The following is a 121896-nucleotide window of genomic DNA, read 5'->3' as shown; positions in this document are numbered from 1 at the left end:
AGAAAGAAAAACATGACTTACCTTTTTGTAGTCACAGCCGCTTATAATTTTTTTCAGCAGTTTCCAAAGTTTCCAACTCAAACTCTGAAATCTCAACTCAACTCAAATTGTGAAATCTTAGGTTCATGTAAGTTCTTCCATCGAATTGTGTATGTGTGTGTCATTGTGTTTTCATCATCACAGCCAAAAAATTGCAATAACTGAAATCACAGAAGTAACTCAAGATATAAAAACTAACCAAAACCTGTAGCTAAAAAAATTATACTGATGAATTGATGTATGTGTATTTAAATATTTTTATTTAAATACATGCTGTGTAAGCATGTGTGTAAGCTAAAAAATCTACTGATGAATTAATGTATGTGTATTAAAATATTTTTTATTCAAATACATGCTTAAATTAATATATAGTGTGTGTGTAAGCCTAACCCACAAGAGAACATTCCAATAAAAGGAATTAATATTCTGCCCAGAAGAAGCAGTGTCAAGGTATATAATAACAAAAAAAAATAACAAACTGCAAATCTCAGAATTCCATAGGATTGAACCATGTCAGTTAAAGTGGAATGAAGATGCCATGCTTCTATTGTGTGAATGGGACCTAAGTTAAGGAGTTTGTAATAACTGGGGTTCAAGTGAGAAGGATATATAAAGCATTACTCCTGTTGTCTTAGGTTCCTTACCTTCTCATAGAATCACAGAATCACTGAGTTGGAAGAGACCTCGTGGGCCATCGAGTCCAACTCCTTGCCAAGAAGCAGGAAAATCGCATTCAAAGCACACCCGACAGATGGCCATCCAGCCTCTGATTGAAAGCCTCCAAAGAAGGAGTCTCCACCATACTCCGGGGCAGAGAGTTCCACTGCTGAACAGCCCTCACAGTTAGGAAATTCTTTCTAATGTTCAGATGGAATCTCCTTTCCTGTAGTTTGAAGCCATTATTCTGTGTCCTAGGCCCCTTCCACACAGCTGAATAAAATCCCACATTTTCTGCTTTGAACTGGAATACGAGGGTTGAATGAAAAGTAATGCCTCCACCTTTGTAACTCTTCAACAGATGGCAGTACTGGTATGCAGCATGTACTAGCTTGTTCAGTAGACTCTCCTCTACAGTTTCATTTTGGCGGGAAGCCTTAGCATTGAACAGTTTTGTTGTTAAAGTATAAAGTATGGAACCCTGCGCAGACGGTCGGTCAATGCGACTTAAGCAATGTGCAGTCATTGATTTCTTGACAGTAGAAGGTGTCACCCCAACGATGCACAGTACTCAAATCAACACAATCACCATAAACAGCTTGCATTCTCTGATGAATCCCCTTTGGGGTGACACCTTCTGCTGTTGAGAACTCACGTTGCTTAAGTTGCATTGACCGACCATCTGCACAGGGTTCAGATTGAACAAAACTGTTCAATGCGAAAATTTCCCACCAAAATGGAACTGTGGAGGAGACTCTACTGAACAAGCCAGTACCTGCCACATACCAGTACTGCCATCTGTTGAGGAGTTACGAAGATGGAGGCATTACTTTTCATTCAACCCTCGTATATGGCAGTGTGAACTCAGATAATCCACTTCAAAGCAGATATTGTGGGATTTTCTGCCTCGATATTCTGTGTTATATGGCTGTGTGGAAGGGCCCTTAGTCTCCAGGGCAGCAGAAAACAAGGGCTCCACTGGCAGCAGTCACTCAAGTCTTACTTGCCATCAATTTTAATGCAAGTTGAGTATTCCTTATCTAAAAGAAATGTTTGGGATCCCCGCCCCTACCCCAGATTTTGGAATACTTTTGTTTGCATATATGTACATAATGAGATATCTTGAACATGGGACTCAAGTCTAAATACAAAATTCATTTATGTTTCACATACACCTTCAAACTTAACAATATGTGTCATGGAGAGCATGTTTCACTTTACTCTGATAATCTCCATGAACTGGAATTATTGTTGTCAAATAGCGATAATGTTGATGTCCAGAAGACAGGGTCATAATTCAGAACATGGTGAGTAGTCTGATATGGTTTCCACCCCCAGAAACCATTTACAATCTAACTGTTCCTTGAGAAGGCAATGCAAGCCAGTATTGCTTGAATCCCAGCTTCTAGACCAGATACACCAGCTCCAGCTTTACCTCCTCCAATTTAACTGGATTGAACATCAGTTTATTGGCATTCAGCCAGTCCATTACTGATCATAATCACGCCTGAAGTTTGATGAAAGAGAGAGATATGGTTGGGTGTCACCTGTGCACAGGTGAGATCACCTTCTGACTCTTTGAGTGAACTCCAGCAGTAATTTCATGTACACATTAGACAGAACATGAGTCAAAATAGAATTAGTTGGGGAATGCTGGAAATAGCAACCTTCCAGGCCTCCACTAACTGTTTGTATATGTGTATAATTGTTAACCAATATTGTATGTACATTTTGGTTTGCCAGTTTGACTGTGCCTCTTTGGTGTGGGAGGGGCTTCAGACACAGGACTCCATTTTTGTTATACAGTAGGCTTTTAGACCTCAATGGAGGTGGATGCAGTTTGTCTCCTTTCAGACATCAGTGAGTACAGCTATACTTAAAGACTATGGACAATTGATTAAGTATCATGCGCTGTGTACTCAACACAGAGAAGAAACTACATCTCATCTAACTGAACTCTAATAAGAAATGTGACTGTATGGTGAATATTAGGCTTGGTTGATCCAAAGAAATGGTTCAAAACTTGTTTCGGATGTAGGGGGTGCTGGTGGTTTGATTCTAAAGTCAATTCCAATTTTCACAGAAAAAAATGTTCAAAACTTTTCAAAACTTCAGAGACTTCCGAATCCTTTTGATAATAGTTTGAAAGAGTTATTTCCTGTTTCATTGGGTGCTCTTTACTTTGAAAGTAGTTGTTTTACTCCAGGAGTGGGGAAAAGCAAGCGGAGGAAATTCCTTCCTTCTCTGGTTTAAAACTGGTTTCTTTGGCTTTAAAACTGGCTTCTCTGGCTTGAGCTGAGGCCAGGAACCAGAAGTGGGGGGAAACTGAATAATTTCTGACTCACTTCATGAGTCATAACAAAAATGGCAGAAAAGGCTTCGGAAGAGCAAAGGGACTTCCGATTTTCTTAAAAACTTCGAAATCACTTCAAAAAGGTAATTTCTCCAACTTTATTCTGAATTATAAAGATTCCAACGGTACCTAACCATGCTTAGTGAATATGTACAAAAAGTTTGTTAGTAAACCTGAGATGTTATTCTTAAAGAAAACTACTTTGTTTTTTATCTCTGAGTGCATATTTTAACTAAGAGGGAGTGTATATATTTTTAGCAATTACAACTGCAACTTCTACTTCAAAGAAACAACCATCCTCTCTGCCAAACCAATATATTTTTGTAGTGGGATGTCTTTATCCGTGGCAGTTTAAAGACGTGGTTCTTCAGTTTAACAGCTGAGTTACCTGTGTACCATTACATGAACGCTTATGAATAGCACTTGTTCAAAGAGTTGACTTCTAACAAGGGCATGCTTTTCTTGACTAGCGGTTTTCAAAAGGTGGTCTCCACATGTTCATGGAGATTCACATTTGCCAAACAGATGTGACGGCATTTTTACCTTTTCAATAAGGTTATGGTACACTTATTTCCATAGTCAAAACCATGGTATTCCCTGTAGTAACCTACGGATGTGAGAGCTGGACCTTAGGGAAAGCTGAGCAAACGAAGATAGATGCTTTTGAGCTGTGGTGTTGGAGGAAAGTGCTGAGAGTGCCTTGGACTGCGAGAAGATCCAACCAGTCCATCCTCCAGGAAATAAAGCCCGACTGCTCATTGGAGGGAAGGATACTAGAGACAAAGTTGAAGTACTTTGGCCACATCATGAGGAGATAGCAAAGCCTAGAGAAGACAATTATGCTGGGGAAAGTGGAAGGAAAAAGGAAGAGGGGCCGACCAAGGGCAAGATGGATGGATGGCATCCTTGAAGTGACTGGAATGACCTTGAAGGAGCTGGAGATGGTGACGGCCAACAGGGAGCTCTGGCGTAGGCTGGTCCATGAGGTCACGAAGAGTCGGAGACGACTGAACGAATGAACAACAAACAACACTTATTTCCAATAGGTTATGAAATTTCCAATAAGGAAACTCTCAGGATTCCATAGAATTCCGCCACAGCAGTTAAAGTGATCTCAAACTGCATTAATGTGATGGTTAGACACTCCTTTACGGATGTCAACTTGGAACAATGACAACATAATGTTTCCTTCAAAACATAAATGCTTTCAAATCACAAGGCATTCCCAGTTAACTTCTTTATTATGACTGCATCCAGGAGAAAATCACAAATAGCCATCGCAAATGCTGTCTACATAAATGAAATAATTTTGCTTCAGTTCATGTTTTTCTGACCCTTAGTAACCACATTAGCAACAAATACTTCCTTCTTACATTGAAATGAGAGAAGCATAAACAGACACATGCTTTTTCCTGTATGAATTCATTTCAATATTAAAGGGCCATTTCCATAATTATTATCGTGTGTTTATAATTCACATTATTATTTCCAGACACAGGATTGTGGCTGTTCCATATTCTTCCTCTTTGTGCATAAATATATACATATGCCTATATACATTTGCACTTGCCATCCTATTAAGTGAAGCAACTGGTATTTAAATGCTGTTAGACAGAGATGCACTAATACCAATATGTAATTATCAGTAGAAACGCACCTGGAAAAAATAAACAAAAGAAATTGCCACCCACCCAAAAAAATGCAACCACAAAGCCCTGATATACAATAACCCCGTTTTTCCAGAAAATTGTATAAGTTTCCTCTTTTAACTTGGAATTAAGCCCTCAATAATAAAAAGGACAGAATTAGATTTCAGTTCTCCAGATATGATGTGTGCTATTCTGGTGGCACAGTGGGTTAAACTGCTGAGCTGCTGAACTTACTGACTGAAAGCTCAGCGGTTTGAATCCAAGGAGTGGGGTGAGCTCCAGCTGTTAGCCCCAGCTTCTGCCAACTTAGCAGTTTGAAAACATGGAAATGTGAGTAGATCAATAGGTATTGCTTTGGCAGGAAGGTAGCGGCACTCCATGCAGTCATGCTGGCCACATGATGTAGGAGGTGTCTACGGGCAACACTGGCTCTTTGGCTTAGATATAGAGATAAGCACCACCCCCCCAGGGTTTCCCCTTGACAGTATATAACTGTCAAGGGGAAACCTTCACCTTTACCTTAGTACAACATGATTATTGTTGTCCACATAGACAATGCCTAGGAAACCATCATGCATGGTACAGCAAATCGACTATTGGAATGTTCCAGAATGGAGATGTTTTTCTGGAATGAATCAGATGAAAGAGGGCTGCAGTATGCAGAACAGACTGAAAGAAGACAGAGTAGTTAAAAGTCAGGATTTCTGAGTCCTCCACTATTGAAAATATTGGGTTGCTGTGAGTTTTCCAGGCTGTATGGCCATGTTCCAGAAACATTCTCTCCTGATGTTTCACCCAAATCAATGGCAGGCATTCTAAGACCTCATAACCTCTGAGGATGCCTGGCATAGATGTGGGAGAAATGTCAGGAGAGAATGCTTCTGGGACATAGCCATACAGCCCAGAAAACCCTCAGCAACCCTGTGATTCCAGCCATGAAAGCCTTCGAAAACGCATTAAAATGTTAATGAAAGAATCCCCTTCTAAGGCTCAGTTCTCCTTTCAAGGGACTTCCTGAGAGGTCACTGAAAATGCAATCAAGCCCTGGGCAGCATAGTAGGTGGACATGATGAAGAGGCGGAAATTGGGTACATTGGAGCAGTATGTATCAAGGCCGTCAAACAGATCGGACACAGCGAAGATCATGCTGCCGACCGTAGCACTCAGCTTTTGTTTAGGGAGGGAGAGGCCGCGCCATAGCATGATGCCAAGTAGGCCTATATAGACTGGGACGGCCAACAGATAGATGCCCTTCAAGCACGGTAGCAGCAAGACGTGGAGAATCTCAATCCCCACTGCTGTGACAATGGCGAGGATCAGGGGCCGAAAAGGAGTGAAGCCAAAAGCCGAGGTGTAGGAGATGAAACAGGAGGCAAAAGCAAACATCGCTGCAAAGGGTAAGGGAAGAAAAAGAGAGATCATTAAAACCACCTGACTCAAAGAGACCATCAGCTCTAGAGTGGCACAATCATGATCTGTAGATGATCAATAGCTGCCGGTAAACAGGATATCTATTATTTATTTTGAGCACATGTATCAAACTCAGAGCCTGTGGGCTGAATCCGGTCCTTATGTAGCCCTTCAGATGCTGGACTACAGTCCCTGTATTCCTCATCATTAAACATCATGACTCAGGCATGTAGCCGGGGGGGGGGGGGGGGGGGGGGCTCGGGGGGCTTCAGCCCCCCCCCCCCCCGAAATTCTCATGGTGGTTCGCGAAAAGGCCTTACTGGTGCATTATTTAAACTTATGTTTATTCATATCATGATCTGATCACCATACTCAATATATCTCATATGCATGGGGGTATTCGGGTAATGATACAAAAGGTTTGCTAGGCTAGACCCTCTTTCACTCAGACTCAGCCCCCCCCGAAACTCAGCCCCCCCGAAACCCCCCCTGAAAATTTTTTAGCCCCCCCCGAAACGAAATCCTGGCGACGGGCCTGTCATGACTAGAGCTGATTGGAGCTGTGATAGAAGGACATCTGGAGCATGGATGAGCTCCCTCTGTCAGCTCCAGCTCTGCATGCGGGGACATGAGAGAAGCCTCCCACAAGGATGGTAAAAGATCAAAACATCCAGGCGTCCCTGGGCAACATCCTTGCAGACAGCCCATTCTCTCACACCAGAAGCGACTTGCAGTTTCTCAAGTCGTTCCTGACACGAAAAAAAAATCTCCGCTGCAGAGCTCCATGAGAGCCCCATGCTGATATCATAACCTTCTCCCTGTTTGCAGAGGAGCCTCTACTAATGTTGGCATGAGATTTTTGAGAGGGCAAGAAGCTCTATGGTCATATTGAAGGATGAAGTTGTTTTGTTTGGTCAGGATAGTGGGGTTTGAATTTAAATGCAATAACCTTTATTTAACTTTGCTGCAGTCTCAAAGCCACAAGGGCTGTTGGCTTGCAAGTTCCATTATGCCCAGTCTGCATGGTGGATAACCAAAATTAGTGGGAGTTGTTTTTCAATAACATCTGGAGACCCAACCTGGGTCAAAACTAAAGAGCACCGATCACTATGTAAATAAATGTGTTGCATATGCCTTTAAAGCAGATTCATTAGACTTCAGGGAGTGTCATAGCCCATGAGATATTAGTTGTTTAATTCAACTCTTAAACCAGGAATGGCATGAATAAATAAATGGCTATATGTATTTCATATACCGTATATGTTTTTCACAGACTCAAAAAAGCAAAGCTGGAATAACCCTTAAAGGTCCCTGTTGGTCATGACTAAAGCACCCCAGAGAAGTGGTAATTTGACTTTTGTTTTAAAACAATGGTTCCCAACCTTTTTTTTTTTTGACCAGGGGCCATTTTGACCAGGGACAGCTCTCCATCATTAATACCAAAAGCTTTACAAATACATGAACTTTAGATTTGGTTTGAGATAATGATTCAGAAAATTGCATTGGAGAGACCACGTCATCTCTAGTTTCTGATACAGAACATATGCTATGGTCAGTGACAGGGAAAGAGTGGCAAGTGGTGTGAAAGGAGCAGAAATAACCATAAATTAAATAAAATAGATAAATAAAGAGGAAGGAGGCTCAAGGACCAGATTTTCATCCTCGCGTGCCACTGGTGGTTAGTGGCCCACAGGTTAAGAACCACTGTTTTAAAACCTCCTTATCATGTGATGCATGCTCTTTGGGCATTCAGATATATCTTTAGTCAGGTTATTCTGAAAGACTTTGTGGTGGGGTATTGCAGGGCTATGGTTCTTAACCTTTTGGGGCTCCATGGATCCCGTTGAAAATTTGAGAAAAGACAGAGATCCTGTCCTCAGAAATTGGATGGAAGCACAATTAAAGACATTAAGGCAAGAGTGGAAATCATTTTTGTATATGGTTTCTGAAGTCTTTGAAGCCCATCCTTGGACCATTAGAAGATCATGAGCCACAGTCAAAAATCCTATAGAAAGAGTAGCTTTGGGACTTGACCCATCATGACTTATAAAGTAACTTGAGTAACTCCCCACGGAGATTCCATTAGCCCCCAACTTATCTACCTTTCAGAAAGACCTGAAAACTTGGATGTTCCAATGTGCCTTCGAATAATGGTTCAACTACTAATCAAGGGGGCCTTCCACACAGCCCTATATCCCAGAATATCAAGGCAGAAAATCCCACATTATCTGAGTGTGGACTCAGATAACCCAGTTCAAAGCAGATATCGTGGGATTTTCTGCCTTGATATTCTGGGATATAGGGCTGTGTGGGTCCCAAGTCTGCCTAGCCCTCATCTTTTAGTAGGATCTCCAACACTTTATTCTCAGCCCCTGGCCTTACAGTTTGTGTTGCACTAGCCCTGTCCTGCCCTATTAGTCTCAAATCTGCACTGTTCTTGGCCATTGGTTGTTTGCTGTTTGGTTATGTTTTATGATGTCTTAGGTTTTAATATAGTTGGTTATTATATGTTTTTAATTGTGTTATTTTGCAACCTTGTTTATATTGGGCTTGGTTCCCATGTAAGCCACCCCGAGTCCCTTCAGAGAGACGCAGGCAGGATATAAGAATAGAGTTATTATTATTTTACAGACACAAAAACACAGTATGACACAGCAAATGAGATATATGCAGGTGTTACGTTCCAGGGCCACCCGCGAAAAGTGAAAATCCGTGAAGCAGGGATGCTTTATATGTATATTGAGTTCTGAGGGTGAGGTAGAAGCGAGGAGAGATTTAAAGGCATAGTGGACCTTTTTTTTTGTACTAGCTATCTTTGATTTGCTTTGCAATCTCCTTGGATTGGCTGCCTCTCTCCAGAAGGGAAGGGTGAAACCCCCTTCCACACTCCATCATTGCCAGGAGATGGGATTGGAACACCACTCTGGGCAACGGCAACCATTCATAAACTGGGAGGCAAAAACCCGCGAAACAGCGAGTCCATGAAAAATGATCCGTAAAGTTGCAAGAGTACACTGTATGCTGGATTTCTTATCACAAAATCACAACTCAAACGCTTCCCAAGTGTTTCCTGATGAGTGCCACATTGTCGTGGTGGGGGGCTTAACTGCTCCAAGGATGCTGTGAGCTGTAGTGGCGGTAGTGTAACTACCAGCAGGTCCAACCAAGTCAGAGAGGTCTCACCTGAGGAGTGGAACTAAGAACACCAAACCCATTAGCACTATGGAAAAACAAACCAAAATGAAGTCTATACTGGCTTAGTTGTCGCCCAGGATAAAAAGTTGTTGTTGTTGTGGTTGTTGTGGTTGTTGTTGTTATTAATTTCACTTCTGAAGGGCAGATTTCTCTCACCCCCCATTCTTAACTATGAGTTGAATATAAGTCAGATGTTTGTAACACTGAGTGGTTGTATATGTCATTGGTGCTCATGTAGTAAAAAGTGATAGTTTAATTAGTAGGATCAACTACAGTCAGATCTACAGAATCTGCATCTTGTAAAAGTCTTCCCCACTTTGGAAAAGCTTGGAAAAATAATTTCCCAACTGGTTAAATATTTTCTAATTTGTGTTACACATGGTGTTATTTGTTTGAAAGGAACTGCCATAGATGCTTCATGCATCACACCAAATAATCCTAGTAACTGGGTTGTTGTAGGTTTTTCCAGGCTATATGGCCATGTTCTGGAGGCAATTTTTCTCCTGACGTTTCGCCTGCATCTATGGCAAGCATCCTCAGAGGTAGTGAGGTCATCCTAGTAACCCCAGCTCTAGTAGTGTGTTGTATCTACCATCTGCAAACCATATTCTCCCAGTGCATTGTTAGGACAGGCACCGTTTTACTATTTTGATCTAGCCATGGGAATGCTGGAATGAGACCCAGTTCCCCATAATCCAATCCTGGCTCCTTTCCCTCTCTTTCAGGGTCCCATTAGCTCCTTACCTGGAAGAAGAAGTTGAGGCCACACAATGAGGACATCTCCCACAATTGAGAACATCAGGCCTTGCAATATTTTATGGGAATACTGCGTCAAGGTTCCGGTACTGTAGGATTGGCTGGCCACAAAGAACGCCAAGGCGATGGTTGGGAGGCTCCTGAGAATGCTGGCAAAGATGCTGGGTCCTTGGACCCAGAGTGTAAAATAGAGGGCAACGGAGATCAGGAAAGGTGTCAGTCTAAATACCAGACTCCTCATCTAAAAAGAGGACATTGAAAGGGGGAGAGAGAGCGAGAGCAGTTAAAGTTTCACTGATTGAGGCAGAAAATAGATTTTTTTAGCACTTCATTTTCCAAGTAAGGTATAGTTAATGGCTAATTAGGATTATTTTTGTGTGCCTTCAGATTTAGGGTGACTCTTGTTTCAGAGTTTTCTTGTCAAGATTTATTCAGAGGGAACTGGTCTTTCCTTCCTTCTCTCTTTCCTTCCTCTTTCCCTCCCTCCTTTATCTCCCTCTTTCTCCCTCCCTTTTTGTTCCCTTTCACCCTTTTGTCCTTCCTTCCTTCCTTCCCTCCCTCTCTTTCCTCCCTCCTTCCCTTTCTCCTTCCTTCCCTTTTGTCTTTCCTCTCTCCTTCCCCTCCTCCCTCCCTTCTTCTACCTCAACAAAAACTACACCAAAGCTTTTGCTCTCCAAACAGCGAAATCACCAGGCAACACCATGTTGTGGGTTAACTATGGGCAAATTTTATTATATGTTACCAATAATCTCTGTGTGATCATCCAATCCAATTTATGAATCAACATGAACATGAATTTGAACTTTAATTTGTTATTAATCAGATGAGGCAGTAGCCCTGCATGACCATGTCATCCTCTGACAAGGGCAAGACACCATAATTACCGGATGCAACCCATACGTTGCTCCCATGGGAACTCTTCAGGTAACACGTAGAGACTGTAGCGTACTCTCCCTTCCTGTGGTGCACACCAGAACCAGCATGTGCCTGCCATACGTTTGATGCCTATTTAAGACGCCCTCAACCCAATTTGGCCAAAATGCGCAGTGTAGGGTAGGTGAACCCTCCCCCCCAGAATATGGGGGGGGGGATTCCTACCCAGCCCCTAACAGCGACCCTTGACAAGTACACTGTATCAGTGGTGGGTGGGTGGGTCAACTTCTTCAGGCCAAGTGAGGTGGGCTAGGCTCAACTCACCTAGGCCCCGCCCACAACAAGTCTTTGCTGGGTCTTCCCTTCGCCGGAAGGGAGCAAAGTGCTTCCCCCGCTCTCATGCTGAGGGTGGGAAAGGTGTTAGCTTTGTTTCCCATGACAACTCTATGCAACAGATTAAAACAGCTATTATCTTGGAGTGCTGTCTCACGAGAGATTGCTAACTCAAACAACAAACACCCACACTCTCACATCTTTACTCTTCTTGTCTTGTTAGGATTTTTTTTCCGCGTCGGGAGCAACTTGAGAATCTGCAAGTCACTTCTGGTGTGAGAGAATTGGCTGTCTGCAAGGACGTTGCCCAGGAGACGCCCAAATGTTTTACCATCCTTGTGGGAGGCTTCTCTCATGCCACCTCATGGGGAGCTGAAGCTGACAGAGGGAGGTCATCTGCGCTCTCCCCAGATTCAAACCTCCGACCTGTTGGTCTTCAGTCTTGCCAGCACAAGGATTTAACCCATTGCACCACTGGGGCTCCTTCTTGTTAGGATGATGAGATGTTAAGCACAGAAGGATCCTTTAAGTCAGTAATTTCCAGTTGTTTTGGACTGCAGCTCCCAGAGGCCGCAGCCAACTTGTCCAGTGGTCAGGAATTATAGAAGCTGAAATCCCCCAAACTGGCAGACAAAAGATTGGGTACCACTGCTTTATGGCATATGGCATATAGATAGGAACTTCTGATTAAAATAAAGGAGAGGAAAGCCATCTCAAACAAAATACTGTCCCAAGACAGAAGGAACTTGAACTCACTTGGTGTCTATCTGTGCAGCCAAAGTAGTGCAATGGCAGCTAGAGCATTGAACTTGGATACCTACTTGGCCATGAAACTCACCTCTTGCAAGTCACACTCTCAGCAACGAAGGCAGCCCTCTTTTGAACAAATATTGCCAAGAAAGCACTGTGATAGGGTCAACTTAGGTTAACAACAGTTCAGAAATGACTTCAAGACACCCAGCAATAACAACAACAACAATAACAACACCCTACATCTAGTCATTCTGTCAAGTTTCCTCCTTTCCTCCCTGGCTACCTACCTCTCTTTCCTACCTGGCTACCTAAAAGGAAACACAAAACAATAGTGGGAAATTGATGCTAACATTGTGTAACCCACCTCAGGACTGTAGTGCAACCCACCACGTTGAGACCCAAGTCTTGCTAGCCATAGTTCTCCGGGGAAGGAAGACCCTGCTGGACCAGACGCCTCCATCGCTATGGCTTGAATGAGCAAAGCAGAGAGCACTGTAGGACGTGATTCAAAATAAGATACGGAAAAACTCATTTTGCACATCTCAGTCTTGCATGGGTATATGACTTTTTCCACCCTTAAGGCATTTCCTCTTCCTGCTTCCATTTCTTTGTGAAACCTTGAGGAGATTCATTAATGACAAACATGAAGTCCATTACAAAGAAGTGTGATTTCAGGGGGAAACAAGTCACTCGCTTTCATTCACAGGTTATCATTATGATAACCTTAGGGTTATCATAAGTTGGAAATGACTTGAAGGCACACAACAACAACATACTTAAAATAGATTAAACAGGAGACAGAAATGCATCTTGCCCTATAGGATTATTCTATCTTTGGATTCCTGACAATGTTTCTTTCTCCTTGGAGTCAGCTCTTCCTATAGGAATCTGAAGGCAAGATAAAACTCAAAATGCAGCAAGACTATGTCCTACTTCACTCAAGACAGTTTGAGACAAAACACAGCCAGAACAGCTGGACAGAGACTGCGTCTGAAATTTTTCAGGAACCATGAACGATTAAATAAGTTGCTGTGAGTTTTCCAGGCTTTATGGCCATGTTCCAGAAGCATTCCTTCCTGACATTTCACCCACATCTATGGTAGGCATCCTAAGAGGTTGTGAGGTTTGTTGGAAACTGGGCAAGTAGGGTTTATATATTTGTGTATATATATGTATCGATATATATGTAGATTAACTCTAAAATCAGGACAGTAAATAAAGAAAAACACTCAGAAAACAGGGGAATTCCAGACAGGAAACAATCAGAATCAGCTAACTCCTCCCAACAAAAATTCCCCCAGGCAGGAAGCAGCCAAGCTTTGAAGCTGCCAGGCTTTGATCTGCCAGATTATTAAATGCTAATGCAGCTGGCCAATTACAACATTCCCACTTGCCTCGAATGCACAAGAATTCTTTCTCCCACCCTGGACATTCCACAGATATATAAACCCCACGCGCCTAGTTTCCAACAGACCTCACAACCTCTGAGGATGCCTGCCATAGATGTGGGTTATTTTATTTATCGTGTCATCAGCAACCATTGTATTACAATTCCAACAGAGCAAAACAAACACAGAGATTAAAAAGAAAAAGAAAAAAAAGAAAGAAAAAAAAACCACACAGATTTTGTAAATTTGGTATTTGGTTAAATGTCCTTTGACCAGTATCTGGCCACTTGGAGTGCCTCTGGGGTTGCCGCAAGAAGGTCCTCCATCGTGCATGTGGCAGGGCTCAGGGTGCATTGCAGCAGGTGGTCAGTGGTTTGTTCTTCTCCGCACTCGCATGCCGAGGATTCCACCCTGTAGCCCCATTTCTTAAGATTGGCTCTGCATCTCGTGGTGCCAGAGCGCAATCTGTTCAGCGCCTTCCAAGTCGCCCAGTCTTCTGAGTGCCCAGGGGGGAGTCTCTCATCTGGTATCACCCATGAATTGAGGTGCTGGGTTTGGGCCTGCCACTTTTGGACTCTCGCTTGCTGGGGTGTTCCAGCGAGTGTCTCTGTAGTTCTAAGAAAACTATGTCTTGATTTAAGTCGTTGACGTGCTGGCTGATACCCAAACAGGGGATGAGCTGGAGATGTCTCTGCCTTGGTCCTTTCACTATTGGCTGCTACTTCCCGGCGGATGTCAGGTGGTGCAATACCGGCTAAGCAGTGTAATTTCTCCAGTGGTGTGGGTCGCAGACACCCCGTGATAATGCGGCATGTCTCATTAAGAGCCACATCCACTGTTTTAGTGTGATGAGATGTGTTCCACACTGGGCATGCATACTCAGCGGCAGAGTAGCATAGCGCAAGGGCAGATGTCTTCACTGTGTCTGGTTGTGATCCCCAGGTTGTGCCAGTCAGCTTTCGTATGATGTTGTTTCTAGCGCCCACTTTTTGTTTGATGTTCAGGCAGTGCTTCTTGTAGATGTGGGTGAAACACCAGGAAAAAATGCCTCTGGACCATGGCCATACAGCCCAGAAAACTCACAGCAACCAAGTGATTCTGCCCATGAAAACCTTTGACAACACATTAAATAGTTTGCTAATGTTTGATCTAATTGGGTATTAATAAACCTCTCCTTTTTTACAACTGTGCCTGGCTGTTCCTGTGAAGTTCTGCAGGAATATCTGGTTGATAAACATGTGAAGGTAAAGGAACCGTGTTTATTTTTTCAAGTCCGGATGGTGCTTCCATTTCAGTGGAGCAGTGAATCCATTCTGGATCCATTCTAAATTCGTAAGAGCTCCCCAAGGTGCTGAACCTGTCCCTCAAATAGGTGAGGTGCTTTGGTAAACAAGTAATGTGACAAGAACCAGTTTTACAAATGTCTCTCTGACATCACAAATGCAACAGTATTTTATTTATTTTTTTGGAATCAGAAACAGAAAATATATTTATATGGAGCAGGAGTTTTGATTAATTGTACCTTACCTTCACATCATCTGGTTAGTCATAAACTATTATATGGTAATTCCATTTCTACATGTGTAAGTTTTCTTCGAAAAAATAATTGAGATAGTTCTCAAAATACATAGGAACTTTGGGATTAGGAGATGGGGAAAATCAGTCAAAGAGATTTGTTCTGATACAAAATAACATAATCTGTCAGTATTTAAGGGGACGCGGTGGCACAGCAGGTTAAACCACTGAACTGCAGAACTTGCTGATCAAAAGGTTGCTGGTTCGAATCCTCAGAGAGGGGTGAGCTCTCATCATATTGGCATTCCGGAAGAGTGTGAAGACCTGGCTTTTCGAACAGGCTTTCAACTAAGCAGTGCAATTGATTGATTATTGGAATGGAATAATGGACAATGAGTTCGGATGCTGATTCTATTGATGAGACATGAGGGATTGTTATAGTGCTGTACTGTTGTATTGATATTTTGGTGTTAATTAATTGATACTACTGTTTTAATTGATTAATGATTTTGTATTGTGTTGTTGAAACTGGTTGTTAACTGCTCTGAGTCACCTGAGGGCTGAGAAGAGCGGTATACAAATGAAGCAAATAAATAAATAAATAATAAGCTCCAGGTTCTGCCAATCTAGCAGTTTGAAAACATGCAAGTGTGAGTAGATCAATGAGTACTGCTTTGGCTGAAAGGTAATGGCGTTCCATGCAGTCATGCTGGCCACGTGACTTTGGAGGTGTCTATGGATAACACCAACTCTTTGGCTTAGAAATGGAGATGAGCACCAACTGCCAACGTCAGACTTGACTAGACTTAATATCAAGGGGAAACCTTTACCTTTATCAGTATTTTAGAGTTATGGAGGTATCTTCATAGAACAATTTAGTAAACCACAAAATGAGATAGCTGATTACAAGGAAATAATTACTGTTGCAGTTTTTTTAATTGAGAAAGTTTAATTAATTTATTAGTTATTTTGCATATTTGTACCCCATGCTTCTCACCACCGGGGGGGGGGGGGGAGTGGCGGAGGGCTCATGACGGCTTTACAATAGGTATTCATTCAAATGCCAAACACAGTAATAAATACAACATATTTAAAACAATTCATTTAAAAAAAATTAGGGAGAAGGATATAAAAAGGATACCCCTGTTGTATGAGTTTCCTTGCCTTCTCATGGGTTTCACTGGCAGCAATCACACAAGTCTTGTTTGCTGTCAATTTTAATGCAAGTTGAGTATTTGAGTATTTCTTATCTAAAGGAAGTATTTGGGATTCCCCCACCCCAAATTTGAGATATTTGGCTATATATAGATCATGAGATATCTTGAACATGGGACCCAAGTCTAAACACAAATTTCATACAGTATATGTTTCGTATACACTTTATACACAGAGCCTGAAGGTAATGTTTACTGTTTATTGCTTTAATGTTTATTGGTTTGCTTTTTTGAGCTTTTATTGTTGTATTTGTTATGCTGTTGTTTTACTGAGGGCCTTGGCCTTTGTAAGCCACACCGAGTCCTTCGGGAGATGTTAGCGGGGTACAAATAAAGTTAATAATAATAATAATAATAATAATAATAACAATAATCTATCTATATAAATAAAAATGTAACGTTTGTTTGTGGGATTAACATAACTCAAAAACCACTGGACAAATTGACACCAAATCTGGACACAATACACCTATCAGGCCAACCAGTGACCATCACTCATAAAACACTGAAAAACATAGCAGAAGAGACTTAAAAAGCCAAAAAACAAAAAATACATTACAATTCATGCACAAAACCACATATACATATATATGCAAACACACATATACACAGAATTGGCCACAGCAATGCATGGCAGGGGATGGCTAGTACATAATATTTTTAATAATCTTGTGCATGAAACAAATGTTGTGTGCATCAAAGAGTCAGAAAACAACAATGTTGCTATCTCAGACATCCATGTGGGCAGTTTGGGAGTATTCTGGATTCTGAGATGTTCAACAAGAACTATATGTGCCATAGAAAACATGTTCCCTTTCATTCTGATAATCTTCATGAACTGGAATTAATGTTGTCAGATAGCTATGATATTGATAGCCAAAAGATAAGCTCATAATTCAGAACATGGTGTGTAGCATTATAGGGTTTCAGTTGGTTTAAACCACCTCCATGAACCTCTTACAATCTAAGTGTTCTTTAAAAGGGCAATGCCAGCCAGTAAAGCTTGCACCCAAGCTTCAATCTTGATGAAATACATCAGCTCCAGCTTTGCCTCCTCCAATTCCATTGGATTAAACATCCATTTGCTGACATTCAGCCAGTGCATTACTGATTGTGGTCATGTTTGAAGTTTGATGAAAGGAGAGATAGGCTTGGATGTCACCAGTGCACAGGTGAAATCACGTTCTGACTCCTTGAGTGAACTCCAGTAGTAATTTCATGTACACATTAGATGGAACATGAGCCAAAATAGAACTACATGGCACTTTATAGTGTAATGAATATAGGGTAAAGCATTAGTCATCCAACACGAAATAGCAATTGTGTTAGGAATGGCACACCAATGCAGCATTCCTCCACCTCTCCTCACCTCCATCAAGGAGGGAAATTGTGGTCAGTGTGAAGAATTATCATGTCAGCAACTGAATATGCCAATGAAAATGTAGCACCCAGATATTGTCAGGCTTCCATCAGTCTAGATCAGAGTTTCTCAAACTGTGCTCCTCCAGATGTTTTGGACTTCAGCTCCCATAATTCCTAACAGCTGGTAAACTAGCTGGGATTTCTGGGAGCTGAAGTCAAAACATCTGGAGGACCAAAGCTTGGTGGATGCAGAAAAGCCTGCTGCACAAGAACTGATGATATTCTAACACAGCATTTCTCAACCTGGGGGTTGGGACCCCTGGGGAGAGGTCACAAGGGGGTGTCAGAGGGGTCACCAAAGACCATCAAAAAAGCATAATCTATCAGTATTTAAGGAGTCACAGTGGTGCAACAGGTTAAACCTCTGAGTTGCTGTTGGTCATGGGAGTTCTGTGTGGGAAGTTTGTCCTAATTCTATCATTGGTGAGGTTCAGAATGCTCTTTGATTGTAGGTGAACTATAAATCCCAGCAACTCCAATTCCAAATGTCAAGGTCTATTCCCCCCAAACTCCACCAGTGTTCACATTTGAGCATATTGAATGTTTGTGCCAAGTTTGGTCCAGATCCATCATTGTTTGAGTCCACAATGCTCTTTGGATATAGGTGAACTATACATCCCAGCAACTACAACTCTCAAAAGACAAAACCAATCCCGCTCCCAACCCCACCACTATTCAAATTTGAGCATATTGGGTATTTGTCTCAGATTTGGTCCATCCTGCATATCAGGTATTTACATTACAATTCATAACAGTAGCAAAATTACAATTATGAAGTAGCAACACAAATAATTTTATGGTTGGGAGTCACCACAACATGAGGAACTGTATTAAGGGATCAAGGTTGAGAACCACTGTTCTAACAAGACAAGATAAACATTGAATGGGATCACCACTAGACAAATATAGGTGATGTATCTTCTTTCAGCTGGTATAGTTAAGGATACTGATAGTCTCAATCTCTAGCTGAGTGTATATAGCAAGCATGGGCAAACTTTGGCCCTCCAGGTATTTTAGATTTCCTACTGGTGTTAGAACTTGTGGGAGTTGAAGTCCAAAACATCTGGAGAGCCAAAGTTTGCCCATGCCTAGTCTATGGCTACTTCCCTTCCTTCCATCTGGCCAGTCACAATACTAGTTTCATCTGAAACTGTTTCCTTCTTTATCTACCTGTACTTGTTGTCATTGTTCTTTGAACTTGAATTTAAAACAGCTTCCTGACCTCCATTTGCCACAGTTGGCCAGGGGCAGTCTGGGTTAGCTCTTTGCCATCCCACTTTTCCGGATGCTTTTAAAATGTTGAAGTTTTCATCTCCTCCCATTTCTCCCTTTGTCCTTGGATAATCTGTTGTTGTGAACTGAATTCAAAAGGCAGAAAAGCTTAGCACTCTGTTAACTTAGCAGTGAAGTGATTGCCAGAATATGGTGGTTTAAATGTAATGAAATATTGTAATAGTTTAAACTGTGTGGTGTAGCAATGCAATGTGAGAGTTAAATGCACAGAGCTGTACTTGATTCCTAGAATGTAATTTGGAGTTTTCCAGTAATGTGTTTACATTCCACAGAAATCAGATAGTCATGTGGTTCCCTGCTTCCAGCGATGTACAGCTAAGAGAATGGACATGTTTTATTCTGCTCTTGTATATAGTGTAGATTGCAATAAAAGATAAGAGGTGCTCTGGGCTTTGGAGCTGACTAAGGTTGTACACTTCATTATTTGCTTTTGTGCCTTTGAGCAGATGCTCAGAGGTCAATAAATCAACACTGATGTGGGATGGGTTGTTGTTTATTTATACCCTGCATTCTCTCTCCACAAAGGAGACTCAAAGTGGCTCACAATAAAATCATTTAAACATAATTTTAAATATAATTTAAAATCCAAAAATATTGGATTGGTGGTTCCAGCAGGCCTTTGAAAATGATTAGCCCCAGGCTCTTCCCTGGCCATCACCAAGGACCCTGTTCTGCACGTTATCCACTTCCTTGTAAATCTGAATCTGACTTTTAAATGTTGTGATTCTTTTAATAGGATTGTTTATGTTTTATGTTTCATTTTTGTATGGTTTTTGTGTTGTTTGGAAATTGAATGTTTTGCCCTATGTTGGAAACCACCCTGAGTCCTCCCAGGGAGATAGGCCAGTATATAAATAAAGTTTTATTATAGTTTTATTTTGTATAATGTTAAAGCCAATTTTGATGCAAACCAAAATAAAAAAACACACCATATCATGGAGAAAGAAACACTTCCAATATTTATATTAAGGTAGTGGCAGACTTTATCAAATCCAAAATGTTAGGAAATGATTCCATCATCACTGGTTGAGTAAAGGAAAACCAGTTTGAGAGTATAGAAGGGCACAGGAAGCGGAAGTTGATTCAGCAGAAGCCACACAATCTGTACGAATCATTTCTTGAGCTGAAATGTGGCAGGAGACAGGGAAACTAGGTGATATTACATGGCTAGGTTCCTCCTAGTTGTTCCAAGGATAGTTAGGTAGACCAACCAACAATCAACAATAGAAGTTGGATCTTTTTAAACATATAAATCCTTGATATTAAAAAGTTTTCTATCCTTTTTGCAAAATATGTGCAGTGAAACGATTAAACTGAGTATCATCTCTCCTTATTATTTACCAGGGTACAAAGAAGGTTGAGAAGGCCCTGTCTCTTGTCTCCACCAATCGCATTTCTTCTTCATGGAAAAAATAAGACATCCCCTGAAAATAATACCTAGTGCATCTTTGGAATCCAAAATTAATATGACACTGTCTTATTTTTGGAGAAACAGGGTACTTGTAGTGTAAAAATATGAAACAACTATACGATATTTAAAATGAAGAACAATTTGAACCAACATAAACTTAGCAGTACTTCAATGGGAAGTGTGGACCTGCTTTTGGCAAGTTAATTAGGATTGTTGTTGTTGTGTGCCTTCAAGTTGTTTCAGACGTAGGGCAACCCTAAGTCTAAAATTTAGGGTGGGGCCTGGTAAATGACCTTGTGGGGCCAAATCTGGCCCGCGGGCCATAGTTTGGGGGCTCCTGAATCAGAGTGAGAATTCTTGATTAGAATTAGATTGAAGACTTTGGAACAGAGAGAAGTGTTCTTAAATATCAGTGTCTTGATATTTAAAGTGGGCGTGCATTTGTTTCATGATGAAAGGAAAATAGAAGCAAAGGGCAATGCCAAGTCGAGTCGCTCTTTTTTCATTATGGAAGCAATGCTGTGTGTAATTGGTACCTTCTTTTCTAAATTAAAGCAACAGGGAAGGGCTGCCAAAATGTTTTGTTCTATACCTTTGCATTATTAAAAGCTTCAGTATTTTAAAATGTATTTTCTTTTCCTTCTCCCCAACCTCAGAAGTGGCATTGGTTAATATCTCTTTACACATTATGAGCATGCTCAGGGTGCTGCATTCTTCTAGAGCAACCCTCTCTATGTGGTGACTTCGAAATATGTTGACAACATATCCATTATGTAGGCTAATAGCAGGGTCATTTGGGGATTATGAAGCAAACAGCCCAGCAACAATGCTGCATGTAATAGGCACCTTCTAGGTTTTTAGATTGTAACTGGGTTAGTTGCTTGAGTCCTAAGGAATATTTTATGGTAAATTTTAATTTGATGCTGTTAAAACTTTATGTTCTAATTCCATTTCTTTATTTAGCTCCTACAACAGGCCTGCACAACATATGATATGTGGGCCACATGCAGCCTGCATAGGCTTTTGGTGTGGCCTGCCGCAGACTTTACTTTAGTCTCTGCTCGCCCCGACCCTGTTGCCCCTCTCCATTGCTGCCCTCCAGGAGGGCCGAAGTTTTCCCATTGCTGATAGAGGTACACGTTTAGGCCCACTTGCACCAAGTTAGGTTCAGAACCATCATCAGTTGGGTTCAGAATGTGCTTTGATTTTTGGTGAACTACAGCTCCAATCCTCCAGGATCTGTGTACCAAGTTTGGTCTAGATCCATCATCTGTGGGAGGCACAGGTATCTTTGGATATTTTCCCACATACATAGATACATATGTGTGTGTGTGTATCTTCAGACAAACAAACAAAAAAGCAATGTGTTGTCAGTGGTTTTCATGGCCGGAATCACTGGGTTGTGGCATGGAAATTGAGGGGGAAAGCTGCCATGCCCACCCTTGGGAGAGAGAAAGAAAGAGAGGAATAAAAAAATGAAAGGGTACGAAAGGAAAACAGGAAGAAAGGGAGGAATGAAAAGAGAGAGGGAATTTTGGGTTAGCTCCTTATTCCTCCCAAGTTGTGCAGGCCTGTCCTACAATATATAACAAACTTTGGTTCCTTCACTATATTGGTTGTAAATTTTTGTGAGGGCAAGATGTTTGAATCTTATTTATTACACTGCTTGTGTCTTTCTGTATGTAACCATTACAAGTTCTTGATAATTTAGAAGAGCTGTATTTGCCAGGAGCCCTTTTCATCTTAAATACATTATGGATTCAAGAGGGAACAAAATCCTTTGTGGTGTCATTTCTATATACAATTTGCTGCTGCTACTACTGCTCCTCTTCCTCCCCCGCATCCTCCTCCTCCTCTTTCTAGATTGCATCAAAACATTTTAATACTAATGATTTAGGAACAGGTAGAAGTCTTCCAATCAAGTTGTGCACAGCCATCTCAATGGAGCCGTTGAACTTTTAGGACAGGGCTGATTTGTCAAATGTCACCATGTAATTTGTTGTTATCATTACATATACATACACATAGGGAGGTTGTCTCCATAAAACAGTGGTTCCCAACCTGTGATCCGCAAGAACTAAAATATGGTCCGCAGCCTCACAGTTACTACACCGTTACAACAAGAGCGACTGGTCTCAGAAAAACCTCTTATAGTGCCGAAGCTAATATGCTTTTCTGTGGGCGAGCAGATGGTGACTACTGGATGGCCTATGTTCTGTTATCAGGAACTAGAGCTGATGTGGATGTAATTTTCTGAATCAGCACCCCAAATAACCAAACCGATTTCTAAAGGTGAGCAAATACTGATTCGTAACCCTTTTGGTACTAATATTGGAGAGTGGTCCCTGGTTAAAAAAAGGTTGGGAACCACTGCCCTTAAATGTATAGACCCTTGACAGCTTATTATTTGGAGATGCTCAAAGCATACTGTTAGTTTTGGATGAAAAACTTGCTGAAATATGTTGAACTGCTCTTTTTTTCTGGTGCAGGAAACTACCCCCATTCTTTCCATGGTATTTTTGCTTCTGCTACCATTTTTGTTTTAAAACGTAATGCCCAAAAATACATTTGCTTCATTAACAGAGGTAAACCTGTACAAGAAAGTTATAAGAAAACATACACCTCTTTCTCCAGCATATGTAGAGAAGTCCTGAGAATAACAATGAACTATAAAATCCAACGAAAAAGAGAGTGGGACGGAAGCTTTTGCACAAAAGAAAAAGGAGAAGAACCAGCAATGGCCATAGAATCTCTTTATTCAAACAGAACACACACGTACACACACACAGGGAAAAAGAAAAAAAATAATGATAACAAACATGGCATGACGCAGACAACGCGAAAGGCCACTTTTGTCCTTTGTGGTTTAAGAGCTTCAAGAAATATTGCCACTTATATTTTGGGGGGGCTGAGTGGGAGACACAGGAGAGGTTACACGTCTACTGACCACCTGCAAATAAAGAGGCAAGGTAGGAGGGAGGGATGTGGACCACAACCTCTCTTCCTACCACCTTGGATGTGAACTCCGCAAACCCTAGAACAAGTTGTTCCACCCATCTCCCACATTCCAAGGTTCACAGGCACTGGGATTCCTTACCCCCCACATCTCAAGGAGTTCTCAAGTGAACCGTTCCAATACTCTTGTCCCAATTCTCAATTCAGAGGCAAGGATGAGGCAGTGATTCTGTGATGTTGTTTTTAAAGACTACAAAAAGGAGCTACGGAAAGCCCAAACACATCATCAGCTTGGAGAATGAGGTAAGAAAAGAAAAAGGCGGTTGGGCTTGTAATGGGGAATTCAATTTCTAGGAGCCTCATGACAAGCGTAGAATCTGTGGTAACAACAGACAGGGCTGGAATGAGAGCTCCTTGCCTTTGAAAAAGGGTATATGGGAAACTTGAGTTCGGATCTTGCATCTCATTTCGGAAATGGAGTCCTAGAGTAGAGTCTGTTTTTTAATTAATTGCTCCCATTAATTATACTCACACCACCCAAGCAGATTCAGGGATCAATGGGAGAGGCGGAGAAAAGGGATAACACTGAGGTTATATTTCTGGAATATGCTACCAGCACTAAAAAAGGACCCTCCCGCATTTTCTCCAATACTGTTCCCCAAAGAAGGAAGCCTTCCTGTTTCTGAAGTTCCTCAAGAGGAAAGAAGTCTTATTTTAAATAAAGTTGCCACGGGAGGGACAGTGTAAGTAGGGAAAATTCCAGCTCCCACAGAACATTTGTTTGTTTACGGATAGCTGGCGTCAACAAAGCTGGAGAATATCAGCTTGCAGTGACACAGCAGCAATACAGGAGGACAGGACTCCCCATCAACTCCCGCGAGAAATTGGTGGGCTCTTCGAAATTAGTCATACTGCTGGGGTTAAGGACCATTTACACCATCAACTGCCATCTATATCATTTGTAAAACAAAATAGGGTCTCCTCCCACAGGCTTTCACAAAATATCAATGTCAAGAGAGAGAATGAGAAAATGGGCTATTGTGCTTCTCTCCACTTCTACCCCAATGCAGCTGATGCATAGATCTGTGGGAAAAAGTGGACTTACTGAGCCCTTTAACAAGTAAGCAAAACAACCAACGCAGGGCGAAAGAGAATGGATGGGGAGGCTGAACCCACTGGAAAGAGAATGGGATGGAACTAAGCTTAAATCCCAATCAGTTAATGAATGCTGGGAAAAGGGAGAATCAAAATGACAACAATTTTAGGAAGGTTGATTCAGATTTCACACTGGCGTACATACAAATCACTCCTTAAAAAAAATCCCACCGAGTGGATTGTACAACTTAGGAAGTTACTGTTTTGGACTACAATGCTGACAATCCACCAACTGGCAAGGCTGGCAGATTTTGAGAGCTATATTCCAACAAAGTGGCCTTTCCAAGCTATTGGCTGAAATCCACCAAATAGGGGGAAGCTCCAGGGGTGGGGAGAAGCAACCATTTTCATCCAGCACCCTCAGAAGGCTTGCTCTGCCTTTGCTCTCCCAGCCTCCACTGTTCTCTTAAGAGAGCAGTTCCACAGAATCGTGGGGACTGAGTGTGAGCACAGAAATTTGGGGATGGGAAATTTCACATGAGCCCTGTATCTATCATACAATCTCCGAATCCTTTGCTTCTCTCTCAACCCTTGCAGCTTGAGGTAGCAGTCCTCAATGCAGCACATTTTCAACCTGTGAAGCAAAGCCCCATCTTCCTTACCCTGTGTAATGCTTCTGGTTGACCTCCATCTGCCTCCCTGTGGACAACTTTGGGAAGCAGATGATGGGGGAAGGGAAGGTGGAGAGGAAAGATGTGGCAGGTTTGTGCTTGCAGGTGGGGCACTCAATGGTTGAAAGAGAGAGACAGAGGGATATGTTGCTTGATGGGTTTTCTCCCTGCCCCACTCACTGATATCCCATCAGATCTCTGGTATAATTCAAGCATCGTTTTTAATTGTATCAAAACAAACAGGTTTGCTCAGTGCAGCAGCAGTTTGGAGGGAGAGGGATGTTGAGAAAGAGGCATTGTGCCACAGGAGGGAAAGAGAGAAAGAGAAAGACTCTGACCGAGAATGCCCCTCCCTTCCCCAGCGGAGTGTTTCTGGGGTTCACCAACTACAATGCCACAAGGAGGAAGATGCTGTTGCCCTTGTACACACATCCATTTTTGTTTCTCAGGTGCTTGTTGGTACCAGGTCCTGATTTCTTCAGTAATTGCTTGGGTGGGATAGGGAGAGAAACCGGGCCTTTCGTCGCCCCTTGCTGCTTTCTCTTCGTGCCCCCCCACCTGCCCACAGGGATGAAGGCACCGAAAGGATGGGGACCGTCCCTGGCAAAATGGACTTGATTGAGCAAGCAGCCGTGGTCCTTCCCCAGTGACGAGACCCACTGAGTAGCTTTATCTGAGGAAGGAGAAGGACACAGAGAGAGCATTACCTATTTTGCCTATAGCTCAGGCATGCTGTCAGAAATATTACAAATTAACTAGGTATTTTAAATTACAAAAACGTGAGTCAAGCACTGAAAGGGTTAAATGGATGCAATGACTCAACAAAAGCTGTAGATCTATATAAGTTCTGAGGTAAGCCTCAGTGGGAGAAAGGCCTCAATCTGTGAGAAGGCCTCACAATGTGAGGTAGGCCTTAGTCTCTGAGAGGTCTCACAGTGTGAGGTAAGCCTTAGTCTGCGAGAGAAGGCCTCACAGTGTGAGGAAGGCCTTAGTCTGTGAGAGAAGCCTCTGTGTGAGGTAGGCCTTAATCTGTGAGAAGCCCTCACAATGTGAGGTAGGCCTTAGTCTCTGAGAGGTCTCACAGTGTGAGGTAAGCCTTAGTCTGAGAGAGAAGCCTCTGTGTGAGGTAGGCCTTAATCTGTGAGAAGGCCTGGTGTGAGAAGTTTTGGTGAGAGGAAGCCCCACGTTGAAGGCCTTGTGTGTCAAGCTGTGTAAAAAGCTACTGTGTGAAGCTCCTGTGTAATAAATTTTGGTGTCAAGGGAGGCTCTGTAATATGAAGTTGTTTATCTGCATGAGAAAGAAGCCCAGCGTGGAAGCAACAAAGGAAGCATAAAGAACTTTATTTGTATTATAGAAACCTTGTTCTTGTAAACAGTATAACCATATTATTTTACTACAAAAGAAAAGCTTCCTATGGAAGAGATAACATTTGTCTGTGTGTTTTTGTTTTTTATTATCACTTTGGACTACTGGTGCTGGGTCACACTGCTGCTAATAAGCTACTCTGCTGTACATTTATAAGGAGGGTCTTTTGTTAATAAGTCCAGTCACCCAACATAAAATTCAGCCCTCCAGGCATTTTGGACTTAACAGCCGGTAGGGAGTTGAAGTCCAAAATGCCTCGAGGGCCAAAGTTTGCCCATGCCTGAGCTATAGCTTATACAACATGCAAGTACAATGTGTGAGTATGACACATTCATAAAGTAAAGCCTGCTGTGTAATTTGAGGGATCATCTGAGGACCACCCAAAAATCTCCTCCTGGACAGCTTCTTTCCTGAGAAGGCAGACATCCCTCACAAATCCTATCAATTCCCCTTTCTCTATCTCCTTTACCTGCTCCTATTTACTTACCTGGCCGTCGGTTGCTGCTGCTGTTCTGTCTGTGGGGAGCTGAGCTCAGGTTGTAGAGTCTCTGTCGTCCCCTGAAGTGGTTGGGCGGCATCGGAGGTAGTTGGGGGAGGTTCTACTGTGCTGCAGAAGGGGGAGGAAACACATGTAAGAGGTTATACAGGAGTTGCAATGTTCTCCTAGTCATATATACAAATGCTAGCAATACTTAGTGATCCCGATACTTCACTCTCCCTTTTTCATACTGAATCATTTTGTAAATTGCAGCAAAGAAGCTGTATTTCTTCCACAGAAGCGCATGACTCTTAATGGTGATTGTGTGAGAGAGAATGGACCACAAATTAGAGGCCTGCCCGCAGTACTAGCAATCCCTGTTTTCTTTGCAAAACTGGGAAGGAGACCCAAAGAATAATTGAAAGTATAAATGTGTGCAGACAAATACCCACAATCAGCACTTTGTTATTTTTCTCAGATTCCTGTCTGTTATCGAAGGGGTTTGCCAATGCTAATATGATTTTTTTACCTTAAAATTATTTAACCATTCTTTTCAACTTTTCAGAACTAAAACCAGCCAGCGGCATCCCAGATCACACCTGGTAATCTTACCTGGCTACTGTTTTCATGGTGGAGGGATTTGGTGGATCACTTCCTTCTGGGGGGCCTGTGTCTGGAGTAGGAAGATCCTGTTGAACACTAGAAGCTGCTGTTAGAGGCAGAAGGAAAAACAGGGGTAAGACAACAGGAAGTAAAAAAAATCTACCCCTAGTAAGGGAAATTCACTCCTGAAAGAGTTATCACATGGGGAAAAGTCTCTCCATTGAAGCTTTCTCACCAATCCTTGTTTCCACGAGAAGTCAAATTTTTCAAAATTCAATTATTACAGGGACAGAGAGTGAGGTGAAATTTTCTGAACAGGTACACAGACAGCAAAACAAACACCACAAGGGGATTTAACTCTTCCCTATGCTATCTAAAGCTAATTTATGGTAAATATATATTTTGGCGGGCGTTGCACTTTAAAAATGTACCTGTTTCAATTTACATAGAAATTCAACTTAAGAACCTTTCATGTTTGTAACTTGGGGGCTGATTGTATATGCCTGCAGTTTCTCAAGCATCCTTCCCCATTCATAGAAACTAGACAAGCAGAAATATGCACAAAGTCCATTCTTGGCAGGCAGGCTGTTGTGCTAATAGAGGTTACAACAGTGCCTCAGATATTTGTGATACCATGTGATGTTCCCATTAAAGTTATTTCCCACACAGACCAGCATAGAGAACTGTATTGGCTGAAACACATTTTTTAACCTACATGGTTTGTGTCCAAGTTACCTACAGGACTGCCTTCTCCCAAATAGTCACAAAAACTTAGGTTCTCTGTGAGGGCGGCTACTCCAGCCTGCCAGAACTTGATTGGCGATTGTCACCCAGAGGACCTTTTCATCAGCCGCCCCAAGACTGTGGAACAACTTGCCAGAAGAGCTCTGAAGACACACCTGAAGATTTATCTCTTCTGGAAAGTCTACCTAGCCAGTTTTAATTATGAATTTTAAATGCATGTCTCGTGACCGCTATATCATTGTTCTGTGTGTTTTAATACATGTATTTTGTAGAAACACATTTAATGTATTTTGTAGAAACACGTTAAATGATTATGTGTTTTTAGCTATGTTGTAACCTGCCTTGAGCCACAAGGAGAGGCGAGTAAAGAAATAAAACTATTACTGTTGTTGTTGGCTGAAATGCACATAACACAACACAGGAAAATGCACATAACACAACGCAAAGCAAACCTAGTTTTATTGGTACATGTTCATAGCTAAGGCTTTTTAATTCACTAGTAGAAGTATGAGTAGAAGTATGTCGCTCCATCCCTGAAAATACAGCACAGATCACAAAGGAAGAATTTTTGCACAAGCCCATGCCCTGCCCTCTCTAATCTGGTCATGCCCACCATATTCCTGGTTACTGGTTAAGGTTGGTTTGATATACTTTTATGATTTTTTATAATAAGCTGTTTTTAATTGTTTTAATTAGATATTTGTGTTATGTTATATGTTATGTTGTTATTAAATGTGTTTTAGCTGGTGAATTTTGTTGCATGCTCTGGGCTTAGTCCCCATGTAAGCCATGCTGATTCCCTTTAGGGAGATGGTGGTGTGGTATAAAAATGAAGTTGCTGTTGTTGTTTGTTGTTGTTATTATTATTAAGTCCGATAAGCTGCTTAGCAAGTGTTACTTGACTTGCTACAAGGCAAACAATTCAAGGGACATACAGTGACAACTTGTTAAGGATTATATACAAGGGGTGCTACAGAGGAAACTGGTGTTTTTTCTCCTGGATGCAGTCATGCTGTTTCAGAAGAACAAGAGCACTACTCACTTCCTTCTGGGGATACATTGCTTTGCGTCGCTTCCTGAGCGGGATCGGCAGGGGAATCAGCGCTCGTAAGTGCTTTGGAGGGACTAGAAGGGTAAAGATATAAAATAATAAGAGAGAGAAAAAAATTAACAAATCCCAACATAATCCCTTCCTTGCTGTCCTAAAACCATTAATTTCTATATTGGTCCTCTTGAATCAGATCCAAATGTTTATTCAATGGTTCATCATCCCATCAACTCCACCTCCCAGTTCCTCTACCAAATATTCTTAAGCAGATCTTAAACAGATTACATGTGGGAAGGCTTCACCTCTCTTGTGTTGGGGGCTCTGTAAATGAGGCCCAGTTTTCATCTGTGGTTGTGTGGGAGGTCTCTGAGCTGGACTTGTCCCACACTGCTGCTCCTGTGTCTGCTGCTACAGGTTGTGATCCCGAGGAAGGATCGGAGGAGCTGTCTGCCCAGCCGTGATCTAAGAAATAACAGTTTTATACAGATGTTGAGCTGTAACTACGACTGAAATCTATCTATCTTATCTATTTTTTTTATTTACAGCATTACGGATCACAGAACACATACACAGCAAACATTCAATGCCATTAAACAGACAGGACAGACAACAGATAGAGGTATTATGTCTGCAATTTTTCCCAACTTCAGCTTCCTGGAGGTTGTGCTCGATTCTGGCCACAGAGGGGTGCTGTCACTCCATCCTCTATAACGAAAAGCCTTGATCACAGACTTCCTCCTTCCTTTGATCGCTGGCAATTTCTAGTATTTCTTTTATGGTGCTCTAAAATACCTCCCAGCTGAAGCGATGACTAATTTCTCTACTCACAGCTCACATGTTTTTGAACTGCTTAGGTGGACAGCAAGCTTGGCTGAAGGTCAAACTCTCACCCCAACCCGGGCTTCGAACTGCCAACCTTTCAATTTGTAAGATCTATTGCTGTTGGTGATTAACCAGTTGTGCTAAAGCCCAGCCAGCTGTGCTAAAGCAAGTGGAATAACTCCCTAGTAGTTAAGGGTTGATCATTACATGTTGTTCCAGCCTTGGGGAGAAAGCATCTGTCGATCATGCCTAATGTAGCCCAGCCAGTTAAGCCACATAGAACTTGGAGAAAATTCTATCCTTTGTGTCACACTCATAACCATTTACTCCACAACTGATCTGCTGTGTTGGATTGACCTGTTCAGAAGTACTGCCAAGTCAGTATACTTGCAACGAAGCCTGCATTTCACCATATACAATCTTTTTCTTCTACTTATCCAAATCCCTACACAGTGCTCACCTTCTAACGTTCTCTCTAGCTCTGTTTGTTCGCCACAGCCATTGCTGACATGGATGGCACCTCCATCTCCCCCGCCAGGATCTTCCTCGCCCCCTTCTCCTTCTTCTGAGTCTTCGCTGTCCTCACTATCTGTACTGCCAAGGCTTCTGCAAAGGGGTTGGAGAGAGAGAAAAGAATTGGGATATTTTAGATATTCATATGCCATTTTCCCCTATAGTCTGAGTATGCTGTCCTTCTTGGGAGTTTCTATCTATAGAGGCAAGGCAAAAAGAAGAGGAGAAATGAATAGAATGCACTGCAAGGAAGATGATCAAAAGTTGCACTAATGACACAGGCATAATAATAATAATAATAATAATAATAATAATAATAATAATAATAATATTTTTTATTTGTACCCCGCTACCATCTCCCCAAGTGTCTCGGTGCGGCTTACATGAGGCCAAGCCCACAATACATCAATAAATAAAACATCAATAAAACAATCAATACAATACAATTCATATAAATCACATAAACAAAAATAGGCAATAAACAATCAACAGTGACATACAAGCATTTAAAAACCAACAGCCGAGCCAAATGTAATAAATTAAAATTAAAAATTAAAAATGACATCAATGAGATATCAAAAATAATGCTTATAAAAGTCTGCCACTACAGGCAAGAGGGTAGTGTAGTGCAGTGTAGTATTTATCATGTTGGACTAAGATTTGGGAAATCTAGTCTGAAATCCCTATTCAGTCATAAAAACTACAGGGTGGTCTTGCACGAGTCATTCTTTCTCAACCAAATCCATCTCATATGGCTACAGTAAAAATGAAATAAGGAAAGTGTTGAATGCCACTCTGGAAAATGCAGCACAAGTCTGACAAATAAACAAACATGCACGATTTCAAGATGAGGGGATAAATAAGAGTGCTTAGATTATTTAGAAAAAGAACAACACTGCACTGTTTGAAACAAGCAACAGAAAAAGGCAACATGCGCCTTGATAGAGCAAACATGATCCTTAGCCTGTTTGATGGACCCAAAAGGTGCCTTCAGGCCTAGTACATAGCATCCTTCCTCACCTGACAGCTGTTGCCTGGACCAAGCCAGAAGAGACAGCAGCCTCCTTCTCCTGCCAGATGTCCTCCCCGTCAGAACCATCAGCCTCTTCGTCATCATCAAACTGTTGGATCCGCTCTTTGTAGCAGATATCAAAAAGGTTGGAGTTGGGCTATGAGGGAAAAGGAGGAAGGAAGTAGTTGAAATTGTAGGCCAAGTTCAAAGGAAGGAAGAGGCAGCTCTGGAAAAATGACACTTACACTGTCATCATCTGCATTCAAGGAAAAGGTGATGTTGGCCGTCTTGTCGAAGGGGGCACTGAAACAAAACAATGAGACCCAAGATTAAAGTTGGAAATCTCATATGTGTTATCTCATATGGGACAGCAGCAAGGTGTAGTTTGGAAAGAGGGATCCACAAAGCTTGATGTGGTGGAAAGGTATTTTGTTTGGGTTTGGATTTAATGATTAATGATTTAATTCTTCTGCAGCATTTGAGAGAACAGGTTTAAAGCACTTCCCCTCAAAATAATGGTCAGTAAAATCATATCTTCAATGCAGACGAAGGGAAAGCAAGGCAGAAACAGCTGCTAGTCTAAGGCTCCACAGCAAAAGAGTTCATAGAAGGGAAGGTTTCCAAGTTGTGGCTCTATCTTATCTACAATGTTATATTTCCTCTTCCTCAAGCCATGCAAACAAAAAACAAACAAAATCCCTCAAATTCATGCTTCTGCCTCCTTGGGTCAGGGCTCCCTGGTTTTCATATGGTTTGCCATAAACCCCTTCCCAAATGAGGGGGCAAGGCTTGCAGATCTCTTCCCTGTTCCCAGAAAGGAATCACCCATCCACAGGGACAGGGCTTTGTCAGTGGTGAGCCAAGAATCTATGAATTCCATTATTCTCCAAAATCAGTATGACTCCATTAATTTTGTTTTTATTAAAGTCTCTTGATATATTTGTGGCCCCCTGGTGGCGCAGCAGGTTAAACTGCTGAGCTGCTGAACTTGCTGGCCAAAAGATCAGTGGTTCGAATCCACAGAACAGGGTGAGCTCCCACTGTTAGGCCCAGTTTCTGCCAACCTAGCAATTCAAAAACATGCAAATGTGACTAAATCAATAGTCACATTTGGCAAGAAGGTAACAGCGCTCCAGGCAGTCATGCTGGACACATGACCCTGGAGGTGTCTATGTACAACACCGGCTCTTTGGCTTAGAAATGGAGATGACAACCAACCTCCAGAGTTGGACATGTCTAGACTTAATGTCAGAGGAAACATTTACCTTTACTAATATATTTGTATTTCAATCTGCATTTAATAATTGCTGTAACTTGGATTAAGCAATGCTGTGCATTTTTACAAAAGAGTTGGTTATATTTTATTATTCAACTGCATCCTATATTATAATGGCTATTATATCCCCCAAATCAGTTCAATGTTTTTAAAACGAATAATTAAATCTAGTTTATATTAAGGTAGAAAGCTTTATAAAAATAAATAAATAAATAAATAAAATGCAACAAAACCGATTTATATACAGACATAATCGGCTGAGCCAACACACAAATTCTAGCAAGTCAGACTACTGATCAACTCTTCTGGCAAACTGTGTTTTATGCTGGGCAACTAATCACACTTTAACATATAGTCAAGAGTAAGTCTCAGTGTGATTTTGCACAAAATATATTTGGGCTTTCACTTTTAGCTTAATCCACCTGGGTGATGTATTTCATGATGGGAAAAAGGGAGGCAAAATTGCCGACACTCATAGATGGAGAAGATGCATATAGACCGATGCCCACCATGGCATGAAAAGAGCACAGCATTACCTTTTCAGCTGTCGGAAGTGAGCGCTGCAGGGCAGACAAGCACAGAGAGATAGAGAAAGAGAGAGAGAGAGGCAGACACATGAAATTAGGGGGGCTGGGGAAAGAGATTGTTCTTGCGGGAGGGATGAAGAATTACTAATAAGGTTCCAGGCTCCCTCTCTTTTGAACTAGTTCTGTCTTCCAAAGGAGGAGATTCAAACGGAAGCTGCCTCAATAAGAACAAAAATTTGGAAAAGCATGAACCGCTGGTCAGTATTTGCAGAGAAAATTAATTACTTAGATGATTGAGGGAATCATCTCAATTCGCATCTGACACAATAAATAAATACTTAAATGACAAAAGGGATCCAGGAATCAAAGGGCTCATCCTTGCCAAATGAGACTATTGATTTAGAATGAATTGAGGAAGACACTGGGAGCCAGATTCTTTGGGGTGGAACCTGGCCTTAGGCCAATCCCTTAATGACTTCCACATCCTTCATTCTCTATTTGTGGGTTTCCTGAGAGCATTTGATTTACAACCAGAATGCTGGAGATTTATTGCCTTGTCACCCAGTAGGGCTCCTTTTCAAGTTCATATATGCCATAATTTCCACTGGAGGACCCCACAAATCTGCCGTCTATGTTGGAAATAGCAACCTTTCAAACCTTCACTATTTGTATATATTTGCTAACCTGTATTGTATTTATATATTGATTTGCTAGTTTGACTGATCTCTTTGGAGTGGGAGGGGCTACAGACATGCGACTGTACTGAGCATGTTCAGACTCAAGACTCCATTTTGTTATCAGTATGTTTTTTGGACTTCAATGTTAGCAGTTTGCTTTAGACCTCAATGGAGGTGGATACAGTATGATTTTGGACTTCAACGGAAACAGATGTCATTTGGACATATGAAGGATCCGTTTACTATATATTTGCTTTGAGAACTTGTGAGTACAGTTATATAGTTTGGAGTTTTATAAGATGTATACTTAAAGAGTTTGGACTATTGATTAAGAATGATACCCTGTGTTCCCAACACAGAGAAACTACATCCTATCTATAACTGAATGTTAATATGAAATGTGCCTGTATGGTGAATTAATACAAGCTGTTTGTGAGTAAACAAGATATGTTACTTTTTAAAGAATACCTTGTTTTTTGTCTCTGAGTGTATACTGTAAACTAAGAGGTTTCAAGAGAGAGTATATGTTTTGGGCAACTGCAATTTCAACTTCAAGGAAACATTTCAAAACTCTGCTAGCTAAGTATATTTTTTGTGCAATGGCATGTCTTTGTTCCTGCCAGTTCAAAGACATGGTTTATCAGTTTTTAACAGTTGAATTACCTGTATGCGGTTACATGAATGTTTGTGGTTTTCAAAAGGTGGTCTCCACATGTTCATGGAGATCCATATTTGCCAAAGGATATGACATTTTTCCTTTTCAAAAAGGTTATGAATGCCATTTTCCCCAAAACTCTATGAGAAAACAAGCAATGCTGACCATCAGTGTTCACTCAGATTGTACCTGCCCCAAGATTCTAGTTTATAACTTTCAACAACCAGAAACAATATGGCCAATGGCAGACTGTAATGAAAGTTGTAGGTCAAAGTATCAGACAGGCCCTAAGATAAGAAAAGGCTGACCTAGCATCTCCTGTAGATTACTGGTTGGGACAAGTGGAAGTAGATCTTAAATATCTTTCATTTTTTCCAGACCTGCATAGTGTATCTTGTTACTCTAGGTGGGTGTGCTGTCTGCAACCCACATACAAATTATTTGTACTACAAATCTGCAAAAAACTATTGAAAAAAAAACCCAATTCTTGCAAGCAAATTCACAACTGAGTTGCAAGAACTGAACCTACATAGGAGAAGACCAGCAGAGGGCAAGCAGGTATTCCTTCACTGTAAATCCAAGCAGGTGCAAACCTATATATGGAACTTCAGATAAATATTGACTTTCCCTCTCCTGATTCTTGTGAAAAGATGATTCCTTCCTGAAATATTCAGAATCTCCCCTGCTTTGCTATTATATGCAAAGGAGGGAAGTTTTATTCTCAGTCAGTGAGCATAGAACAGGCCAGAAAAGGTAAGACAATACAAAAGCATGACACAAAAAGAAGAAAAGAAGGAAGTGTTCACCACTAACTTCACATTCTCTTCCTGCTCGCCAAATTCCTCATCATTAAAGCCAAAGTGATCAATAAATGCTGAAGTCATCTGCTGCAACTGATAATCCACAAAGGCCTATATAAGAAAGGAAAGGAGACAAGGATAAAGGTGAATCACAGTGCAACTGGGCATAGGGAGGGCAGACAATATCTACATAAGCCTACCTAACTCTCATGAAAGAAAACCAGTAAGTCTATAAAATGTTGTTTCCCAGAAGATATTCTTTCCCATTTCCTAATCCAAATTTACAAAATGAATCCCACTGAATTCAACTTGATTCACATTTGTCTTAGCTGAATAGCATCTGATTGGGTTACTCATTTATTTTATATCCTTATAACTCATTTTGCCTGTGTGAAATATACAAAACAATGCAAAAGGAAAATCAAAGAAAACTTAAGAGTGAAAGCTGGAAAAAAAGGAAATATCAGGATTTCATAACCAGTGCCTCAAAACAGGGTGGACAGAAATGTTGCCACCTCTATAGTGACAAAAACAGGTTACAGCCAGTGGTTCTCAACCTGTGGATCCCCGTGTGTTTTGGTCTACAACTCCCAGAAATCCTAGCCAGTGTACCAGCTGTTAAGATTTCTGGGAGTTGAAGGCCAAAACATCTGGGGACCCTCAGGTTGAGAACCACTCAAACATATTTCACTTATAGCATAGGTGAAATTACCTCTGGAGTGAAAGAAGCCTTTTGTTGAGAGAACAAGGATTCTACATAACCACAAGCTATCTAAAGAACATTGAATACACCCACAAATATTAGTTGTTATGAATGCTATGGAATCCTGTTTCCATGTAAAATAACTTCTAAGCCTCACTAATGTAGTATGAATTTATACTTACTTTAATTCAACAATTTAAGCATTGGTTGGTGCAAAGACAAAAAGGGATAAAGAAGGGGAGCCAGGAGGACATTGCCATCTTGTCCCCTGTGACATCAGCGCGCCCCCACCAGCACCAACGGCCACTCTGGGGCCAGAATAAAGAAGGGGAGCCAGGAGGACATTGCCATCTTGTCCCCTGTGACATCAGCGCCCTTCCCCCAGCACCAACGGCCACTCTGGGGCCAGAATAAAGAAGGGGAGCCAGGAGGACATTGCCATCTTGTCCCCTGTGACATCAGCGCCCCTCCCCCAGCACCAACGGCTACTCTGGGGCCAGAATTGTTTTTATACTATGTCTTGAATTTTGTTGTTCCTATGTTGTACACCGCTGTGAGTCGCCCCTGGGCTGAGAACAGCGGTATATAAGCAAAGTAAATAAATAAATAAATACTCTGCCCAATAAGAATGCATAGTTTTTGATTATTTTAATTCATATTTCAATTGATTTAGATATGTTATGTATTGCTTTTATATGTATGTTCAGCACTGAATTTTTGCCATTTATTATGTTGTACACCACTTTGAGTCCCCCATAGGGATGAGGAAAGTGGTATAGAAATGCAATAAATAAATAAATAAATAAATAAATAAATAAATGTGATTTGGGTCAGGCACCATCAGGCCTACCCAGAGCTTTAAAATGTTCTATGTTCCTAAAGTAATTGAAAACATGTGCATAGCTCCAACCCCTTGCATCCAATAGTCCTAAATATGGCTACACACTTGCCTGCTGTAGGACAGCCTCCTGAGGGAAGCTGAACTCCTTGAGGTCATTCTCTTCATCGTCACTTGATGAATGGAGGTTGTGCATGTTAACCTGAAAGAAATGAAAATCAAAATTTGCCAGAACTCTATGGTAGTGGACTGTATGTGGAGTGGAACACCACAAGATTAAAGCTAATACCACCTATTCTCTATTCTTGCTTTCTTCAACTTGGATCTCTCCAGAAATGTTGCCTATCGAGGTCTTCAGCTGGGAAAGGCTGCCCTAAAGGCCAATTCCACAGCTCCTGTCAGAGTTATCAAGCTCATAAAAATGGCAATCTGAACTCCTATTTCTCCTCCCCATTCTGCTCTCGCTTTCATTAACCTGACCCTAATCCTAACCCTAACCCCATAAAAACTTGTTTTCACAAAGATGCTGGTAAAACATTGAGTCCCACTGGCATAAACCTCTCCATTTTGGTGAATGTTTTGGTTGAAACATGTAAGAAATATTACATATTAACTAGGTATTTTTAATTACACAAATGTGAGTCAAGCACTGAAAGGGTTAAATGGATGCAATGGCTCAGCAAAAACTGCAGTTCTATATAAGCAGGTGTGCCTGTGGCTTAGTAACTGTCACTCTGAGGTAAACCTCAGTGGGAGAAAGATCTCTCAGAGAGAAAACCTTACAGTGTGATGTAGGCCTTAGTCTGTGAGAGAAACCTCTGTGTGAGGTAAGCCTCACAGTGTGAGGTAGGCCTTAGTCTATGAGGACATGTGAGAAGGCCTTGTGTGAAAAGTTTTGATGAGAGAAGTTCAAAGCTGAAGGCCTCATGTGTAAAGCCTGGTGTTTAAAGCTCCAGTATAAAGGCTGTGCATGTAAAAGCTACTGTGTGAAGCTCCAGTATAAGTTTGTTGTGAGAGAAGGCTCTGAGAGAGCTGTTTGTCCATATGAGGAAGAAGCCCAGCATGGAAGCACAGAAGGAAGCAGAAAGGACTTTATTTGTGTTGTGGAAACCCTGTTATTGTAAACAGTACAACTATTATTTTACTACAAAGAATAGCATCATATGAAGAAAACAGCTCATGCCACCATCAGTCAGATATGACTATACCACACTGTCTACAAATGTCACTCTACATGTGAAGTACATACAGCTTATTCCTAAATATGTCTGTCACTAACGGGATGCTAGCCATGGAGTGTAAAATTAAAAGGGAGATGTCCTGTGAGCACAAAAAAAGGGGGAGGGTGTGCTCTCTCCTCTGAAAGCATATTTTCTAACTATTGATACACAAGTAAGGCTGGAACAGTAAAACAGAATTAGGAAAAACAGGAGTCTCACAAGATCCACGGTGTTCTTCTTGTTTGTTTCTGACAAGGGCCCTGACACAAACTTCTCCCATTGCTCTTGTTCTTCCTCAGGTAATTCTGAAAAGCATAAAATGTGAGTTGGAAATGGAGGTCTAAGTGAATAGTACAAAGTCAATCAGAATGGGCAATGCACAACAACTGCAGAAGCCACTGAGAACTCTCCTCTCCTGGAGTAAAAATTTGAAATGATGCTATGAGATGGTTAAAAAAAAACATGAAAGTCCATGCCACCAACTACTAGTCTTTGACACAGGGCCACTGAATATGGAGATTACAAATTTCATTCAGAAGTCTCCTTTAGGGCTTGTCTAATCCCTTTTAAAACAGTCTATACATTTTATAAAAAACAAGGAGAAGAAGCACTTGCAAAGTACTACTACCTGCTGATTAGGAATAATGGAAAAAACGAATGCTTCTCCAGCAAGTTACAGGCATTGGATGTCTCCCTAGCAAGTTATCGGGTTCTCTTGGTATGCTGTGCTGAAATCTTAAATAATCAATTAGCAGACGACGTCAGACTGTGGCTGTGATGAGCCCAGTTTGAGGATGATTAGGTTGGAGGATTCAGGTTCTACTTTGCATTCAGATATGAACCTTGCTAGCTGACCCTGGAACAGTGATTATATTTCAGTCTAACTTACCTCACAGCAAAACTTAGAACAATTAGATGCGAGCCATCATATATGCTGCTCTGAGCTCATCGCCAAGATAAATATAAGGTAAAAAAGTTTCCAACCATATGCAAGAATTTAAAGTTCCCAAATTTGAAAAGGTCAGACTTATTCATTTAGCATAAGGGAGGCAACACATTGGATGGAACTCACAAGGCTGTGCCTGCAGCCATTTTTGACTCTGCTGGACAACTTCAGAGGACTGGACACAGAATCAATTTTGCCAGACTGGAAGTGACATCAAATCACTTTTGGACAATGTTTTCTGGAATTTTAAAGGCCATTTCTGGAATTGTAATGGTCACATATTAAGCATCACTTGCCTGACTTTTTATGGCCTTTCTATCAAAGAATCTTCCTTTCTTACTTCCTAGCAAACCTGATCTTGTGTATAGCATCTGGCTCACTAACCCCCTTGCGGCTGCCAGGATGCTTACCTTTCAATAGCTGCTTGACTAGAGTAGAGTGTGGCCATTTTTCCGACCCTTGTGCTAAAGCATTGGCAATGCGTGTGAGATGTCCCATATAGCCCTTGCGCCTGCCCCCATCCAATCTGCAAGAGAAGAAAGAAAGAGAATGGAGGCTGCTGACTGCTATGAATACATCTTTGTATATAAAGAAAGGAACAGGTGGAATGACAAGAGAAAGGGAGATCTTAGGGCGCATATGGAGTTTTGTCAGTCCAATCTAGGAATTAATGCATTGTTCATAAAGGATAGAAAAAAAGAGTCTATTCTTGAGAGATGGTCACTTCCCAAAAAACTAAAAGTTTTAATTCACTTCATAAAGCAGATATTTTTCTATTATCCCTGACTGGGGTTTCTGACATTCCAGTGCAACTTGATGCAAGGGCATATTGTGAAAAATGGGATACACTTCATTTGCAGTTTCCCATCCCTGGAGTAAAGAAATGGAAATAGCCAGATAAATATCATACTGAAGCAGAAACAGCAAGTGATCATTACCAGAGCCTGAGGAGAAAGGTCACATAAAAGAGGAAGTTCAGGAAAAGAAGAGGACAGAGAAAAGAGTGAGGTAGTGCCACCAAAAGTATGTCTCATGGCATTATAATACACATTTCTTGCTTTACTTGGGTTACAGAAATGAAGAGTCTGGGCTCTCAGTAACCTTTGTTTACCTCTGAGGGTGCTCAGAATTATTAGCTTTTTTAATGGAATAGAAGAGGAAGAAAGGGAGCCAACTAACTACACCACACCAATCTTCTCAATTAAATACTCACTGTGATCGTTCATTTTCTTCCCAGGCAGACAAGATTCTTTGGATTAAGCGACACTTCTGCAGCAACTATGAAGAAGAGCAGACAGCAGTCATGTATGAAAAGAATGCAAGTAGGATGGAAAGCAGTGCTTGAATCTGAGTAGGATGGATTCCAATTTAAGGTCAGAGTCTTAAAGGTTTTAGAAGTTTCTAACCATTATGGTTATAAGGAAATACAAACAGGCAAAGGGTGGTTTCTATTCCAACTGCACAAGGTCTGGATGGAAGGCCAAGTGGCAGAACTGTATTTAATCTAGGAAACCACTGATATAGTAGTTTGTAGATTAGTAATGAGTCAGGATAGCAGAGACATTCACTCCTTTCCCTGCTTGGAACTTCCCTCACATATTGTACAGTTACACTTCCCAGCTTCTCAAACCATGCAAGCCACAATTTTTCATCCTTTCACTTTTAATATGTGGGTCCTTATTTTGGAAAAAAAGGCAATTGATTGCTCCTATCTTCAGCAATCCAATACCCCAGCAGCACAGAAATAGCCTGAAATCACGCACATCCAATTCAAAGCGTGAAACCTACATGTTGGATGACAGGGTTCTCTGGGAGGGAATCAGCATGGTTTTCAATGGTCTCATCCACAGCATGGGAGCTGAAGACACTGCTAAGGCATGCCTCCACCTGAGCATGTAAGAAATTGTTGTACGTGTACTTGAAGTAAAGGTCCTGTGAATGAAAGACAAAAGTAGACCACCATCAGTAAACTGATGCAATAGCTGGGTTCACACTCCACAACTGTTTGCAGCCTTCCAAATCAACAGCAAACCATCTTTTGGTGCTCTCTGCTGACAATAAATATGCTTGTGTGGTCTTTTTTTTTAAAAAAAGAGAATTTTATTAAGTTTTACATAATACAACAAAAGAGTGAGAACAATAGCAATAAAGAGAAAGAGAAGGAAAGTAGAAGCATATAAAAAAAGGAACAACACCAAATTATACTAAACATAAAAAATACAAAAGAAATAGCAAAAAATACAAAAGGGTGAAAATAACAAAAAAAAAAAAGGTTGACTTCCATTCCATCTTCTTGGATATTATCTTGTGTGGGTTTTTTTTAACTCACTATTTTTTAAAATTATATTTAGGCAAACACAAACTTAAATTAATTCGAACATTCTGCTAATCCAGACTGTGCCGCAGATTTTTCAAACTTCTGAATGTATTATAAAATCTACAGGTGATAAAAGCCACTGTAAATGAAGAATTAATTGCAGAAGGAGGGAGAAGAAAGGCAGAATACATTTTCTAAAACAATATCTGTTACCACATCTTCAGTCAACATTTTCTTTTATCCCTTTACTGCTTTTTCCATTGTAAATTCAAGTTGATATAGTCACTTGACGCAAACTCCAACAAGGTTGGGTTGCTTCCCTGTAATCATGTCTCTTTGAGTGGTCATCTGTGAAATTTGCACATATAGGTCTTGTGCACAGATGCAAGACAGCTATAGCTTTAAGAAACCCCGTCCACCCTGCCCTGGAGGATATAGCCATCAGGTGGGGCTAGCACCTCAGTTCCTCGGTCACTATGACAGCAGCTTACAGAAACTGAGGCATGACGAAAAGCGAGGAGGATGGGCGGGGATGTGCGAATTTCACAGATGACCATTTGAAGAAACATGATTACTGATGAATAATCTAACCTTTTTCTTTGTGGTCTCTGTGAAATCACACATATGGGTGACTAATGAGCTTCCCATCTTGGAGGAGGGAGTCGTGTCCCAGAGGAAACAAGCACAGCTCTGTCAAAGGTAGCATCCCTCCTGGAGAAATAATCCAGCTTGCAGTGGGACACAAAAATGAGTGGGGTCGGCCATGTTGATGCTAAGCAAAACATCTTCAGGTACACTCCATGTAGGAAGACCTGAAAGGTAGCAATGGCTGTTGCTGAATAACCCCTGATTTGGGATAAAAGGGGTCTGTCTGCAAGTTGACAAACCAGCCAGATTGTTGAAATGATCAAAAAGGAAAAATGCTGTGAAGAGACTGAATTGCCCTGGTGAGAAGTCAGAGAAAAAACCCTAGGAAATTTCCTGTAGGCAGGCTACAGCCTGCTGCACATCCAAAGTATGGAGGGAGTGCTCCAGAGAAGTAAGATTCTGGAAAAAAAGCAAGTAACACAATGTTCTGACACATATGAAACTGGGAAATCACCTTGGCTAGAAGGGTAATATCAGTTCAGAGAACCACCTTATCCTATGGAAACAAAGGTAATCTGCATAGAGAGCACAAAGCTCACTGGTTCAGCATGCTGATGTGATAGCAGCAAAGAATGCTGTTTTCCAGGAAAGGCGGGAAAGCTGCTGATGCCATGGGCTCAAAAGGGGGTTTCAACACTTGGGACAAGATGAGCTCCAAACTCCATGGTGGGGTTTGAGGATGCACTGGCGGGTCAATGGTCTTAAGCCCTCCGGGAAGAGTTGAATGAGGGGGTGCAAAAAATAGGACAAATGCCGTGCTCTCCACCTGTACCAAGAGATGACAGCGAGATAACATTTCAAGGAGGGAAAGGAGAGTCATTGTTCTGATAGTGAGAGCAAAACATCAAGGACTACGGGCATGGGTGCTGTGAAAGGATCAACACCGGCCTTCTGTTAGAAGGAAGAAAATGTCTCCAGTTGTAGGCGTTAAATCACTTTGTGGAGTTCTTGTTTTCTTTAGTGGCAGTGATTATAAATGCTATGGACAATGAGAAGCTCAAAGTGGCTGAAGTCTCCCTGCCATGAGTCGGAGGGTCAGGATGTGAAGGATCCGCCCAGCCTGGCAAGTCAGAAGTTCCCATCTGTACCTGAAGCAGTGGAACTTATTGCTAGAAGCCTATAACAGCGGGGCAAACTCAAATTACCCAGATCACAATGGGGTGACATTATTCTGGAGAAAGGTCTGGTATGGCCCCATATATGTCCATAGTGGGCTACCCTGCAAAAAAAACCTGCTGAGGAATAAACCTTATGCCTCATAGCCTTCAATTTATTCCCTTCACTGTCAGATATTAAATGAAGTAGCTTGAATGCTCTGTGAATACAGAGACTGAGAGACATCCACTACTATGGAATTGGCTTGAGAGGTCTATGCGGGAGAGGTTATCTATCTGGCTTGATGACGCTGGTACTGAGGCTGAAGGGAGACATGGGCCTTTAACCAACAGAAGGTCAATATGAAAAGAAAACTGCAGTAGGCAGGAGACTCAAACACTTAATAAGATAACGTATCTAAGAGAAATTCCTTGCTACTGCTAACACTGCAGACAAAAAGGAAATGAAGTGCTAGCCCCACCTGACAGCTACATCCTCCAGGGCAGGGTGGGAGGGGCTACCAACAAGAGTTTCTTAAAGCTAAAGAGGAAGGAGGTTCGTGGACCAGATTTTTGTTCTCATGGACCACTAGTGGTCTGAGGAACGCAGGTTGGGAACCACAGCTATAAAGAGTTCCGAGTTGTCTTGCACCTGAGCACACGACTCATATGTGCAATTTCACAGAGACCACGAAGAAGAACCTTCTTGACCAAGTGACAGCCCTAATATCTTTCCAACTGATTTTCTGTAAATTCAATTTTTTAAAAAGATAAGCTTTGTTATTGATTAAGAAGTAAATACTTTCAGGAATGTATATTCTGAACAGGTTTTGCCCTATGTCAAAACAATAAAGACACTCTACAACATGTTCTAGAATGCCTCTAGAACATGGCCATATAGCCCAGAAAAACCTACAACAACCCAGTGATTCCGGCCATAAAAGCCTTCGACAATACAACAAAGATACTCGCAAATGTGTCATGATTCTAAAAAGGTATATGTCTTTCCAGAGAAATCCTTAGACGCAAGTAAGCAAATCTCCCACAAATCAAGAACTCAATTTGAATCAGCTGCTGATGGATACACAGAATCATAGAGTTGAAAGAGACCTTGTGGGACATCCAGTCCAACCCCATGCCAAGAAGAAGGAAAATCGCATTCAAAGCACCCCTGGCAGATGGCCATCCAGCCTCTGCTTAAAAGTCTCCAAAGAAGGAGCCGCCACCACGCTCAGGGGCAGAGAGTTCCACAACAGGATTGTACTCACCAACATTGTGTCAAGGGCACCAAGCTCTATAATTTCATTCTGCAGGGCTGCATTGTTGGTACCCAGTGAGCTGGCCAGCAGCTTCACAACATGGAGACGTGTGTTTCCTAACGGAGGGTCCAAGATTCCCCATGTTGTCTGCAGGGGGTCTTTCTGTAAAAGAGGATGAAATACAGAAACTATTTTTTTGCTGTGTCTTTTATTCCACCTCAGTAGCTAAACAACCTCAGATAGCTAATTTGCCCCATACATTTTACTGATAAGCTCAATAAGGAACTACACTGTGAAAAGTTTTCATTGCTTTTATTCAGAATGTACCAAGATGATGGGAAACATTAATACACCACACTCCATTTTTCTACACCTCCATGGGTACCCTGATTCCACCCTTTTTCTTGACAAACAACAATCACCACAACACAGCTATTGAATGAGGTGCGCTTACTTCTGAAACAACTCCTCTCAAGTATAAACATATTTAAAACAAAAACTCTTCACTTGTGGCTGTCACATGGGTGGGATTATGTGGGTTTCTTCTACAGTCAGGATGATGAAACTTTGGACCTCCAGATTCTTTAGACCAGTGTTTCTCAAATTGTGCTCCTCCAGATGTTTTGGACTTCAGCTCCCACAATTTTGAAAAGTAAGCTGGCTGGGATTTCTGGGAGCTGAAGTCCAAAACATCTGGAGAAGCACAATTTGAGAAACACTGGTCTAAAGAATCTGGAGGTCCAGAGTTTCATCATCCTGACTGTAGAAGAAACCCACATAATCCCAATCATAGTGAAGAAGCACAGTTTGAGAAACACTGCTTTAGACCACTGCTTCTTAAAACATATGAAGAAGCACCGTTTGAGAAATACTGCTTTAGACCACTGCTTCTTAAATTGTGGATACCGACCCCAAATGGGATCCCTTTAGCTCAATATTGGGGTCCCAAAAAATAGCAATAGGAAAGGTTTTCTGAACATCAACTAGTGGCTGTTTTAGACATTTGCATAAATATTTTTTGCAGTGGACTCTGCAGAAGATTCCTCAGCTGTACTTCATGCCTTGCAAGTGCTGATTATCAGTTCATATTTGATTTCTAAACCTATTTTATATACATATATATCTGGGGTCACGTAAAATAAAGAGGTTTCAAGTAGAAAAGTGTAAGAAGCCCTGCTTTAGGCAACAACCTCTACAAAAATCCTATGCATGTTCCAAAACATCTCAAAGATAAAAGGCTCCCCACTTGTCCCATGAAACTGTTTTGAGGGTGTCTTTCACCCCAAGAATTCTTTAACTTCAGATGTGCCCTCACAGGCAACCCACTGACGTCATGCCCAATATAAGTTAATGCATACAAACCTTTGGTGGGTCAAGGAGCAGCCGGTGAAGCTCCCTGAGACGTTGTTTGATAGCGAGCAGAGTGCCCTGACTTGCCTGGCTAGAAGCCACTTCACAGTTGGGGCCAGACATCTCCATCTGCCCCTCCATGTTGCAGTAAAAGCCTCCCATGCCGCCCAGCTCTGTCCTGCAAGGAAGAGTAAGGAAAAATAATGTTAATAGAAATAATGAGCTATGGCAGTGCAGACCAAAAGAAGACTCCTAAAATATCTAGATACAACGATAGGGAAACTCAAACCATTGAATAAATTATGCAAATACAGTTAATTATATTAGATGTTCTATGCCTTTGAAACTCTCTTTTTGTGACATAACCCACTTTGCTTTTCAGATTCGCAGTGTTGGAATAAATTTAATTCTGAAGGTTTTGTTTGCTCTAACCACTAAAACAGGGATGTCAAAAGTGCAAAAGGATGTAGGGGAAAGGTTGCTAAGAATTAGAGCACTGCAAAGAAGTAGAACACTGTGAACTAAATTCTAACTATGACCCCATTGTAGCCCCTCTCCAGTTACGAGATTTTACAATTCTCTGCATGTAGGAATGGAAAAGTATTTTGTTGGATGTTGAAATTGACAAAAGATCCCTTTTATATCTCACAGGACAAAACACATCTCACATTAGAAATTCAAATATTTATGAAGCTCCTGGCACATTCTGGGGCAATACATACATATAAAAATTCATACATACTTTTGAAAATACATATTACTGAAAAATCTGCAAGAATACATTTTGTGAATGGGAAAATGTGTACAAAAACAAATAATATTAGGGAAAGTGGGTACAGAAAATGGATACAAACATATATGAGAAAACTATAAGAAAATATTCAGTCCAATATAATAAACAAAGGGTACGACAAAAATGCAAGCAAGATTAGGGGGAGAAATAGAAAATCAACACTCAGGTTTTCATGTTCAGGACAGTTCTTGTGAGCTGATCAAAACCACCACAAAACGCAACACTACTACAAGCACAACACACTACCCCAGCACAGCACATACTTTACATGTTAGACCCTCCCTATCTCCCCCACACACCTGGGTCTGCGTGGTTCCAACAGAGTCAGCAAGACCTGGATCCCATTGACAATGACAGATTCACTCTGTTCTCCATCCAGCATATTGCTTAGCAGCTGCTCAATAGTCTCCTGCCTGCACACAAATGAGTGAGATTGAAAGTGATTATTAAACAGTCACATCCTAAAGGATCAGATCCTGTCTGGTCTTAAAAGCTAAGCTGAATCAGTCCTATTAATACTTAGATAGGAGACCAAATACCCTGTGTTGCAAGGTATATTTCAAAGGAAGAAACTGGCAAAACACATACCAAAGAAAACCCTATGAAACTCATGTGACTTGAAGGCGTATGCACACATACTCTAAAATGGTGAGTCTGTGTTGGCATCGATCCTTGATGCCCCACAGGCAGATAGCAGACAGAGAGAAAAAGAGAGAGTAAAAAATTACCAAGACTGAGTTTAAATTAAATTGAAGAGTAAAACAAAGGAACTTTTCCAGAAGCAACAAAACAGAGCTGGAGAACTTTTGACCCTCTAGATATCACTGGACTCCAATTTCCATCGGCCTCGGGAAGACTAGCCAAAAGTGAGAGATCACCCTTCTAGTTCATCATCTACAGGACAACAAGGTCCCCATCTACAGTCCAAAGGTTTCCCATCATGCTGATTATGTGGCAGATGAAGAGAACCAGGAGAAATCACACAGCCCGTTTCCTGGAGCAGGCATAAGGCAAAGTGACTCCTCTCAAGGACAGAGGCTGCAAGTTACTTTCAAGATGCTGCTGTACACAGTTCCAATGTGTCCAATTGCAAAAGCATCATAAAGAAGTACGCTAAGTTCCAACAGATGGAAGAGAGTCCCACAGAAAGTTCACAATGATGAAAAGTTCAAAGCCCATCACACAATTCCTGTTTATTCAGTTTTAAAAAACACAAACAAATAAGCACTCCACACTAAGCAGACATATATTGCTGGGGTTTTGTCAAAACTATTTCAGCTGTTGACACTATTTTGATGTTAAAAGCAGGAGTACCCATTTATGCCAATGGTGTCATCAGGAATGGCACTTACTTCTCAAGAGTAGCCAGAAGCTGGTCTGGTTCAGGACTGTCCTGGATTTGAATCATTTGCTCACGGCTCAGACGGATGATATCACACAAGGACTGTGAAGCGTTGGAATGTTGCTGTATGGAGGGGGACCAAAGCAAAGAGCAAAAAGAGCACTAAAATGTCAATTCCAGAGACAGCGCCAGCTTGCCACACAGAGAAGTCCATATTTCAGTCATCACTTAACATTTTAACAATCATACATGTTTCCATTTCTATGTGTTGTGATCAGTCAACAGAAATAAATCTTATGACAGATATGGGGAAAGGACACCCTCTCCTCCAAGGTGTTTTTCTGGCACCCTAGAACCCTCAAATATTTGTGACACCCCAAAGAAGCACATTTAGGGCCTTCCTGGCGCTGTCAAAGACTCTGCTGCTTTTGGACCTTCTTTAGCTATCAAATATATGTGAAAATTGCACCCATGTATCTCTTGAGGGCAATTTGGCAACATTTTAAAAAAAAACTGTCAAGGACAGTGGCAAATAGGTCTTCCAAAATCAGATGATGGCAGGAATGCAGCCCACTAACTCCTAAGGTTTGTGAAATCTGAGGCCTAAACGCTGACTCCCCTCCCATCTCCATAAACATATGACACATTTTCTGCATAGGGTAGTGGTTCCCAACCTGTAGTCCATGGACCATCAGTGGTCCGGAAAAACTAAAATATGGTCTGCGGCCTCACCATTACTACGCCATTGCAACAAGAACAACTGGTCTCAATAAGCTTTTATAGTGCCAAGGCTTATTAAATATGGTTTTCTGTGGGTGAGTAAATAGCGGCTACTGAATGGCATATGTTCTGTATCAGAAACTAGACCTGATGTGGTCTACGTAATGCAATTTTCTGAATCAGCACCCCAAATAACCAAACCGAATCTAAAGTTGACCAAAAACTGATTCGTAACCCTTTGGATACTAATGTTGGAGAATGGTCCCTGGTCAAAAAAAGGTTGGGAAACACTGGAATAGGGGAAATAACTGCTGAAGGACATTTGCTACTTACATTGTCATCTTTTGAAGGGTGGATCATCCCAATGAGCCTCTGCACAATTTTCTCCTCATTAAGCCACTTTATATTACAGGGGGGAAACAAGAAAAAGGATGTAAAAGTTAAGCAAGTACCTTTCATTATTAAGGCATCCCTGTTCCATTTACCACTGCAAAGTTCTCAGGGTTAAAATCATGTGTGCACGCAAACAGGGCCCCTAAAACATCCCACAGTGCTGAACTCAGAGTCACAGCCATACCAATATCCTTACTGGCAGATGTCTTACAATTCTGGACAAAGAAGTCCTCATAATGAAATCCTTCAGTGGAAAATACTTAGAAAAGTGGATACAGTGAGACACATATGTCCCAAGCAAATAAATGAAGACATACTGCAGAAAGAAGTGCAACACATAAGATAAGAATATCCAAAAGGCAAGGTGTCTAGAGGGAACCACCAGGTGCACAGTGTGGTGTGGACCTAGGGATGGCAGTTCTATGAAACAGGAATATTTTCATAAAGCCCCCCAAACAATGAGAAAATCAGTAAAGAGTCAAATAGCCTGATAGGAACATGGGTAATTCTTTTAGAAGGATAGCACTTGAAGAGATTTCCAGTAGCTTGGTAAGGAAACGTGGATTAAGTACTGTAAAAATGTGCATTTTTAGATCACAAGCACCAAGTATCTCTTTCTACTTATAACTAATTTCTAGAACAACATATTAAGATACATAAAGCAAAACCCACAGAGACATAGAGATCACAAGATTTCCAATCAGGAACATTATAAGCAATGAATGAACGTATTCTTCAAAATCACTTAATTTTCACTTCTATTTTTTCCTGGGAAGAAGGCAGACAACATACTTAAAAAGCTAGCATTCACCAACCCTCTAACACAGTAATGCTTTCTCTTCTTTCAAGGAAGAGGAAGACAGACAGGAGTACATACTAACAGGGCTCTTACATTGAATACATCTTGCCTGAGCTGTGGCTGCTCCACACAGGTGAGGAGGCGCAACAGGAGGTCCATGATGGCTGAGGTACCAATGTGGCATAGCAGCAGATTGACAAAGTCATCCTTCTTCCGCAGGAAGGCAACTATCTGGAAGACAGCCAAACATGTTAGTGGAAAAGAAATAGGCAAAGGAAAATACAAGACCCTCTCTGGAAATGGCTGAGGTGTGCTGTCCTATTGACCATACAAGAATCAAACTGTGGAATGCCTCATTTCTGCATTTAAAAGTTTTGAGCTGGAACAATAACTTAACTGAAGTTTGCTAATTCAAAGGGAGGTATATTGCAACAAAGGGCCCTTCTACACAACCCTTTATCCCAGAATATTAAGGCAAAAAATCCCACAATATCTGCTTTGAATAGGGTTGTCTGAGTCCACACACAGATAATGTGGGATTTTCTGCCTTAATATTCTGGGATACAGGGCTGTGTGGAAGGGCTTTCAGTTAATTGACAAATGTTGCACGAGGGTCTTTGAATATGCATGAGCTATACTGGACATTTAAGAGCCAGTGTGGAAGGCAGGATGTTGGACTATGATTCTGGAGACAAGGATTCAAATCCCTACTTGCTCATAGAAACCCACTGGTTCACCTTGAGCAAGTCACATTCTCTCAGCCTCTGAGGAATGCAAAAGCCTCTGAATAAAACTTATCAATCAAATGCTATAGGTTTGTCTTGGGCCATTTTTATATGATTCAAAACCACCATGAATGCATTTGACCATAACACTTTCACATGGTAAAATATACCCCCCTCAAGCTATTCACAAGTGCATTCTTTTATAGAAACAGCTGCAATTTACAACGTAAGGAGTTCAGAGGAAACTGCTCAGAAACCAATTGCCTTCTTCATTATGGATATACCAAGTGCTACCACATGAGGGTGCACTGGTAAGAAGATATCAATCACGTATTTATTATGAGCATACTTTCCAAACATTCCAAACTGTGCCAATAACTCAAAATACAAGAATATAAGAGAGCATTGTGACAGAACTTCTTTTAGTCACATAAAATCATTTAAACCCCAGCTGAGAGAACAAGTAATAGTGGCAAGCCAGAGCGTGTGAGATATCACCTGATCAGTCTTGCGATTGATAAGAATTCCCATGACTTTGCTGAAGAAGCTGGCCAGCAGTGGGTTGAGGATACCACCAGTCTGAAGAAAGCTGTACAGGCGCCTCAGGAGAGACTCATCCTCACCCAATGCGTCGTTTATCTGCGTGACATCTGATGTCAGGATCTCACATGACACACTTGGGTACCTACAGGAGATAAGTCTTTTTAAAAAGTGTGCCGCCACATCAAATCCTGGTGCATGGATACCTCTGCCAGCCTCTAACCTTTGAGTGATGGCTGTGCAGATGAAAAGGACAGCTCAGTCCTGCATTGCTCAACTGTGTTGCTAAATATTCAGGAATCTCTAGTACAAAAGACACATAACACGTTTGGGTTGGGTGATCTACAATTCTTCAAGGAAGTAAATATAAATTCCATCTGATGAAAAGCCAAACCCTTTCAAATCATGTAACTTTTATAAAGTTTGTTTATTACACATTCTGCACAATTTATTCTACTTCTTACAATTATGTATGGCATTGAATCCTTGCCAACTGACCACTGGATGGTAACTTATTTTGGCACTGAGGTTGCGGCATGCTTTAACCACATAGTTTTACGACTATGGGACAATCACTCTCTTTCCCTGAACTATCCCAATGATATGAGGATAACGTCCAGAGGGGAAAAGCCATGAGCTCAATGGAAGAAAATTTTACTGCTACAAAAGATAGGGACTCACACCTTCTGTTCCATGGCACCTGAGGTTCTGCTTCCCAATATGGCCAATGCACCACCAAATTGCAAATCTCCAAGTACCATAACGGACAAGTTCTATGTTACAGAAATTTAAGAAATGAACTATTATACTAGGATTATCTCAAGACAATGACAAATTTAGGGATGTGACATGAAATGAGTTACTTTCTTAATCATGTTACTGTGTCTTTCCCAGGCAGCAAGTGATTTGCGATAGAAATAACTTTTAATAACAGAAATCAGAAGGAACTGTGTATAACCAAATAATAATAAATTTTTTTGTTATACTTTGCTGCTTTATAAACTTCAATGATCGTTTGCATAAAATGCTTTGTTTTTTATCTGCTGATTGCTTAATGGCACACCTACCAAATTTAGTACACAGAGTTCCAGTTTAATTATCTCCAGGATTGCCTGAGAACATTTTAATACTATGCACAGCTTTTGGAGAGAAAGATTACAGTGTGCTGAACTTCCATCTTGGGAAAATTGCCAAAGAAAAAGCCTGAATTTCAGTCAGAAATTGCAAGATTTATGCTGTTGTTTGTTCAACGATCACAGCTAAAGTGTCAGAAAACTGTTTAATTTAATGTTACTTATACTTGACTGATTGAATATTCAGTTGATTTCTTTTAGTGTCTGCGTTCCTCATTACCAAACTCTACTTGATTTTGATGTGCACATTAAAGTAGATTTCAACACTGTAAAGAATATTCTCTTCCCACACATTAATTGTGTACATTCATTCATAATTAATTTAATAATTTATTTTGACCATAGACAGAACATAATGAGCTTTATAAGACCACTGTGGCATTTACTCCTTGCTGCAGAGGTATGCATTGGGTGGAACATAGGCCACATGTGTCTCTCAAGGCCATTTATGTTGCTTTGGCACTCCCAAACTGATTTTACCCGATATTAGAAATAACACAACTATTGTTTATCCTCAGGGTGCCATTCATTTGGAAAACAAGATGTCTGCCTTATAACTTTAAATAAGAAACTCAATTTTGCAAAACAATTTTGCAAACCAAAGGATCCTGGATCTTAGAAAATGGGACCCAGACCCCATCCCTTGCTCTGTACATTGAAATGGTTGGGTGCTGGATGGTTGCATGTTCTAGGTTTTCAGTCAGTTCACACACAAGTTTTTAGTATGTCACCAAAACATTTCATTAATTTTCAAAGTATGTCATATATAAAATGATTAAGAGATGGCTCTTAACCAATATGAGGGAAGAATTCTCAAACTTGTAATCCATGGCATAAGAAAATGGGGAATGGTTATCATAGCTGTATCTTCCTCCTTTTCCTATTGCTTCACCCTCATGCATCACTTTTAGTACTGAAACCAGTGTAAACTTTCATTCCTGAAACAGGAAGTGGTTTCAATCAAACCTGGATTCCAATATAAGAGCAAGTACATGAGACTGAGGCATGTTTTCAGCATTTTAAACCATGCAAAACCTCCACATTTTCCATCGACTCAGGGTTCATGTTTCTGCATTTAATAAGCTTTGAACTGGAACAATAACTTAACTGAAGTTTGGTAATTCAAATATTATACCTAATCACAATTAATGAAAACCATGACTCCAGATTCCAATTTATCAATATAGATATCGCATTAAACAAAGCAACATGCCTGAATTAAGCCACTGCCCTAAGGTTTTAAAATGTGTAATACTCCAACCATGTATGCGACCTTGTAAAACATGACATTAGCCCAACTACTAAAAGGAAGATGGTGGGGTCTCTTTAATTTTTTCAATTCTCGTTAATTCTCATTTTTAGGATTTTTAGGACAGGTTTTTTAATTTTTTTTAAAACAAAAAAACTTTGCATGCTCTCCAGATTTCATATTCATTACTTACTTGTAGCGCACTCTCTCATCCACATCTCCAGGAGGCTCCTCTGTCACGCAGGTGACCAGCGCTTCCATGTGTTGGGGCTGCACCAGGAAGTCCACCAGCTTGCGGTTGACCACCTTGCACTCCTGCAGCACATCCTCCTCATCCAGAAGCTCAAAGAGGGTCACGTTGCCACGCTCCAAAAGGGTGTCAATATGAGAGGTCGTGTGGAGGTCAAACTTCCAGAACATGGCTTGCTGTGAAAAGTAGGAAAATATGGAGAAGCCATCAAAAAAGGGGAAGAAATATTAATAAGTGTGAGTCTCTAAGTAAAACTGACCACATCAATGCCCCCTCAATACAAAAGAGCGACTGCACAAGAACAGAGGGAGCCAAGGCTGGACACAAAGCTAACACACTTCTGAATTAAATGGCAGGAACACAAAAAAAAATTGAAAGAAGAAGAGGTTTAAGTTGCAAAGACAGATCTGTGTCATGGAAAAAAATGGATAGCTATAGGGGAATGCAAAGCAGACTTGGAGGGCTCAAAGACAAAGATTACAGTTAGCATTTGAAAGCGACTGAAAAATTAAAGGAAGAAACAGTGATGGATTTTTTTTGATGAAAAAATCATATCCTGGGAATAAAAAAGCCAAGATCAAATGGCTGAGAAACCATCAGACTTCAGAAGAAAAGGTTGCCAGGAAGGGAAGCATTTAAAAGGCTCTCCTGGGGCTTGGGTTGAAGGGGCTTTCTTGAAAAAGAACAAGTTATGGAACTCAGAGCACAGAGGAGCTGTAATCTGATCATTTCAATCTGGGTGCTAAATTGTAAAGGAAGGTCAGGTTGGATAGCTGAAGGAACCTGGAAAACTACTAGCATCAGTTTGCACATCAAATTTCTAAATCAGGAATAATTATCTGGACTACTCAAGAGAAATTAAAGGATTTCTTTACACATCACACAAAAAGCCCTATAAACCTTGCTCCAAGAAGCATATACTATTTTTCACTATCATATTGGGATGGTCACTAACTTAGGGCAGCTTTTAAAAAGTGATGACTTCATGGTATCAAAGGCTACCAGTTATACAGGCTCTCTATATACATACATGTCCAGAATCTTCAAGGGACACCATGCCCCTTGAATATCAATTAGTGGGAAGACATGAACAAGAGTAAAATTTTCACAGATGTCCTGCTGTGCATTTTCCACAGGCATCTGGCTGGCTGCTGAGAGAACAAAATGATGGACTAGATAAGCCTTTTATCTGATCCAGCAGGGCTCTTCTTACATTCTTACATCTGTTCATTCTAGGTCATTTGGTACGATTAATTATTTCTCAGGCCTGAGTTTGTCAGGTTTTTTAAAGACCTGATTACGCTTTCTATGTGTTACACTAATGTCTGCCACACTCCACCTCAGCAATCATCTATACAACAGGTAAATATAACATATTTATTAATTCAAACAGTGCCTCAAATACAATTGTTATCCCAAATACAGCAGACTCACTGAAACAATGGAACTTTCATCAATGCTAATTTACTAAATAGATACAATCAGTCTATACTACTTTAGACTAATGAGTGGATTTAAGCCAATGCACTTTGAGCAATTTGCTGTTCAACAGAAAATGAAAAAACATTCACATCTACTGTAATTTCTTAGATGACTAATTCTGTTTTTTAAAGAAGAGTCCTGACCTTCTGATGCCTATTATAGCTGATTGGTCAGTGGCTCCTTTTCAAGCTAATCACCTAAGAAACCAATAATTACTCTAATGCACTGTCATTTATATTACTTTGATTAGTAAATTGGTCTCACACACCTATCAGATTTCTCTTTCAGCTTTGGGGAGCTGCCCCTTTTGGTATCTTCCACAAAGACACAATGTTGCTTCCTATGCCTGGATCTATATACATAAATGTATTTTTATTATATGTATTTATTTACACCCCACTTTATCTCTCCCAAAGGAGACTCAAAGCGGCTTAACATAAAAGCATAAAATAATCTTGGAACATTAAACCATTCCTTGCATGTGCAAAGACCTCCAGATTGTGATACTTCTCTCAATGGCAAAAGAAAAACAAAGCAGCCTTTCTTGTAAAGTCATGCAAAGGGAATCATATGAGCATAGCAGTAACTATTGCTAAAGTGAGGCCGAGAAGAAGGGACAGGAAGGAGATTAGCAAGACTCCACTGTCAGAAGGCATTGAATCTGCCCTGGCCCTGGCAAATGCTGAGGCAGGCATTGCCAGTCTCAGGATCTGGTCTTGTATTTTCTCTGCTTCACATTTCAAAAATCATTTTTAATCCCTTCTCAATTGGCAGCATGTCAGGGTAGTTATAGAGGAGGCGATGGATTAGTCCTCCCCCATGTTTTCAACAGCAAGTTCGCACCAAATATGGATTCTGAGTCACGGGAGAACACCAGCATGATTTTATGTATGCATAGTACAGGCTTACTTTCTTTAGGAAACTTCAGTTAAGCAAGATGACTCTTTTTGAGGGTGTGTTTTTAAGTCTCTGGAACTACAACTGCAATTCAAATGTGGCAAAAAGACTTTCTTCTGGGGGATGGGAGGGGGGAAACCTGGACAGAAACGAATAGTCTCTTGGCTACGCCCTGCTTCCCTTTTCAACCCCGTTGCCACCACAACTGTAAAGGCCAAAAGTTTTCACCCGGTTTCCAAGCAACCACTACACAAGGCTTTTGCAACAGAGCAGAGCAGACTGCCTGGCTTTGACCGCAGCCCTCAGATCAACTCAAGAGAGACTGATGTTCAATGTAGGCTGCCAAAATGAAAGAAGCAGAGGAAGAGAGAGAAGGTGAAGACAGGATGTGGAGTTTACCACCTTACTGTATTGCATCAAATGTTGAATGTTCCTATGATTATTTTCTCCCATAGGTTTATCGCTAAAATTGCTTTACAACCCATACACTCAAAATACATGATGAAGCCAATCCTGTGAGGCTAAATTGGTCATTAAATCATTAATATATTGCCTTTTACAATTTTAAAAAATCCAAGAGTGCTATGGCACCCAGATTGCAATCTCTCCCCCCCCCCCCAAAAAAAGCAGGCACATGTGCTTGTATATGTACTCAAAAACCAGCAGACCAAGTATACAATTAAAAGTAAGAGTTTAAGATGCTTATAGCAGTAAAGATGTTTATTATGTTAAGGAAGTGAAGATGGATCTTTAAACTAACGCTGCCTGTGGGGGTTCCCCAATCCAGTCAATAAGTTGTTTCTCTGTTGTTATCTCCTCTGATATAAAAAAGTATTTAAATTTTAAATGCCCTGCATGGATATGAATGCAGCTTTGAAGTCAAAAAGCTGCTGCAATGTGATATATGCTTTTTACTAATGATATATATATTTTTACTAGCTATAAGAATAATCTATGCTTTTTACTATTGACATCTGAAGCAATAAGTTACATCAGGTCCCAACTCTCCTCAAATCTGCCAGGCCTCCAGCTGAAACCATGCCTTTATTTAAACTCTGCAATTAAGTTGCCCAAATCAACTGATCAAGCTTCAAGGCCAAGAGAGCATTTCAGCCCAAACCTCATATCGCAACCACACTCTATCCATTATACCATATTAGCTCTCAATTCCATTCAAGTCAAACAGAGTTGCTTGTGGCATTTCAAATAGAATGCAGTCCCTGGCTATCATAATTTAATATTTCTCTATTAAAAGACATTTTCAAGGGACATGCACTAGGTAATCCATGTGCTTCTCCCTTAAATAATTGCCATGGAAGTCCTACTTTGTGCTTTGTAGGCTGTTCAGTTTGGGGAAAAATGTAACCCAACTTTTTTTTCCTGCACAATTTTAACCGGGACTTGTTTGGACAGCTCCTAGGTCTTCATGAGGCTATTTGTTTAGTTATGCTGTCCAAAAGAAGTCTTTTAGAAACAGGAGTATTTAATCTGAGATCATGTGGCAGTGGCAGCACATAAAGATACTTCATTCAACTTCTTGGGTGACTTCTGAAAGCAAAAGGCATCTTACACCAAAAGGGATGAATATTTATTTAACCAAAAAGTGTCAGCTTATTTCTGTTTACTTAACTTTTCTATAATAATAAAACTATTTGCACTTTCACATTATTGAGTATCTTATATGCATTACATAATAATAATACCAATTAAATCAGTTTCAGATCTAGGTTATAGCCCAACAAAACATGGAAAAATCAGAAAGGTTAATACTATTGCAAGATACTATGTATATAGTTTTCTAGTTCTTGGGGAAAACCATTGATATTCTAGAACTAACACCATCAAATATAGGTTACTACAAATTTGTTATGTTTCCTTTCCTTCCTTCCTTCTGTTAAGGGTAAACCTAAATGCCCTAAAGATACCAGACACCACTTGATATTGGAAGCTAAGCAACGTTAGTTTGCACTTAGATGGAAGACTGCCAGCAAATACCAGGCACTGTCAGCTGTATTTCTGAGAAAAGAACTGGCAAAACCAACTCCTTGCCTAAGAAAACCCTATGAAGTTCATGGGGTTTCATACACACACATACACATCACGCACACACACAGACACTCGATGACACATACATAAACCATAAACCAATAAGGAGGTAGACCAGCTGCTTTTTGTTACAAGGCCCTATATATGTGAGTGCTCAGGATTTTACCTAAAAGGTAATCCCACAGTATCCATAAAGTAATAGGTCCAGAAGGCCCAATCTGACTCCACTCCACCTCCTCAGAAAGCAAAAGCAGCTTGTACACAAGCCTTGTAGTAATCGTACAAACCAGATTTGCTCCCCTAATTCTCTCTTTATCATCAACTTGCTTAAAAATAAAAATACATGTTATTCCCTTTTAAAAACATACCTCTTTGTGCAAAAATTTACTTAACAGTTTTGGAAAATCCCTAGCGATTTTCAAAAGAAATCCCCCTCTAAGCCAAGCCCACAGAGGAGATTAGAAGCATGGGCTGAGTGGAAGAGTGAAAGATTAAACTACATTTTATACAATTTAGGTCTTAAAGAGATTTCAGAAAAACCCTCCACACATACTGATTTATTTATTATTATTTTTTGCTTTTCTACTTTCTTTGGTTAGCTTGATTTTATTTGAAACACAGGGCCATGCCAAACCCTAGGTGAGTGACCAAACCGTTGTTGATTGAAATTTTTGCAAGGATAGACCCTTGGGTTTAATATGAAAAGACTCTTCGCCAAGTGTCATTTCCATGGTTATGCCCTGCCAGGCTAATACTGTCACATTGCTTTTTCTCTCATATTAATAGGTTAGGTTCTATGTGACAAAGGGTACTGAAGATAGGACAATGTCCAATCTACTTTCTTTTATGCCTCCAGGCTCAAAGTATTCCTGTACTTTACTGATTTCCCCACCACTACACATACTATGGCTGTATGCATGGATATGAACCAATTCCTTCATTAATTTGTAATCCAATTAACACAGCCCCTGTTTAACAAGGCATGAAAGAGGCTGCTACTAATGAACAGAATTTAAGCTCTAGCAAATAAAAGTGCAAGTTCTTCTTAGAGGCTCTTCCACCATCTATTCAGCTCTTCCAAATGGTAGCAAGAGAATGAAAACTAGCAGATGTTTTCATATTTTATACATATCAAAATACTGCAAGGAAGCTACCAAGCATAGAGAACTAAGCAAAGAAAGCTATAGTCCTATTCAAATGATGGTCTATGGAGCAGGGCTAGGCCACAAACCATTAGTTCTCAGTTCTTGGCAAGTTTATAGAAAACAATGTGAATATGAACCAACTTGTGTGCTGCAGGAGACTTCCGGAGATATTCTGGATTATCAAAAAGACAAATCAATAGATCCAAAAGCGAATCAAGCCTGAACTTTCCCTTGAAGTCAAGGTGTCTGAGCAAGACTGTCATACTTCAGACACAACTTGATAAGATATGGCTCATGAGAAAAGACATTGTGACTAACAAGGTAGAAGATACTATGAAAAGAAGACAACTGCATTACTCAACGATAGACACAAGCAAAGAAGTCATGGCCTTGAGCTTGAAAGACCTAGGCAGGGCTGTTGGTAACAGAATGACTTGGAGGTATCTCATTCACAGAGTCATCATATGTCAAAGTTTACTTGATGTCAGTTAATGACAACAAATGGCACAAATGTGTTACTGGTTTTTAGTATAATAGAAACAAATGGCATGTGTCATCTGATATCTCAAACACTGATTTTAAATCACCTTCCATTTTATCTCCTAACTAAGCTGTAAAAACATTGTGTTTATTTGTCTGTTTGTATTTTGAACTGTAAACATCTGCTGAGATGTGAAAATTTGACTGTACTTAACGTTTCTGTTATACATCAATTTTGGAAGAACAAATGAATCGCTGTACAGAAAATGCATAGTAACTCCATTGAAACTACCACTGACTCAATAATACTTACGTGTGACTATGTTAATGTGAACCAAACCCATTATCTCCCTCATCCAGAATAAAGTATAGTAGAAGGCACTATTTTCATACTGGGAGCCTATAAACAAGACTGAGAAGTGTCTTGTTTTTTGTAACGTCTGTTTTCTGATTTGTTGTAAACCGTCTTGAGTCGCCTGTATACAAATACAGTAAGTAAGTAAATAAATAAAATCTCAATGGAGCAGCCTGTTTAAACCTGCTTCGTTTATTTGGAAATAAGGCATGTTGAAAAATCAAAAAACAATCCCACCCTGAGGATATGGAAACACTCTTCATCTTGTGATACTGGGGAAAGAGAGCAGCAAGGGCTAGACAAACAGAATAAGGAAGAGCTGGCTTTACCTTTTGCAGTCATACAAAGTGCTGAGAAATCAAATCAGACCAGATATATAAGGTTAGGTTTTAAAACTAAAATAGTTAGATTCTCGAATGAGAACAAATAATGCAAACAGAGTGTAACGTAGATTCGCTTCGCCTTTATTCATACATTAGATTTTAGTAACTACAGCTTTTGAGAGACTGGTAATGGAGGAAGAGAACACATGGGACACCAAACTGTGCTCTAGATAATATCCTAATTTAAAAATAAGCTCACATCTATCTTCTTAATCTGATCCCAGTGCTGCATAGCCAGGCAAGAACCACTGGACAAGGTGATATTATGATACTGCCCTTTTCTTTTCAATTATACCAGATTCACTGCAAAAACTGATACTGATCCCATTACATCGACTACCAACTGTTATATATGATTCAAAGCCAAAAGTAGATGCTGTGTGGTCCATGACATGTTGTTGGACAGCAACTTCAACAACTCTATTTAGCAGAGCCAATGATAATCAATTTTGCAATTTCAGTTCAACATCTGGAGGTTCACATATTTCTACCCTATCTTGGGGTAAGGATTACAGGTGGTGGCACAGGTCAACATGTTTCACCACTTGTTCAAATAAAAAAAATATCTTTTGAGCTAATATATATTGCATCAGCTACTTGACTTTTAAGAACAGAAAGGATCTGGTGTCTTTAAGGCATTTAGGTTGGCATATTGTCTTTATAGTTCACCAAATAAACCCAGATAAGTTCCCCCCAAATGTTTGAGTAGCTGTAATACAACTGGCTGCTCCAGAACAATTTTAAAAAGCCAAATAGAAATATATGGTTTCAAAACTTAATTACTAGTATTGGACAAATATATAAACTTCTTCTTGGTCAATCTTATAAAGAATTACATGATAAACAATATGCAAAGGGATCCCTCTGCATACTGATACAGTCTTAACAAATTATTTCTTTAAATATGGGAACTAGGGAAACAAATATAATTCTGCAGAACCATAATAATACAATACACTGTTTTGTTGGTATTTTCTTCAATTATGGTAAGTAATACCAATGTTCTACATTTCACAACCCTTTCCCCTGTGCAGTGGGGTTTCATGGTCCCTCTACAAAATCTAGAAAGCAAAAAATGAATGCCACAGTTTCTACAGAAATTGTTATCAACTAACTGAATTAGTTTCTAGATTTCAGAAAAACAAGTAATAACACTCTAGTCATTTTAAGTAGATGTTTAGCCCCCAAATTAATATCTGTCCTTATTACTAGATTGCTAATACAATTTCTAAGATTAGAGAGGGTCGGTTACTTTAACTGTTTTATAATCCAGAGTTTCCAAAGTGGCTTACAACACATTTTAACAAAAACCAAAAAGCCAGTAACAAGATAACAGAAGCCAAGATCACTGATTTTCAAAGACAGGTTGACAATAATTAAAACCCCAGGAAAAAAATGTTCACTGCTAGCATTAGGTAAACTGATCAAAGAAATATGAATCTGAGGGGGCACCACAGAGAAAGCTCTGTTTTAATTTCACAAGACAGAGACTTGAAAGTTGGGCTTCTGGATGTGGCTGACATAAACAGGTTTGACAAATGGCCTTCTGACTTATATAGCAATGTTATAGACTTTATACAAATCATTGGCCAAGATTATGTTATCAAGAACAACCATACTTCCATTTTTGATGGCAAATGATCGAGAAATTAACACAAGGTATGATAGAGGTTTCTAAAAGTTTCTAAACCCTCAGAGTAGCTTCATGGCTTCAGATGACAGATTTATTAAAATACACCATGCCATTTCTACTCTTTCAAGTATTTACTTTGATTTAGATAGTCCATAATATCATTAAGCCCCAAGGCAAAAAAGACATTTCCTAACTTCTTTATCTGCACAACCATCCAGAGTCTGCATACTGTGCTTAGGGCTATAAATACTAGGAACCAAGAGCAGGCTCAAAAGTAAGTCACACAAATAAAAAGCACTTATGATGAAAGTTTGTTCATCATGCCCCATTTGAATGTCTTATTTTGAACCAAACCTTTGGATATTTTTGTTTTGATTGCTAAGCATTAGGACAGTAGCTATAGGGTAGCCTAAGTGCAGAGAACAGCTGGAGGCCAAGAGAGGAACAACTACTATATAAGCACAAAAGCTCTACTAATAACATAATGGGCATTGCCTGTATGTTTTTCAAAAGACTTTCACAACCACAGGGTCTAGAAACATATTTTACATTGATAAAAGAAGTTGTAATTTGGAAAAGATTCCCAATAGCTAGACCTAAATCCCAGAATTCTACTACTGTTCTGGTAAGAACAGGACGATTAAAAAAAATCCCTTGTCAAAATCCTACATCTGTGGAGCTCCAGCCATAGAGGACATTATGCATATTTTGGTAGATTGCTGCTTATGTATCAAGAAGAGATCTCAATATTTACAACCGCTTCTGGTTAGAACAACCAACTGGGATCCAAATGCCAAACTGTCCTATTTTCTTTCTGGGAGGAATAGAAACTCATTCCTCTGCATTAGTCAAATTTATTATAAAAGCTGTCAACCTGAGAGATCTCGTTTTCTCACAAAACTGGGTCCCTTGGCATGGTGATGCCCTTATTTAAAATTATTTTGAAATTTAATTTAATCCGATTTTATCAAACTTAGTATTTAATCAAGTTTTGAGTGCTGAAATGTAACAGCTATTACAGGAGTGTTCGGATAGGGATATGTGTTTATTGTGTCTTTGTATACTTGTCTTTGTCTTTTACTGTTGATATGGTCAGAGGACTAATCAATAAACAAATCTATCTACCACTGCTCACTTTGTGAGTGGGAAGAATAAGAATATGAGAAAAGAACAGTATCCCATCATCATAGGCCAAGTATGATTGCCTTCCAAGTGTAGAGTCTTGGCTGTGGATCCGTTGGTTACTGTACAGACCTATTCTGGAGGTCTCACAGTGAGGACATTGATTTCAAGATGAAAAGAAGTCCCAACAAGGGTTTGCTTGACATGCCTTTCCCTTGGCATATTTCTCCCTTTCGCCCTCCATTCATGCCTCTTCAAATTCCACAGCACTGTTGGTAACAGCTGGCCTCCAGGTAGAACTATAGTTCCTGGCTACAAGTCGAAATCTCACCAAATTCTTGCATTAAAATCACCCAGGAGGATGATTTGTTTTCCTTAGGTATCTCAGATAGGATGGTATCCAGCTGACAGTAAAAAAAAAATCCTTGATGTCTTACGATAGTTGCCTGCTGGTTTTTGGCAAGATTAATTTGGAGGGTTTAGAGTAATTTGTTAATGCCAATGGGTGCTTCAGACAGATGCTTCACCAGGTCATTTGTGATAGCAAAACCAACTCCATGTATTATTTGTTCTTGTTCAGTAGTCCCTTCCAGAAGAAGGTGTAGCCTCTTTTTTCTTCCTTCAGTGGTCCCTCTCCTGTTCTCCGGGTCTCTTGGAGCACTGCTATATCCATGTTAAAGTGCCTCAACTCCCTTGCAATAATAGTAGTCCTGCATTCAGGTATTCATTATCTCTGTTATCAACAGTGTTTGTATGTTCGAAGTTCCAAAATTCATTTGTCTTTTTTGACGACAAGGTGGTGACCCCTCTGGATATGACTGTCCAGTCAGGAAAAAGAGAGGTAGATTATGTTTAGAGAACCTTTTCTAGCCCCCTCGCCATATGGGGTGAGCAGAGTGGACCCTAAACAGGTCTGCTCAGTCATGGATACAGCTGCCAGACTGCCCAACTGCCTTGAACTATGAAGTAGAACAACTAAATCCATATCCACTGCCCATGTGACAGTCTGTGAGTAGGGGATTGAGAATTCACAGTCTTGCCCCCGTTGCCACTTGCTGATCACCATGAGACTTTTGTTGGTTTTCTTTTCTTTTCCTTGGAAGATGCCTGTGCATGAATTTATTTTGTGTGTGGAAATCATTGCATAACTGATCAACAGTACCCATACATCTAAGCTTAATCAAAAGACAGTGATTCAGTTCTTAGTTGCCTTCCATCAGGCTAAATTGTTATTTGAATTTCTCATTTGTGTTCTACCACATGCGTTATGATGTTATGAATGCCACAAATATCTCCAGGACACATTCTTATTATATTCACTTATTCTCATATTCACCCATGACAGCAGAGTGCAGCCCAGATAATCTTCTAGCCCCACCCCCTAAGCAGGGTCAACCAAGGCCACTTGCACAATTTCACTGAAGCTTGGCCAACTGGTCAGAATTCTTTAATGAGTTCTTTGTAAATCTTTGAAAGTGGTAGGCCAAAAAGCTAGCATGTGTGGCAACAGAAGTGGAATAATCAAGGTTCAGATGAGGTGGGGGAGAGGAATTGTATGATAGGCTCTCAGTCACGATAAGCTCAAAGAGGCATTAGGTACAAATCCATGGCCTACACTAGGACTTGTACAGAATTCAAGGGTGCAGCAGGGAAACGGAGACTGACTAAGGAAACACGAAAATAGGCAACTGCAGCTCTTATGAAGTACCCCAGGCATGAACAGTGAACACAAAAACCCCAGCCTAACTTCTAGAATCTTTCCCGATGTCATGCTGACTGTGTGGTAATTGCTAGGATCAATTTAGGATCCAATGTCTATTGGAACAGCCCACACTATGATTGTGGATAGTGTGATTAATAGTGAAGGTATTTTATAATTATATTTTAAATGTTTATTTTAATTGTACATTGTTTTAAGGCATTGAATAGTTGCCTACGTGTAAAGCCGTCTTGAGTCCCAACCGGGGCTGAGAAAGGTGGGGTAGAAATATTGTAATAAATAAATAAATTTAAAGCCTTCCTGATCAGATTTGTGAAACTCCTAGGAAAAATGTTCCTATTAACTGCAATGATGTGCAATCCATCACTTGCCAGCAGTCTATCTTCATGAAACCACAGACAGTGGTCAAATAAACCAAATCGTTCTCAACAGTACCATCTGTGGGGTCAGTTGTTCATCCCCACTTTTTGTCCCTTCTTGGGCTGTGTCCTTCAACTGGGAGGAGATAAAAAATGATAATATGTGCATCATGGTCCTTCAACTTCCTATCCAGAGCATCATAATCCCTTATGATCTCCTGAAGGCTTCCCATGTGGATGAAAAGTAAGGGTAATGCTCAATAGGCTTGACAAGTCTTGTCAGATTCTGTGTTACAATGACAGCAAAGCTGTCATGGCATCCTATCAGACCTGCAAACCATTGTTTCTTTTGCCCTCAGCAGGTAATCCCTTACCATATGTCTCCTCTGAAGACTGGCAAGGGCCATTCTGAATCCCCCAATATCACTTGAGCATTCTCTGAGGACTAGCACAGTTGCTTTGTTATTTTTCCTCATCAGTGATAAGAGCGTCAAATCAATTCTGTAGCTCCAAATTCAGAATTATTCCCTATCCTTGTGTGTAACTCCAAATACCAACTTCCTGTGTTTGGGAAATTAACTCCTCCTCAGAGGCATCCCTTGTGTATTCCTCATCCAGGACAGTCTGTTCTGTTAAAAAAAATCAATCTCTTCAATGGAAGAGCAGATACATGGGTTCCAGGTTACTAGATCTCCTCTTCCAAAGGGCCTCAAGTTTGTACTAGTTATAGCTGTAGTTACTCAAAATCTCAAACAAGAACACAACATACTACAGATGTTGCAGGTAACTACAGCAGCTCCCACACCATCCATATTCAATTCTATTCCAGCTCTCCCCCCCCCCCCACCCCCCGGTAAAACCTATGCAAATGCCTGTTGGCCTTGTCGCCTATTCCTTGAATTCCAGAGACTGCGGCTACAGATACAGGAAAGCTAGCGGATGCTATCCTCTTAACCAACCAAGCCTCTAAGAATGCACTACTGAAAGATGAAGGAAGAGTGAATCAATCCTCTTCAGAACTGAAAAAAATCTGGCAGAGGGAATGTAGGAAAAATCTTTCTAGGCTCCCTATAGTATATAACAATTTTGGAGAGGTCACAAAATTAGCCCTAGGCGCCCCATATAACTCATAGCCTACACTTTGTTCACTCTTAATGTTAATTATTGAAATAAAATGGCCACCTGCCATTTTCTATATTATTTTTAAGCATTAAGGGAAATTCTTTCTGTTCTTGTAGTCTTTCAACAGTGCTTCTTCCTATGAGAGTGCTTCATTGCTTCTTCCTATGAGAGTGCCCCCTTTTAGTTGTTTGCTTGTAACAGCTCACTGGCTTTATGGTTATCTTCTTCTAACATATATATATATTTAAAAACCTGTTTTTATATGACTAATTTTGTTAGCCTTAGAAACATTCACAAAAAAGTGGGACAAAATAACTAACCTAATAAGCCTCATTGATAAGTATATTCAAGATTATGGATTTTGATGCACAAGACCCATGTCATAGGACAGCAAGGAAAGGCCTCTATTGCAAGCCTCCAATTTCATTACTGGCAAAAGGCCCTTCTAAAAAAGCCCTATATTCCAGGATCTGATACCAGGTTTTCTGCTTGAAACTGGATTATATGAGAATTTGCACTGCCAGATAATCTGGGATAAACAGAAAACCTGGTATCAGATCCTGGGATATAGGGTCTTTCTGGAAGGGCGCAAAGCACTGCCTTGACTTGCTTCAGGGTTGGAGAAGGATGGGGTATAAATGTCATAAATAAATATTTCCAAGGGCATGTGCTGGGATCAACATCTCAGGCTCACTGCTAGTATAGTCATTTCATATCAGACCATTTCCACAAGCACAGATACTATTTTGCTATATATCATATGTGAGTAAAGAACTGATCCTTAGAATAGAACCATTTGTCTATATTCTTCCTAATTACCATTCCCGTTATAGAGCTCTGTACTTTGGATTCCAGAGTGCTTGCCCACTTATTCTTGCTCTTCTCTATTCCCGTTCCCTATTCCACAGCTAACCTTTCACAGAAAGCATCTAGACTCAGGCCTAGAAGACAGTCTTGAGACACTCTCCAAACATTGCTGAAAAGCGACCCAAAGTAACAGCTGTGTCAATACAACAGCAAACATGCTTTATGTGAGGAAGGTACAGCTTCTCAACAGAACTTTTACCAAGACGGTCAAAGCTAACAATCTGTCTGTGGTACAGGATGAATTGATAAAGCCAGAGCCGATGAAATGTTTGCTAAGAAATGAGTGTTTTTGTATGTGAAAGGCTGAAGTGAACACCCATGAGAAGATATAGGACAGATATGATCAGCTCTCTTTGATTAGCACAGACACCACATTTGATCCATTTTCAATCCTTTACTACAAATGCAACTGTCCCTACAGTGTATGGTGCCCTGTACACCTCCCATCCTTTTATTTTAACTAAGGAGTGTTTGCACATATCAAATTCATACTCAAACTGCATGCAAGCATGTTGAAATATGTGCAGAACCTAGAGCCCAAGATCATACCCTGGACTTTAAAATACCATATATCTCTCAACCTACCTGTCAAGTTCTCTAACCAGAAAGCCTGCATTCCATAAACACCATAAACCAAAACAAAAAAAGGCTTTTGAATAGAAGATGATGAAGGAAGGCAGGCAGAATGTCAGATTATGTTTTAGATCTTGCCAAGTATGGTGTTTAGCGATATCTGAAGAATTTCACAGTGACTGAAGTGATGTGGGAGCAGAACATATGCCTGCATTGAGGAAACATGAAATGGTCTGGAATTATAAAAATAAAGAAAATCTTACCTCCCAAAAAGAGGAAGCAAAGTAAAATTATGTCGTTCTGCTTTCCAAGTATTTAGGTAGAAATAGGTCGTGTCCTTAGGGATTTGTCTCTCCTTATTTGGAGGTGCAATAAAGTTATTTATTTATTTATTTATTTACCTTACTTATATACCGCTGTTCTCAGCCCGAAGGCGACTCACGGCGGTTCACAACAATAAGAATTATGACCAATATAAATGTTTGGTAAGCGATAATACAAGATATCCTAGAAGAAAGACTATGACATATTGTAGGCTCAATCCAAACAAGCCAAATATGAGGCTGCACAAAATGAACAGAGACATTTCAAAACATTTTCACAAGATCCAGACTAATAGCCATCCATTTTATGAGGATAAGAAAATATTCGTTGATTTGACCCAGTGTGTACTAAGGTCAAGGCACTTCTTACCAAATGCAACCAAACAGAAGCTCACAAACAGGATGTAAAGGTACAATATGATTCATGCCTGCATACATGCATCTCTACATGTTTTTAATATGTTCCAGCTGCATACATTTTTTACATGGGCATTTTGGAAGTCCACACAAGATTAACTGTGGGCAGTGTGCACATCGCAGAAGAGAGTAATAATACCGAGAAAGCTATCTACTATGGATGCTGCCACCAATCTAATTGCATAATGACCCTAAAGAATTTACTGTAAGTTTCTTGCTCTTTGGTTTAAAGACAATCCAACAAGACAAGCAAACAAGGTTCAGAATTTGAAGTGGCCATTTGTAAACACAGGAGTAGGTTAACCAGCTAAGGGAGACAGGGGTAGCCTGAAATAATAGTAAGAAAGTAATTTTTCTAGTTTACAACACGTTCTGCTCTATTTGCATTGAGCCAATTCTTATTTATCAAGTTTTAGTCAATGTATTTGAATGTGAAAAACAGACAATCTGCATTTTAATTTCTATGTTGAAGAGGTGAGTAGGCATCACCAGGGCCGTTGCCAATGATCCCCACCAGCTCTAGTGTTGGTAGGTAGGCTGGAGATTGTTTGGCCACTTGTGGTCAACATAAAGAGACTTTGAACATAAACCCTACACACAATCAGAACACAAAGCCTACATCCAGCCAAACTAAACACTGTTGCTGCCCTACTTGTTCTGGAGCAAGGTCAGTCAAAAACTGTAGGACCATTAGTCATCACTTGCAATTAGACAGGTGCTTGTTTGTACACTAGATAAAACCCTAAATTACCGTAAACATCAACTGCTGTGTTTCTATAATGCACATTTTAAAGAAATACAAGTTTGTTGACTCTTGAATTAAGATGCACTTTTACCTGCACACTCACCATTCCAATCAACATTTCTTTTTACATTTTCAATCTAATACCACCAGCTTCACTGTCAAAGCTCCAAGACATTATTGTAATTCAAATAATATTAAACATTATTATTCTCTTCCTTCTTTCTACTCAAATACCCATTCTTATTCATCCTTAACAGATTGTTGATTTAATCAATTCATATCTTAAGCAATCACACTGTTCACCAACTAAGTGGAGCAAAAAACTGAGAGTCAAAATGGCCCACCTCTTAATCCCTATCCTTCCCCCTGTTGCTAATATCCTTGACAGCAGGATTTCCCCCACCAGGGGAAAAAAGCCTAATGCTGTGGATACATTCCCAGCATGCTTAGCTTTCTGAATCTAAGAGACCAAAAAAAGAAATAGAAGAGTGAGCATTCTGGCCTCTATAATCCTATAGTCCCTAGGCAAGGGACAGCTACCTATATTCTGATATACGTGAAGATCTGAATCATTTCATTGTGGGGAAACACAAGCCTGTCTCTTCTAGATTAAGCAAGTCAAGTCCAGGTTTCCCACCAAGTTAGGCAGTCCTAACTTCCTGACCAGCACTCCTGCATGAAATGTGTTTGTCAAAGCCCACAATCGCATTTATGTTGGACTAAAGAAACTCCAAAAAAGATCACAATGATCATCAAACAGTCCATCCTTTTTAATAAGGCCATTGCAACATCTACTGAATGACACCTTGTGAAATCCAAAGAAAATAGCGCGCAAATCTGAAACAATTATATCTTGTAAGCCTCTCTGAGAAGGGCAGCATATAAATGTAGCAAATAATAAATAAATAAACGTGTCTCGGCTCCTAGATATTTCTCAGTTATCTATATGGACTTAGTTTAGAAGCACTCACTGGGACAGTAACATCCGAACCATGTTTGTAAGAAGAACAAGCCAGAAAAAACACCCCAATTTTTCTGGCCATAGTCAATAGATAGCATATTTAAGGTTACTTCCTTGTAATGCAGCTACAGAAACTTAGCAAAACATGTTATTTGGTAAAACAAGAGCTAATTTATGATGATATAATCGCTCCTATCTGGCCCATGTGCAACAAGAACTTACCCCTTTGTTCAAGCAGTGACAGAAGCATACATTACTCCTGGCCCAGATCAATCCTGCTGTGGGAAATAAATAAGGGGAAGGAATCCGGCTGCCTGTCAAAAGATACTAAAAGAGAAGCTTTGTTGGAATTTCAAGTCTCTAATTTCAATTACTTCCTTATGCACCAAATGTAGCAGTGGGATTAGTTTTAGGCCTCTCCTGCCAAAGCTGTCAAAGCAGGTTGCAGCTGTATACCTCCTAGATTTAACTATGACTAACTGTGAAAATTGAACTCTTGTGATAGGGCAAGATCTAACCAAAACTCCTTTCTGAGCTGACATATTTTCAGGTCTCCTAGGAAAGATGGTGACATGTTCAAGTCTTCCCAAGTGTAATCAAGGCAGAGTTGAGAAAGACTGAAGGTGGGGAGAAGGAATCTTTTTTCCTGCCCTTTAAAGACATATTGATGAAAAGGGGAAGAGGCAGCATCACAAAATGTGTGTATAATCTTTAGTGGACTGCAGCCAAAGAAAACACACATATGCATCACTTTATCCATCCTCCCATCCCCTGCTCTAAGCTAGGAAAGTTGCTAGACTACTGTGAAGGGGGTGGAGGAACAAAGAAGAATGAAACAAACTCACATGAAGATATTTAGTGAAGGTATGAACATGATAATAAGTAAAGTGAAATATTGTGCTCTCCAAATTATCAATAAAAATGGCATGTACAGATGGCCTCAACCACCACTTCAAAGCCATGGGTTCACTAATCACTAATTGCCTATTATTTTCACCACAGGCAACTGAGGTCTTCAAATACTACCAGTGTTGCAACTCACCAAATCCCTTCCAATTGGTTATGCTAGCAAGGTTGATAGGACTTGTAGGACAACAACATTTGGCAGGCCTGAGTTACCCAACTCTGCACTACAGACTGAAATTCAGGAGCACATGACCAGTTAGGGCACTTTCCATCAATCAAAAAACATGGCAATGCACATAACCTTTTCTCTAAAAAGGTATAGAGACAGTTGGACATACGTCCTCTTGATTATGGTGGAAATTAAATCATAATTGGCATGTTCCATTGATTTCAAGGCCATGCAGGATGATCTAATGTAGTTAGCCATTCTATGTATATCTATCTGTGATTAAGTACCCCTGAAGACATTAGGATGTCTTCTAAGGAAGCATGAATAGGATTAAACTAAGGTTTCATGACAGGTGGTCATTCAGGCTCTGATTTAAAACTTCTAGAAGAGACTCATACAGCAAAAGATTTATCACTATTAACTTTTTTTCCATGTCAGGAGCGATCTGAGAAACTACAAGTTGCTTCTGGTGTGAGAGAATTGGCCATCTGCAAGGGTGTTGCCCAGGGGTTTAAAGTAAGTAAAGTAAGTAAGTAAGTAAGTGCCCAGGGGACGCTCGGATTTTTTTACCATCCTTGTGGGAGGCTTCTCTCATGGAGCTGACAGAGGGAGCTCATCCATACTCCCCGGATTGGATTCGAACCAGCAACCTTCAGATCAGCAACCCAACCTTCAAGTCATCAGTCCTGCCAGCACAAGGGTTTAACCCACTGTGCCACTGGGAGCTCCCTCACTATTAATAATCTCCCACCACAATTCTTAACTTTATATCTCTTCCAAAGACAGAAAGAGAGAGAACATCCCATTCTGGGAACTAACAGTGCTTCTCACTCTGTGGAAGCAACAACGAGGAATTCCGCTTGCAATTTTTCATTGGTCAATATTTCTGAAACCTCACTTCCTTGAATGAGCACTTTCTTTTTTCATTTTTTCATTTATTTTACTCAATTATCAAAAAGAGCAAGGACATATTAGATCCACAGTAATGTACTCTGAATAAAAATAAAAGATCTCAATTCAGTAGACTTCTTTTAAAAATTAAATTATAAAGAATAGCTTCAAAATACAGAGAGAGCTAGGACTTCAGCTGGCCAAAGAGAAAGCCACGGGAAAGCCACAATTCACCAGTCACAGTCCCTTCTTGATCCCCAAATGCTAAGCAGCTAATCTTGGGATGTAAGCACAAAATCCGCCTGCTCTTCCAACATTCAAACACAAAATCAGTCTCACTCACCAGTGTTCTGCACCAACCTCCAAAAATAAAGAGATAGTCTATGCAACTCCCCCATCTAAGTCTGAAAACATATTCACCTTCACACACTCATTTTCAAACAGACATCATAATGAAAGTTAGCATGACGGGACAAATGCAAACTCAGAACCAGAGGACAACAACCAGCTTCTATCCACAAGCAAGATGAGGAACATCGTTCTCAGGCTCACCAAACATAGCCTTGGCGATTACGAACCACACACGGAATTTGGTGAAGCTGAATTCAATATTAGTCAGGTATCTGCCACTTAGGGGAAAGGTTATGGTACAAAACGGATACACTGCAGAAAATATGGGAGCCATCAGTGAACATAATAACCACATAATTGGGGATGCAAGGGGGGAAATGACTGAGGGATCAGGTCTTTTGGGGACACACCTGTGAAAAGAAAGCTAAGATCTTTGGGTTAAACAAAGTCAGCAGCGAAATATTAGTGGTCCATGTGTACTCAGTCAATCAGAGGTCAGTTTATCCATTAACACACTTTAACCTTCCTGTTGTGTACAAAAGGGCAGGTAAAAAGTGTTATATAATAAGACGAGATGTTTTCACCTGCACTTTAAATGCATATTTGAACTCTAAGCCAGGTCACTTTTTTGAGAACATCACTAACTAAGGTAGCAATTATTCTGCACAACATAAGAAGCAACAGAATAAATATCAGTGGGTGATTCAGTAGGTATAAGATAAAAGAATGGTTCTTCTGGGGTGTGGAAAGAATTAGAACGGGAAGGAATTGGAAGGAATTAGATATTGGGCAGCAAACATTCAGAACCTGAGAAGCTAACATTCAAGGCCCTGCATATAAAAGGATATTATTTTGTCAGCTAATCAAACTGAACAAAAATGTACAGCAGTGTGTGAAGAAGCACATTAAAATACATACTTTATAAGGAAATGTGTTAAATTAGAGTATCCTTTTAATTAAGCATATTATGATGCCACAAAAACCTTATGTGTTTGAGAGAACAGAAGGCAGTGACTCGCTTTATTTTTTTTAAAGCACTAGGCTTGTGAACTGTTCGGCCAATAACACTTCAGTTCTGATCAAACTGATCTTTTCCTGTAATCTGCATAATTTTTAAAATTTGATTCTGTCAACTCCTCTGCCTTTCTAGTTAGTGAGCAAGTGCCCCCATGCTCTCCAACCAGTTTTGACATTCCACTTAGCAAAGCTGCCCACTTACATTTAAAGGGGAGTTTAAAACACTTTTATAGAAAAACACACCTGACAGCTTGCACTAGGCTGAGAAATACAAGACAATGTCTTTTTATATAGTATTGTAATGTAGTTTGCAGTGCATTATTTTATTTTTCTTACTGTCTATGTGCCTGTTTCACATATAATATATATGGATTATCCCCAAAATCTCAGTACATAGGAAAAAGTAACAAACTCAGATTATATTTTACATTATATTACATATTCTTAATAGTATATATATATATATAAAATATTGGAAGGGTTTTGTAATATTTTGTAATTAATATTATTTTGTTAATAAATGTAGCTACAATTTTCCATTTTCCCTATGTATGGCAACTTTTGGAGAAACCTGTATGTGTATACATGTATGTATGTATACATGTATATATAAGGCATGGGCCCTCCAGGTGTTTTGCACTTCAAATCTCAGAATTCCTAACAGCCAGAAGTACAAAACACTTGGATGCCCAATGTTTGCCCATGCCTGATATAAATATCAAAAGTCAACAAGTGTCTTTTGATATTTAATAACTCCTTTGTTTTATTTTGTTTTTAACTTGCAATACCATAGCATCATATTCATATGGGAAATTGTGTCAATTCACAAGGTGCCATGGGTCAGCTTCATATGGGCCTATTCAGACTGGAATGGAAGGACTGAAGAGGAGGGCTAATCTAATCTCTTTTGGGAGGGTATTCCAGAGCCAGGGGGCCACCACAGGGAAGGCCCTCTCTCTTATCCCCACTAACCATGCTTGAGATGAAGGTGAGACCAAGAGAAGGTCCTCCCATGTCAATCTCAGAGCCAGTGCTGGTTCATAGAAAGAGATGCTGTCACAAAGATAGGTTGAACCCAAAGCGTATAGGGCTTCTCAAACTCACAGCAACCCAATGATTCTTGCCACGAAAGCCTTTGACAACATAATGTTTAATACTGTTTTACTATTTATATATTTGAAGTGGTATTGTGAGCCGCTTTGAGTCTCTGCATGGTGAGAAAAAGCGGGATATAAACAAACATGGCAAAAGTATGATAGCTGGGACCCAATGCTGTTTGCGCGATGCAGGTCAGACTTAGAGAAGCGAAGATGTTAAGCATTTGAACGTGTTTGCATACGATGTCTATATAGCCTTAAGCACTATGCTTGGCTGTTTACTGACCCCCCCCCCCCTTTTCTGGTGAACTATGTTGCCACGACTGTCGTACCTGCATCTCTCACTTGCTGCGCTTTCTCGGCATTGGGTCCCAGCTATCATACTTTTGCCAAACATTAATTATTATTATTATTATTATTATTATTTGAAACACAACAAGACGAGTCCACAGCAAACAAGATCACTCTGCTGGCTGTTGTATTGGATCACACGTCAGACACTTCCCAAGTGTCTAGGACTGTGTGATGTATCGGTGACTTATACTCAAGTCAGTTATTAATTATTTTACTCTGTTGTTGTTATTATTATTATTATTACATTTATTGTTTTACCTTATTATTATTATTATTATTATTATTTGTAACACAACATGATGAGTCCACAGCAGACATCTGCTGGCTGTTGTATTGGATCACATGTTGGACACTTCCCAAGTGTCTAGGACTGTGTGATGTATCGGTGAATAATGCATGCAGATCCCAGTAAGGTGGCCTTTTGTAGCTGACAGATGGTAATTTTGTCAGCGCCAATTGTGTTTAAGTGCAGGTCAAGGTCTTTAGGCACTGCACCCAGTGTGCCAATCACCACTGGGACCACCTTGTGCCAGAGTCTTTGCAGTTCGATCTTTAAATCCTCATATCAGGTCAGCTTTTTCCAGTTTTCTATTATTAATAATAATAATAATATTTTACTGACATCACAGTATGTCACAGTAAACGAGATCTATATGCTGGATTTCATATCACAAAATCACAAGTCGAACACTTCCCAAGTGTCTAGGACTGTGTGATGTTTTAATGCTTATATTGTTTTGTTAATCTTATGGTTATGTCGTTTTACTTTGTATGTTTTGAGATGTTACCTGGGAGCTGCTCCGAGTCCCCTCGGGGAGATAGAGCAGTATATAAACAAAGTTTTATTATTATTATTATTATTATTATTATTATTATGTATTTTCAAATGATGCGTGCAGATCCAAGTAAGGTGGCCTTTTGCAATTGACAGATCGTGATTTTGTCAATGTTTATTGTTTACAAATGCCGGCTGAGATCTTTTGGCATGGCACCCAGCTATTATTATTATTATTATATATTAGATCCAAGTAAGGTGGCCTTTTGCAATTGACAGATCGTGATTTTGTCAATGTTTATTGTTTCCAAATGCCGGCTGAGATCTTTTGGCACGGCACCCAGCTATTATTATTATTATTATTATTATTATATATTAGATCCAAGTAAGGTGGCCTTTTGCAATTGACAGATCGTGATTTTGTCAATGTTTATTGTTTCCAAATGCCGGCTGAGATCCCAGTTATTATTATTATTATTATTATTATTATATTAGATCCAAGTAAGGTGGCCTTTTGCAATTGACAGATCGTGATTTTGTCAATGTTTATTGTTTCCAAATGCTGGCCGAGATCCCAATTATTATTATTATTATTATTATTATTATATATTAGATCCAAGTAAGGTGGCCTTTTGCAATTGACAGATCGTGATTTTGTCAATGTTTATTGTTTCTAAATGCCGGCTGAGATCTTTTGGCACGGCACCCAGTTATCATTATCATTATTATATATTTGGCAGGAGTGACACTTTTAAAATGTACCTGTTCCGACTTGCATCCAAATTTAACTTCAGAGCAAAGCTACAAAGCCTATCTTTTTGGTAACTTGGGGATTACAACCATATATAAAAGATGAAGGCATGGAAGAAGGAAGGGCTACCCACAGGCCAAAGAGCTGGGCCTGGACAGGAAGGATGAGGAGAAGGAAGGAAGGAAGGAAAGGGCAAAGATCACGCCTGTGGGGGAGGGGGCGCTATTCCGGGGGAGGGTCTCCCAGAGGGAGCTCCAAAATGGCGGCAGCTCCCTTCCTTGTCACACACACACAGCTCCCCTCAGTCCCTGAGAGGCGCAGGCCTTCCCTCCCTCTCTCTCCTTCCCCCCTTCCCTTCCCCTCCACCGCCAGCCCCTTTCCCCCTCTTTCTCTCTCTCTCTCTCACCGGGCTCGAGCCCCCTTCGTCCTGCCCCAGTCTTCTTCTTCTTCTTCTCTTGCGAAGGAAGGAAGGAAGAAGGAGGGAGGGAGGGGGGCGGCTCTTTCGCTGGCTCGCGCTCCACTTTTTTTTTTCCTCCCTTCACCGCCGCGATCCCACAATCCCCCGCGCGCGCGCGCCTCCCAGCGGCCGACTCGCCGTTTCCTCCTCCTCCTCCTCTTCGCGCTTCTTTCCCCTCAGGCTTGGCCCCGCCCCCTCCTCCTCCCCCTTTCTCCAATGCGATTGGCTCCCAACCTTTAAGACTTCAACTCCCAGAAGACCAAAGCGCTGAGGCAAAGGGTTGAGATATCTGGGAAATGTAGTAAAAAGAGTAGGAAGCGCAAACTGCGCATGCGTCATTCGGATTCCCTCACCCCCGCCGATTGAGGGACGAACGGGGATGAGTTGCGCATGCGCGGGCTTACTCTCTTCACCTTCCATTTTCTGTATTTAAGCCCACCCGCCAAAATACCTGGGAGTTACCCTAGACCAGGCATGGGCAAACCTCGCCCCTCCTGGTGTTTCGGACTTCAACTGTCACAATTCCTAACAATCTGTTTTGGACATATGACTCCCTAAAAGAAGAGGGAGACCAGTTGCGCATGCGCCGGACTCCCTTTCCTCAGCCTACCTCATTCCTAACTTAGGGGAATTAGCTGCGCATGCGTCGGACTCCCATTCTTCAACATCCCTCATTCCTGATTTAGGGGAATTACCTGCGCATGCGTCGGACTCCCTTTCCTCAGCCTCCCTCATTCCCGACTTAGGGGAATTAACTGCGCATGCGTGAGACTCCCTTTCTTCAGCATCCCTTATTCCTGATTTAGGGGAGGACTCCCTTTCCTCAGCCTCTTGTCATTCCTGACTTAGGGGAATTAGCTGCGCATGCGTCAGACTCCCATTCCTCAGCCTCCCTCCTTCCTGACTTCGAGGAATTAGCTGCGCATGCGTCAAATTCCCTTTCCTCATCCTCCCACATTCCTGACTTCGGGGAATTAGCTGCGCATGCGTCGGACTCCCTTTCCTCAGCCTCATTTCTGATTTGGGGGAATTAGCTGCGCATGCGTCGGAGCCCCCCCCCCCCCCGGTGGCGCAGTGGGTTAAGCCCCTGTGCCGGCAGGACTGAAGACTGACAGGTCGCAGGTTCGAATCCGGGGAGAGGCGGATGAGCTCCCTCTATCAGCTCCAGCTCCTCATGCGGGGACATGAGAGAAGCCTCCCACAAGGATGATAAAAACATCAAATCAATCCAGGCGTCCCCAGGGCAAGGTCCTTGTGGACGGCCAATTCTCTCACACCAGAAGCGACTTGCAGTTTCTCAGGTCGCTCCTGACACGACAAAAAATATATCCTGACTTAGGGGAATTAGCTGCGCATGCGTCAGACTCCCTTTCCTCAGACTCCCTTTCCTCAGACTCCCTCATTCCTGATTTAGGGGAATTAGCTGCGCATGCGTCGGACTCCCTTTCCTCAGACTCCCTCATTCCTGACTTAGGGGAATTAGCTGCGCATGCGTCAGACTCCCTTTCCTCAGCCTCATTTCTGATTTAGGGAATTAGTTGCGCATGCGTCGGACTCCTGGTAGAGGACTGGAAGTCCGGCGCATGCGCAACGAATTCCTCTAAGTCAGGAATGAGGGAGGCTTAGGAATGGGAGTCCGACGGGAATCAGCCTCCCTCCGACTTAGGGGAATTAGTTGCGCATGCGTCGGGCTCCCTCTCTCCATTTTCAGAATTCTCGCTTGGCTTCTCCTTGGTTCATCCTTCTCCTCCTTTTCCCCCAAAGGCCAGTGGTTCTACAGGACATTGAACTCCAGTTTCCAAGAGTACCACCAGCCAGCAGGACCAAATTTTAGGAATTCTGGGAATTGAAGTAAAGACTAGGGAGAGCATCTGCGCATGCGTCGAATTCCTTCTCGTCTTTCCTTCTTCCCGCCGATGGAGGGACTAAGAAAATCTGTTGCGCATGCGCTGGGCCTATCTTCTTGGCCTAGCTCATTTTTAGGTGGATTTTGAGCGCTTGCTTGCGTACTTTCCCTGGATTCAAAGCAGGTTGAATTCATTAGGAGGGAACTATCAGTTATCCTGCAGATAAAGTAGAAAAATAGCGCTGTAACAGTGTGTCTTCTAGCTCTGTAGCCTTTATCAATCACAAAGCCCCATAAAATCCAATGCAGCTCCTCTTGGTTTCACATTTAGAAAAGTTGTAGTTCAAATCACTCAGGATAGTCTCAGAGTATTATTGCTTGTTGAAATGTAGGCCCTTCCACACAGCCATTGTGTATTTGTTCAATAATTTCTGGCTCTTCATGACTTCATAGAGAATCATAGAGTTGGAAGAGACCTCATGGGCCATCCAGTCCAACCCCCTGCTAAGAAGCAGGAAAATTGCATTCAAAGCACCCCGACAGATGGCCATCCAGCCTCTGCTTAAAAGCCTCCCAAGAAGGAGCCTCCTCCACACTCTGGGGCAGAGAGTTCCATTTCTGAACAGCTCTCACAGTTAGGAAGTTCTTCCTAATGTTCAGGTGGAATCTCTTTTCGGTACTTTGAAGCCATTGTTCTGCGTCCTAGTCTCCAGGGAAGCAGAAAACAAGTTTGCTCCCTCCTTCCTATGACTTGCTCTCACTTATTTATACATGGCTATCATGTATCACCGGAGCCCCGGTGGCGCAGTGGGTTAAAGCACTGAGCTGCTAAACTTGTTGACCGAAAGGTTGCAGGTTCGAATCCGGGGAGCGGTGTAAGCTTCCGCTGTCAGCCCCAGCTTCTGCCAACCTAGCAGTTCGAAAACATGCAAATGTGAGTAGATCAATAGGTACCGCCCCGGCGGGAAGGTAACAGCGCTCCATGCAGTCATGCTGGCCACATGACCTTGGAGGTGTCTACGGACGACGTTGGCTCTTCGGCTTAGAAATGGAGATGAGCACCACACCCCAGAGTCGGACACGACTGGACTTAATGTCAGGGGACAACCTTTACCTTTACCTTTATCATGTATAAGGACCAATTAGCAACAGTAAGAACTGACCATGGAACAACAGACTGGTTCAAGATTGGGCAAGTCCAGAGTCGGACACGACTGGACTTAATGTCAGGGGACAACCTTTACCTTTATCATGTATAAGGACCAATTAGCAACAGTAAGAACTGACCATGGAACAACAGACTGGTTCAAGATTGGGAAAGGTGTATGGCAGGGTTGTATACTCTCCTCCAACCTATTCAACTTGTATGCAGAACACATCATGCGATGTGCGGGGCTTGACGAATGCAAGGCTGGGATTAAAATTGCTGGAAGAAACATTAACAACCTTAGATATGCAGATGACACCACTTTGATGGTCAAAAGCGAGGAGGAACTGAGGAGCCTTTTAATCAAGGTGAAAGAAGAAAATGCAAAAGCTGGGTTGCAGCTAAACATTTAAAAAAAAAAACAAGATTATAGCAACAAGAATGATTAACAACTGGGAAATAGAGGGAGAAAATGTGACAGTGACAGACCAAGGGCAAGATGGATAGATGGCATCCTTGAAGTGACTGGACTGACCTTGAAGAATTTGGGGGTGGTGACGGCTGACAGGGAGCTCTGGCGTGGGCTGGTCCATGAGGTCACAAAGAGTCAGAAACGACTGAACAAACAACAATCATGTCTCCTCCCAGCCCATACCAAAGCTCCCTGTTGGCTGTGGCCACCCCCAGTTCCTTCAAAGTAAAGCCAGTCACTTCAAGGATACCATCCATCCATCTTACCCTTGGTGGCCTGTCATCCTTTTTCCTCTCATTTTCCTCAGCATCATTATCTTCTCCAAGCTTTCTTGTCTTCTCATTATGTGGCCAAAGTACTTCAACTTTGCCTCTAATATCCTTCCCTCCAGTGAGCAGCCGGGCATTATTTCCTGGAGGGTGGACTCGTTTGATCTTCTCACGGTCCTAGGCACTCTCAGGACTTTCCTCCAGCACCACAGTTCAAAAGCCTCTATTGTCCTTTACTCAGCCTTCCCTATGGTCCAGCTCTCACATCCATAGGTTACTACATGGAATACCATTGCTTTGACTATGCAGATCTTCGTTGTCAGTGTGATGTCTCTACTCTTCACTATTTTATCGAGATTGGACATTGCTCTCCTCCCAAGAAGTAAACGTCTTCTGATTTCCTGGCTGCAGTCTGCGTCTGCAGTAATCTTTGCACCTAGAAATATAGTCTGCCACTGCCTCCACATTTACTCCCTGTTTTACAGTTGTCAAATCAATCTAATTGCCATCATCTTGGGTTATTTTATGTTTAACTGCAACCCAGCTTTTGCACTTTATTCTTTCACCTTGATTAGAAAGCGAGGAGGAGTTCGGCTTCGCCTCGCTTTCAGCCATTAAAGTGGTATCATCTGCATATCTAAGGTTGTTAATATTCACCCAGCAATTTTAACTTCCATCCTTGGATTTGTCAAGCCCTGCATGTTGCATGATGCGTTCTGCATACAAGTTGAATAGGTTGGGTGAGAGTATACAGCCCTGCCATATTCCTTTCCCAATCTTGAAACAGTTAGTTGTTCTGTAGTTTGTTCTTGCTGTTGCAACCTGGTCAAAGGACATTTAATCAACTACCAAGTTTGCAAACTTTGTGGGTTTTTTTAACCTGTTTGTTTGTTTTGTTCTATTAAAAATGTAATACAATAGTCTGGTTGCCCCTGACACGATAAATAAATACCAACTATGTTGAATTGGTTGAGAGTTGACGAGGCTCCTCCCTAAACTACAAACCCTAGAATTCTGCAGGAGGCAGAAACCAGATTTTAAGCGGATTTTTTCTCTAGTGTGATGAGGCCCTTAGGCTATATGTAATAGATAGGTAGTTAGATAAATAGATAGATGGAGGGCCTTCTGTGCAGATTCTTTGTCAATGGATTCACCATAAGGCTAATGTGGCTTCAATTAAAATTAGGCCCCTTCTGCCATATAACCCAGAATATAAAGGCAGATAACCCACAATATCTGTTTTGAACTGGGATATGTGGCAGTGTGGACTCAGATATTCCAGTTCAAAACAGATATTGTGGGTTATTCTGCCTCGATACTCCGGATTGCTGCATGGAAGGGTCCTGGGTTATTTTAGGCCCCTTCCACACCGCTGAATAAAATCCCACATCTGCTTTTGAACTGGGTTATATGCAGTGTGACTCAGGGCCCTTCCAGACAGGTCCTATATCCTAGGATCTGATCCCAGGTTTTCTGTTCATTCCAGATTATCTGGCAGTGGGATCAGATACTGGGATATAGGGGGTGTGGAGGAGCCCTCAGGTATCCCAGTTGTGAATTATTTGGCTTGATACTCTGGGTTATACGGCTGTGTAGAAGGACCCCGAATCCATAAAATATAATAGATCATAAACCAGTATAAAAGGCCAAACCAACTTGAGTCCTTGGGCAGGGAGGTAGAAGGCGGATAATTATAAATAAATAGCTCATATTTGTTCATCTGGATTGAGAATAAATCACCCAACAGGTTCTACACAATTTAGGGAGGATGGCATTTCTGGGACAGAAACAACAGCAGTGCCTACCCCAGCTGTATATCAAACCTAATTTGAAAAGGAAAGTTTCGTAATAAGAGAGTGCATTGCCTACCCTTTCTAATGAAAGGAATCTACTAGACACACCCTTTGGTTTCTAGTTGCTCTTCTCCTCTTGTTCATACTTTTACATGGTCCAGGATCTAGCACGTATAAAATCTGTTATGTTTAAAGTCATTAGAGAAATGGTGAAGGGCCAAAATTTATTATGCTGAAAGTCCTTTTGGAAATGATGATGGCCCATCCTACGTTTAATAAAAGAGATTCTCATCACCTTTCCAACACTTCAGTTACCGTTCTGTGTGCCTCCAATTTGCTTCCAACTTATGTGAACCTATTGTGGGGTTTTCTTGACACAATTTGTTCAGAGCGGTTTTTTGCCATCCTCTGAGGCTGAGAGTATGTCACTTGCCCAAGGCTACCCAGAGGTTTTCCATGGCTGGGCAAGGATTCGAACTCTGGTCTTCAGAGTCATAGTGCAACTCTCAAACCATTACATTACATCAGCTCTTTTTACCTATCGCAACCAGGAAGAGGCAATAAAGCAATGTAGGTGATGCCTTAAATCAGGCATGGGCAAACTTTGGACCTCCAGGTGTTTTGGACTTCAACTCCCACAATTCCCAACAGCCATTAGGCTGTTGGGAATTGTGGGAGTTAAAGTCCAAAACACCTGGAGGGCCAAAGATTGCCCATGGCTGCCTTAGATTGAATATATTTCTCAGGGAGGTGGTTTCAGTACTTGCCCCTAATTTTGGAACATACCTCTTTTGTTATGTTTTGTTCTACTGGTCAAGGTGAGAGTAATGTCAGTTTTGTAAAAACAAAAATCTGCTGGTGGGAAAAACAAAGATGTGCCAGACTTTTCACCCAAAACATAAATTCATTCTTTAAAAGAACTAAAATAAAACATATGCAGAGAACATGGCAACAGCAAATGACAGTGATGGGAAATTCAGGCAGTCGGAATATACCGAGTTGCAACAAATCATAAAGAAACACATATCACTCCAATTAGATGGGTGATCAATTGCCTAATGACAGGCCCACTGTGTTTCTTAGGGCCATTCCACACAGCCCTATATCCCAGAATATCAAGGGGGAAAATCTCACATTATCAGAGTGTGGACTCAGATAACCCAGTTCAAAGTAGATATTGTGGGATTTTCTGCCTTGGTATTCTGGGATATAGGGCTGTATGGAAGGGCTCTTAATGGTCAGAGAGAAAAGGGGCTTTCATCAGATCTTTAAGAAGCAAAAAGTATTTTCTTTGGAGGTATAAGTGTCCTACGCTCTTTCTCAATTTCTTGTTTCACAGACTTTCCCCCATTTATCGCACTAGAGACATATTTTTGTAATAAGCATAGGTATATGCCTTTATCCAGTGGGAGAGTCGCTTTTTTGGACTACATCTCCCAGAACAGGGGAGTCTGGAAGTTGTACTCTAAATAGACGCCTTTCTCAAAAACTGTCCCTGCCAGTTTGAATAGATGCTCCCAGTTAAGCAATCCAGTATACTATCATCTGTAGAGCACCTGGCCCCCACCCATGACAATCCTGCATCTAAAGAGATAATGGTTTAGCCACCCACATTCGTAATATGAATTCAAGAAAGAAATTAAAAGGCACTCAATTCCACCAGCACCCCATTCTCCTCAACAACCATCCCCTGTTAAGTCTCTCTATGGAAAAAAAAGCAGTGTTACGATAAGAGACAGGACTAATTTCCCAGTTTAAACACAGATCTTGACTGCTAATTACAAACTTTGGCTCTTTGGCTACTTAGAAGGCAGGCTAGCACAGTGAAGCCTGGATGGGGCCAGGACGCATTAGCTTCCAGGGGCCAGGGAAGAGGAAATTACACAGCAACAGGTTATGAAAGTGTCTTCCTGCTGATCATGAGGCCAACGGGCTCAGTATTTTATTCCAGAGACAGGTCTCCTGTGACTCCAGCCTGTTGCTGAATGAAGGATAAACACGGGCGTTTTCCATCGAGTGGCTCCAACTGTCACGGCTCCAAGTGCAAAAGCCTGAACTTCCACGGCACTGAGTGGGAGCGGGGGAAGCCAAGTTACCGGTCCATGCTGCTTTCATCAGGTTGACTGCAGAAGCAAAGGCGCAGCAAAGTCTCGCAGAAGTCCAGTTCCTCCTATTAAAAAAATAAAATAAAAAGGAGATGGAATCACAAAGGAAGGTCTGGCAAATTCTGTTTCTTTTTGGAACATGATGACCTAAGTCTCTATAGTGAATTCAAGGGAAGAAACCTGCAAGATTTGCCTAACAACAATCTTTGGTCTCTATGCTACTGACTTTTTTCCCAATTCTGCCTAATGAAAAGTTCTGTATTGGCTCAAAAGCTTGCAAATTCCTGCAATGAAGGGTGTGACCCACATATATTTGTTACATAGCACTGCAGTCTCCATGGATAGTCAGCAAAATCTAATGCAAATGTGTAAAAGGTAAAGGTAAAGGTTTCCCCTGACATTAAGTCTAGTCATGTCCAACTCTGGGTATGGGGCTCATCTCCATTTCTAAGACGAAGAGTCAGTGTTGTCCATAGACACCTCCAAGATCATGTGATTGGCATGACTGCATAGAGCGCCGTTACCTTTCTGCAGAAGCAGTACCTATTGATCTCACATTTGCATGTTTTCAAACTGCTAGGCTAACAGCAGGAGCTCACCTTGCTACCCGGGTTTGAACAAGTTCAGCAGCTCAGCAGTTTAACATGCTGTGACAATACTATAATTGACATACACTGACATGGGTGGCAAAATAAATCCACAGGCGCACAGGCCACTAAAAAAATAATAATAAAGTGTACAGCCACTATTCTTTCAAGGCAGTTCTCTCAGACTGGAAGGCAGTGAGGGAGGGCAGCTATAAATCTGTTTTATTTTAATCTCATCTTTCTTACAGTCACTTGGAATGTGAGAGAACTGGCCATCTGTAAGGATGTTGCCCAGGGGACTCCCGGATGTTTTGATGTTTTACCCTCCTTGTGGGAGGCTTCCCTCATGTCCCCACATGAGGAACTTGAGCTGACAGAGAGAGCTCTCCCCGCTCTCCTCAGATTTAAACCTATCGGTCAGCAGTCCTGCCAGCAGAAGGGTTTAACCCATTGCGCTACCTGGGGTTCCTACAACATGGGACCCATGGCACCTTACAAAAATATAAATATTTTTAAAGTTAAAATGCAATAAATGAGGTATGATAAAATTTCATTAATGTAAAAGGTGTCAGATCATTTTAAAATAATGTTAAAGATACACATGCACAGCATAAAAAGAGTCCCCACGACCCTAGAATGATCAAATGACTGTTTAAATAAGAACATGGTCCCAAATTTCAAAGAAGCCCCAACACAGTGACTTTACAAAGCAAAACAGGGAGTTAGGGTGAGGGGGAAAGAGGAAACCATTTCAAATCCTCTTACTCCATTACGGCAATTGTTTAATTATCTAGCTTGGCATAACCTAATTGCTATGTTCAGAGAAAACTATCGGTTGCTAACAGCAGGGGTGGGAATGTGTCTGAGTAAATGCAAGAAGAGACAAAGAAAACACAACAGAAGCAACGAGCCCCCTGCCTCCTATTCGCCTTCCCTCACACCAAGCCTGATAGCAGCATCTGCAAGCAGAAATGACCTCAGGAGTGAAATGAGGAAGCTAGCTCAAATCTCCTGCACTTGGAAGGATTGGTTTGCTCCTTCCTTCAGCAATAGACATGCACCCAAGGGACGACATAGGCCTGGAGCCTCACATGCACAACGTAATATCGATGTGACACCCCCACTGAACAAGATTTTCAATGGATGCCAAAATATGTTCCTCTTTCCTTAGCATTTTTGTAATCAAAGGCCCCATAAGTCTTGCAGTGGGAAAATAAATTAAAATAGTAGGAAATGCTTTCACATTCAGCATTTAACATAATCTTCCAAAAGTTGGGGGATCGAAATACAGGTTGAGCCTGCCTTACCTGGACATCTGATATCTGAAATATTCCAAAACTTGAAACATTTTGTTGCCAGTCACTTACTTCCATTTTTGGGGAAAGGGGTTACTCAAACATTCAGTACCCACCAATGGCACAGAGCAAACCCATTGGCTGCGGCCCAGGGAGAATGAAAACAACTCAAGGGATTTTCCCCTTTTGACACAAGGGGAGGGATTTTCATGAGCAGCTTAATTCTACATTCACAACCAGGATTGTCTAAGTTACATTTCGTTTCTGGAGGGGGTGAGAATTGGTAAGAGACACACTGTCAACAAGAGTGAGGACTGGATTCTGGAAGTCTAAGCAGAGGAAGACAAAAACACCTCTTAAGCTGTTTCTGCCTTGCATTGTTATTAAAATAGGTGAAGTGCTACCGACAATATGTACTTAAATGGGAATCACTCATCCTGGAGAGCCACCACACTGTATACGGGACTTTTGAAAAGTTGACAAAGAGGCCTAGCTCCCCCTAGTGTCACAAAAAGGACATGCAGATGTAAAACAAGCTCTCCACTTACCCAAATCTGGGTAGTGGTTGGCATTTCATTTTCACAGGTTGGAGTGGAATATGGCTTTTTGAATCTGTTTTCCTGGGTTTTTGTCTTCTTCAGTATTCTATTTTTTTATTTAAAATGTTTCCAACTCTAAATTGTTAAGAAAAATTTGAAAATGTCTCCACACACGCCTTGCTGTGTCTGATCACCACCCCCATGTCTTTAATAAAACATACCGTATATACTCAAGTATTAGCCGAGTTTTTCAGCCCTTTCTTTACGTTGAAAAAATTCCCTCTTTGCTTATACTCGAGTCAAGGTTATTTATTATTTTACTCTTATTATTTTTATTACATTTATTATTTTACTCTATTATTATTATGTACATTTTTATTCTATTATTATTTTATTACATTTCTTATTTTACTATATTATGATTATAATTATAACATTATTATTTATCTATAGTAGTTGCTCAAAAGGTCAGCCATATCCCTTCAAGAAATTCCTGTAGTATGTTAATATAAGGTTAGCTATAAACTACCTTAAATACTTGAGTATAAGTCCAGTTTTCAGCCCCTTTTTAGGCTGAAAAAACCCACCTCAGCTTATACTCAAGACAGTTATTTATCATTTTACTCTGTTGTTGTTATTATTCTTATTATTATTACATTTATTGTTTTACCTTATTATTATTACAATTATTGTTTTACCTTATGATTATTATGATTATTATGATTATTATTATTATTATTATTGTAACACAACATGATGAGTCCACAGCAGACACTCTGCTGGCTGTTGTATTGGATCACACGTCAGACACTTCCCAAGTGTCTAGGACTGTGTGATGTATCGGCGAATAATGCGCACAGATCCCAGTAAGGGGGCCTTTTGTAGCTGACAGATGGTAATTTTGTCAGTGCCGATTGTGTTTAAGTGCAGGCCGAGGTCTTTAGGCACTGCACCCAGTGTGCCGATCACCACTGGGACCACCTTGACTGGCTTGTGCCAGAGTTTGCAGTTCGACCTTTAAATCCTCATATCGTACTTTATTATTGTTGTTATTATATTTATTATTTTACTCTATTATTATTCCATTTATTGTTTTACTTTTTTATTACTGTTATTATTACATTTCCATTATTTTACTCCACTATTATTGTTTTTATTAATTTATTATTTTACTCTATTATTATTGGAGGGCTGCATAAGCACACATTAAAGAAGGTTAGAATGGTTTAATCCGAGCTGAACAGTTTTATCTTAAATTTTAGTTTTATGTAAATATTCAAAAACATTTAACCTAGTGATGCCTCAATTAATTTTATTTTATTGGTATCTATTTTTATTTTGAAATTTACCAGTAGCTGCTGCATTTCCCATCCTCAGCTTATACTGGAGTCAATATGTTTTCTCAGTTTTGTATGGTAAAATTAGGTGCCTCAGCTTATATTCAGGTTAGCTTATACTCAATTATATACGGTAGGTATACTTAAGAAACTGGAAAATTACAGGAAACAATTTATTCTAATTATAGAGCTTGAACTTCTTAATCTGAAAAATGCAGTGATGGTTCAGAGAGCATGCTAGGCCCTCAGGACAAGTATATGGGGAAGATGGGGGGAAGGAAAAATTCCTGGGTTAGCCTACCTGGAATTCCTCCTGACCCTTGAGTAGCTGGCACCGCTCTTTTAATAGTTCCTCAAGTGATAGCTCTGGTTCTTGGCACTCTCGCACACCTTGAGGAAAATCTGTCACGAGACTGGATGGAGTGTGGGAAAAAGATGACACATTGGAAAAGATGGAAGCAGCAAAAATGGACAAATGAGAGATGTATGAAGTTTTCCATGAATCATCCAATATTAGAAGGTGGCTAATCTTGCTCAGGTTTCCTGATAACTTATCAGCCGTACCTTCCCTCTACAAGATGCTCAGTTAAATCTCAATTACCACATGCCTTTCCTTGTCAATACACAATCAACATTCCATCACTACTCAGCATACTCAACCCTTAGGGTGCTGTTGCTTGCTGAGTAGCAAGTTCCCTCCATGCCACTCCTACACCCCCAAGTACCCCCAAGATACTAGCATGTCCATGGCTGCTTTTTGATTGCATAGTCATCAGCACTTCCCGCTAGCCGATCTTGGAGAGAAATATATACTTTCTGGACTGTTCATTGTTATTGCTGTGTGTTTTCAAGTTGTTTCTAGATAATGGCCGAAAGCAGTGGTTTTCAACCTTCCTAATGCCGTGACCCCTTAATACAGTTCCTCATGTTGTGGTGAGCCCCAACCATAACATTATTTTTGTTGCTACTTCACAACTGTAATTTTGCTATTGTTATATATAGTAATGTAAATATCTGATATGCAAGTTGTATTTTTATTCACTGGACCAAATTTGGCACTAATACCCAATATGCCCAAATTTGAATGCTGATGAGGTTGGTGGGAGAATTGATTTTGTCATTTGGGAGTTGTAGGTGCTGGGATTTATAGTTCACCTACAATCAAAGAGCATTCTGGACTCCACTAACAATGGAATTGAACCAAACTTGTCACATTGAATTCCCATAACCAACAGAAAATACTGGAAGGGATTGGTAGGCATTGACCTTGAGTTTTGGAGTTGTAGTTCACCTACATCCAGAGGGCACTGTGGACTAAAACAATGATCTGGATCTGGAGCAAACCTGGCACAAATACTCAATATGTACAAATGTGAACACTGGTGGAGTTTAGGGAAAATAGACCTTGACATTTGGGCGTTGTAGTTGCTGGGATTTATAGTTCACCTACAATCAAAGAGCATTCTGGACATTCTGGACCGATGGAATTGAACCAAACTTCCCACACAGAACCGTCATGACCAACAGAAAGTACTGTGTTTTCTGATGGCCTTTGGCAACCCCTCTGACAGCCCCTCGTGACCCCCCCCCAGGGGTCCCGACCCCCAGGTTGAGAAACACTGGCCTAAGGTGATTGGATCCGAAGATCTTTTTTCAGGGCAATAGCTTTAGTCCAATAGTCCAACTACTGCAGCAGGCTGGCTCTTTTGGGACCTCCACAAAATAGTCAGAATGGTCACTTCTAAAGTATTTTGATCTGAAGTGTAGAAAATGATCTCTTCCAAGATCCAGAAGGAACTTACCCCAATTTGACAGCCTAGACCAGAGTTTCTTAACCTGGGGGTCGGGACCCCTTGGGGGGGGGGTCGCAAGGGGGGTGTCAGAAGGATCACCAAAGACAATCAGAGAACACAGTATTATCTGTTGGTCATGGGGGTTCTGTGTGGGAAGTCTGGCCCAATTTTGTCACTGGTGGAGTTCTCAATGCTCTTTGATTTTTGCTGAACTATAAATCCCAGCAACTACAAATCCCAAATGTCAAGGTCTATTTTCCCCAAACTCCACATTTGGCCATATTGAGTACCATGCTTTGTCCAGAACCATCATTGTTTGAGTCCACAGTGCTCTCTGGATATAGGTGAACTACAACTCCAAAAGTCAAGGTCAATGCCCACCAAACCCTTTCAGTATTTTCTGTTGGTCATGGAAATTGTGTGTGGCAAGTTTGGTTCAATTCCATTGTTGTGAGAGTTCAGAATGCTCTTTGATGGCAGGTTAACTATAAATCCCAGCAACTACAACTCCCAAATGACAAAATCATCCCCCCTCCCCAACTCCACCAATTTGGGTGTATCGAGTCCTGCACATCAGATATTTACATTACAATTCATAACAGTAGCAAAATGGCAGTTGTGAAGTAGCAACAAAAATAATTTTATTGTTGGGGGTCACAACATGAGGAATTGTATTAAAGGGTCGTGGCATTAGGAAGGCTGAGAACCACTGGCTTAGACTGTCAAGGCTGTGCCCAGGCTAAGATTTACACCTCAGTATGAATTACTGTCCTAGTCCCTGCTTATTATATTAACAATCTGTGTTGCTGTATTCTGGTACTCAGAAAAACTAAGTATCCTTTATCTCTATACTGATTTAAATGCTTTTATTTCCTGTGCATTGCCTCAGGATCCCTCATGGGCTGGAAGGCAATAAATAAGCCCTTTAAATACATCAAAATAAAACCCTTCCTTCTTCCTTCACCATGGTAACAACCCTTTCGATCCCAACTCTCATTTTCCATTTCCTGCACCCATCAATACCTGCACAATGCTCCCAAGACGTATTCATGGAAGGTGCTGTGTTCAGAACGGATCAGGGCCACCAACTGCTGGACCATTCCCATGGAACAGAGAACCTCTAAGGAGAAGAAAAAGTTTGGAAATGCAAACCTTCGAGTAAAGCTAAAAGAAACAAATGACTACGATTGGAAATGCTGATGCACATGTGTGAACATCCAATGGCCTACATCAGGCTACCATAAAAAGTCACTTCCAACCTTGGAGAACGTCACAAGACACGTCCTGGGTGTGATATCAAAATTTTCCAAGGGCTGATGCCCAGAGGAAAGTGACCAAAATGGTAAAAGGACTGGAAAACTGTTGGAAATAGCAACCTTCTACAAGCATCCTACACTTGCATCTGCAAAATGTGTTAGTTGCCTTAGAGATGGAACCTAAATCTAAACGTGATATTAACTTATGGGTTATAGACACTTTATTTGTGTAGCCTGGAGGTTAGTTTTATGTTCCAGTGTGGCACAACTGGCTGGGAGTCAGCTGCATTAAGATCACTACTGACCGAAAGGTCACTGGTACGAAGCCAGCCCAGTGAGCTTCCAACCAATTTGTGTAGCTTGCTGTCGACCTTTGCAACACGAAAGACAGATGCATCTGTCAAGTAGGAAATTTAGGTACTGCTTATGCAGGGAGGCTAATTTAACTAATTTACGAAGACATAAAAATCTCCAGCAAGCATGCAAAGAATGAGAAAGCACTTCATTAGTATCACAAATGGACGTTGAAGCGACAGCTCTCCTGGTGGCCAGAATACCCTCATAAAAAGCTGGAATGCCTCTGAGCGTCTGTCTATATAGGTTGGGTGTCTATGGCATTGAATGTTTGCCATGTATATGTACATTGTAATCTGTCCTGAGTCTCCTGCGGGTTGAGAAGTGCAGAATATAAATACTGTAAATAAAATATGTTTGTATACAATTCAGATTGCTTATTGTATTGTATATGTGTGTATTGGTATGCAATTTTCCTTAACTCTTTGTTGTGGGAGGAACCGCAGACCATGGGACTGTTCAGACTATGTTTCCATTTTGGAAGTCAGTAGAAGCAGAATGCCTTGGAGACACCATTGGACTTTCAGACTGCACAGACTGTATTGGATTCTCAGACTAGAGAGATGCTTTAGACTTTGGACTGCTGATTATAAGAACGATGCCCTGTGTTATCTGCTCAGAAAAACTACTTCAAATCCTATCTGCAACTGGATTAATATGCAAAGTACCTATATGCTGAATATATGAAGTTTGTGAGTTAACAAAGACTATTTTTGGTCTCTTTAGAGCATAATTTAAAACCAAATATATTTTACAGGAGAGTAGATGTTTTTGGGAAACTAAAATTACACTTCTGAAACTCAGCTATATGTTTTTTGTGCATTGGCATAATCTTTGTTCCTAACAGTTCAAAGAGATAACCGGGCATATCAGTCTGACAACTGAAAAACCTAATTTGCCTTGCATGACTACTAATGGATATTTACCACTAAAGAGGAGATTCGTTCAAATGAGTTTTTAACTCTTCTCAGGAAGATCATACTTTACATAAGGTTATGAACTCCAACAAGGTCATGCCTTTCCAAAAGGGTTTATGATTATTCCAAATAGTGTGAATGTCAACTTAACTCCAAAACGATCATGCTTCCAAAAGCTTGTGGAGATTCCTGGTTTTCCCAAATGATTCTGAACATGCTATTTTCCAAATAACAAAAAACATGCCCTTTGAGGGCTGGTTTAGGGAACTGGGTAAGTTCAGCCTAGAGAAGAGGAGGTTATAAGGTGACACAATACCCATATTTTCTTATCTGAAAGGATGTCATTTTGAAGAAGGAGCAAGCTTGCTTTCTGTGACTCCAGAGACGAGGACATTGAGCAATGGATGCAAACTACAGGAAGGGATTCCACCTAAACATTAGGAAACATTTCCTGAGGATAAGAGCTGTTTCGACAGTAGAATATGCAAATTCAGAGAGTGGTGGAGTCTCTTTCTTTAGAGGCTTTTAAAACAGAGGTTGGATGGCCATATGCTGAGAGTGCTTTGTGTATTCTGCATGGCAGGGGGTGGGACCAGATGGCCCTTGGGATCTCTTCCAACTCCTACAATTCTATGAAAATTAGATCATCGAAACTTAAGGCATTACATCCCTTTCACTATCAGAAGAGGGCATCCTTTTTTTAACATGTACACACACATTCTCTCAATAAATATTAAATAAATGAATCCACAGAGAAAACAGAAGTCCTATTATTATTATTACTACTACTACCTGTACCCGCCATACGTTGCTGTGGCCAACCTTCCCTCTTTCTCTCCTCCTTTCTTTCTCTCCTTCCTTCTCTTTTTTTTCTTTCATTCTCTACCTCCTTCCTTCTCTTCCTCTTCCCTTCCTTCCCTTTTTCTTTCCTTTCCGCTTTCTTCCCTTTCCTCCTTCTCTACCTATTCTTGGACTGCAATTCCCAGCAGTCCACTTGATCAATCTACCTACCTACCTACCTACCTACCTACCTACCTATATCTATCTATCTTATTTATATGGAGGATTGCTGGGAAATTGGAAATATGCAGGAATTGGGATGCTCTCAAAGAAATCCAAGGAGAAGAAAGCTTGCAGCTTGGAAGCAGTGCATTGGGATCATCCTCCTCTCCTAAAGGGTCTAGTCTAGGGGATGCTGGGAGCTGAAGTCCGAAAGAGAGGGTGGATATGCTATTGTGTGTTTTGCTTGCCAGGGGGAGTTGTTTTTGCACATGCGCTGTAGCATCTTTTTGTTGTGTTTTTCAGTGTTTTTATGAGTGATGGTCCCTCATTGGTCTGATAGGTGTGTTGTGTCCAAATTTTGTGTCAATTTGTCCAGTGGTTTTTAAGTTATGTTAATCCCACAAATGAACATTACATTTTTATTTATAAAGATTTGATACATAAGATTAGTACACAGCAAACAAGATCACTATGCTGGCTTTTGTATTTGATCATCTGTCAGACATTTCCCAAGGGACTGTGTGATGTATCAGCGAATAATGCATGTAGATCTGAGTAGGGTGGCCTTTTGCAGCTGACAAATGGCAATTTTGTCAGTGCTGTTTGTTTTTAAGTGCAGGCCAAGGTGTTTAGGCACTGCACCCAGGGTGCCGATCACCACTGGGACCACCTTTACTGGCTTGTGCCAGAGTTTTTACAATTCTATCTTTAAATCCTCATTGTTGTTGTTGTTATTGTTATTTATTTATTTACTACTAGCGGTCCCCTGCCATGCACTGCTGTGGCCCAGTCTGTGTATATGTGTTTTGTGTGTGTACATATGTGTATATGTGTGTGTATGTGTATTTATGTGGTTATGTGCATGTGTTGTAATGTATTTTTCGTTTCTTGGCTTTTTAAATATCTTCCGTTGCGTTTTTCAGTGTTTTTATGAGTGATGGTCACTCGTTGGCCTGATAGGTGTATTGTGTCCAAATTTGGTGTCAATTCGCCCAGTGGTTTTTGAGTTATGTTAATCCCACAAACGAACATCACATTTTTATTTATATAGATTATTTATACCCCACTTTATCTCCCCTGAAGGGAACTCATACTATATATACTATTTATAATTTTCTACTTCTTTTGTGTGCCTTTTAGCAGTATGAAGTCGTAAAAGTCAATTCCACCATTTTGGGACTCAACTGTTTGCTCTACTCTATGCATAGCAAATACGACCATTCAAATCTCACCAGCAAAATGTTGGTTCTATATGCAAAAGGTCCCAAATTCACTCCCAGTGTCTCCAATGAAAATAGTCTCCAAGTAGCAAGTGATGAGGATAAAATTTTCCTGTCCAAGTCCAGGGTTTAGGATGGGAGAGAGTGGGATGTTTCTATTCTGCCACAACCACAATTCTCACCTTTCTGCTCTGGGTGGTCTATGAGAAGGTTCTGTAGGAGGAAAGCAGATTTCACCTTCAGCTTCTGCACGTTACTCTGCATGGCCCGCATGAGGACAGAGAACCCATCGAGACGTAGGAACTGCTGCAAGCCAGTTTCCTGGGCTCTAACCAAGCCTGGCAAATAAAGAAATGATAAAGAAAGAGAGAGAAGGAGTAAACAAAAATAGACTGTTAAGAATTGTGGGATTTGAAGTCCAAAACACCTGGAGGGCTGAAATTTGCCCATGCCTGGTTTAACCAGTACCTCTCTGCCCCTCCACACTTGTCCCCATGTTTTTATTAATTGTTTTTGCCCATTGCCTGTGCTATAATCTGTAGAAACAAGGGATAGAAGTATTGGTATACAAGAGGAGGAATCTAAAACCTTCCAGGTCATGCCTGTTTTAGTTTTTGACACTCGCTCTCCAGTTCACTTGCCATGCTCCCACTTACAGGAGATGGCAAAGAGGGCCTTGATCCGGACGGCCTCGCTGGGATCCTGGTCCAAAAGCCGCAGCAACTTCCTCATACATCCCAGCGCCAAGGCCTGCTCTTGCACTTTGGGCACGTTCTGGGCGCAGGTTCCCACCAGGTAGGCTGCCCGCCAGCGCAGCTCTTGCTCCTCGTGCTCCAGGTATCGATGGGCCAGCAACCGCATGCCCTCCAGTTTGCAGAAGTCTGAAAGAAGAGGGAACGGGACAAAATAAGATGGGATTGCCAGTAGGGTATATCTTACAAATGACCACTGTCCCTTCTCCTGATCAGAAAGGTGTTGGAATTCAACCCCACACTGCCCAAGTCTTTTTTTTTTTCCAATATAATCTTTATTAGTTTTACATTGAGGAAGTAGGGGGGGGGAAGGGGGGAGGGGCAGGAAGGGGGGGAAGGGGGAGAGTGGGAAGAGGGGGGGTAAAAAGGCGTGATGCTGGGAGTGATGGGGTTGTGATGGGATGTGGGGGAAAGGGGCCCATCACCGTCTTCTTTTGTGTGGTGAACTTCCCAAGGTCTTCCAAGCGTTCCATTCTTCTATCTTTTGGTCCTTACGTTCGTATATCTTGTTGCTGACACGGTCAATTTCTTTACCTTCCATATTAGAAATTTGTCAAGTCAATTGTTATGGGTATGTCTTTTGCCTTTAGATATTCCTTAAAGCCTGTCCAGTCTGTTTTCTTTTTCACTCCGTTTATTCTTTGAGATAAATTGTCCATTTGTATAATTTCGAAGGCTTTTATAATCCAATCTTCTGTAGTTGGTGTTTCTTTTAGCTTCCATTTTTTTGCTATCACTATTCTAGCAGCCGTACTCAGTAAGAATAGCATTTTATCTTGGTTTTTATTTAATTTTGATTCTTTATGTATGCCTAGTAAATATAGTTCTGGGATTTTTGTGAAGGTTATTTTAAGTATTTTTTGAGTTGCCCTATGAACTTTGCTCCAGAATTTTTTAATTTTTGCACATAGCCACCATTGGTGGAAGAAAGTGCCCGTCTTCCTCCCACATTTCCAACATTTGTCTGAAGTGAATTGGTTTTTTTTAAATTTGGCAATTTTTTCAGGTGTATAATGCCAGCGATAGAACATTTTGAACCAATTTTCTTTAATATCACTGGCTGCGGTATATCTAATTTTTGTAGTCCAGATCTCTTCCCATTGATTTAGCATTATGTTGTGTCCCAGATCCTTGGCCCAGTTAATTTGGCATTCTTTTATTTGCTCTTCTTCGGTGTTCCACATTTGTAATTGTTTGTATAATAGTTTTATTAATTTTTTTTCTTTTTCCATAATTACCTCCCATAGACCCTTTTTTTGCTCAAAGCCTAGTTTATTGTCTTCCTTATAGCCTTCACGTATCTGGTAGTAGTTTAGCCACGTAAGTTTCGGGTTTATTTTTTTAAATTCCTCGTATGTTATTATTTCCATATTTCCTTTATCATTTTTCTTGAGTAGTTGCTGATATGTTGGCCAATTTTCTATCCCTAATTCTTTTTTGTGTTTTGCTTCGAATGGCGAAACCCAAAGCGGGGTGCGCCTGTAGAATCTATTTTTGTATCTATCCCACGTTTTGATTAGGGCGGCCCTTATCATATGGTTTGTGAAATTTTTTTCTACTTTTTTTCGGTCGTACCATATGTAACTGTGCCAACCGGCTCTTAGGTCGTGGCCTTCCAGGGTTAGTATATGTTCATTTTTTATTTTTGTCCAGTCCTTAACTGCTACTAAATTACATGCTTCATAATAAATTTTTAGGTCTGGCAGACCTAGGCCCCCTCTTTTTTTGTCATCCGTCAGAATTTTCATGCTAATTCTCGGTTTTTTATTCGCCCATATAAATTTTGAAATGTCGGAATTCCACTTTTTGAAAAGGTAATTATTTCTGATCACCGGGATGGTTTGAAAAAGGAAAAGTAATTGCGGTAAAACTATCATTTTAATTAGCGCGATTCTTCCCAAAAAGGAGTGGTTTTGGTTGCCCCATTTCGCCAGATCTTTTTGAATTTTTTTCCATAGGGTTTCATAATTGTTTTTTATCAATGCGGCATTACTTTTGGTGACATTAATTCCCAGATACCTTATTTTGGTTGCAATTTGGATGCCTGTTGTTTTTTGTAACATGTCTTTGGCCTTTCCATCCATATTTTTAACTAACAGTTTAGTTTTTTGTTTGTTTAGTTTGAATCCTGCTAGGATTCCAAAATCCTCAATTCTCTTTAGCCAGTCTTTAATATTGTTCGTGGGGTCTTCAATGAAACACACCACATCGTCCGCGTATGTTTTAAGTTTATATTGTTGTTTTAGTATCTTAAGCCCTTTTAGATTTGGATCTTCGTTTATCTTTCTCACCAAAGTTTCCATTATTAATATAAATAACAGAGGTGATAAAGGACACCCTTGCCTTGTTCCCTGGGAAATTTGGATTGATTTTTTTGTTTCTTGTCCATTAATCACTAGTGTGGCCTCTTGCTTTCCGTAGATTGCATTTATAGTATTTTGAAAATGGAAACCCATGTCTAATTCTTTGATTAATAATTTCAAGTAACTCCAGTTTACCTTGTCGAATGCTTTTTCCGCATCCACAAAGAGTAAAGCCAGTTCCTTTTCGGTGTGTTTTTCATAATATTCAATTATATTGATTAATATCCTTGTGTTATCTTTTATTTGCCGGTTAGGCAGAAAGCCTGACTGTTCCTTAGACACCCATTTTTTTAAGAATTCCTTTAGTCTCTCCGCCATAATTAGTGCAAAGATTTTATAATCATTATTTAAAAGTGAGATCGGCCGATAATTTTTTATTTCAGTCGTATCTGTATTTTCTTTATGGATTAAGACTATATTTGCTTTTTCCCAGGACTTTGGGATGGTTCCTTTTTCCAGTATGTTGTTTGCGATCTCCTGGAATAAGGGGCTTATTTCAGTTTGAAAGGTTTTATAAAAGATGGCGGTGAAGCCATCTGGTCCTGGCGCCTTATTATTTTTTAGTTTCTTGATGGCTATATCAATCTCGGCCATTGAGATAGTTCCATTTAGGGCCTCCCTCTGTCTGTCCGTAAGTTTTACCATATTGAGCTCGCAAATATATTTGGTTATTTTTTCCTTGTTTACTTCTGTACCCTTATATAGCTCTTTATAAAATTTCAGAAATTCACTGGTAATGCTGGTGTCTTCTGTATGAATTTTCCCTTCGGTTTGTATTTTTGTTATCAATTGTTTTTGTTTTTGCTTCTTTATCTTATTTGCCAGCCATTTGCCAATTTTATTTGCATTTTGAAAGTGATGTGCCTTCGTGAATTTCATCTGTTTTTCTATATTTTCGTTTTGTAATAATTGTAGCTGTTTATTAAGGGCCGCTATGGTAAGTGATCTCTTTTTGTCTCTGGGGTTTTGTTTTAGCAATCTTTCATTTTCAGTTAATTTTTCTAATATTTCTCTAATTTCCTTGTTTCTATTTTTTTTATGAATTGCATCTTGTTGCATGAGGTATCCCCTCATGACGGCTTTCATTGCCTCCCATTGTGTGTATTTCGATGTTTCCTCCCCTTTGTTTAGTTCTAAGTATTCCCGTAGTAAGATCCTATTCCTTTCTATATCCTTCTCTTTGCGTAATAAGTAATCTTTTAGTCTCCATCTATACATTGTACTCCTCCCTTTGATTACCAGTTCTATTGCACAGTGGTCTGAATGAGTCCTGGCTAGGATGTCTATTTTTTTCACTTTTAAGTTTAGGGAGTTAGTTGCCCATACCATGTCAATTCTCGACCACGTAAGGTGTCTCCCAGAGTAATATGTATAGTCTTTCATGCTCCCTTTGTGCTGTCTCCATGTATCTCTCAGATTTAGGTTTTCTAGCTGTTGTATAAATATTTTGGGTAATTGGCTTGTTTTGCTTGTAATTTTTCTATCTTTAACTTTCTTTTTAGTTTTATCTAAATTTATATCCACCACCCCATTGAAGTCCCCTAAAATTATTAGTTCGTCCCAGCTTTGATTATCTATCTCCTTTTTTAATTCTCTTATAAATTTACCTTTAGCTCCATTTGGAGAATAAATATTGCAAATTAGCCATTTTTGATTATTTATTTCGATAAAGATTCCCACATATCTCCCTTCCATATCTCTAAAGGCTAGTTTTGCATTTAGCCACTCTTTCGCGTAAATCACCACACCCTTCTTCTTCCCATTGTTGGATGCGTGGAATTCTTTTCCCAGTTTCTTGTTTGTTAAATATTTTGTATGTCTACTTGAGATATGCGTTTCTTGTAAAGCAATCAAGTCCAGATTTTTTTGTTTTAGAAGATTGAAGACCTTTCTACGTTTGTTTGGTGAATTCAGTCCATTGATGTTATTGGTATGTATTTTGATGTCCTTACTCATTGGTATTTTCAGTCATTTCCCATTGCAGGATTTCTTGCGGAATTAGTTGGTAGTTTTCCGGAGAGAACTCCCTTAGTCTCTTATTTTCTCTTTCATCCTGACTTCTCCATGGGGTCCCTTCTTTACATTCTCCTTCTTCTTCTTCTTCCTCCATGTTCTCTTCCTTATCATCTTTACTTTCTTGATTTGCCTCTGAGCTTTCTTGTCTTTTTGTGTCTTTTATAGTCAGTTTGGTTAGAAGTGTTCTCTGCGGGGTATCCTGTGGGTTAGCTTTCATATGGTCCTTGTGAAAGAGTCTTGCTTTTTCTTCGGTATTCAGCCAATACCTTTTTCCATCTAGTGCAACTGTAATCCCTTCATCTCTTTCCCACTTGAATTTTATTTTTATTTTTTTTAATTCGTCTGTTAAGAAGGCGTACCTTCTTCGTTTTGCCAATGTCTGTTGTGTCACCTCCTTCATTATTGTAATTTTTTTCTCCTTGTAGAATACAGTTTTCTTTGAGTTTTCTTTCAATATCGCGTCTCTGGTACTCTTTCGACAGAAGGAGATGACCACGTCCCTTGCTGTTTTGTGTTTTTTGGCGTACCCCGTGGGAACCCGGTATACTCTGTCCACGTCGTTTCCTATAATTTCAGTGCTGACGTCCAATAGGTCTGCCAGCAATTCGATCATTATTTGTTTTACGTTTTCCTCCTTGGTCTCTTCTAAATTTCTAATCCTCAACTGGAATTCCAGTTCCCTGTTCTCAATCCGTTCCGTCTGTAATTCTATTTTTTGTGTCAAGTTTTCCAGTTTCAACATTTTGTTTTCCATTTTTCCTTGATTGTTCATAATTTTTTGATTCTCTTTTTTCATTTTGTCTAAGTCTTCTTGCAGCTTATTCATGTCTTTTTTGAGGTCCGCTTTCATGTTCTTGATTTCTTGCTGCAGTTCTTTATGCTGGGTGTCTTGTTTTGTTGAGATTTTAATAATCTCTGCTAGTATCTGACTGAGGGTGTTCTCTTCTGTCAGGGAGTCTTTCTTTGTTAGATTTTGTGCCTTTGCTAGAGGTGTGCTTTTCCCTTTTGCGCTTTGCGTTGCCATTCTGTTATTTGGTTTGGATTGAGTGATCTGTAGGTATTGTGTGTGTGTATGTATGTATTGTTGTGGTATACTTATTGTAATGTTATGTTGTTGTGTTGTTCTATACTTTACTCTGTGTTTTATTTGATTTTGCCTAGTTGGGTAAATTTTTTTTTTAATTAATTAATTTATTTTATGTTATTATTATTTTTTTATTATTATTATTATTTATTTATTTTTTTCTCCTCCCCTATTGCTTTGTCTAATCTTACCTTCCGCTATTCTCCAAAATCTTCCTGCTATCTTCCAATATCTTCCTATTTTTTGGACTTCTTCCCTCGTATATATTGTCTTCTTAAGACTCCATTTCCCGCTTGTAGCCCTTTAACGTTAGCTCGCTTCCGGGTTAGCGTGCTTTACGTCGTCGCGCTGTTGCCGTGTCGGCACGCCGCTGCGTTCCGACGTCGCTGCGCGTCCTCACGCGGCTCCGGCTCCTCTCGCGGGAATGGGTCTTTCTCTCCTCTGTTTTTCTCTCTCTCCGTCTCGCGGTACTTCTTTCTTCGCTTCCTCCAAGCCGCGTGGCCACGCGCCTACCGCTGGATCCGCCCTCGCCTCCTGCTCTTATCTTTTCTTCTCCCTCTCAAGGACTCCTTCTGGCGCTCTGCCAATGCTTGGGGCTGAGAAATTGTCCTGGGGTTCTGGCGTGTCCAATTCAAGGTCAGTGCATGAAGGGTTTTGATAAGCTTTCTTATCTTCCTCTGGCTCTTACAGTGATTAGAGCTCTTGATGTAGGAATAGGAGGGGTGAAAACTTAGTAAGGCTGCGCGTACCTTTTATTTCTTTTATTTCTTTTCCTCAAGTTTCCACAAATTTGTGCTAAGGGCTACAGCTGTGTTTCTTTGTTACTTAACAGATGCTTAACAAAAGTAGGAGCATAGAATTGTGTTTCTAGTTCCCTCTTTCAGCCCGCTGTACCTTTGTGCCCTGGGTGCCCTACCAGTCGAACCTTGAGGGGTTCGGCCGTCTGGCCCCTTTCGGCTTAGGTTATGCTGTCCCTTGTGGGAGGGAGCCTATCTTGGCTCTACCCGACTGAGTTGGGAAACTTAGGATTTGAGCCTATATTCCCCCCGCTTGGGGATCGGAAGCTCCTTGTCTTATTTGTTTTGTTTATTCTCTCTTTTTTTTTTTCTTGTTTCGTTATCTTTCCTCTCTTCCCTTTCTTGCTTTCTCGTTCTCTTTAATTCACTCTTTACTCTCTTCGATTCACTCTTTTACTCCCTTTTGTGGTTTGTTATGTGTATGTTTCTTATTACCTTGCTTTAAGTCCTCGATGTCTCCGTCTCCGTCTCTGTCATTCCATCCTTTCCGGGAAGGTAATGGCTTCCAATCTTCTTTTCCTTATTGCCTTATCAGCTGAGCCGCTTGTCCGACCATCGCTTTGTTGTCCTCTGGATTCGTTAATTGTTTTTCTTTATTTGTGTGCTGGCCGCCGTGGAGCGTCAGGAGCTTTTGCTCCGGCTTCGGATTGTGCTCACCCTCCGCACCTCGTTGCCGGGCGTCTCTGGATGCCTCCTTGAGGGGGGTATCACTTAGACGCCGTCGGCCGAGAGTGCCTTAGGGTCTTGCCTCCACGACCTCAGTCCATCCGATGGAGGTTGGGTTGCATTTGTAGCTCCCAAAGCCCCAAAACCAAGCCGCTTCTGTGAAGCTACTCACGGAGCTCACAAAAGCATGTCCTCCATTGTGTGGCGACCAACCGGAAGTCCACACTGCCCAAGTCTGAAGTCCTCAATGAGGGATGGTTTAGTTAGCTTAGTATAGACCAGGGGTCCTCAAATTTTTTAAACAGAGGGCCAGGTCACAGTCCCTCAAACTATTGGAGGGCTGGATTATAATTTGAAGAAAACATGAATGCATTCCTATGGACACTGCCCATATTTATTTATTTCGGTTGCTTCTACCCCGCCCTTCTCACCCCGGAGGGGACTCAGGGTGGCTTACAAAAGCAAGGCACAATTCGATGCCCGCATCACATAACAACAAAGGACAATAACATCAGTTAACAAAACAACAATTCAGGCAATAACAGAATTAACAGAAACAATAATTATTATAAGCAAAACCAACCATAAAACCAATACAAACCTCGTTGACGGTCAGCGTTTCACAATCTCATAGTCAAATTCCAATTCCACAATTGTCAGTCCTTTCGGTCCTATCCATCTGGCTGCCATGTCTAAATGTCAGATTGCCCAAAGACCTGGTCCCACAACCACGTCTTTACCTTCCTCCTGAAGGAGAGGAGGGATGTTGATGCCCTAATTTCCCCCGGGAGTGAGTTCCACAGGTGGGGGGCCACCACTGAGAAGGCCCTGCTCCTCGTCCCCACCAGCCTCACCTGTGATAGCGGTTAAGTGGTTTTTGTAGTGCAAAAACCACTTAAAACAATACAATAATAAAAATGAATAACAATTTTAACAAATATAAACGTATTAGTATTTCAATGGGAAGTGTGGGCTTGCCTTTGGCTGATGAAATAGGGTTGTTCTTCTTGTTGTTGTGTTCTTTAAAGTCATTTCAGACTTAGATTGACCCTGAACGAGGGCCGAGTAAATGACCTCTGAGGGCTGTATCAGGCTCCCAGGTCTTAGTTTGAGGACCCCTGGTGTAGACCAATGGTTCCCAACCTTTTTTTGACCAGGGACCATTTAACCAGGGACCACTTTCACCAGGGACCACTCTCCAATATTAGTACCAAAAGGATTACGAATCGGTTTTTGGTCAACTTTAGTTTTTGTCTGGGGTGCTGATTCAGAAAATTGCACTGGATAAATCACATCAGCTCTAATTTCCGATACAGAACATATGCTATAGTCAGCGAAAGGAAAGGAGTGGTAGGTGGCGCAAAAGGAGCGGAAATAAAATAAAATAAATAATGAGGAAGGAGGCTCGCGGACCAGATATTCGTCCTTGGGGCCCGCTGGTGGTTTGCAGCCCACATGTTAAGAACCACTGGTATGAACTAAGGGTTTCTCTTCCCCATGTCTCCTGTATGACAGTTGGGATGTATCTAATTTCTTCTCTCCTCTCTGTTCCTGCTCTCATTCTGATTGGTTGCTTAAAATTGATACTTTTCTGCTGCAAGCTTTTTGAATCTGACTTCTGCCTTTTGCACTTTAGTATGGAGAGTATGTGCTGTGTGCTTTGAGATCTCTCTCCGCTTGTGTGTCAGGAGAGATGTAGTGACTGAGTATTTCCCTCTCTAGAAACCTTAGAAGAGATGGGTGTTAGAGTAGCTCAGACCTAGTTCTTGATTATTAAGAAATGCAGTTATTTCTTATTATTGTAAATAAACCTTTTGTGATGTTTTGAGGATTGGACTCTGCATGTTTCCATCCTGAGCTCTGAATTCTTTACAGCCACATCACACGCTCTGCTCGCTATTGAGCTGATGCTCAACTTTTGTCAGGAAATCAGAAGGCGATTACTTCTTGGGAGGAGAGCAATGTCCAATTTCGATAAAATAGTAAAGAGTAGAGACATCACACTGGCAACAAAGATCCGCCTAGTCAAAGCCATGGTATTCCCTGCAGTAACCTACGGATGTGAGAGCTGGACTTAAGGAAGGCTGAGCGAAGGAAGATCGATGCTTTTGAACTGTGGTGCTGGAGGAAAGTTCTGAGAGTGCCTTGGACTGCGAGAAGATTCAACCAGTCCATCCTCCAGGAAATAAAGCCTGATTGCTCATTGGAGGGAAGGATACTAGAGACAAAGTTGAAGTACTTTGGCCACATCATGAGGAGACAGCAAAACCTAGAGAAGACAGTTATGCTGGGGAAAGTGGAAGGTAAAAGGAAGAGAGGCCAACCAAGGGCAAGAGGGATGGATGGCATCCTTGAAGTGACTGGACTGACCTTGAAGGAGATGGGGGTGGTGACGGCCGACAGGGAGCTCTGGCGTGGGCTGGTCCGTGAGGTCACGAAGAGTCGGAGACGACTGAACGAATGAACAACAACAACAACTTTTGTATCCTGTTTGTTTTTGGGTGCTCTGCTTTATTTTAGGGTAGTGTTTTCCCTAACAAAAGGGACATACGTACTGTTGTTTTGCATATTTAGATTTTCACACTTTATAGATTTTGCAATTTATTCTTCTATCGATTGTTAATCTCCTGGGGTTTCTTTGATGAAAGGTGGATACTAAATGAACTCCTATCCTTAAAGTGTCTCCCTACCGCCTAGCCTGGATAGGGCTGAGAAGTACTAAAGTTCAATAATATGGAAATTTAGAGAGTTTCAGGTTCCTCATCTGGAAAAAAAATAGACATCTGAATGAATTTTGTTTGGCTAGGGTAGGATAGTAGGAGGTGTTGTTGTTCATTCGTTCAGTCGTCTCCGACTCTTCATGACCTCATGGACCAGCCCACGCCAGAACTCCCTATCGGCCATCACCACCCCCATCTCCTTCAAGGTCAGTCCAGTCACTTCAAGGATGCCATCCATCCATCTTGCCCTTGGTCGGCCCCTCTTCTTTTTGCCTTCCACTTTCCCCAGCATAATTGTCTTCTCTAGGCTTTGCTGTCTCCTCATGATGTGGCCAAAGTACTTCAACTTTGTCTCTAGTATCCTTCCCTCCAGTGAGCAGCCGGGCTTTATTTCCTGGAGGATGGACTAGTTGGATCTTCTCGCAGTCCAAGGCACTCTCAGAACTTTCCCCCTACACCACAGCTCAAAAGCATCGATCTTCCTTTGCTCAGCCTTCCCTAAGGTCCAGCTCTCACATCCGTAGGGAATACAGGGAATACCATGGCTTTGACTATGCGGATCTTTGTTGCCAGTGTGATGTCTCTACTCTTTACTATTTTATCGAGATTGGACATTGGAGATTGGACATAGTAGGAAGTAGGATAACAAAAAGTACGTATCTGATTTTGTTTTTAATCACTGTTGATCATAACACAATTATATTTCCCCTAAGAATAAAACAAGTCAGTGCGCTAACAATTATGTACATTCAACTTGATTTCAAATTGGAATATTAATGTACTGTAAATAGGGTACTGCATTGTAGTCTACATCTGTTTAATACTCTGTAGTATTTAATAGTTGCTTAACAGTAAAGGGTTGTTGATGCCCAGGGTTAGCACAAATTTCACAATGTTGGTGGGAAATGGGAATAGTCCTCTTCGGTCCAAATGATTCTGTGACCTTGGTTCTTTCACTTTGTTTGGAAAATACATTTTTTGGATGAAAAGTTCCAGAATTCCCACAGCCAGCATAGTTAGAGGTCACCAGGACTTGCAACCCAAAAGTAATTTTTAGAAGCTGATTTTCCACCCTCTTCTTTACAGTCTCTGCAGCCTAATTCACTCCTCTGAGTCATCACTGGCTATTTGCTAAATAAGCACTTTTCACTGTTATAGGCAACACATGCTCTTTTTGCCTATAGTAGTGCTTTCAGGCTATCTGATGAGGGGAACAGTATTTTTTTCCTTTAACATGCCAGGGACTAGGACTACAATTGTATTCAAACCTCACAACTTCTATATTTACTGTAAACTCTCTGCAGACTGCCAGATCATAGAATCATAGAATCCTAGAGTTGGAAGAGACCTCGTGGGCCATCCAGTCCAACCCCTTGCCAAGAAGCAGGAACATCGCCATCAAAGCACCCCCAACAGATGGCCATCCAGCCTCTGTTTAAAAGCCTCCTAAGAAGGAGCCTCCACCATACTCCAGGGCAGACAGTTCCACTGCTGAACAGCCCTCAAAGTTATGAAGATGATGGTTCACAGAGACATTAGTCTAGGACAGGACTACAGAACTTGGAAGTAGTAAAGGCTCAACCTCTTCTGGCCACAGAAAGCTTTTTAGCGCCTCACTCAGGCTTCACAACAGGATAGCTTTCCTTCTGATCAAACAGTCAAACAGGATAGTCTCAATTTCCTTGCTTTCCCTCAGTTCAAAACCAGCCCGGGTAAGAGTGAGCTTTTGACCAATTTGTGTAGCTGTCGACCTTTGCAACCCGAAAGACAGTTGCATCTGTTAAGTAGAAAATTTAAGTACCACTTATACGGGGAGGCTTATTTATGATACCATAAAAATCTCCAGCAAGCATGCAAAAAATGAGGAAGTACTTCATCAGTGTCACAAATGGACAGTGAAGCAACAGCTCCCCTGGTTGCCAGAATACCCTCATGAAAAAGCTGAAATGTTAAATAACCTCTGTGTGTTGTGTGTCTATGGCATTGAATGTTTGCCATGTATATGTACATTGTAATCTGCCGAGTCCCCTGTGGGGTGAGAAGGGTGGAATATAAATGCTGTAAATAAATAAATAATAATAATTAAAGGCACTGAATGTTTGCCTATTTGTATGTTGTAATCCACTCTGAGTCCTCTCGGGAGATAGAGTGAAATAGTGTTGTTGCTGTCGTTATTGTTATCTAGTCTTTACTCCAGAAAGCTCAAGATGGGTTACACAGAAGGTCTTAATGTCTCCTACACACACACCTAAAGAAGGCCCTTTCCATACCTGCAGCATTGTCCATGTTTTCACACAACTCCGCCAGGATGTCCAAGGCACCCTTTCGCTGATCGAGGTCCGATTGGGCTTCATTTGAACTCTCCCCACGCTCAGCACCAGGGGTTGAAGGTTCCAGCAGCCGAAGGCATTCTTTCATTTGCTCGACCTCGTCCATTTGCCCCCGGAATGCCTCCACCATGGCCTCCTGTAACCACTGCCGCCGCTGGATTGCAGGAAATTGACAGTTGGGGTAAAGAAGGAGAAAGGAAATAGTTACAGGCAAATCTATCACTGACCTTCTGATAGCTACCTCCTTGCCATTCAAAAAATCTCAACTTCAGCTTCCATCTCTTGAGTTTGACTGAATTACATTTGGGCTTCTGTATAGCAGTGCAGATAGGACATGATGTGCCCAACTTAGTCTTGTGAGTCTTACTGATCTGGAAGATTTCTGGAAATTGTGAAACTATTGAGGGCGGGTCTCGAAGTTTTCCCCCGAAAAGAAAAAGGACATTTCCAGAAAACCGAAATAATTGGCAACCTTTACAGCTTAATTTGGGTTGGTATAACACTGGTATATCAGAAGTAACATTTATTCAGAAAATAGTTTACAATCTGAATTGACTTTTTACCTTTTTTAAAGGTTGGAAGGGTCTTTTTAACACAGAGGCCAACAAATCTAAACAACTCAACAAACCTTTAGGTAGCTTCATTATGGTTTGGGTTATTTCAAGTCGCTAGTACAGAAAGAAAAACTATTTTTAAAAGGATCTGTGAGCTTTTCAGGTTTCCTGGGAACTTTCAGAAAAAAGAGGTTGGGGTTCACATGTGGACTTCTGAGCCCAAAATTCCCCACCCATGTATTTTGGTCTCAACATTATGTCTTTGGGATACATCCATGCAGAAGACAGCCAACTCCCATTCAACCACTTGGGAAGGAATGAAATCTCTACCTTATTCCAGAAATCAACAACAGTGACTAAAAAGGGAGATAAATAAAGAATGGAAGGATGAAAAAAATGGAAATGACAGGACCAAGCAGAAAGAAGAAGTTGATGAAGGTGAAGCCAGAGAGAGGAGACCTGCTAAAGACAGCCAATAAAATACAATGCAAGGAGGCAGGCCTGAACAGTTGGTACCAGAGAGTTGCTATGACTTTTGTGAGCTGTATGGCCATGTTCCAGAAGCATTCTCTCCTGATGTTTCATCCACATCTATGGCAAGCATCCTCAGAGTTGTGAGGTCTCTTGGAAACTAGGCAAGTGAGGCTTATATATCTGTAGGATGTCCAGGGTGGGAGAAAGAACTCTTGGGCCAGCTAACACCTCTCAACAAAGGATTTCCCCCAGGCAGGAAGCAGCCAGGCTTTGAAGCTGAAAGTCTATTCAATGCTAATCAAGGTGGCCAATTGCAACATTCACATTTGCCTCAAGCAGACAAGAGTTCTTTCTCCCACCCTGGACATTCCACAGATATATAAACCTCACTTGCCTAGTTTCCAATAAACCTCACAACCTCTGAGGATGCCTGCCATAGGTGTGGGCAAAACATCAGGAGAGCATGCTTCTGGAACATGCCCATACAGCCCGGAAAACTCACAGCAACCCAGTGATTCCGGTCATGAAAGCCTTCAACAATACATTGAACATCTCTATAGTTGGTAACAGAGTTATTTATTTTTATTTATTTATTTATTTACTGCATTTGTTGACCGCCGTTCTCAGCCCTAGGGCGACTCACGGCGGAGTACAACATATAAAAACAGTTTACAATAAAGGCAATAACACAACAAAATATCAACATAACTATCAATAATAACAATAATACAATTACACTAAATCATCCGCGCCGTCTCTTCGTAGAATCATAAACCAATCTCATAATCCATATTCCGTTCCAGTCGTCATTGCCAATTGTTGTAGCACTTAATTAAACGCCTTCTCGAATAACCATGTCTTTAGGTTCCTGTGGAATGACATAAGGGAGGGCGCCTGTCTGATGTCTACAGGGAGGGTGTTCCACAGCCGGGGGGCAACCACCGAGAAGGCCCTATCTCTCGTCCCCGCCAGATGTGCCTGTGAGGCAGGCGGGATCGAGAGAAGGGCCTCCCCAACGATCTCAAGGCCCTCGTGGGCTCATAGGCCGAGATGCGGTCAGAAAGGTATTTTGGGCCGGAACCGCTTAGGGCTTTGTAGGCCAGCACCAGCACCTTGAATTGGGCCCGGTAGCAGATCGGCAGCCAGTGGAGCTGGAACAACAAGGGCGTTGTGTGCTCCCTGCGTCCCGCTCCTGTTAGTAACCTGGCTGCCGCGCGCTGGACTAGCTGAAGCTTCCGGGCCGTCTTCAAGGGCAGCCCCACGTAGAGAGCGTTGCAGTAGTCAAGGCGGGATGTGACCAGAGCGTGTACTACCGTGGCCAAGTCAGACTTCCCAAGGTACGGGCGCAGCTGGCGCACGAGCCTGAGCTGTGCAAATGCTCCCCTGGTCACCGCTGAAACCTGGGGATCCAGGCTCAACGATGAATCCAGGATCACACCCATTTACAGCAAGATAGTAAGGTATTCTCTCTAGGAATTTGTCAGGGAAACTCTATCCTAACTTCTGGGGAAGTACACCATAGAATCACCTGGAGGACACAGCAAATTTCTAGAAAGACCATTTTCCCCCAGGCATGAGAAAATAAAAAAATGGATATGGGTTTTGCAGTTAAGGGGCCTTACTGTACAACAACACAGTAAGCTAGAGCAGTGCTGAAGTCAACGGATGTGGTGGAGTTTGTAGCAAATCTTTTCTCAATGGACCAGGGTTGGCACCATATTTGGGCCCACTGACTACAAGTGTTCCTTGCTTTCCAGACTGGTAACCAATGGAGTTCATGTACTCAAACCATTACTGTGATCTAGGGCAGGAAAACAAACCAAAAATGCTTAGTTGGGCGAAGAACACCTTGTATGAATGAGACCCTTCCTCCTAACCTTGTTTCTTCCTGGAATCTTCCAGGTCTAGGCCTAAAAACAGGCCTGCTCTCCATTCCAACTGCCACTGCCTTTGGCTTTGGAGAGAGAGAGAAGAGGCAGTATTCGCGGGACTTGATCCCCTTCCACACCACTTTCCCTTTTTCTTTTTGTACCATTTCTTAATCAGATTGTAAGTCTGAGAATAGAGAAGTTTTTAATTATTTTACTTGTAAAGTGCCATGCAGAAACGGTCCTCAAGTTACAGACAGCCATCTTACATGGGGCTTCTAGTTACAAACAGGGCTGAGACAACAGGAAGTGAGAGGAAATCTGGCCATCAGAAGCAAAATTCACTCCTGGAAGAATTATCATGGGGAAAAGAGTGTCTCCACTGAAACTTTCACACCAATCCTTGTTTCCACAACAACCCAAAATTTTCAAAATCCAATTGTCACAGAGACAGGAAGTAAGGTGATATCTTCTGAACAGGGGCACAGGCAGCAAAACAAATATCACAAGGGTGTAAACCCTTCTCTATGCTATCCAAAACTTAAATATATATATTTTGGCTGGAGTTACATTTACATTCTCAGCCATTTCTCAGTAGACCCTAATAAGATCCTACTTCTCTGCCCAGGTAATCTCCAACAAGTGTCCTTGCTTTCTCAGGTATGATCATTGACCATACTCTTCCTCCTATAGCAAGCCGAGTACCTCATCCGACATGGGCTCTGTTGGACCAGGCTCAGCAGTTCCAGAAGTCACTGCCATCTGCAACAAACCCTGGAGGCTGCGGGGATGTTCCCGGGGCGGCTGGTTGCCGTCAGCTCCTCCTTCAGCCATGGTTGAAGAACGCAGCACCAGTCAGGGACAGCAACTCACAGAGCTTGTAATGCAAAAGTAGAGAGAGAGGAGTGAGTTGAAGCCACATCGAAGAGTCAACAAACTTTCCCAAGCTTATCCAGTTATCCCTACAAGGAAATTACGATTGTGTTATGTTTTTGAATATAGTACGGCCTCCATATCTTTGTGTTCCAATGCATTGAGGATACCTGAGAACATGGATAATACAAAACGCTAAATTTTGATGACACTTGGGCCAGAAGCACCATATAAAACACATTGGAGGACCCAGAAGTCTATAAAAACTTCCAGGGGGTTTTTTATTTTTTTTGAGAATGCATGAGTGAAATTGGAGTTATCAAATCAATTGAGTAGAGAGGTCATATTGTACCACTAAAAAGGTATGATGTTGCGTGTTTAGTGGTAGTGCAGCAATCTCACTGGAGAAACAGTACAGTCCCCAGGACTGACCATTTCAGAGTGCACTGAGAAGCTCAGTCAGCGTAAAAGTTGGTTATGTCAGGAAAGACATTAGAAGATCCAGGTTCAAATCCTGCACCAGTTCCTCTACTCTGAGGTAGGATCTGCATTGCCATATAATTCACTTTCAGAAAGCAGATTAACTGCTTTGAACTAGATTATATGAGTTTACACTGCCTTATGATTTTAATAATAGTAATCAGGACCCCAAAATCGAACTGCAAAGGCTCTGGCATAAACCAGTACAGGTGGTCCCAGTGTTAATCCGAACACATCTCCCCCTATGAACCATCGTGGAGATTTAAGATCCTCAGGGGAGGACCTGATCTCCATCCCGGCATTGTCACAGGCACGACTGGTGGGAACGAGAGAGATAGGACCTTCTTGGTGATTGTCCCCCCAGCTATGGAACTCCCTTCCTGGTGAGATCAAATTGGCCCCCTCCCTCCTGTCCTTCAAAAGGATGGTAAAAACTTGGCTTTGGGACCAAGCTTTCAGGCCAGGGCAATAAAGCAGCAATAGGAAAGATTACCAGGCCAATTAGATAATAATAAATTATTAATAATAAATAATAACAATATAATAATGGCGTGGGCTGGTCCATGAGATGACAAAGAGTCGGAAGTGGCTGAATGAATAAACAATAACAACAACAACAATACAACTTTATTTATATTCAGTCCTATCTCCCGGAAATAACTCGGGACGGATTCCGAACATAAAAGGCAAATACTCAATGCCTAAACATAACTACAATATACCCATAAAAACAAAAATTGACAACCCAACATATAAAGCAAATTATAACTTCAATGCAGATAATCTGCATTCAGAAACTGGGATTATATGGCAGTGTGCATGGGGTTTCAGTTAAATCTACCTCAGAGGATTGGAGTTTAATCTTCCGCAGGTCTCCAATATCCTTTTCCAACTCCCAAAAGGCAACTGGATTGCAACAACCCTATTATGAAGAATAATGTGTATAAATGGAAGGCGCGGTAATATTAACAATAACATTTACGACGTCCAACCTTGTCCTGTGAAGATATAACAGCTAAGCAACTAAATGATACATCAGAGAATTTGTAGTTTGAATAATATGAAAATGTGACCTTAGCCAGTCACTCAAGTCTTTCCAATACAGGTGGAGAGTTGTTGTTGTTGTGTGACTTGACGTAGTTTCTGACCTATGGCTGTCCTATCACCATGTTTTCTTGGCAAGATCTTTTCTGAGTGGGTTTGTACTTGCCTTCCTCCAAGGCTGAGAGAGTGTGACCACAATATTTAGCACTGGGTTTCATAAGTTTGAACAATAAATAAATAGATAAATAGCCAGTTAGGGGCCCCTGGTGGCGCAGCAGGTTAAACTGCTGAATTTGCTGACCTAAAGGTTGGTAGTTCGAATCCAGGGAGCGGAGTGAGCTCCTGCTGTTAGGCCCAGCTTCTGCCAACCTAGCAGTTCGAATACATGCAAATGTGAGTTGGCGGGAAGGTAATGGCACAGTGGGACTCCATGCAGTGATGCTGGCCACATGACCTTGGAGGCATCTATGGACAATGCCAGCTCTTCGGCTTAGAAATGGAGATGAGCACCAACCTCCAGAGTCGGACATGACTAGACTTAATGTCAAGGGGAAACTTTTACCTTTACACTGAGTTTCTGAACTTGCTGACCTAAAGGTTGGTGGTTCAAATCCGGGGAACAGGGTGAGCTCCTGCTGTTAGGCCCAGCTTCTGCCAACCTATCAATTCGAAAACATGCAAATGTGAGTAGGTCAATAGGTACAGCTTCTGCTGGAAGGTAACAGCGCTCCATGCTGTCATGCTGGCCACATGACCTAGGAGGTGTGTATGGACAACGCCAACTCTTTGTCTTAGAAATGGAGATGAGCACCACCCCTTCCCCCAGAGTCGGACACGACTAGATTTAATATCAAGGGGAAACCTTTACCTTTTTTACTTCATAGCCAATGGGCGATTTGAACTCTGATCTCCAGAGTTGTAGTCTAGCACTCAAACCACGACACTACGATGGGACAGAAATAATATTACTAATCTACTTTACATGCTTCTTGTATGGATTATATAACTAGATTCCAGAGGAGGGGAAGGATTTGGAAGGCCCCAAAGCATCTGCGAAGAATCGTATGTCAAAACATTTTTTAAAATTATATAAAAATTTAAAAGGTGAGGTTTTCTCAAGTTTTAAGTGAGACTCAGGATTGAGAAAACTATCTCTCACTGTGGCTCAGCCCACAAATTTATATGAAGGCCTTTTGATTAATATATATACCAAAACTCCATTGCAAGATGTAGAAAACAGAATTATAATCTCTGCCAGATCCAACCAGGATTTCCCCTTAAAAGACCACATGCAGTATTTCCCCATTAGATACTGGTCAAAGGGGATGATGGGTGCTGGAGTCCACTTCACCCGGAAGGCACCGATGTGGAGGAATTATTCCAACATGAAGGCAATCTGAAACTACCTTGGTTTGGAAGGATGGCAATGGGATTGACAATTCCCCAGTGCCCATCCTAAAGAGAGCCCCATACTCGAGTATAGTCTTCTTCTCTTTCCTTTCTGTGTCAAACCCACCCACCCCAGCAAAGAGCCCTTCCTCCTTGTCCTCCTCCTCCTCCGATCTTGGGTTTTCCCCCCTCTGCTTTCCCCCCCCGGTGGTCATCTCCAGCCCCAACCCCAGGCTGCCATTCCAGCCCCATACTTACTGACCCTTTAAGCGAGCTCTTCCTGCTCCAGCAGCCTTCTGGAAGCAGCCATCTGCAACCACGTGCGAAGGGAAGGGAGGAGGCGCCGCCGGAGTCAGCAGACAGCGACCCCTGGTGGTCATTGCGCTGGAATGACACGATTGGAAAGAACTAATGAAGCCCAGGGAAGCACTTCTCTGTTTCTCAATCTGGGGGTCGGGACTCCTGGGTGGGGTGGGGGGGGGGGTGTCAGAGGGGTCGCCAAAGACCAGCTGAAAACACAATTTCTGTGTGGAAAATTTGGCCCAATTCTATCATTGGTGGGATTCAGAATGCTCTTTGATTGAAAGTGAACTATACATCCCAGCAACTATAACTCCCAAATATCAAGGTCTATTTCCCCAAACTCCACATTTGGGCACATTTGGGAAGTCGGATCTGGCCACGGTGGTCCACGCTCTTGTCACATCCCGGTTAGATTACTGCAACGCACTCTACGTGGGGTTGCCTTTGAAGACTGCTTGGAAACTACAATTAGTCCAGAGAGAGGCAGCCAGATTGCTCACCGGAGCGTCATACAGGGAGCATACCACCCCCCTGTTGTGTCAGCTCCACTGGCTGCCGATCCAGTTCCGAGCACAATTCAAGGTGCTGGTTTTGACCTATAAAACCCTATACGGTTCTGGCCCAGTGTATCTGTCCGAACGGATCTCCCTCTATGTCCCACCCCGGAGCCTAAGATCTTCTGGAGAGGTCCTGCTCTCGGCCCCGCCTCTATCACAGGTGAGATTGGCGGGGACGAGAAGCAGGGCCTTTTCGGTGGTGGCCCCCCGCCTGTGGAACTCACTCCCCGGGGAAATTAGATCTGCAACATCGCTCCTTTCTTTTAGGAAAAAACTAAAAACATGGATCTGGGACCAGGCATTTGGTCAGGCGGGCAGATAAAGAGAGAACTTTATGGACGGCTAGGAAATGACTAACGGACTGGACACGAGGAACTCTGGAAACGAAACGCTGATTACAAGAATTTTTATATGATATTTTATATAATATGTTGGGCACCGGTTGCTGATGTTTTAACTGATGATCGTTTTAATTATCTTTCTGTATATTTGTTTTTGTATATTTTTGTATACTATGTGTAGTGTATAAAGGCATCGAATTCTGCCTTCTCTGTAAGCCGCCCTGAGTCCCCCTCCGGGGGTTGAGAAGGGCGGGGTAAAAGTACCAGAAATAAATAAAATATTGAGTATTTGTGCCAACTTTGTTCCAGCTAGCTGGACCAATATAGGTCAAGTGCAACTCTAAAAGTCTCTGAATGTAGGTGGACTACAACTCCAAAAGTCTCTGAATGTAGGTGGACTATAACTCCAAAAGTCTGAATGTAGGTTGAATACAATTCCAAAACCCTCTGAATGTAGGTGGACTACAACTCCAATGCTCTCTGAATGTAGGTGAACTACAACTCCCAAACTCTCTGAATGTAGGTGGAATACAACTCCAAAACTCTCTGAATGTAGGTGGACTACAACTCCAAAGTCTCTGAATGTAGGTGGACTACAACTCCAAAATTGTCTGAATGTAGGTGGACTACAACTCCAAAACTCTGAATGTAGGTGGACTACAACTCTAAAACCCTCTGAATGTAGGTGGACTACAACTCCAAAACCATCTGAATGTAGATGGACTACAACTCCAAACCCCTCTGAATGTAGGTGGACTACAACTCAAAAATTCTCTGAATGTAGGTGAACTACAACTCCAAAACTTTCTGAAAGTAGGTGGACTACAGCTCCAAAACCCTCTGAATGTAGGTGGACAACAACTCCAAAACCCTCTGAATGTAGGTGGACTACAACTCCAAAACTCTCTGAACGTAGGTGGACTACAACTCCAAAACCCTCAGAATGTAGGTGGACTACAACTCCAAAACCCTCTGAATGTAGGTGGACTACAACTCCCAAAACCCTCTGAATCAGGCCCATAGCCAGGATTTCGATTCGGGGGGGGGGGTGTTTGTTTTGGGGGGGGGCTGAGTCTGAGTGAAAGAGGGTGTAGCCTAGCAAACCTTTTGTATCATTACCCCAATACCCCCATGCATATGGGATATATTGAGTATGGTGATCAGATCATGATATGGATAAACATAACAGTTTAAATAATGCACCAGTAAGGCCTTTTCGCGAACCAGCATGAGAATTTTTTTTGGGGGGGGGCTCAAGCCCCCCCCCCCCGGCTACATGCCTGCTCTGAATGTAGGTGGACGACAACTCTAAAACTCTCTGAATGTAGGTGGACTATAACTCCAAAACTCTCTGAATGTAGGTAAAGTACAACTCCCAAACTCTCTGAATGTATTTGGACTGCAACTCCAAAACTATCTGAATGTAGGTGGACTACAACTCCAAAACTCTCTGAATGTAGGTTGACTACAACTCCAAAACTAAACAGTAGGCATTCGTACCCTATTATTATTATTATTATTATTATTATTATTATTATTATTATTATTTGAAATACAACAAGATTAGTAGAAGAGGGTACCCTTTTTAAAAGTGTACACACACATCCTCTCAATAAATATTAAATGATTGCATAGAGAAACCAAAAGTCCTATTGTTATTATTATTGTTATTGTTATTTGAAACACAACAAACAAGGTCACTATGCTGGCTGTTGTATTGGATCACACGTCAGACACTTCCCAGGTGTCTAGGACTGTGTGATATATCAGCGAATAATGCATGCAGATCCCAGTAGGGTGACCTTTTGCAGCTGGCAGATGATCATTTTGTCAGCGCCGATTGTGTTTAAGTGCAGGCCAAGGTCTTTAGACACTGCACCCAGTGTGCTGATCACCACTGGGACCACCTTGACTGGCTTGTGCCTGAGTATTTGCACTTCGATCTTTAAATCCTCATATCGTATCAGCTTTTCCAGTTGTTTCTCTTCAATTATGCTGTCACCTGGGATTGCAACACGGACGAGCCATACTTGGTTTTTTAACACGATTGTAAGGTCAGGAGTATTGTGCTCCAAAATTCTGTCAGTCTGAATTCAGAAGTTCCAGAGTGGTTTGACGTGTTCATTTTCTGTAACTTTTTCAGGCTTGTGATCCCACCAGTTCCTTGTCACAGGCAGATAGTATTTGTGGCACAGGTACCAATGGATCATCTGAACAACAGTATTATACCTTGCTTGTAGTCCGTCCGCACAATCTTCTTGCAGCACCTGAGTATGTGATTCATTGTTTCGTCTGCTTCCTTGCAGAGTCTACATTTAGGATCTGTTGTCGACTTTTCAATTCTGGCGGCATTCATTTTAATTGCCTGTTCTTGGGCTGCCGGAATCAGGCCCTCCTTTGTCTCCTTTTTCAAAGTTCCATTTGTGAGACACAGCCATGTTTTTTCTTTGTCAATTTGGCTCTCAATTTTAACCAGGAACTGTCCATAGAGAGCCTTCTTTTGCCGGTTTTCTCTCCTGCTCTGCATTGTTTTATTACAGTATTGACTCTTTGTCTTTTGCACTTGAAGCAGTTTTCTACTATTGAGTTCCATCAACGTTGGTTCTTCTTCTACCATTTGTTTCACTTGCAGAAGCCCTCTGCCTCCTGACTTTCTGGGCAGGTAAATTCTGTCGACATCACTAAGCGGGTGTAATATGTAGTGGATTGTCATCACTTTTCTTGTTTTTCTGTCCAGATCATCCAGCTCTGCTTGTGTTCAGTTCACAATTCCAGCAGTGTATTTGATGATGGGGATGGCCCAGGTGTTGATAGCCTTGACTGCATTTCCGTCATTTAATTTGCTCTTCAAAACCTTTCTGACCCTTTGGACATATTCTTTGCTGACCACATTTTTCACATGCCCATGCTTGATATTGTCCAACTGTAGTATGCCCAGATATTTATAGGCTTCAGGCTGGTTGCATTTTATGGTTTGTCCATTTGGCGTCTCTATGCCCTCGCTGTCAGTAATTTTCAATTTCTTTAATGCCACTGTGGTGTATTTGTCTAGGCCAAACTCCATACTGATGTCAGTGCTGAAGATTCTGACTGTGTTGGTCAGTGACTGGATTTCTGTTTCTGATTTTCTGTGAAGCTTTAGATCATCTATGTATAGCAAGTGGGAATTTTTTGGTGAATTTCTTGCCATTTGGTAGCCAAGATTTGTTTTCTGTAGAATTACTGACAGTGGGATCATTGCAATGATGAAAAACAGTGGTGACAGTGAGTTGCCCTGGAAAATTCCTCTCTTGATGTTAACAACTCCATAGCTTCCATTGCCCACATTTTCAGTGAACTTTCTAATATTTTCACAAACCCCAATGACATCTAGGCATTTGATGATCCAACAATGTGGCAATGAGTCAAATGCATTTTTGGAATCAATCCAAGTTGTATAGAGATTTGTTTTGTGGCTTTTGCAATTCTCCTATTGCAATTATTATTATTATTATTATTATTATTATTATTAACATTATTAATATCTTGCCCATGCCTGCATTAGAGGATGATGATAATTTCAATGTGTATTCTACCCTGACTATTAAAGAATAAAAGCATACACAAGGCCATAAGCGTGCATTTTGAATAGTACGAAGTCAGATAAAAATAGTATATAAACCCCAGGACACAAATGTAAAAGTAAAGAAATATGGATATGCACAAGATTCTTTTATTTAAAGGGTTTTTTTTTCAACAAGCATTTCAGGAAGACAAAACCCATTTTTTAATTTCAGCTCAGCCCCTTATTGCCGTCTGATTGTTTTTCTCCTTCTTTTGCAATGTGGTTCCTCTTTTTATTCCTGAAAGTCTATGGATCAAAAGGCAAGGCAAAGAAACTAAGTAAATATCTGCAGGGAGATAATGGGGGGCGGGAGACGCATTCAAATGATGTACCCCAATTGCTGCATTTCATCTAACTATTGCCATTCATTCTTTTGGTGAAAATAAAATTGATGAAGGAAAGCCACAGCCAGCGGGACAAAAAGATGGGAGCTGACATTTGGAAAGGAGATATGATGAACTTTTAAGTTGTCTGCAAGGCAAAAAAAAAAATCTCCTTGCTTTCCACCCCCAACGTCTCTTGTTTGGTTGTTCAGTTGCTTTGATTCAAACCTAGCTGGAAATCTAGGCCAATATTTTTAAAAAACTGAAGACAGAGATGGAAATAACTCTGGGCCCTTACACACAACCATATAACCCAGAATATCAATGCAAAAAAAAAAATCCCACAATATCTGCTTTGATCTGGGTTATCTGAGTCTACACTGAATCCACACTGAATTTTCACTCATTAGAGCAGGCAAGGGCAAACTTTGGCCCTCCAGGTGTTTGGACTTGAACTCCCACAATTCCTAACTGCCTACTGGCTGTTAGGAATTGTGGGAGTTGAAGTCCAAAATGCCTGGAGGGCCAAAGTTTGCCAATGCCTGCCCTAAGCCTAGGTCTACTTAATGGCAATCAGCAACAACAAATTGTTAGGTCATACATTGGAAGACTGTAAATTGCAGCATTTCCCAACCACCTTGTACAGCAGTCACCTTGGCTATGGCTTTCTGTGAACTAAAATCCAAAGCAACTTTTCCAAGCGACCCATTTGTGTCTAATATGTCAGCTGCCCTGACAAATTTGTGTACATCCTGCAGCTCCTCCATGATGACATGATGACTACAGTCTTGGACTGCAATGGCTCCCAAAATGACCCATTTAAGGTGTAATCAGGTGTCAAACAGGGATGTGTTATTGCCCCAACCTTATTTTCCATCTTCATCGTGATGATACTTCATCTTGTTAATGGGAAGCTTCCCACGGGAGTGGAAATCATCTATCGGACAGATGTCATGCTATTTAACCTCAGCAGACTGAAAGCCAAAGCCAAGGTTACATCAACAACATCTTTTATAGAACTCCAATATGCTGACGACTATGTTGTCTGTGTGCACTTAGAAGAAGACTTACAAGCCACTATAAACACCTTCTCAGAAGCATACGAAAAGCTCGGCCTCTCATTGAACATTGAGAAAACCAAAGTGCTTTTACACCAGGCACCAGCCAATCTGTTTGCAATGCCAGAAATACAGCTTAATGGTGTAACATTAGAAAATGTTGACCATTTCTGCTACCTTGGCAGCCACCTCTCCACAAAAGTCAATATTAACACTGAAATATAACACCGCCTAAGCTCTGCAAGTCCAGCTTTCTTCTGAATGAAGCACACAGTGTTTGAGGACCAGGACATCTGTAGGAATACCAAGGTGCTTGTTGATAAAGCTATTGTCCTCTCAACCCTGCAATATGCCTGCAAAATGTGGACTATCTACAGATGTTACATGCAACTCATGGAGTGATTCCATCCGCGTTGCCTCTGAAAAATCCTGCCAATCTCTTAGGAAGACAGGCAGATAAATGTTAGCATGCTGGAAGAAGTAAAGACCACCAGCATTGAAGCATTTGAAGAGGCACGAAGGGCAAAAGGCAGAAACATGCCAAAAGGATGGCACATCAAGTCAGGTATTTTGCAACATGAGACAAAGGACAAGATAGCACTCCTTTTTCTATTAGCTTCCATGTACAAAAGTCAGCTAAAAACTCAGAGATGACTAAGACACAACTTTCTGTTTAATTAAGGATGACTAAGGCCATCATCTTTTGATATATTAAGTAAAGACATGACCTATTAGAAAAGACAATGGCCCCATCTGTACTGTCACATAATGCATTTTGAAACTCAGGATTTAGCAGGAGTTAGAGCTGTAGCTATGGAACAAGCTATGCAAGATACTCCACTTTGGCAGGAAAAACAAAATGTAAAGATACAAAATGGGGGACGCCTGGCTCGAGAGCAGTACGTGTGAAAAAGATCTTGGAGTCCTCGTGGACAACAAGTTAAACATGAGCCAACAATGTGATGTGGCGGCAAAAAAAGCCAATGGGATTTTGGCCTGCATCAAGAGGAGCATAGTGTCTAGATCTAGGGAAGTAATGCTACCCCTCTATTCTGCTTTGGTTAGACCACACCTGGAATATTGTGTCCAATTCTGGGCACCACAATTCAAGAGAGATATTGACAAGCTGGAATGTGTCCAGAGGAGGG

General features: G+C 41.2%; 3 protein-coding genes across 8 annotated transcripts; all 3 read right to left on the bottom strand.

Moving 5' to 3' along the window:
- Positions 1–4607: 4607 nt before the first annotated feature.
- On the bottom strand, positions 4608–12476 carry LOC132779495 (lysoplasmalogenase TMEM86B-like). Its single transcript, XM_060783180.2, has 3 exons — positions 12383–12476; positions 10048–10300; positions 4608–6086 (listed from the first exon to the last, which is right to left on the bottom strand). The coding sequence occupies exons 2-3, from the start codon at positions 10298–10300 to the stop codon at positions 5701–5703; spliced, it is 639 nt and encodes a 212-aa protein (XP_060639163.2). The 5' UTR covers positions 12383–12476; the 3' UTR covers positions 4608–5700.
- A 10523-nt stretch (positions 12477–22999) lies between these two features.
- Positions 23000–77364, bottom strand: PPP6R1 (protein phosphatase 6 regulatory subunit 1). Of its 3 annotated transcripts, XM_060780461.2 has the most exons (24): positions 77170–77363; positions 53766–53998; positions 51149–51335; positions 50019–50156; positions 49067–49132; positions 48024–48136; positions 46971–47084; positions 45891–46056; positions 44538–44690; positions 40999–41142; positions 40424–40488; positions 39621–39736; positions 38484–38569; positions 37157–37246; positions 35517–35614; positions 33381–33404; positions 31814–31871; positions 31577–31725; positions 30504–30649; positions 29524–29683; positions 29216–29298; positions 27439–27535; positions 26836–26955; positions 23000–25655 (listed from the first exon to the last, which is right to left on the bottom strand). In XM_060780461.2, the coding sequence occupies exons 2-24, from the start codon at positions 53990–53992 to the stop codon at positions 25652–25654; spliced, it is 2604 nt and encodes an 867-aa protein (XP_060636444.2). In that variant the 5' UTR covers positions 53993–53998; positions 77170–77363; the 3' UTR covers positions 23000–25651. The 3 variants fall into 3 exon arrangements, with proteins under 3 accessions (XP_060636444.2, XP_060636446.2, XP_060636445.2); XM_060780463.2 differs by lacking the exon at positions 33381–33404 and having other exon boundaries at positions 77170–77362; XM_060780462.2 differs by lacking the exon at positions 23000–25655 and having other exon boundaries at positions 26832–26955; positions 77170–77364.
- A 6267-nt stretch (positions 77365–83631) lies between these two features.
- Positions 83632–114900, bottom strand: HSPBP1 (HSPA (Hsp70) binding protein 1). 4 transcript variants are annotated; one of them, XM_067469882.1, is made up of 10 exons: positions 114825–114900; positions 113736–113832; positions 112971–113051; positions 111482–111653; positions 107821–108034; positions 95809–96033; positions 95335–95490; positions 91427–91523; positions 88912–89023; positions 83632–84917 (listed from the first exon to the last, which is right to left on the bottom strand). In XM_067469882.1, exons 4-10 carry the CDS (start codon positions 111608–111610, stop codon positions 84840–84842), a joined length of 1011 nt encoding a protein of 336 aa, XP_067325983.1. In that variant the 5' UTR covers positions 111611–111653; positions 112971–113051; positions 113736–113832; positions 114825–114900; the 3' UTR covers positions 83632–84839. The 4 variants fall into 4 exon arrangements, with proteins under 4 accessions (XP_067325983.1, XP_067325984.1, XP_060636441.2 ...); XM_067469883.1 differs by lacking the exon at positions 112971–113051; XM_060780458.2 differs by lacking the exon at positions 113736–113832.
- Between the last annotated feature and the right edge of the window lie 6996 nt (positions 114901–121896).

This window comes from Anolis sagrei, chromosome 6 (assembly GCF_037176765.1).
Source record: "Anolis sagrei isolate rAnoSag1 chromosome 6, rAnoSag1.mat, whole genome shotgun sequence".
NCBI lineage: Eukaryota > Metazoa > Chordata > Lepidosauria > Squamata > Dactyloidae > Anolis > Anolis sagrei.
This window is presented reverse-complemented; position numbering and strand designations above follow the sequence as displayed.

Excerpts from the sequence above, each read along its gene's own strand:
- LOC132779495 (XM_060783180.2), bottom strand. The coding sequence starts at position 10,300 with ATGAGGAGTCTGGTATTTAGACTGACACCTTTCCTGATCTCCGTTGCC. Across the intron at positions 6,087-10,047 it reads GCCTCAACTTCTTCTTCCAG|CGATGTTTGCTTTTGCCTCC; the intron begins GTAAGGAGCTAA and ends TACCCTTTGCAG.
- PPP6R1 (XM_060780462.2), bottom strand. The coding sequence starts at position 53,992 with ATGTTCTGGAAGTTTGACCTCCACACGACCTCTCATATTGACACCCTT. Across the intron at positions 47,085-48,023 it reads CTTCTGGCTACTCTTGAGAA|GCAGGAGACTATTGAGCAGC; the intron begins GTAAGTGCCATT and ends ATTTGTGTGCAG. Across the intron at positions 38,570-39,620 it reads AGTCAAGCAGCTATTGAAAG|AATTACCTGAGGAAGAACAA; the intron begins GTAAGCATCCTG and ends TATGCTTTTCAG.
- HSPBP1 (XM_067469882.1), bottom strand. The coding sequence starts at position 111,610 with ATGGCTGAAGGAGGAGCTGACGGCAACCAGCCGCCCCGGGAACATCCC. Across the intron at positions 108,035-111,481 it reads CAGAGCCCATGTCGGATGAG|CGGCGGCAGTGGTTACAGGA; the intron begins GTACTCGGCTTG and ends CCTGCAATCCAG. Across the intron at positions 96,034-107,820 it reads AAACATGGACAATGCTGCAG|ACTTCTGCAAACTGGAGGGC; the intron begins GTATGGAAAGGG and ends CTCTTCTTTCAG.